The sequence below is a fragment of the Haemaphysalis longicornis genome, unplaced genomic scaffold (genome assembly GCF_048455015.1).
Source record: "Haemaphysalis longicornis isolate Haplotype H1 unplaced genomic scaffold, Haemaphysalis longicornis Haplotype H1 scaffold_1, whole genome shotgun sequence".
In the NCBI taxonomy this organism is placed as follows: Eukaryota; Metazoa; Arthropoda; class Arachnida; order Ixodida; family Ixodidae; genus Haemaphysalis; species Haemaphysalis longicornis.
Genome location: NW_027526203.1, coordinates 30,620,773 through 30,761,074, shown reverse-complemented (window position 1 = coordinate 30,761,074; position 140,302 = coordinate 30,620,773). Strand labels below are relative to the sequence as shown.

General features: G+C 48.1%; 1 protein-coding gene and 43 non-coding genes across 44 annotated transcripts; 25 read left to right on the top strand and 19 right to left on the bottom strand.

Annotated features, from left to right (window-relative positions):
• Window positions 1–4,958: 4,958 nt before the first annotated feature.
• Window positions 4,959–5,033, top strand: Trnai-gau (transfer RNA isoleucine (anticodon GAU)). The gene has a single exon. It is a non-coding gene; the product is annotated as a tRNA-Ile (tRNA).
• Window positions 5,034–64,867: 59,834 nt separating this feature from the next.
• On the bottom strand, window positions 64,868–64,939 carry Trnaw-cca (transfer RNA tryptophan (anticodon CCA)). Its single transcript has one exon. It is a non-coding gene; the product is annotated as a tRNA-Trp (tRNA).
• A 196-nt stretch (window positions 64,940–65,135) lies between these two features.
• Window positions 65,136–65,207, bottom strand: Trnaw-cca (transfer RNA tryptophan (anticodon CCA)). Its single transcript has one exon. It is a non-coding gene; the product is annotated as a tRNA-Trp (tRNA).
• Window positions 65,208–65,396: 189 nt separating this feature from the next.
• Trnaw-cca (transfer RNA tryptophan (anticodon CCA)) lies at window positions 65,397–65,468 on the bottom strand. Its single transcript has one exon. It is a non-coding gene; the product is annotated as a tRNA-Trp (tRNA).
• A 191-nt stretch (window positions 65,469–65,659) lies between these two features.
• Trnaw-cca (transfer RNA tryptophan (anticodon CCA)) lies at window positions 65,660–65,731 on the bottom strand. Its single transcript has one exon. It is a non-coding gene; the product is annotated as a tRNA-Trp (tRNA).
• A 192-nt stretch (window positions 65,732–65,923) lies between these two features.
• On the bottom strand, window positions 65,924–65,995 carry Trnaw-cca (transfer RNA tryptophan (anticodon CCA)). The gene has a single exon. It is a non-coding gene; the product is annotated as a tRNA-Trp (tRNA).
• Window positions 65,996–73,351: 7,356 nt separating this feature from the next.
• Trnaw-cca (transfer RNA tryptophan (anticodon CCA)) lies at window positions 73,352–73,425 on the bottom strand. The gene has a single exon. It is a non-coding gene; the product is annotated as a tRNA-Trp (tRNA).
• A 461-nt stretch (window positions 73,426–73,886) lies between these two features.
• Trnas-cga (transfer RNA serine (anticodon CGA)) lies at window positions 73,887–73,958 on the bottom strand. Its single transcript has one exon. It is a non-coding gene; the product is annotated as a tRNA-Ser (tRNA).
• Window positions 73,959–74,155: 197 nt separating this feature from the next.
• Trnaw-cca (transfer RNA tryptophan (anticodon CCA)) lies at window positions 74,156–74,227 on the bottom strand. The gene has a single exon. It is a non-coding gene; the product is annotated as a tRNA-Trp (tRNA).
• A 192-nt stretch (window positions 74,228–74,419) lies between these two features.
• On the bottom strand, window positions 74,420–74,491 carry Trnaw-cca (transfer RNA tryptophan (anticodon CCA)). The gene has a single exon. It is a non-coding gene; the product is annotated as a tRNA-Trp (tRNA).
• Window positions 74,492–74,684: 193 nt separating this feature from the next.
• Trnaw-cca (transfer RNA tryptophan (anticodon CCA)) lies at window positions 74,685–74,756 on the bottom strand. Its single transcript has one exon. It is a non-coding gene; the product is annotated as a tRNA-Trp (tRNA).
• Window positions 74,757–74,948: 192 nt separating this feature from the next.
• On the bottom strand, window positions 74,949–75,020 carry Trnaw-cca (transfer RNA tryptophan (anticodon CCA)). Its single transcript has one exon. It is a non-coding gene; the product is annotated as a tRNA-Trp (tRNA).
• A 194-nt stretch (window positions 75,021–75,214) lies between these two features.
• On the bottom strand, window positions 75,215–75,286 carry Trnaw-cca (transfer RNA tryptophan (anticodon CCA)). Its single transcript has one exon. It is a non-coding gene; the product is annotated as a tRNA-Trp (tRNA).
• Window positions 75,287–75,481: 195 nt separating this feature from the next.
• On the bottom strand, window positions 75,482–75,553 carry Trnaw-cca (transfer RNA tryptophan (anticodon CCA)). The gene has a single exon. It is a non-coding gene; the product is annotated as a tRNA-Trp (tRNA).
• A 35-nt stretch (window positions 75,554–75,588) lies between these two features.
• Window positions 75,589–82,593, bottom strand: LOC144162156 (uncharacterized). Its single transcript, XM_077692657.1, has 2 exons — window positions 82,490–82,593; window positions 75,589–80,431 (listed from the first exon to the last, which is right to left on the bottom strand). The coding sequence occupies exons 1-2, from the start codon at window positions 82,591–82,593 to the stop codon at window positions 79,132–79,134; spliced, it is 1,404 nt and encodes a 467-aa protein (XP_077548783.1). The 3' UTR covers window positions 75,589–79,131.
• Trnaw-cca (transfer RNA tryptophan (anticodon CCA)) lies at window positions 80,613–80,684 on the bottom strand. The gene has a single exon. It is a non-coding gene; the product is annotated as a tRNA-Trp (tRNA).
• On the bottom strand, window positions 80,881–80,952 carry Trnaw-cca (transfer RNA tryptophan (anticodon CCA)). Its single transcript has one exon. It is a non-coding gene; the product is annotated as a tRNA-Trp (tRNA).
• Trnaw-cca (transfer RNA tryptophan (anticodon CCA)) lies at window positions 81,408–81,479 on the bottom strand. Its single transcript has one exon. It is a non-coding gene; the product is annotated as a tRNA-Trp (tRNA).
• Trnaw-cca (transfer RNA tryptophan (anticodon CCA)) lies at window positions 81,675–81,746 on the bottom strand. The gene has a single exon. It is a non-coding gene; the product is annotated as a tRNA-Trp (tRNA).
• Trnaw-cca (transfer RNA tryptophan (anticodon CCA)) lies at window positions 81,940–82,011 on the bottom strand. Its single transcript has one exon. It is a non-coding gene; the product is annotated as a tRNA-Trp (tRNA).
• A 12,680-nt stretch (window positions 82,594–95,273) lies between the features above and the next one.
• Window positions 95,274–95,345, top strand: Trnaw-cca (transfer RNA tryptophan (anticodon CCA)). The gene has a single exon. It is a non-coding gene; the product is annotated as a tRNA-Trp (tRNA).
• Window positions 95,346–95,540: 195 nt separating this feature from the next.
• Window positions 95,541–95,612, top strand: Trnaw-cca (transfer RNA tryptophan (anticodon CCA)). Its single transcript has one exon. It is a non-coding gene; the product is annotated as a tRNA-Trp (tRNA).
• A 196-nt stretch (window positions 95,613–95,808) lies between these two features.
• Window positions 95,809–95,880, top strand: Trnaw-cca (transfer RNA tryptophan (anticodon CCA)). The gene has a single exon. It is a non-coding gene; the product is annotated as a tRNA-Trp (tRNA).
• A 192-nt stretch (window positions 95,881–96,072) lies between these two features.
• Trnaw-cca (transfer RNA tryptophan (anticodon CCA)) lies at window positions 96,073–96,144 on the top strand. The gene has a single exon. It is a non-coding gene; the product is annotated as a tRNA-Trp (tRNA).
• Window positions 96,145–96,341: 197 nt separating this feature from the next.
• Window positions 96,342–96,413, top strand: Trnaw-cca (transfer RNA tryptophan (anticodon CCA)). Its single transcript has one exon. It is a non-coding gene; the product is annotated as a tRNA-Trp (tRNA).
• Window positions 96,414–96,594: 181 nt separating this feature from the next.
• On the top strand, window positions 96,595–96,666 carry Trnaw-cca (transfer RNA tryptophan (anticodon CCA)). Its single transcript has one exon. It is a non-coding gene; the product is annotated as a tRNA-Trp (tRNA).
• Window positions 96,667–96,861: 195 nt separating this feature from the next.
• On the top strand, window positions 96,862–96,933 carry Trnaw-cca (transfer RNA tryptophan (anticodon CCA)). The gene has a single exon. It is a non-coding gene; the product is annotated as a tRNA-Trp (tRNA).
• A 6,941-nt stretch (window positions 96,934–103,874) lies between these two features.
• Window positions 103,875–103,946, top strand: Trnaw-cca (transfer RNA tryptophan (anticodon CCA)). Its single transcript has one exon. It is a non-coding gene; the product is annotated as a tRNA-Trp (tRNA).
• A 196-nt stretch (window positions 103,947–104,142) lies between these two features.
• Window positions 104,143–104,214, top strand: Trnaw-cca (transfer RNA tryptophan (anticodon CCA)). Its single transcript has one exon. It is a non-coding gene; the product is annotated as a tRNA-Trp (tRNA).
• A 462-nt stretch (window positions 104,215–104,676) lies between these two features.
• On the top strand, window positions 104,677–104,748 carry Trnaw-cca (transfer RNA tryptophan (anticodon CCA)). Its single transcript has one exon. It is a non-coding gene; the product is annotated as a tRNA-Trp (tRNA).
• Window positions 104,749–104,945: 197 nt separating this feature from the next.
• On the top strand, window positions 104,946–105,017 carry Trnaw-cca (transfer RNA tryptophan (anticodon CCA)). The gene has a single exon. It is a non-coding gene; the product is annotated as a tRNA-Trp (tRNA).
• A 195-nt stretch (window positions 105,018–105,212) lies between these two features.
• Window positions 105,213–105,284, top strand: Trnaw-cca (transfer RNA tryptophan (anticodon CCA)). The gene has a single exon. It is a non-coding gene; the product is annotated as a tRNA-Trp (tRNA).
• A 2,185-nt stretch (window positions 105,285–107,469) lies between these two features.
• Window positions 107,470–107,541, top strand: Trnaw-cca (transfer RNA tryptophan (anticodon CCA)). Its single transcript has one exon. It is a non-coding gene; the product is annotated as a tRNA-Trp (tRNA).
• Window positions 107,542–107,736: 195 nt separating this feature from the next.
• Trnaw-cca (transfer RNA tryptophan (anticodon CCA)) lies at window positions 107,737–107,808 on the top strand. Its single transcript has one exon. It is a non-coding gene; the product is annotated as a tRNA-Trp (tRNA).
• A 196-nt stretch (window positions 107,809–108,004) lies between these two features.
• Window positions 108,005–108,076, top strand: Trnaw-cca (transfer RNA tryptophan (anticodon CCA)). The gene has a single exon. It is a non-coding gene; the product is annotated as a tRNA-Trp (tRNA).
• Window positions 108,077–108,268: 192 nt separating this feature from the next.
• Trnas-cga (transfer RNA serine (anticodon CGA)) lies at window positions 108,269–108,340 on the top strand. Its single transcript has one exon. It is a non-coding gene; the product is annotated as a tRNA-Ser (tRNA).
• A 192-nt stretch (window positions 108,341–108,532) lies between these two features.
• Window positions 108,533–108,604, top strand: Trnaw-cca (transfer RNA tryptophan (anticodon CCA)). The gene has a single exon. It is a non-coding gene; the product is annotated as a tRNA-Trp (tRNA).
• Window positions 108,605–108,799: 195 nt separating this feature from the next.
• Trnaw-cca (transfer RNA tryptophan (anticodon CCA)) lies at window positions 108,800–108,871 on the top strand. Its single transcript has one exon. It is a non-coding gene; the product is annotated as a tRNA-Trp (tRNA).
• A 189-nt stretch (window positions 108,872–109,060) lies between these two features.
• Window positions 109,061–109,132, top strand: Trnaw-cca (transfer RNA tryptophan (anticodon CCA)). Its single transcript has one exon. It is a non-coding gene; the product is annotated as a tRNA-Trp (tRNA).
• Window positions 109,133–109,323: 191 nt separating this feature from the next.
• On the top strand, window positions 109,324–109,395 carry Trnaw-cca (transfer RNA tryptophan (anticodon CCA)). The gene has a single exon. It is a non-coding gene; the product is annotated as a tRNA-Trp (tRNA).
• Window positions 109,396–109,591: 196 nt separating this feature from the next.
• Trnaw-cca (transfer RNA tryptophan (anticodon CCA)) lies at window positions 109,592–109,663 on the top strand. Its single transcript has one exon. It is a non-coding gene; the product is annotated as a tRNA-Trp (tRNA).
• A 189-nt stretch (window positions 109,664–109,852) lies between these two features.
• Window positions 109,853–109,924, top strand: Trnaw-cca (transfer RNA tryptophan (anticodon CCA)). The gene has a single exon. It is a non-coding gene; the product is annotated as a tRNA-Trp (tRNA).
• Window positions 109,925–110,114: 190 nt separating this feature from the next.
• Window positions 110,115–110,186, top strand: Trnaw-cca (transfer RNA tryptophan (anticodon CCA)). The gene has a single exon. It is a non-coding gene; the product is annotated as a tRNA-Trp (tRNA).
• Window positions 110,187–110,379: 193 nt separating this feature from the next.
• Window positions 110,380–110,451, top strand: Trnaw-cca (transfer RNA tryptophan (anticodon CCA)). The gene has a single exon. It is a non-coding gene; the product is annotated as a tRNA-Trp (tRNA).
• Window positions 110,452–140,302: the final 29,851 nt, after the last annotated feature.

Here is a 140,302-nt window from a genome sequence, read left to right as displayed (position 1 = left end):
CAGAAAGTGAAGGAGAACACAGTCGCCCAGATAGCCGAATTGGTAAGGCATTCGACATGTAATCGAAAGGCGTGGGTTCGGTCCCCACTCTGGGCGCGTGTTTTTCTTTCTTTCTTTCTTCTGTATATTAAAAAAAATGGTTATTTCATTAACCGTAGTGAAAAAGAGAAGAGCATAACCACACCCTTATGCCTCCTTTGGCGTTGTAGACTGCTGCCCTATCTTTCTGTATTTTCCTCAACGAGCCCCTCATTTCCTTACTATATATATATATATATATATATATATATATGCACCATTTTCCATTAGCAGCCGGGAAAGGAGGAAAATACTCTCAAACCAGTTCTCTCGGCGGCCGACCAGCGTTGCCTGAGCGCGCTGGGCTGCTAACATCGCTCGGCGCGGTGTGCTCCGCTGCGTAGTTCAGGAGTATTTCGCACCGTGTGCTTAGTTTTTGCGGAACTTTCAACTGTTTTAGCCAATGCTGCGATGCCGTTCAAGGCGCAAACGTCGTTTGGTCAGCACTGCGCGGTGGTGGGTTATTGAACAACCAGCGAAAGCGAGAAACAGTCGCTGACAGCACGCATGTGCACGACACTGCCTGGAGAAAATGCAGTGCGGTTGCGGCGTGTTTTTGCGTCATCGCTTCCCAACGCACACCGAGTTGAGATATCGGTGGATTCCGTTGATAAATCGCAACGACCTTGTACCAACGACCAACTCCAGGGTTTGTTGGGTGCACTTGGACAGCAAGCAGACGGAGCAAAATCCATATATCACATGCAAAGCTGCGACAGGGAACGGAACCCCCTAAAATGTTAGAAGCAACTTTATCCTTTACAATACAGCATTGATTGGTTGGTTGATTTATTGATTGATTCATTCATTATGATGTTTAACGCCCCGACGCTTCATGGGTGATGAGGCGCGCCGTATGGGAGGGCTGCGGGTTAATTTTGACCACCTGGGGATCTTTCACGAGCGCCGATACAATACAACATTGCATTAACTTCTGGTTCCTTGTAGTCAATTTAAAATACCATATATTGTTTGGTCATTACAGCCGATTGGCATTAAACAATCCCCTTTTCATCTAATCTAACCTTTAAAATCACGGTGTTTTGTTTACTTTTTTTCACGTCAACGCATTACACTGCCAAACGATATGAAAGGATAACTTTCTCCATCGCACACTGCTGGTCAATAGAAGGATAAGCAGGCAGCCAAATGTGGAAACGCAGCTCGAGATACGCGTGAACGCTGCATTTGGAAAATAGCTCAACCTGTTCACAACGCGGTCAAAGGAAAAGCTTCTAATCCTTTTGCGTTGCCACGGAATATAAAGTATTACAATAACAAAACAGTTGCTGCTGGTCGCGTAAAGCATTTGTGGTGCAAGCAGCGGTTTCACAAAGGTGGGCTCCGAACGACAGGCCACATGCGCTGCGCAGAGTTAGGTCAATCATGATCACGATCATGATCAACCAATATTAACTCGCCCGAACGTCAACCCTTTTGCTCAACCTTCGAATAGTAATTTGACTGGTTGTGCGGTCGTGTTATTTTTCAGCCCGGGTAATTTCGTTTCATCAGTAACCCTCATAAGTCTAGTTAAGAAAGATTATATTGCATTGCAATGTCAACAGCGTAGAAATCGCCTCGTCGAAAGTCCATCGCGAGCACGGATCACCGTGACCCACATATGCTGTGCGCGCTCCGCATTCCACGTCCGCGCTCCCGTAAACATGACTAACCGGTGAACATAACAAGCACGGTGGCATTGAAAACACGTATTTACTCCCCAATATCGATTTCTATGTCAGTCGGTGCCATACCGGTACGTTTGCATCGCGGAACTGCGGAGCACCACTGGCACCACCACCACACTGCTACTGCTGCTCGCAACAGCCGGGGTCGGAATTTCCCGCTCTGGTAGCAAATTAGGACCTAAAATCCGTCCGCAGATGAAGAAAACAAAACATAACACACACACACGAGCACTCCAACCGCTAACTTAACGCCAAACCACTACGGTTCACCCGGTAATTAACGGATACCTAGCAGACGCACGCAAAGAACGGCGCACTTAACAGCCCAGCGCGGAGATTTCGGCGGTCGCTTCATAGACGGCGCTAGCGTCTGGTCAGAAAAAGCAAATGGCGGCGCCCACCTCTAGCAAGAAAAATGGTGTATATATATATATATATATATATATATATATATATATATATATATATATATATATATATATATATATTTGTTGGACCTCTGGGTCCTCCAGCTGCGGCGCGATGCTCAGAAAGCGGAGCGACTCGTCGTGATACGATGAGGCTTTAGTGGAATCGAAGAAGAAGGGCGCGAGCCGGCGCAGCCACGCGAGCATGCGGCGAGACAGCTCGTGAAAAGCAGCATGAAATGATGATGATCAGTGTCGTCTGCTAGCAGCGAGGGAGTCCCGACAGTCTCCCCCGCCGACAGATGACGCTAGGTCCATGGCTTCCGAAGGGTGGAGTACGGCACGCTGGACTGTAGTGCTGCTGGGCAAACGTAGAGAGCAAGTCCTGAAACTTCGTCCCGTCCATCGATCGACTCTTCTAATCGCGGCGTCAAGGTCCACAGTTTTCTATGACAACGTCTTTCGCCGAGTAGAATGATTCTGTCCTTCCATAAGTGTCTTTTTCTTGGCTGGATTTTAGATTCCCGTGCATCAGTCGTCCGCCGTCAAGAGAGCGCTTCCCCCGCCATCGGTGTTTCCACTGCCTAACCTGTCGCTTCATGCAATTTGTCCACAGTGTTTTGGAAGCCACAGTCGTTCCATCAAAGTAGGAGCAGGAAAGGTTTCTAAACCTAAACCAGGGAAATTTGGTGCAAACGGAAAGCTTTTCTTCCAGGTGTCGGACCTTCAGGGAGGGTGTGCTCTTGCTGCAATTTCTTTCTGTTTTCCTCCATGGACATCTTGCCGTCTTCACTTCTGTTTTGTTCTGTGTTCTGCAGCGCAACAATTTTCCCTTGATGTCTCCCTTTGGGCTCGGCATTACGTCTTCTGGCTCGCTCTTTCTTTTTGCGTTTATGTTTCATTGACTCGGCTCGTTTTGCATACTTTCGCTCAAGAAGAGTTTCAGTTCTCTTTGACTCCTCGATGGAGTACAGGATGTTCTGGAGATTAAACGAAAGTGTATCGAAGCGCTGGTTCCGAAGACTGCTTCGCACTTTTAGTGTTCCCGGAGGCGAGTAGAGGGATTTGCCCTGTGAAGTCATTCTATGCTCGAAGGTGGAAACGACCGCAGTGGTGTTGCTCGCTGGTTTGCAAATGTTCATGGAAGCTTCGCGGGAGATTTCATTCTTGTGCATCCTGATCGATTCGTTAGTGGGCTCTGCTTCAATGGGGGGATCGTTCATACAGGTGGAGTCTTGCGGTAGTTGGGCTGTCGTTGGGTGCCAGTTTACCACAGACTGAATCTGGTGGTTCAAAGTAGCCGGTAAAATTCCAGGACTCGAATTAGCTCCAAAGGGCACCCGAGTGATGTTCCGTGCGTCTAAGTCCTGCTGTGGATGTTCTGCTAGTGGGGATGTGTGCTTGCCTGTTGGTATTGAAAGAACGGTCGCCGGGCGTGGCGTCAAAGACCGGCATTCCTGCATCTTGAAACGTAGACTAGCCGTCAAGGTGACAACCTTGTCGCGGTACTGTCCGGCGTCTAACGTCTCACTCTCTAGCAAGTCGTCTGGTGTCTCCTCGAAAACCGCCTCATCAACGTTCTCAATATGTGCATAAAATGCTCCGATTCGGTCGAGCAGTACACTTACTGCCGATGGTGTCGCCTCTCGATGTCCTTTTATATGGCCTTCCGCTTCCGCTAGAAGGCCATCCAGTTGCGCCCGTAGTCTGAGGCGTCGTCAAAGTTGCCGCTCCATTCCGTCGCACGCAGATGGGAACCCTCGCCAAGATCGCAGGCGCCGCGTCGTTTCCTCTGCTTTCGCGGCTCCGTGCGTCGATGTGCTTGGCGTCGGCAAGAAGTCCCGGGTTTTCGGCACCATGTGTTGGACCTCTGGGTCCTCCAGCTGCGGCGCGATGCTCAGAAAGCGGAGCGACACGTCGTGATACGATGAGGCTTTAATGGAATCGAAGAAGAAGGGCGCGAGCCGGCGCAGCCACGCGAGCATGCGGCGGCAGCTCGTGAAAAGCAGCATGAAATGATGATGATCAGTGTCGTCTGCTAGCAGCGAGGAAGTCCCAATATATATATATATATATATATATATATATATATATATATATATATATATATATATATATATATATATATATATATATATATATTTATATATATATATATATATATATATATATATATATATATATATATATATATAAAAAATATATATATATATATATATAAGGTTAGTAGAGGCAGAGACAAACGAGAAAGACGTAGAAAATAGAAATAAGTTTACTGACGTTTCATGGAGAGGACTCCCTTTCTTCAGACTCCCTTTCTCTGAAGAAAGGGAGTCCTCTCACTGAAATGTCAGTAAACGTATCGTCGTGGGTTCGGATCCCACCCGGCGGACATTTTTACACCACTTTCTTTTCGACTCAAAAAATTCTTCATCTCTTTCTATGACCCACCACAACCTCCCCTTTGCTTTCCGAGGTTTTCTTGGCTGCCAACCCTTATTTTCTGTCTTATTTCACGGAGCCCCTCATTTCCCATTTTCTGATTCGCTACATGCTTAGCGAGGGCCTCTGTTCTGGCAGTCTTGGTGCCAAAGGGAGCTTAAGAGGGTTCAACGCTGGTCGACCACTCTCGACATGTCGTAGACACTCGAGTCACGGCCCGGGGGTTAAAAAGAAGGTCCCCTTCACCCCGAGCAGTCCCAGTGGCGCTGGCAACCACCCCCAAGTGCAGGAAACTAAAATACCTTAACATAAACACCCGAGAAAGTGCTGGGGAAACAGCCCCGCCGGTAGCGTAGTGGTTATCGCACCAGACCGATATTCTGGAGGTCGTGGGTTCGGATCCCTACCGGCGGGCATTTTTTCACCACTTTCTTTTCGACTAAAAAAATTCTTTATCTCTTTTTATGACCCACCACAACCTCCCCTTTGCTTTCCGAGGTTTCCTTGACTGCCAACCCTTATTTTCTGTCTTATTTCACGGATCCCCTCATTTCCCATATATATATATATATATATATATATATATATATATATATATATATATATATATATATATATATATATCTATATATATATATATATATATATATATAATGTAACGCTACATAACTTGTTGAATGTTGTGCACAGTAGATGGCATTGACTATGGCACAGGCCAATCCCGCCGGCGAAAATGCCGGGACGACGAAGAGAAGAACGAGGTGCTTTTCGCGTATCCAGGGCTCGGACTCGACGCTCAGCAACGGTCCTCACCCAGGTTTTTTTAAATAAACCCTCAGCTCACCCCTCAACGCCTGAGCGTCACCGTAACAATATATATATATTATATATATATATATATATATACAGAAAGATAGGTCGGCAGTCTCGAACGCCAAAGGAGGCATAGGGGTGTGGCTAGGCTCTTTTTTTACTACGGTTAATGAGGTTAACGTTTTTTTAAGTATACATAAGAAAGAAAGAAAGAAAATCACACGCCCAGAGTGGGGACCAAACCCACGCCTTTCGATTAGATCTCGAATGCCTTACCAATTCGGCTATCTGGGCGACTGTGTTCTCCTTCCGTTTCTGGGCTATTTATATTTACCAGAAGTGTATCTGACGCTTGAGGGTGGTAGCCAGTGCCACTCTGACTTCACGGGGAGAAGGGGACCTTCTTTTCTACCCCATGGCGTGACTCGAACGTCTACAGCCTGTCATGAGCGGGTAAGTGGCGGGAAGCCCTTTTAAGCTACCTAGGAATCAAGGCTGCCAGAACCGAGACCCTCGCTAGGCTTTCGCAGAATAATATAGTAAGGAAATGAGGGGCTCGTTGAGGAAATACAGAAAGATAGGTCGGCAGTCTAGAACGCCAAAGGAGGCATAGGGGTGTGGTTAGGCTCTTTTTTTACTACGGTTAATGAGGTTAACATTTTTTTTAATATACCGAAGAAAGAAAGAAAGAAAAACACGCGCCCAGAGTGGGGACCGAACCCACGCCTTTCGATTAGATCTCGAATGCCTTACCAATTCGGCTATCTGGGCGACTGTGTTCTCCTTCCGTTTCTGGGCTATTTATATTTACCAGAAGTGTATCTGACGCTTGACGGTGGTAGCCAGTGCCACTCTGACTACACGGGGAGAAGGGGACCTTCTTTTCAACCCCATGGCGTGACTCGAACGTCTACAGCCTGTCATGAGCGGGTAAGTTGCGGGAAGCCCTCTTATGCTACCTAGGCATCAAGGCTGCCAGAACCGAGACCCCCGCTAGGCTTTCGCAGAATAATATAGTAAGGAAATGAGGGGCTCGTTGAGGAAATACAGAAAGATAGGTCGGCAGTCTAGAACACCAAAGGAGGCATAGGGGTGTGGTTAGGCTCTTTTTTTACTATGGTTAATGAGGTTAACATTTTTTTTTAATATACGGAAGAAAGAAAGAAAGGAAAACACGCGCTGTATGCACAGCTGCGCTGACTTCTGCAATCATTTAACATCGGAACACAACGGCGAAATATGTTCTGTTATGTTTAGGTAGTGCGCACAGCGCAAACGTGGAACATTTACGTGGCCTGCTTAGAAAACTCGACCACGCTGAGCAATACATGATGAATAGGTCTGTCACCTAACCTAACATGCAAACAATACTAGAGTAAGCGATAAGTAAAAAAAGCAATTTACACTCAGCTTCATTAGGGAAGAGGAAATACTATATATCGGCGTAATTGGTGCCAGCATATCGAATGAAAGCCGTAGTTGCTAATCTAAAGAACTGTGGCTGATTCCCCTGTCATAAGAATCAGTAAATCACGAAAGTGAAATGTGCAGCGAAATCTGCAGCTGAGCGTGATTAGCGGGTAGGTGGCTGTCTTGTGGGTTTGCTTGTCGAGCGACTTTCTGCTGGTGGGTCGCTACGGCAAAGGTCTACTGGCGCCATTTCCGTGATGGATAGGACGTCAGTAAAATCTTGGTTCTGGCATAAAACACTTTCGTGTTAAAATATAAGACCCGAAAAAGAACAACCCTCGGTATAACGTACTGAGAATGATGATGATGATTGCTACTGGTTTCCCCTTTGAAGCGGGGTGATGAGATGTTATCTTACCAAAAACGACTAATATAACCATGTTTTACACTCTTGGTTTAATACTAGCGCTGCTTAGGGCAGGCACTAAAGCTTATTAGGCCCGAAATACTTTCTTTTCCCTGTTACAGATGGTAACTGTCCTAGGCAATATTCCCCTCTCTGCTTTTCGTCCACCAGCATTCTAATCTTATTTTCGTCCCATCGACAGCCTTGAAGTTAACTTTCTCTCTGATACCCTTAAATCCTAGGGCTTCTGGAAGCCCAATATTCCCTTCATGTAGATTTGGATGGATACCCTCACATTCTAACACTATCTGCCGCATAGTTTCTGTTTCTTTTTCGCAGACCACACATACCCCATTATTTTGTGAATACTTCCCCACAAAACTCTTAGTTCGCAGGCAACCTGCTGTAGCCTCAAAAACCAAAGCACTGCCCTGGGAATTATCGTAGAAATTTTCCTTTGTGATGTTCATTTTCTCAGACCTGTACATCTCTAACGACGTTTTAGCTTCCATTTTTTCCCTCCATTTATTCGTTTCAATCTGCCTTGCCTCTTTTTTGGTTACCTTGGCTGTTTTGGATTATCCACTGTTCTTTCCGTATTTCATCGTTAGCCTTCTAGTCTTTCTTAATCACTGCGTGTCCACGCTTTTCAAGTATAGGTACCTAAAAACCTTAGCTGCCCACCTTCGTTGATCCATTGCCCTCAACCTCATCTCAAAGCATATTTTACTCTCAGCTTCTCTAACTTCAAACGACGCCCAGCCCATATCACCCTGAACTGCTTCATTAGTTGTTTTTCCATGCGCGCCTAAGGCCAAACTGCCTACCGTTCTCTGGTTTACTTCAAGGCCTGATAGAACGTCTCATTTTAGGCAGAGTACAGCATTCGCAAACGTAAGACCCGGAACCACTACTCCTTTCCACATTCCTCTTACTATTTCATTTTTTCTGTTATACCCCCCCAGAGCTCTATGCTTCATTATAGCTGCGTTTCGCTTTCCCTTAACCTTAAGTTGCTCGTCGTGAGTACTTAAGCAGTTATCCCCTTCGTTTATCCACACTCCCAAATATTTTTATTCCTTCACTCTAGGTAATTCGCCTTGCTGGATAGACACTACGTCGGTGGTAGCGTCATTGAAAACCGTTATTCCTGATTTTTCTGCACTGAAATTTAACCCGAGGTCAGTGGCTTCCTGGCCGCTAATATTTATTAGCCGCTGTATATCGGTTTGGTTATCAGCTAAAAGAACAATGTCGTCTGCGTATAACATTCCCGGAATATGCTGTTGTACCACTTCGCCTTGCAGCATATGGGTTAGGCTAAACCCTACTTGACTTTCTTCCATCTTTTCTAACCCTGCCATGTAAAGGATGAACAGTATTGGGCTCAAAGGCCATCCCTGTTTCAGTCCCCGATGGATGTTGACCTGCTGGGCGCATTTTTGTCCTTCCCAAGTAAGGTGCACTCTATTGTCTTTATAGATTGCAATAAGGAACTGTACTAATTCGTCATCTAATCTCTGGATTTTCAGCATTCTCCACAGCCATTCTCTGTTTACGTTGTCATATGCCACTTTAATGTCTAAGAACGTAATCCATAGTGGTCTATTCTGTGCTTTCGCGATTTCAATGCATTGCATTATCACGAAAAAATTGTCATCCAGTCGCCTGTCTTGTCTAAATCCATTCTGCAGTTCCCCAAGTATTTCATTTTCTTCCATCCATGCTTGAATTTCTGATTTTATCGCCTGCATTACGAATCAATACACCACTGACGTTACTGTGAGTGGTCTGTATGGGCTCCATCGAATCCATTCAAAATCGTGCCGTGCGCTTCATTCTATCAGTATACTCTTTCCGTTCTAGCATCTCAGCATTGAAACGTCAGCTCCACCTGCCATCATTGGAATGCCGCCGCCACATATCTCGACTCTGCCTTTATCACCGGATTTTTTACTCTCTCCCCCGCAATGACCAGATTATAGTTCCAGCGCATCGTATCTCTCGCCATTCTCACCCCAACGCCGCGTATGTCCCACGCACCCGAACCACAACTTTTCAACGTTCATTTTTTATTTTCACTGCGCACGAATGGAACAACCTTTCGGCCAACGTTCCCGCTATTACAAGTAACGCCAAGTTCAAAAGTGCCATTGAAAATGCTTATCTCGACTAATAATCTTGTTTGTATTTGTTGCCATGCTGCTGATTTGTTTGCCCACCCCTCATGTAATACCCCCCCAGGGGCCTTTGAGGTACTAATAAATAAATAAATAATAAAATAAATAAATACTGGCTTTGTCTCCTCTGCCTTCATATATTAAATTCATCCTACTTTCTAACCAGTCCTCTGGTATTTGTTTAGTTTCTATCACCTTATCTATTGCCCTCATAAACGATTCCTTACTTTTAGGTCCAAGTAGGTTTTTCAGTTGCATTGGTATTCCGTCCGGTCCCACTGCTGTCGGGGGGGAAACCTTTTGCTCTGCTTTTTTCCAATCAAGGTTGCTCAAACTTATTTCCCTTTCCGCAGTCTTTTGTGGCGCTGATGTTATCGGTGCAAGTTTCCCTACCACTATTGTCGTAAACGTCTCACTAATCACTCGATGAATATGCGCCAACGCGTGCTCTCCTTCTAAATGTTCCCCCTCCTCATCAATCAGGAATTTTTGATGGTTATCGTTTTTTGAGCTTAGTGATTTTACATGGTTCCAAAACTTCTTGGATGCGCTTTTGTCCTTCTTCCGTATTTCTGCCATCCATTGTTCGCTTTTCTGCTTGATCTTTGCTTGCACCATTTTCTGCACTTCTAGTTTTTTCCCACGGTAGATATCCCACTTCTCCTTCACTACCTCCGGTTCCATGCCAGTTCTTTTTGCTTCTCTATGTTCTCTCGACGCCTTTCTTCGCTGGTCAATAGCCTCTTTTATTTCCTTATTCCACCAGCTTCTCGGCTTTCTCTTGCCTTTCCATCGGTTTCGTTCCTTTGCTTCATTCATCTTACCCTTTATGAACGCAATCATTTCGTCGTAATCCCAATTTTTGCCTGGGTATTTATTGATTTCATCTTCCAATCTATCAGCGATGATCTTTAACTGCTCATTATTCAAATTATTTCCTCCTATTGTACCTATTTCTGCATTTGTCCGGGTTGCGCCTCCAAAGTGCAAGCTAAACCGCTTGTGGTCGCTTCCTGAGCTGTCTGTTCCATTTTCATCTATCCTCATTTCCCGCAGTCTTTCGTATACTCTCTCGGATACTAAACTGTAGTCTATGCTGGACTGTCTGTTACCGCTTTCCCACGTTATTTGTCCGTCACACTTGCTTTCCCTGTTTACTATTAAAAGCCGGTTTTCCTGACATAGATCTATCACTAGAGAACCGTTGTGGTCTGTGTATCCATCCAAACCTTATATATGGGCATTCATATCTCCAACTATGATTATTTCGCCCGAATCTTTGAACTCGTTTATATCTCTCCTCAAACAGTTTACCATTTCCTCATTTTCCTCCCTAGCACTACTTCCGGTTCACAGATACACCACTCCTAACAATGTATTTTTTCCCTCTATGGTGCCTCTAACCCATAGATGCTTTTTACAACTTTCATGCACTCTCTGCCAGTCGGTCCCTTGTTTAATGAGCATGCCAACACCTCCCCCTTTCTTCATTCCTGTGGTCCTGTTGCAACCTTCCCAGACATAATTGTCTATGATAGGTGGGGCTCTAGGTCCCGGAGGTGAGTCTCGGCTAAAGCGTACACGTCTATTCCTTCCCGTTCAAGTTGCTTTTGAATTTCCACCCACTTATCTGGCTTTCTGCCTCCCTGCATATTTATGTAGCTGATTAAATATTTATTGCCTTTGTTTTTCCCTTTCCGCTTACGGGGTCTGTTTTTGTCTTTTACAGAATTGTTTGCTCCATTGTTTCCACTTAAATGGTTTCTGTCAACGCTCTCAGTTACGTCCGTAGGTTCTCCGTTTAGCTCTAGGCCTGGCTGCCTCCCAGCGTTGAGTGTGAATGTGTCTGTTGCTTCCCCTTTGTCTCCTAATTTGCCTTCCTTAGCTGCGCGGGGCCCCATAAAAAAGCTACCGCTCTCCCACCTAAGCGCCACCCCACCTTGTTTCCTAGCCTGGGGCTGAAGTGAATCCCGTCCCACTGAAAAGCTTGACTATGTCCGATGCTGCCCACTACCCTGTTCACGTCTATCACTTCAAGCCCAAGTTCCCTGCCGCACCTCACGATCTCGCTGTTAGCAGCGAGTACTGCCCGTTCGGTGTGCACGCCCTGCTTCATCACCTCCGGCATGGTGCAGACTGCAATGAGCACATTTGGGGCCGTCGCCCGCAGGTCCTTTACCCCCTTCGCTATCTCCTGGCCAAGTTTTCCCTCCTCTCCCTTTAGAACATCGTTAAGCCCCGCGGCAATCACCTCAAGGTTTCTAGCTTTACTAGACAAGGCCAGTTGCCCCTTCGCTGCAGTCATCACCGTCTGCATCGTTTGACCTGGGAAACACCCCACCTTCACACGATTATCCCCCTTTACCCTTTCCACTATGGCAGCGCTGCTCCTCTTCATGTTAGAGTCACCCGCAATGATTACCACGCTATCATCTGCCACGTGCCGCTCTTTACTGGTTATCGACTGGTTTTGCTGCCCTATCTTGCAGCACGTAGGAGTAGATGTTGCCTTTCGTTGCTTCCACCCCCGGTGTCACCTCGGTGCGTGCCTCCGCTTCGCTGCATGGGCCGAGGTGTTTGTCATTTGTTGGCGAAATGACGCTCCTTTCTAGCTTCCTCTCAGCTGCTTCTAACTTTCCTTCAACGGCCCTCCGTTCATCGCGTTCATTACTTAGCGCTGCCTCCAGTTCTGCAACCCGCTTAGCTAACCCCGAGTTATCCGCTTCTACGCGTTCTAGCCGCAACACCACTACGCATAACCGACACGTACCTGCCTCTTCGTCTGCCTCGCCGCCATCCCGCTGAAACTCCTCTGCGTCTAAAAAAGGTTCCTGCATTTTTGCAGCCGCCCCTTTCCATAGAGGCGCTTTCCCGTGCAAGCCGGGTGAACTTCCCAAGCGTTGTACTCCCACACAAGGGCCGAGCGCCAGGCCGGGGAGTCGCTTGTACCTATTTTACCGGTAGGTGCCCGGCGCCACCAAGGAACACGAATTCACATGGGGCCTTCCACGGCCACGGTGGACGCTCAACTCGCAACCGCCTGTGGCAGGACATGTCCCCAGACTCTTTCACCCCCGGAAATGGCGCAACGCGGCATGATGGCTGGGGGCCCCGCCAGATGGACAAAGGTCAGGGGCCCCTCGGTAGGGTAAAGGCAGCTTTCCAGATGTGGATTCCCCTTTCAAAGGTCCGCACTCGACCAGGGACGCCTGTACCCATTAAAGAAACCGGTGGGTGCCCGGCGCCACCAGGATTCGAGCCCAGTACCTTCCGCATACGAGGCTAGTGCTGTACCTCTGAGCCACCGCTGCGGTAAAAGTTACGACCTCTTCCACCGGGGCATTTCCCGACAAAGTCGGGTAACTTCCCAAGCACGAGATCCCCTGTGCAGGGGGTGCCTGTACCAATTTTTCCCTGGTTGGTGTCCAGCGGTATCGAAGTACCTCCCACATTGCCGTACCCCATGGTACAAACCGACGTGGTGGAACGGTTTCCAGTACACTGGATCCCCCGTAAGGGGGGTGCCTGTCCCGATTTTATTCTGGTGGGTGACCAGCGGCTCCAGAGGAACCTACCACGTCTGCCGCAGTGGTAGTGCGTGTCCAAGCCCTTCATCCCCCGCCGAGACAGGGGGCGCTTGTACCCTTTGAACTGGTGGGTGCCCAGAGATCCAAGACCCCGCCCGAAGGGGTTCGAGGGACCTACCACATGGCCTCCCATGGCTGCTTGTGGTTAAGCTCCAAGCGTTTGTTCCACCCTCGAGACAAGCTGCGGTACGGGGACGCTTGTACCCTTTAAAGAAACCGGTGGGTATCCGGCGGCCCAGGATCCGAACCTGCTACCTCCCGCTTACGAGACGAGTGTTTTACCCCTCGACCATCGCCGTCGGTCGTTAGTACTCGTTAGTATTAAAGGATGCTTCCCCTCACGACGACAGTGTGTGAAGGGGTGCATCCTTTACAGGCCGCTTGCTTCGTTGCACTGGCGTCATTTCCGTGATGGATATGACGTCAGGGAAGTCTGCATGAATCCCGGAATAAAACACCTTCGTGTTAAAAAAAATAACCAACCCCTCCCCTAAAGATAGCTGGGTGTGCGAACGAAGCTTGCCATCAGTCAGTATAAACCAAAACAAAGCTGAAAACCCCGGACCAACCCTTAACCAACGCCGTTCCCAATCGAGCCAAACCCATACCAGATCAATCCCAACCAAAACCAAAGCTCACCCAACCCACTGGCTGAGCTGGACCCGATCTTAAAGGCCAACTACACTCAAATTTTCGACAACGTAAAAATAATGTCACTTAATAGTACACATAAAAAGAGTGTGAAATGCAAAATACTACTTTTCAATCATGAACGCGAGTGACGCAAACGGCTCGCGACATTGGCGTTTTCGAAACCCAAAATAAATAGAAAAGGCGGCCATTACCAGCGGCCTGACATGACGTACGTGATGGAACGGAAGCGGCCGCCCTGGAACCGGCAAGCGCTCAGAGCCGCCTTCAAATGCGTGTGGTAGCGTCGCGTTTCGCACTGTTATTTCCACAGAACTCCCACTAACTTTGCACAGGATAATGCCGTCAGGCGCAATTCCGACATCACATTGCTATCAATCGAAACGAAGCAGACCGTACGACAGTTGTTTTTTCATCAGAATAACTGCGTTGCAGCAATCCTTGGCATTGCGAGTGAAAAAGCGGGCCCTGATTTACAAAGCTAGTTCGCTGTAAGATATAGAAATGCAGCTTTGTTTAGCCGGCGCCTTGGCTGTCACATAACTCTCTCTGAAGGGAATAAACCGCACGCAGGCGGACATCAATCGCTATTTTTACTGTACATTTTTTTTACTGTACGCTATTTTTACCGTGCAAACAGATTCGTTAATATCGGCACAGTATTTTTCCGCTGTGCGTACATAGAGAATCGAATTATAAAAGGGATCTAAAACTACAAGCCAGCTTCAACAGCTAAATGATGCACTAAAACATGAAAAAAAGTATCTATCTGCCGCTATTTTCTATTTTCACCAGAGACATGTGCTGTTGAAAACGTTTTAATTTCAAGTAAACTGAATCTAGCGCTCTACAAAAGTGAATACTTCATTTGGGTAATGAAAAAGAAAATCAAGATTACTGTTTATGAAAGGAGCAGTTTTGTTAGCTTTCGCACCTCCCGAAGACGACGGCCGATATTTGTGCGGATGTATTTGTTACCACGAGCAAAACTGATTTTGGTTCACTTAGCGAATGAGGCAAAAGTCGCGCAAATGTTTATACCTGCGTGTACAACAACTCTAGATAGGTCGCAAAACCTTGGACAAGTCTAAGCGATGGAGGTGGCGTTGGCCCAGCCCAAATATTGCAAATATTGGACGCGGAAGTGCAAGTGGCCAAGAATTTATAAAAGATCCTGTTTTTCTGCGATAGATGCAATAGGAATGACAAATGTAAGGGAAGTGTGCGTGTCGCGCCGTATTTTTTTAGGAGAATAATTATTTTCGAGTAAAAAAAGTTTCGCTAGCTCCAGAACGCTCGCAAGCGCGTATAGTTTGTAGGCTTCTAATCTTTTCTATTGCACTGAAAAAAAAGTGGGTATTGCTACCTATGCGGTTACTTTGAAACATACATATATATTATGGCGACGGCGGTACAGCGCGGTGGTGTAGCCGAGAAACCCCGGTAGAACGCATCTCTGCGCCCGGTAAAGCGCTGTGCAAGTCGCCGGAGAAGCGCGAGCTCCACGGGACAGGTCCCCCAACCTACGTAACAGACTTTTCTCGGAGGCTCTCCACCAGGTTCAAATGTCGTCTGCACGGAGCTACTTTGAATGACTGAATGACAGTACCTAGTGTGCTGTGTGCTTACGAAGCTTAGAATTTCGCCAAGGTGATTTTAAGAGCTTAGACTACTTATCTGGATCAAATTTGGAGAAAGAAATGTTTGAGTGCAGTTGGCAATTAAGAGAAAACCACACCACACACACACACACCAGATAAAGAATCACCTCTCATCACACAAAGAATCATCTCATCACATAGAGATTCACTACTGCTGTCATGTCTGCTGTCAGGCTATAGTTCTCGGCAACTTTCAAATTTACCGCCCTTCTGCCGGAATGCAGCGCGGCATATCAACGGCAACGTCTCTGCCAACGGCGATGCGGTAAATAGGGACATGAGTCTGCAGCTCGCCCATTTCAAACTATAGCTGCTCATCTGCCGGCATGTAGTGCGGCCTAACCACGGCGGCGTCCGTGGCAAAGACGCAGCGCAAGGATTACCTCCGACGATTTTGCGTATGAATACCGCGTCTTAATGGCGCAGTCGGATAGACGTCGGCTTCATAACGAGAGGCATCCAGATTCGATTCCGGCAACGGTAAGCGTTTTTTTCTTGAGGCGCTTGTTTTTTCAACACCATTACGAGCTTCCACGAAACGACTACCGTAATTACCCGATTCTAACGCGCACCTTTTTTCCGGAAAAATAGGCCGAAAAATCGCATGCGCGTTAGAATCGGATACGAAACCGAAACTGCTGAAACAGCGGAAATTTCGGCCCACCCATCGCCATCTCAAGATGGCGCCAAAGCCTTTAGCAACAATTTTTCGAACGCAGGAAGCATAAGCGCCTAGGCTTTTCTATCGGAGTTCACACAAATCGTCAAATCATTCCACTTGCGCACTTGATAACAGAAATGGCAGCAGCGGCTCTCACGCGTTCAAAACGAGCGGTCGGCTGAAGCGTGCGCCTCTGGAGAAGCTCGCGGGATGGGCGTGCGAGGCGTGGGCCACAATCCCATCGACCATGGTTGAACGTTCGTGGAGAAGTGTGGCATCGCGAACGCTCTTGACGGCACCGAGGACGAGATGTTGTGGTCAGCGGAAAGCGACAAGGAGTGAGATGAGTGAGATTACTTCGGGAAATAAATCGTCCATTTCTCCCGCATTCGTTTGTCTGGGTCACAAAGTTCCGTGCGCGTTACAATCGGAGGTGCAAGTGTTTTCGGTTTTTTTGCCAGGAAAATCGGGTGCGCGTTAGAATCGGGGGCGCGTTAGAATCGGGTAAGTACGGTAAGTCAGTACAACTGTCAGTACAGTTTGGGAAGACAACAGGACTGCAGCATTAACCAAATAGACCTAGTAAGTCGCATGTAGTAGCCTTAGGAGGAATCTTTACGTGAGATATTGACTGATAAGCAATCGAATAATAAAGTGGATGTAAGGTCGAGAAGCAGTAAAGTTTGTTGTTTGATGCATTGAGGGAGATTTATGGTACCTAACCCATGCTCCGATGCGGTTGTCTGTGTGGACAACGCTGTGTGGACAACGTGCAACGCTGCAGATATAGCATTACTTATGCAACGACGTGCAGTGCCGCACATCTCGGATGCAGGTTTATTATTAATACCAACGCTAAGGCGGAGAAGCGTCCTCAAGGCATTTTTCTCCTTACACAGATCTTGGCATAATGAATACATCAAAGGAATGGTAACTGTTCTCTATTCTACGTTATAGCGATTTATCCCACTGTGCGCTCTAAACAGGCCCTCGGTGGTTATTACCATGCCTGGAAAGCCATGATAGCATGCTTTGGAATGAAATTTATTAAAATCTCTTCCTTGCTGTTCCTGTTGAGGCCCTACTAATCTATATGAATCCAAACGGATCGTAAAAGGCCGTCCGATGCTTATCGCAAACCACATAAGTACGACTTCAAATTTCACAACAGGTTTCTTGACAGCATAGGCGGTGCCAGTAGCAGCCTACGCGTACTGCTGCACGCCCGGACCGTGGCGGCGCCTCTATTTTTTTAACCACGCTTAAATTACGGTCTCCTACCGTGTCATAATTTCGTTGGAAACCTCGTAAGCGAAAGAAGGTGACACCTGCCAAGCACGCTAGCTGCGAAAGAAATGTGCTTTTAAAATATGTGTGCATGTCCACGGTGGAGGAAGAAGCGGCGAAAGGTTATGTGAGCATGTGCGCGTCAGGACACCAGCGACTTCCCGAGAAAGATTCCCCCACGGCATTAGGCAGTCCCTCGTTAGCATTCATCTTTGGGTCAGGGAGCCCGGAGGCGTGCGCGGGAAAAGGCGGACATGAAGAGACGCGCTGGCAGGACGAAAACTGATCGGTGAACGGCGGACCCGGTTCGAGAGTAAGCCTCCTCTAGGAGGCCAATGAGAAGCTCACCCTGGCGAGGCACATCGCCGACGCGTAATTAGTTTCCCAGCTCGTCGGGGCCAATGTCACTTTCTCGGGGGAAGGTATAAATTAGCCGGGCAAGTTCGGGTCGGGACGCGGCTAATGAGCCTGTCAGCGTACCCCTCGCGCCTGCTGCACGACGGCCTACTTTCTCCTCCTCCTTCGCACAAGTCCCTCCGGCGGCCTTATACTTTACAGAACCTCGACCAACTCTTTATCTATACTTTCTCCGTCTAATTTCGAAGCTCCCTGGCTCAAGACGACTGGCATATAAATATACACACGCGTAGCGTCTGTGCGACGTAACGTCCTCATTTCACGTGCTGTAGATATATCGCTGACCCGCACGTCATTCGCGGAAGCCCTGCCTGCAGCGGCGCAGAAGCCCGTCAACGGAGGGCATCGGCCACCATCGGCGACTTCTACGCGACCGACCCGATCTGATCATGGACGGTCGTACACATCTCGGGCAGTTCACAGTCAATGTGTTTTTACCTGACATGAAGAACCAGGAGCGCAGGAGTGCTGTAAGGCTGCACTATCTTGTCGGCCGTTTAGAACTTCATAACCACGCCCGTACGGGTATAGCAAGTGCTAAGAGGGCCATAGTCAGAAATGTTTTCGAAGGAGGTTATGGGTTATCGTGAGGGAGGAGTTTTGCGGAAAATAACACCAGGCTTTGCTTACACACTGTGTGGAAAAAATTGCGGAGTAGGTTAGAACCCCCAAACCGCCCAACGTCTGGCTATATACGTCCCTGAGTGGCAAGAATATGGCTAGTTTCGCGGCATGCATTGAGCGTGTAATTTAGAGTAGGCTAGCGTCCTACCTCTCACTTTATTTTTTTGAAGCACAACAAAGTCACGGCCATTAAAGGCGGTAGCGAGGTTTTTTTCAAAGGGCACTTGAACGAGTTCGCTGACTCTTTGCTTGTTCCTACATCGTGCAGTTATACTAATGCAAGTTGTTTTATTTCACTTTCCTTAAAAGTCCATAGAACATCGGGTTACTCCGCAAATTTGAAGACAGAACGCACACCATGGGCTTTTTGCAGCCTTATTAACTGAAGCCTTTATGATGAATGCTTTGTGGCATATAGTTGTCATTACATCAGTCTCTAAAATTTTTATGTTTGCTTGATATCGTTTTTGTTGTTCTAGGACGGTAATTATAAAATAAAATTGCTCGGCACTTAATAAAACCCATGGGGCGCCTAAGCAATCCTTGTGACGTATAAATGCCAGAGCGTTACTTGCCGCTGGGAGAGTGTCTGATGTTCTCTCCAGAAGGTCGCTTCCCAAGTTCCTGTGCATTTGGAGAGCCTCGTATTTCGTCGGCAGTGAACTGGTTCCTTCGGCCACTCGCCCTCTGATGTATCTGGCCATAATGATGCGTCAGTTTAGAACAGCGCCCACCATCTTGTTATTCGTATTCTAGGCATCGCACAAGAACAAGCGCATGTTTGTGAAGCTCAGGGTAAAACTACACGCATTAAGCCAGCTTGCACCATGCTGTGAATCGTCGCATGACACCTCGAAAGCATTGAGGATTTACATTCTATGTGCTTCACACGGGTGCCTGGTGACCGCGCGGTTTTTGCACAACGTGCCAAGTAAAGCTCCGTATCAAAATGCAACCCTGAGGACATGCACTGTGGGCTAACATACGGGATAGCAGAGGACCCCGGCTAGCTTCGCTAGAGAAGGCTACGCGCCGTACACTAGCCCTGCGGAATCCGAAGACTCACGCACGGGATCGGGTACTCACATGCGGTAGACAGGCTCCGGCAATCCAAAGTGAGGCTTTATTGCCTGGCAGATACAGGGAATATACCAGACAACACGACTATCGCTCGCGGGGAGACAGTGGCTCCTGTCGCTCGCTCAAGCCGCTGGACTCAGACCTCGATATCCGTCGTCACGGCCGCGGGAGCAGGGGAGGCATCCCGTGGCGACCGATCAGGGCAGAATCTCTCGGCAGAGTCCGTGGAGCCAACTGGGTTCACCGTCATCGGGGCATTCGGCGTAGGCACTGCCGAGCCAACCGACTCCGACCAAATCGCCCAGTCGACTCGCCGGCGGAGCGCTCGTTCGTCCCGCAGGTCAGCTCGGAGGGGAAAGGGGATCTTCCCCAGGTCGGGGAGAGGGTGGCGCGAAGGAAGGTGGCAAACTCGTCCTCCTTCCCCCGCGCCCTCGCGCACACGTTCGCGGCGAGCCGATTCGGCGCGCGCACGGGGTCACGAAGAGATCACGACTGACGTGACGCGCCGGCTGCCCAAAATGGCGGCTCCCAGCTCGCGAAAACATGTGCAGGCGAGGCGTAGGGAAACACGGGTCCCCTCAATCCCCCCCCTCCTCAAGACCGAGCCTGCACCGCTTGGACAACCGCTGCCGAGCACCAACACAACACATCCCCAAACCTCACAACACTCGCCCCGGTCAACAAAGGTCCGCAAAGTCCGTAACAGTTCTCCCATCTCGAAGCAGCACAAACACCACACGCACAGTCCACGACACACCTTCAGTCCAGCGCGTCTTTGTAGTCACCGGAGGTAGGGCAGCCAGGAATAGCATGCCAAGGCAACAGATGTAAACAGCAGGCGAGAGCGGCAGGTGTAAACCGCAGGCTGAGGCAGCAGGCGGGCCGACGTCTCCTCAGACAGGAGGGGCCTCTTAAGGCAGTCGTTCGTCCGGCAAGGCCACCAGCGTCCGCCGCAGAGACGGCCGCCATGGTCGTGAGGGCACAAGAAGAGCCACTCGACACGGAAGAGCAGCTTTTGGAGTGCTCGTGTGCTGCCAGTGAAGCGCCCGTGGCAGGTGCCTCGGAAAGGCGCCAGGTATGCCTGCTCAGGAGGCCGCATCTCTATCGCCGCTGAACCGCGTCACGCGGGCTGCGTCCTACGGACGGGGCCTGGGCTGCCGCGCGTGGTGTGGCTGCGGGCGACATGACCAGACCGGGGACAAACGCCAGGGGGATGTGCTGCAGACACAAGTCGGGAGTAACAGCAAAACAACACCCAACTACCTTGCTGCTGCTTTCCGAGTGGGAAAGCGAAACAGTGTGCTCGAGCCAGGCTAGGGCCAAAAAAAGGAACCCTAACGCTGGTGCAGCGGTTCGATAACTTGGAATTTTGTGTGCTCAGGGCAGAAGGCCGCCACCGGTATCACTCACACTACATTCCAGGTTACCATGCCAAATCACGGAGTTGCAGAACTTAAAATGTAACCCTTTAGCCGCACACGTGACCGGCCACCAAAACCGCGAAGAGCTCAAAAATCGCTCTTCGCAGACTGCGCGAGATAACCACCTTGAAGGGGTCAGAGGCCTCCTTCGATGAGAAGTATATCAGCAGGAGTTCCCCTAGATTGAGCAGAAACGTATCCTACAAAAAAGAAAACAGCAAAAAACGAACAAAGCAAAAGTATCGAATAAACAAATAAACGCACCTGCAGCAACACGAACTGCTTTGCGCTCGGCGCCGACAGCAATACGAGCTTTGCGCTGCTGAGCACGAGGTCGCGGGTTCGATTCCCGGCCGCGGCGGCTGCTTTTCTGATGGAGGCGAAAAGCAAAAACGCCCGTGTGTACGAGATTTCGGCGCACGTTAAAGATCCCCAGGTGGTCAAAATTAATCCGGAGCCCTCCACTACGGCGCGCCTCATCGCCTGCGCTGCGTCGGCGCGTTAAAATCCTACAATCAATCAGCAATACGAGCTGTTAGCGGACGCCACGGCGGCCGCTCCGCTCCCCTCCTCAGACTTTCGGCTCTTCCTGGCCTGTCAATGATTCGGGTTCACAAATATTTACAAATTGGCGCCGACAGCAATACCAGCTGTTACCGGACACCCGGTGGCTGCGCCACCTCGCTCCATCTCAGAGCACGGCTCTTCCCGGAGCCCAACAAAGACAACAACGAAAAAAAAACATATCCATATAAAATACAGGCTATTTACAAAACGAATAGTTCTGCTCACCTTTAAGGAACTCTTCGCTGCTGAACGCCATACCGGAATTGTAGGCAGGGGCTACTGCCGGTATCGGCGATTTGGGCGGGGTTGCCCGGGATTCGGCGCGGGGTGGCGGCCGTCCCTTCGGGGCTCCCTTCGTTGCGCTGCGCGATGGGTCGGTGCGTGGGGCGTCGCGAGATGCGGTGAGTGCCCGCGCTAGCTCTCGGAAGCGCAAGGCGCGCTCGTCGAGCTACCGTTGCGGCGGCGGCTGCGCGGGTGGGAGACATGGCTTCCCTGCCCGCTCGCGCGGCCTCCGGAGTGCAAAGCGTCTCCGGCAGCGTTGCGTTTTTGCCGCGCGTGCGCGCGATATTCGGAGCGGAGCGCGCTTCTAATACCTCAGCCAGCTTTGCAAACGGTAGTAGGGCTGCATGAACGCCTTGCCTACACCCTACGTTCGCAATGCCAATCACAATGCCTGCAGGAGCCAGAAAATCACGGCCGAGAATTTCAGACACTGTCAGGCCCGGGAGATGTGCGAATCTGTGGCGTCGCACACGTTTCTCCCAACGGACCACCAGCCTCGCCGAACCGCCCGAGTTGGCTTTCCCGCTCGCGATGTGGAAAGTGATGTCGCAAGCTCGCAATCGAATAGCTCTCCGATGCAACTGAGCGAGGACATCATCGCCGAACAGCGTAGCAGACGCTCCGCTGTCCAACAACGCCGCAAACTTTCGACCAGCGATCGTAAGGGCAATGAAAGGCGCTGGTGCGTTGGGGCGTTTTACCCTGCACGCCATCGGGATTAGGGGCTCAGGCTCACCACCTAATGTAGCCATAGCCGTTGGCGACGAAGTGCTGACCGACGGCGGCTGGCGTTTCCCGATTTGCGCTGCCTTTCCGGCGCCGGGCAGGGAGCGGTGCACGCGCGGGCATAGTGGCCCGTTGCGCGGCACTTGTAGCAAACGATGCGACTGCGCAGCCCGAGACCGCTGTCCGCGCAATGCTGGCGGGTTCCCTTGGCTTGCCACACGGGCGTAGCGGTTGGGTTCCGAGTGCGCTACTGCTCCCTGACTGTCGCGCTGCGCGTTCGGTCCCCTGGAGCTTTCCAGACGGGCGTAGCTGTTGGGTTCCTCATGCGCGTTTTGTCCCCGGCCGTAGCCGTGCCGCGGCATGCCTTGCTGGGCGTCAGAATGCGCCCCCTTGGCGTACGAGTACGGGTCGAGCGCGCGCTCCGACACATCGCGCGGCTCTATTTCCGTGCTCTCCGCGTACGCTGCTGTTGCCGCGGCGCACGGCATGGGCGGTGGGGACGCACCCTGCCATGCGCACCTTGGCTCCAGCGTGGCGTGGGCTGGGGAAGGCGGACGATAGCGGCGAGCAGCTAGAATATCGGCTTGGATGCGTTTTGCTTCGCTGGCCAGTTCATTGAGGTTGGCAAACTGACTGCCTCGAAGGTACGCTCCAAAAGTTGGGTGGGCTTGTCTCGTCACCCTCTCAACCTTGTCCGCCTCAGACGCCATGGGCTTTGCAAGCAAAAACAACTCCTGCATTGCCCTGACGTATTCGAGTAGAGGCTCATCTCGGTGTTGAGTTCGCATCTCTAGCTCGTTCAACATGCGGCGCTTGTAATCTGGGGGCAGGAATTCGCTGCGAAAGAGCGCTTCAAATTCGCCCATCGTACGAGCGTCGCTTCCCACCAGCCGGTACCACCGTGCAGCCTGGGCGGTCAGCGATATAGGCAGAACACGTCCTATAATCACGCTGTCGTCCATACCCGACGCCTCCTGATAGCGGTGCAGCGCCTCAAGGTACTCCGTAGCACTCATGCGGTCACAGTAACCGCCGCACTCGGGTATTCTGAGGCTACCGAGCGAGCTGTTAGGCCTGACGCTCGGTTGTGCGCGCACCGCGTTGATCAGGGCTTGTGCGATATCGACTGCTGCCGAAGGCAGGGGTGGTTCGTCGCGAGACAACGCTGGCGTAAGGCAGGCGACGTGCGCCCCAGCCGTAACTGCTTGCGAGCTCTGCGTGGTGGGGTACGTTCGTGGCGCAAACGCGCTGGCGAACGAGGCGACCGCACCGCTAGAGCCGTGAGGCTCGTACACGGCGGGGTCGGGTGCACTAGAGCTGCGGCGCAGCTCCTCCTTTGCAAACATATCCGCTGGGTTGCTACGACCAAGGCCGGGAGGGCATGATCTCGTTGCAGCCCGTGGTGACGGCCGCTGGTCGCAAGAAGCGTTCCGCCCGCCGACACCGTGCGGCACGCCGGCAGGAGTGGGATGATAGCTCCCGTGACTCTCCCGCGCGGCGCTTTGGTTGCCTGGTAGGATAGCGCTGCCTGGGCCCCAGAGGGGCCTGGGCGTAGTGGTGGCGGCCGACAGGCGCGGGACTGGGTAATCATCCCTCGCGCTGTCGGAGTGTCTCACGCCGGCAGAAGTGGGATAGCTCCCGTAACTCTCCTGCGCGGCGCGTCGGTTATCGGGGAGATCGGCGCCGCCTCGACAAAGCTCTGGCGTAAGCGCGGTGGCGGGCAGCAGCGGGTCGACAGTGGCGTCCCGCAAGCCGTTACCACGAGCAATCTCGTCCGACAACCAGTCCTCAACTTCGGAATCAATCAACGAGAAGCGGGGGTGCCGCCCTGTCATCGCAAAAAACCTTGGTTGGGCGCCAGTGTGGGCTAACGTACGGGATAGCAGAGGACCCCGGCTAGCTTCGCTAGAGAACGCTACGCACTGTACACTAGCCCTGCGGAATCCGAAGACTCACGCACGGGTTCGGGTACTCACATGCGGTAGACAGGCTCCGGCAATCCAAAGTGAGGCTTTATTGCCTGGCAGATACAGGGCATATACCAGACAACACGACTATCGCTCGCGGGGAGACAGTGGCTCCTGTCGCTCGCTCATACCACTGGACTCAGACCTCGATATCCGTCGTCACGGCCGCGGGAGCAAAGGAGGCATCCCGTGGCGACCGATCAGGGCAGAATCTTTCGGCAGAGTCCGTGGAGCCAACTGGGTTCACCGTCATCGGGGCATTCGGCGTAGGCACTGCCGAGCCAACCGACTCCGACCAAATCGCCCAGTCGGCTCCCCGGCGGAGCGCTCGTTCGTCCCGCAGGTCAGCTCGGAGGGGAAAGGGGATCTTCCCCAGGTCGGGGAGAGGGTGGCGCGAAGGAAGGTGGCAAACTGGACCTCCTTCCCCCGCGCCCTCGCGCACACGTTCGCGGCGAGCCGGTTCGGCGCGCGCACGGGGTCACGAAGAGGTCACGACTGACGTGACGCGCCGGCTGCCCAACATGGCGACTCCCAGCTCGCGAAAACATGTGCAGGCGAGGCGTAGGGAAACAAGGGTCCCCACAGCACCTATGACTGTACAGATGGTGTTGCAAAACAAATTGCAAAATTTGTTTTATTGTCTACTTCCGGCTGCAAGAAACAAAATTTTTATGCTGCATTACTGCTTCTAAGGGCTTTGCAAAACATTTCAGGCCACACAATCTTAGTTCTATGAACGTAACTAGTAGACATGCACTAACTTAACAAATAACAAACGCAGGCGCGTGCTCGTAAAAGGCAGGGAATGCGACACATCGCAACCACACCCGCAGTGAGTCCTGAGTGTATACTGAAGTCACACATTGCTTGGCACGTTCTTTAACTTGTATGAACTAGGAGCATTGTTCTCCCGAGTGTAACAAAAATATCGGCCCTGACCCTTATCAGGCCACATACCACTTCCTGAACTACACTCTTAGTCGCGTCCCGGATGGCGTCCTATTTATATGCGGTGGGCAGTCTCAATACCGTGATATAAGAGGCCCTGACAGACTTCTTTTCCGTGACAAAACCTCAGGTAGTTGCATCACGCTTATAAGCTGCACCAACGGCCCGTGTCACGGCTATAAACTAGCAGACAGCCTGACGCCAGGAATAAAATAAAAAAGGGGGGCAATCGTGAAGCTTCGAGCGATATGTGTGGCTTGCGGCGCATGCGCGAATTCCTGCTCAATAAATAGCCCGCGAGCTTCTTTTGCGGTGGCCGACCACGCACGCCCGACGGCGCGGCGAAAGCCGAAAAACATTCAAAAATATATCGCGCGCACATGCGCAGTAGTAGTGGAAAAAAGTTCACGAGCGGCGAGTTGTGATACGGCGATCTGTCTCTATCGCGTACGTGCGACAAATTTCACCGCGGAGCAAGTTGGCAGCCCCCGCTTTGACTCTTGCTCTGTGTAGTTCATACTTAGTTCCGAGCGTTCACACTTTCTTGACCACGTTCGCTTCCGCTGACATCACATGTGTGCTTCGAGGTCAGTGTAACAGTGGAAACAACTGCAAATGCGATGGATTTATTAGGGCCACCGGTCACACAAGCCAGGCGGCGGCGCCATGTCTAGCCGGCTGGTGTGTCTATTGCGGGCATAGCCCGGTTGAATACGAAAGGATAGGTCAGTCCCTGGATTTCTTGTTTTTTTTTTATCGAGGGGTGGGGGCGCAGACTGTAAGAATTTGTGTTTCCAGACAACTAGTAAAGGCCATGAAATTATGCCTTTTTCGTCGTCGTAAGAAGCCCGCGCCAAAACCGTTCTGCGATACCCGGGGCCGTACGGTAAATTTGACGTGATTTATATATAGAGGATTCAGTTTTCCTGTGCGGCGGCCGTTTTGGGATCAAGGCGAAAAATGAAAACGCTTGCACATGTCAGGTGCTTCCGTTGCCGTAATGAGCACCGTGGTTTCATAAAGAAATTGCATTTTTTCCACGCGTTTAAGTGTACAGGTCAAGGCACATAAAACCCAGTTTGAATTTTGTATTTTCCAATATTCCATGGCCTCTGCTTGTCATTTTCGGTAGGCGTACCAGAAAGTTATGTAACTTTTTTTCGTAACTAGGTTTTCACGTCGTCGTTTCGGCTGGTGACTTTTCTCGCGCTTTGAGTAGTCTGTATTCTGTGGCGATTTGTAAACTTCATCACGGTGCGCTTAAGTGGTAGACTTTTCACATGAAGCAGCATTCATGACTAACACCAGCCCCCATCTTGCTGTGTACGCCACAGCTGTCGTCTGTCTGGAGTATCAACTCGCGGTTTGCAGAAACATGATAGCATTGGCAGCGCAAACGCGGCGCGTCGCCGGCGTGAAGGTCGCTCGAAGCGGTGGCTTCTAATGTTGTTACAGATGCGCTGGCTGTTGCTCGGTGCGCGCAGTTTACCTATGCTTTAGCAAAAGATATTGCTAGCAATTTTGTTCCATATTTAACAAAATATTTTGCGCCAGTCTATTGGTGGAACTTGTTTCATAAAAAGAAACTAGGGCACATTACCTTCCGCGTGTGACAGCGAACAGAGTTTCTTTTCGACGGGCAATTGATGTGTCTCCGTCAAATAAAATTATGGCAACGTTTTCTCGCACGCCTTTGCACTGAAAAAGCGCTCAGTCTTTCTATGTATATGAAGAAAACGTCCTTTTGAGAGCGTTTGAATCTACAAGCAGTAAGAAAGAAATAATTGTCTAAACTACAGCGATACACTTACCTGATTTATATTTTCACATATCTGCTAACCCGTTGGTGATACTTCTGCTGTGCCCCTTCAGGCTATACTGTTTTACTGCCGATAAATAACACCACCCTTTTTGCCCTGGTCACTTATTCACCTGCCGTTTCTTTTCCTCACGCAGTGCCCACACAACAGATTGCTGCCCGTGACTCAACATTTTTGAAATGTTTACAACGGTGTTTCCAATACAGTGCGACGAAATTCCAGAAGCAGCAGCTGCCGTGCCAAAGATTGCTTGGGGCAATTCTACAAAGGCCATCTACATCATCGGAAATGGTGTACCTGGACCATAATTGAAGCCCGGAGAATGTACTTTTTCTTTGTTTGGTAATATATTACATTCAGGACAGGAGATAACCGTCAGCTTTAAGCCAAACGTTGGGCGTTATACAGTCAGTAGCCAGCAAAAAAGACGAGTTTCCTCCCTGTTTTGTAAGCAGCAAGCTGTTGAAAATTCTATAAATTAAAACAATAATTTTATCTGGACAGGTCATTATTTGCTCTTCCACAAAAAAGATTTTCATTTGTGTGTTCCATAACGGCAATCTGCTAATATTTGTGTTTATTATTTCACTAAGTCTTTTGTGTTCACATTTGTATCTTGGATATCAAATAAAAAGAAAACATCGTTCCTTGGACATGGTGTCATTTATGTAATTTTCATCTCACACTTGTGCATGCTCATGAATTCGAGAATGACAAAATACTTAACATTTACATACCCAACTCAGTTCTCTGTTCCTCAGTGGCTAAGGCGTTGAACTGCTGAGCACGAGGTCGCGGGTTTGATTCCCGGCCGCGGCGGCCGCTTTTCTGATGGAGGCGAAAAGCAAAAACGCCCGTGTGTACGTGATTTCGGCGCACGTTAAAGATCCCCAGGTGGTGAAAATTAATCCGGAGCCCTCCACTACGGCGCGCCTCATCGCCTTCGTTGCGTCGGCGCGTTAAAACCCACAATCAATCAATCAGTTCTCTGTTCGTGTCCCAAGCTTGTATGAGTAGACTACCACTTCAAGATCCGGATATGTTTAAGCTATACAGATACTTGCTTTACAGCTTTGCTTGTAACATGGCATTATGAATATAGGGAGTTTTTTTATTTCGTGGTATGAGCATTGAGGCCTGATAAATCAGGTGACAAAGCACCGAGATTATGAAGGTAGAACCTCATTGACTGAAAACTGAGGTCATGAAGATGTTCCAGAAGGGCACAAATTAAAAATGTTTTGGGGTAATTGCAGCCATTGTAACCCATTTATTTGTGGCATTGGTTTATATGGTCTAAACTTTCGACACAAGGGTGCGTTCATGCCCAAGTGCTATGGTTTTGGTGAAGTGCCCTGAAAATGTTGAAAATGCTGAACCGCGACCTTGCGCTTCTGCGTACAATAATAACTCGCTAATAACGGAAGCGCGAATGAAACGAGACCACTTAAAAAATTGCATGAATTCAGAGAAATGTCTATTAAAGCGCAGCATTCTTATAGCGCTCTTCTTGAGTGAGAGTCTTTTAGAGAAAATTTTCTTGGTTTTACTAAGTCCTGTCCGTTCAATTATCTCCATTTACCTTATTACAACGATCACAGGTGTTACTTGCGCCAAATCTGCATTTTTTTTTGTAAATGAAGGGCGTTACAAGGCTTAACATTTTCCGTAATGTTATATTTTTCTTGTTCTTTAGTTGTTCAAAATTCTGCTCGACCAATTATCTCCATCTACGCTATGATAACGATTACAAGTGGAATTTCCGCAAAATCTGCATTATTGTGGAAATGCAGGGCATTATACGGTTCGCCATTTTCCGTCATTTTTTTATATTTGTCTTAATTTTTACTTTTTTTAAACGTTGTTTTAACAATGATCTTCATTTACGATATTATAACGATTAAAGGTGGAACTTCCGCGAAACCTGAATTTCCCTGGAAAGGCAGGGCGTTACAAGTTACACGGTCGAGCGCTTATCCGGTCTGCGCGAAAAAACGCTAGAGATTCTTTGTGTGCTAGCGATCCATAAAAGAAAACGCATTATCTGGCCTTCCAACGGCTCTTTATCTCTTCACGCAGCAATTCTGCAGGCGTCGCGACACAATGGTAGGTAGGGTGAGTGATTTAATATTGGTTCATTACATCACCAGATCCGTATTTTACTACCGCCCCCCTATTACAAAAACAAAGGTCAAGGCATGTAACCACACCATCAGAAGAGCTACGACGAGCAGAAAAAATTCCGTAAACCATTTCAGGTTTGGTATACTTGCTACTCGTGACGAGACAGCTCTTATTTTCAGTACAACAGTGCGCCTTACGTGTTAGTTATTTGCAAGTATTGTCATGGGGGCACTTTCCACCAATGGCCAAGAATACGTTCGGTAACAAGACAGAATAACTGTTATCAATTCCGTTTGCATCGATGGAATAAATCCCCGCACGGCGCATGTTGGAACGGGCACACAGCATGGCAAAAGGTTTCCGCTCGTACCAGTGTACTTAAATTCTCGCAAACCGTAGTATTATGCCTCTTTGGTAGAGTGAATCAAAAACGGTGGTCGTAAAGAAAGCCACTCACCGCCGAATGTGTTATTTAAGATTCCTGCTTGACGCGCAACAGCATGTAGAATACTTATAAGCCCATGTTTGCACTTCCGAGCAGCCCGTGGGTCGTGGCGCAGTGGTTATGATATCAGGCTTTTGATGTGTTGTAGTAGACCCAGGTTCGATTCTCCGTAGGGTTACGTTTATGTGCTTACATGTCTCGCATGATGTAACATGTGTGAGCGCATTCTTCACGGGGTGATGACGTTGACCTGTCATTGCGAGCGAAAAAAAAAACGTATGAAATCAATTCTGTCCACGCGGATTTTTTTCTTTTTTTTGGTGAAAAGCAAAAAGTCCGCTTATTTGAGGGGCCGTATGATGTTGGAGCCGCTTCGTAAGCGGGAATAGATTAGCGTAAGGGGCCGCGTAGAAAAATTACGGCCAGCAGCCCGCCGAACACACGGCCCGGCGTTTAGGTGGCCCTCTGGTTAGGCGGCCCTCAAGAGGGCCGCTTAAACGCCGGGCCACGTGTTCGGTGGGCCACGTGTTTGGCGGGCCGCTTGCGCTCGAGGCCGCCTGAACCACGCTTTATAAGCGGCTTTAAATTGACGCGGCGGCCCGCCTGCATGCGGGTCGTATAACCAGGAATTGACTAAGAGTGTAATTCGATGATGATTCCCAGGAACTCCTGCTTAACAAGCTCACACTTGAGCTCCGGTATCCTCCCCTTCCAGTGGAAGGCATCGGAAATCCACTTTATCCCCAAGCCTATCTTCACATCGACAACCTCAGCCCTGTTTCTTTCACGTCGCAGGCTGCAAGCTTGCCGAAAGAATAATACTTGGCTGTTTGAAGTCATTCTGGAAACATGAGGGACTCCTCCCGCACACCATCTACGGCTTCCGGAACCATCTCTCTACCCAGGACGCTCTCCTGCGTCTTAGACAAGAGGTTCTCCCCCTCGCTTCTAGTCACTCCCCTTGGCTATTCTCGCTCTTGACCTCAAAGGAGCTTTCGATCACAAATCCCGCTCGGCAATTCCCTCTCGGCTAAGGCAAACGGGATGCGGCTTACGGACGTACAGGCATGTCTCCGACTTTCTTACCCAACGCTAGGCGAAACACAGGGTTGGGGACGTCATATCTTCCCCTTTGGTTTAGGCGACTGACGCTGTCCACACGGCTCCGTCTCCCCTCTCATCAAAAGACGACAGTCGTTCTTGGGCTACCTAAATCCGACAATTTTTACCTGTCTGTCTGTCTGTCTGTCTGTCTGTCTGTCTGTCTGTCTGTCTTCCTCGGTTCAGGCATCCGACCGAAAGTGAAATGAGTTCTTTAACAAGACGCTTATATTGCCAAAACCATTCCAAACCACTAAATCAGGAAACATACTCACACTTGTCAACACTATTGAGCAAAACTAAAACATTACGCACATTTGCGGCGAAGCATCAATGCATAACTGGTTTTAGCAGTGTTATTTTATTTGAAAATAAATGTGTGCTGGATATTTGCTATAGAAAATTTTAAAAAATACGTGTAGGAAGCTATTTTGACCCAAAAATACAAAAAGAGCTTGCGCAATCCTAGACCTCATGGCAGTGCTTCAAGTTCAACTGTAACAAAGGTTTCCAGCTGGTGGCGCGAGCAGTGGAACGCGGGAAAATTGAATTGACTTTATCAAACCTCCTCCGTGTTCATCGTTGGAGGACTGGAAGAAATGGGCAAGAACATAATTCGTCAGCAGGGAGAGGAGAGAGGCATTTAAGTGGTATGACAGCAGAAGACTAACGTCTTTCGACATTTCTAACGAAGTGAACAGATACTCGGCTAATTTATTTGCCCCGTTGCCTTTCTGGACTGCCCCCCAAAACTCCACGGCATTCCCAAAATTCACCACGTCATATATACTGACAACATTGCCATCTGAGCGGACATAGGCTCATCAGGAGATTAAGAGGCTCTTGAACCTGCTACAGATGTCCACCAACAGGCCCCTTCGGTGGGTCTTCGATGTTCCCTTCAAGATTAGGATCTCATTATTGTTCGAACGCATCCTCCTGGCTCAACTGGCGAAACTACAATCGAACCTCGCTATTGCGGACATGGATATAGGGAATTATCGGATATAGCGAACTAAATACGAGGTTTGTTTGGTTATGTTTGATTTCAATGACACCTATTCTTTTTATAACGAAACCGAATCCTCGAGAAGTCGGCTATAACGAAGAAGTATTTGGTTCCCGCGATACTCAAAGCTTGACAGCTAGCATCCTAAAAGCCCAATTTAAACAAAAACGTGATAGAAAACATTCTTTTTTCTCGTAGCTTCAGGCCCAATTTTTCGTGGACAAAATGTGAAAAACTTCATTCCGCTCAGACTGTGAAAAGCCACCAGGCGAAGGCCACATCTTCCTTCAAGTAAATAAGAACGCCGGCCTGTTTTGCTGAACGAACTTTGTTATGTTGTAATTGCCCGTTCTCACGTTCCGGCCTGTTTAGTTTGATGAAATGCCACAAGGAGACAGATAAAGAATACCTCTTTTATAGGGGGTTCGAAGGCTAGAACAATACGTTTTTTTATCTAGGATTGTTGCGCGAGCCATATTTACGACTTATAAGAGCCGATTATTACCTCATGCGGTTATACCGAATATCTTATATAACGAACTAATTTACTGCCCCAATAGTGCTTCATAACGAGGTTCGACTGTATACAAGTTACCATTGACGAACACCTCTTCCCGTCGAAACCTTCACTAAGAATTCTCGGCCTAACTATTTAAACCAACAATCGCAGTAAGCTTAGTCCCTAAAACCGCTAGCTAAACTCGCAAAAACATTTATAAAGCTCTAGATGTGCCCAGTCACATTTCTCACCGACACCGGGCATGAAGGAACAGGTCCACGTCCTCATCTGACTCATTCGTGCCCTACTCATCTCAAAAATAATCTGTTACCCCTATTCTGTTAATAATCTGTTACCCCTAAGCATTCGAACAAGCTCTTCACCTCCCCATGTCCACATGAAATGAGCGCCTTCTCACTCTTCGACTTCACAACACTGTTACCCAGCTGATCGAAGGAAATTGATCCAGCCAGCGTCTCCGACTCACCCAAAGCTCCACATGGCTTGCTCTTCTCCAAAGATCTTCACATCACCATTCGCCAAACTATTTCCATTCAATCTCTTCTTCACCATTGGCCACAACACATCAAAGTTCGACCTTTGATTGATTGATTGTAGGGTATAACGCGCCGACGCAACGCGGGAGATGAGGCGCGCTGTAGTGAAGGGCTTCGTATTAATTTTGTCCACCTGGGGATCTTTAACGTACATACGGGCGTTCTTGCTTTGCGCCTCCATCGGAATAGCGGCCGCCGCGACCGGGAAACGAACCCGCAACCTCGTCCTCAGCAGCGCAATGCCTTAGCCACTGAGCCACCGCGGTGGGTGGAAGTTCGACTTTTAATCATTCAGTTTGGTTTCCGCTAGTCAGTCATGCTTTGGAACTCCAGTGCATGTATTTTTTTGTGGTTTCATTCATGCTTGCGTGTTAGCGGAGTCTTTAAAGGGAGTAAGGAAGTGTATTCAGCAGCATTTGGTGAATTGACTGACAGAATTCTGCTTACCTCGGCGATCCATCCACTCAACACAAAACGACGCGTTGTAATCATTTCAATTAACAATTACGCGGTACCGGGAGATCAATTTCTTTATGGTTCTTTGTATTTACGGCTCGCTCTCCGAGAACTCAAAATAAAAGGCGGCCATTTAATTTTGTTGAGCGCAGGGAAATGCTCTTCTGCGCCACAATGTATGGGTCCACAAATGTTTTGTCCACAAGATCGACGCGTGCCTACAAAATGGATGCCGACACCAGGACAACTTTATTATTGATGGCTACTTTTGAACCGTACACGCGTGAACAATCCTGAATTTCTTGCATAGCCCTGGCAGTTAATTCTGAAGATAAAACTTGCAAAAGTGTAAAATGTAATCATACTTGTTCCCGAATAGACGCATCTTCTGTGTAATAAGCATACTAAATTAGTCTTTTTTTCGCAGATTACGGCTCCAGATCGAGAAGAAAAAATATCTCGTTAATAGGCATACTTTTGCGATTCTGAGCACCCCCCGATTCTAAGTATTCTGACCTACTCCAAGGGGAAAAACTAGAAAAATAGTTGGCATACGAATTTAATCACCCCTTTTTCTAAGCAACCATTGCAAGGTGGATTTCAGAGACGTGGAAGAACGCCTGATTTGACGTTGTCGCCAAGTAATATATAGTTCTCTACTACGGAACACTTCAACGAAACATACGACGACCTCATGGGGGATCCTGAGAGCGCCGGTCCAAGCGGCACAACGGACTCCAATGGTAGTGAGAATGACTGAGTATCAGATGTAAACGGTGGGTTCACTATCTGTACTTATTTTAAGTGCAGAGCACTTTGGACGCTCGCGTTGTCGTCCTAGCTTACTCGCTCGACCCAAGTATATAGAGCACCATGGCGGCATCCCGGGTTAACACTCTTGTTCGCGGCGCGTATTTTTTTTTTTCTTTATTGACTGCTTGGCGACAACACAACACGCACTGCCCAGTACACAAATTAGTAGCTCCAGCCACCAATCGGCTGAAGGGAGTGGCTTAAAACATCTTAAATTGCACTAGAACATCCAGAATGGGTAACCACTCAGGTTCTTCCGGCAAGGCTCGAGAAACTTCTCTTATATAAGCAACGCTTTCAATAAAGTACTCCCGCACTGTGCGAGCATCCTCTTCGGCATTTTGAACCGACATGCGAGTTTTCCACATAAAATGAAGACTAAGTGCCATGAACATATCATAGGGCACGCTTCCCTCATTGTTTACGGGCAAAAAGCGAATGCCATAAGGCGTTAATGGTAAGTCTTTTTTCAAGGTTCATTGGAGGATGTCCCAGTGGAACACCGCATCCCAACAGTCCAGAAAGATGTGCTCGATTGTTTCCAGCTTTTTGCATAATCGACAGTTAAGTGTCCATGGGTGTACATATAGTCCTTTTTCCTGCAGCCAGGGTTTTATTGGTAGCATGCCGCTATGAAGTTTAAAGAAGAAAGATTTAAAAGATGAACGTACTGGCATTCGCTTCACTCTATTTAGAACATATTTTGCTCCCCACAGGCTTCGAAAGCCAATCGTTTTATATAGTCATAGGCGTTCGAAACTTGTGAAATGCTGGCGCTTGTCATACATCTTCCCGTTGTTTAGCGCAAAGAAAACTGTAGGTACATTTGAGGAAAAATATACGTAATTAACCGGCAGTACCCGCGTTCCTTAACTTAAGGACGCCCGTTGGGTTGGTTTTTACAATAGTAAACGCAAAATGTGGGAGTGAAACGCCGGCACGTGCGTGGAGAAAAGCACAAAAAGAACAGAACTGCCGCTGGCGCAGTTTCAGGCAGTGGGCGCGCGAGCACTGCGAAGGTGGGAAATTTGAATGGCATGGAGTGGTAGCAGTAAGCGAATAACTGCGGTACCGCCTGGCGAATCACTGCTCTGCACTTCCGACAGCTCTCACATTGAGTGGAACGGCTTTAATTTTTTTGCTTTATGTTTACAAAATAAAACATTATTCCCTGCGCCCGTCTCGTCGATGTACGACCGCGAAAAAATGTGGCGGTGGAGGGTAATTTGAGTTTTTCGAATCTATGCACCCCCCTCACTTTGATCGTCGTGATCGTGGAAAAGAGGGGGAGCTTATAATCGAATAAATACGATAACTTGGAAGCTATTACAGTTGCAACTGTTTTCTCCATTTGTCAAAATGAGGTAATAGTCAATCCGCGTTAATAACGTTTGAGAGTATATATATGAATCTCCGAGAACGAAAAATAAGCCAGCTGCTGCGCATATTTGTGCTGCTTCAACTCGCACCTCGTTTCAGTCGTTAACGCTCTGACGAGGTACACCTGTGGAGCGTCCACAAAGCGCACGGTAATTTTAGTTGCCGGTAGCAAGAGGAACCGAGCAGCACGATGCACACCGGGTGTTTCGGAGACATGAGTTGCTGTTGATATGAACAAAGTAGAGCCACTTTAATGCGTAGCATTTTTGGCCGAGTACGTACCTCACGACAAGGACCGTGTAACCCCCTGAATTCGGGCAATAATTGATAACTGGTGGAAGTAACACATTCAATCGTTACAATAGTGCGAATGGAGATGACTGGTCGAGCAAAATTTTGAAAAGCGAAAAAAAAACAAAATATATAAAAATGAAAGTTTTACAAAAAGGAACTGATGAAATCGAAAATATTCATCTCATAAATTCGATCCAAAAAACGAAGACTAAACAAAAAATCCCGGGAAAGAACATTGGAAATAGGAATACAACAAGCAAAAATTGGCCATCCGGGTAAGGCTCTGCACTTTTACAAGAATTCATAACTGGCTGAAGTAACACAACTAATCGTTATAATAGCGCAAATGGAGGCAATTACCGAATTTTGGAAAACAAAAAACAAGAAAAATTGAAAGATAACAGTTTTCTAAAATGTACTGAAGAAATAAAAAAATGTGCATCTTGCATAACTCCAGGAACACAGACTGAAATAAAAAGTCCAGAAAAGAATGACGAAAACACGACTAAAAGATCTCAAAAACAAGCCAACCCTACACATTGCCTTGGACCTGCGGAAAAATACATAACTGGCGAAGTAAAACCACTTAATCGCTACAATGGTGTAAATTTACATTAATGGCGAAAAGAACCAAAATGAAACTTTTAAAGCATTTGCCTTCTCACAGCCAAATTTGGCCGTAAATAACTCACAGTGGAGACAAGCGGCGTAAGAACGGTACGCATTACTAAACAACTCTGAATTTCTGCTGATTTTTTTCAGCCAAGGCTTTGCTTGCCCTGAGCACGGACATTGCCGAGAACTAGACGATTTCCAGTTGAAACTCATAAATTAGCTGTAAATGAACCACCAGCCCGTCACGTCTAAATTGTAAAGGTCAGGGCAGTTGTAATTGCAAACACTTTCACTGTTTCCCGCTCAAGTTTTAATTCCAGCAGGAGCTGGATAAGAAATTATGAAGTACAACGTACTTTCGCTGCTCCGGTTGCGTGCGTCAAATAAAATATCTTCTGCTAGGTACGTGTTAATTGTCATATCTTTTATATCTGCGCGGTAGATTCAGCGTAAAATTGTTTTCTTTTAACTTGCTTACTTAAAATAACCTGCGCGGTACAATCGGGGGTGCGTTAGACTCGTGAAAATACGGTATATATTAAACAGTGCTTGTTTAGTATATAAAAATGACCAGTTTACAAGGAAACTGAAGTGATTTGTAAACGTTTCATTTCATTTAATGTATTGAAGCCTCGAAGGCCCGGAGGCGTTACATAAGGCGGGGTAAACAATGTTTGAGAAGCTCTTATATCACAAAAAGAACGAAAAAAGAGGAAAAAAGGGTGTGCGAAAAAAGAAAGGAAACAACGCTCAGAAAGACGAAGGCAGTATAATAATCAAAATTACAGCTAGCAAAAAGGGCAAGCAAGATGTACACATGAGTAAAAATTAGTACTACACTCTTAGTCGCGTCCCGGATGGCGTCCTAGTTGTATGCGGTGGGCAGTCTCAATACCGTGATATAAGAGGCCCTGACAGGTTTCTTTTCCGTGACAAAACCTCAGGTGGTTGCATCACGCTTATATGCTGCACCAACGGCCAGTGTCACGGCTATAAACTAGCAGACAGCCTGACGCCAGAAATAAAATAAAAAAGGGGGGCAATCGTGAAGCTCCGAGCGATATGCGTGGCTTGCGGCGCATGCGCGTATTCCTCCTCACACAATCGCCCACGAGCTACTTTTGCGGTGGCCGACGACTCGCGCCCGACGACGCGGCGAAAGCCGAAAAACCTACAAAAATGTCTCGCGCGCACATGCGCAATAGGAGTGGAAAAAAGTTCGCGCTCGGCGAGTTGTCGTACGGTGATTTGTCTCTATCGCGCACGTGCGAGGAATTTGACCGCGGAGCAAGTTGGGGTCCCGCGCTTTGACTCCTGCTCTGTGTAGTTCATACTTAGTTCCGAGCGTTCACACTTCCTTGACCACGTTCGCTTCCGCTGACATCGAATGTGTGCCAAGGTAAATATAAATGGTAGCGAAGGCTCGGGCAAAAAGCGGTTCAGAACCTATTGCCAGCGACATCAGCATGGGGGCTTATGGGAGTGGCGATTGAAGCGCGACTAGGTGAGGAGGGAACAAACACTAGTAACAAAAAACCAAGTTTTGTTCAACAATAAAACAACATTAATATTTTACGAACAATATTTATTTCTGAATCACATTTATTTAGGCACAATGTGTAAATAATTTATGAAAATGCGGTTCATTCTCAAAAACCTTTTTTGTAGCGCCCTCTGAAGAATGGCACATGTCATTGCTCTGTGATGCAGTCCTTGTAGTGTTCGGAAAGGCGCTCCTAAAGTTCGTCTGCTAGGAAACGCCCCTCGCGTGTTTTGGTGGTGCGCATTTGCATTCGTTTTTCCGTGTCAATTTGGTGTGCACTTTTTGCTGTGCGTGGAGTTGCGAGGTGCGTTGTATCGACAGTGGACACGTTTAGTACCGTGCCCGGCGGGCACGGTAAACTACGGGACGATGCTGCCAACGGTTGGAGCGGAGCGCTTTCCTCGGTACCTACGGAAACGATGTGCCGTGCAACAGCAACTCCCGTACACCTGGCGTTTTACTGCACCATTTTCCTCTCATTTCCACAGGTAACGCGAAACTATAGTACTGTTAATACGTGCACGGGGGCTGTGTAAGGATAAGTGGTGGTGCTTCGAAAAAAAAATGGGTCTAAAGCTTTGTTATGTAACAGTTATCTCTTGATTTCACCTCAGGCTGGCTCGGAGCAAGTGGTGTCAATTACTCTAGGACTTCTCAGCGTAGTACCAATCGAATTTAAACGAGTCGCTTTAATTGTCTATCTCAGTGTTTCTCTATTGCATTACAATGCTTGTAGTGCTCGTTGCTTCCCGCACTTGTATGCGCAAGCATTATTTCCATCGCAGTACTGTGTTGTGCTGCTCCGTGCTGCGCTGCTGCCAGATCTTTCCTGCGATGTGCTTTTACATACTGCCATCGCTTTCGTTTGCATTGATCCATTTTTCCTCTTTTTACTTATCTGTTGCGACACTTGCCTAATAATGCAATCAGGAAATTGCAGGCGTGAATTCTGAGTGAACTTCTGTAGAAACCCATGTCTACTTGATAAGACACCGGTGCAGCTGCGGTGTGCTCGCTGCACTTTCGTGAATCGGCATTCCTGCGGCCCGGTTTTCTACGTCAAGAGGCAGTGCCTAGTTCTTTTCTCTTGTTTCGAAGTATTTCTGCTGCTGACGCTTTCATTGCTCATAATGCTATGTGTTACGGGTAAAGTCAATTTTTCGGCGCGTAAGGAAAGTCATAATGCATGTAGTGCCCACGAACATTTTGTACTTATTGTATACGTGCTGATTTTGTGCAGTGTGGTAAATTTGTTTTATGTTTATCCTGTAATAAAATTCAAATGTCTTGATTATAGCATGACTATGCATTATTTCTTCTCTTAGCACAGAAGTCCACAAACTGAGCAAGCATTATATAACCTTGATCTATACTTAACGCACGCACGCAACCTGCGTATGTGCGACGCAATTAAACCCAGCAGTGGCGTTGGTAGAAACTGGTATCGGGGTGAGGAGTGGGCACGTTTTTTATATGAAAGGGGGGACGGGGAGAGTGGTAAGTGTCATTTTTGGGCTCTGTATCCCAAGGCAGAAAAAAAAAATGTCGGGGGGGGGGTGCGTTTGCCACCCACTGCAATCAAAATAAACAACTGATTGCTTTTATACAGCAGTGGAAGGCATGAATACAGAATTAAGGTTCAGAGAAGATGCAAGATGTTTTTATAAACACCGAGGCTAATCATACGACAGTATGCTAAAGTACGTTTCTCTAGTCACGAGTATAAGCTGGCGTTGACTTGAAACACACACGCCAAGGGCTCGCCAAATTGCGTCAGATGGCAATGACTTGAGCCCTCAGCGATCAGAGGCCTGCTAAGGCTATTTTGAAGTCAAATGTTCCCGCTAATGCTACCAAAATGACGTCACTTTCTGACCGGATCTTGCGTCACATCCTGTTTATTTTTTGTTCCGCCGGAAGTGTTCCCTCCTCACACAGGTGGCGCTAAGCCCCATGAGCAGCTTAAGAGCCGCCATTTTCTGAACGTATGGGCTTCTATGGAAGCTTCGCTACCAGTTATATTTACCTTGTGTGTGCTTCGAGGTTCGTGCAACAGTGGACACAACTGCAAATGCGATGGGAATATTAGGGCCACCGGTCACGCAAGCCGAACAGCGACGACATTTCAAGCCGGCTCGTGTGTGTATTGCGGCCATAGCCCGGTTGAACACGAAAGGATAGATCCCTGGACTTCTTGTTTTTTTTTCCGAAGGGTGGGGGGCGCAGACTGTAAAAAATAGGTGTTTGCAGACAATTAGTAAAGGCCATGAAATTATGCCTTTTTCGTCGTCGTAAGAAGCCCGCGCCAAAACCGTTCTCCGATACCCGGGGCTGTACGGTAAATTTGAAGGGTTTTATAGAGATGATTTGGTTTCCCTGTGCGACGGCAGTTTTGGGATCCAGGCGAAAAATGAAAACGCTTGCACATGTGATGCACTTCCGTTGCCGTAAAGAGTACCGTGGTGTCGTAAAGAAATTGCATTTTTCCATGCGTTTCATTGTCCAGGTCAAGGCACATAAAACCCTGTTTGAATTTTGTATTTTTCAATATTCCATGGCCACTGCTTGCCATTTTCGGTAGGCGTAGCAAACAGTTATGTAACGTTTTTTTATAACTAGGTTTTCGCGTCATCGTTTCGGCTCGTGACTTTTCTGGCGCGTTGAGTAGTCTGGCTTCTGCGGCGATTTGTAAAGTTCATTACGATGCGTTTAAGTCGTAAAGTTTTCACATGAAGCAACATGTATGAGTAACACCAGCACCGATCTTGTTGTGTTCGCCACAGCTGTCGTCTGTCTGGAGTGTCAACTCGCGGTTTGCAGAAACATGATAGCATTGGCAGCGCACACGCGGCGCGTCGCCTGATTGAGGCCTGATAAATCAGGTTGCAATATACTGAGATTATGAAGGTAAAACCTCATTGCATAAAAACAGGTCATGAAGATGTTCCAGAAGGGCACAAATTAAAAATGATTTAGGGAAATTGCAGCCATTGCAACCCATTTATTTGTGGCATTGTTTTATATGGCTTAAACTTTCGATGCTCTAGGGTGCGTTCATCCCCAAGTGCTATGGTTTTGGTGAACTACCTTGAAAGTATTGAAAATGCTGAACCGCGACCTTGCGCTTCGGCGTACAATAATATAACTCGTTAATAACGGAAGCACGAATGAAACGAGGCCACTTAATTAAAAAAATTGCACAAATTCCGAGAATTGTCTGCTAATGCGCCGCATTTTTATGCCGTTTCTCTTGAGTGTAAGTCTGTTAGAGCCAATTTTATTGGTTTTTCAAAGCCCGGTCCGTCCAATTATCTCCATTTACCCTATCAATCACTTACTTGCGCCAAATCTGCATTTTTTGTAAATGAAGGGCGTAACAAGGCTCAGCATTTCCGTATTTTTTACTGTCCTTGTTCTTTAGTTTTTCATAATTCTGTTCGACCAATTATCTCCATCTACGCTATGATAACGATTAAAAGCGTAATTTCAGCTAAATCTGCATTATTGTGGAAATGCAAATCGTTATACAGGTCGCCATTTTTCGTCATTGTTTTATATTTTTCCTAATTTTTAGTTTCTCAAAATTTTGTTTGACCAATGATCTTCATTTACGATATTATAATGAATAAAGGTGAAACTTCCGCGAAACCAGCATTTGTCTGGAAATGCAGGGCGCTACAAGTTACACGGCCACGGCCGGGCGCTTATCTGGCCTGCGCGAGAAAACGCTAAGATATTTGTTGTGTGCTCACTATCCATAAAAGAAAACGCAGTATCTGGCCTCCCAACGGCTCTTTACCTGGGCGTCGACGCAGCAATTCTGCAGGCGTCGCGACACAATGTTAGGTAGAGTGGGTGATTTAATATTGCTTCATTACATTACCAGATGCGTATTTTACTACCGCACCCCTATTACAAAAACAAAGGTCAAAGCATGTAACCGCACCATCAGAAGAGCTATGACGAGCAGAAAAAATTTAGTACACCATTTCATGCTTGCTATAATTGCCACTCGTGACGAGACAGCTCTTATTTGCAGTACAACCATGCGCCTTACGTGTTAGTTATTTGCAAGCATTTTCATATGGGACACTTTGCACCAATGGCCAAGAATACTTTCGGTAACCAGGCAGAATACCTGTTATCAATTCCGTTTGCATCGATTGAATAAATCCCCGCACTGCGCATCATACTGTTGGAACGGGCACACAGCATGACAAAAGGTTTCCGCTCTTACCAGTGTACTTAAATTCCCGCAAACCATATAGTATTATGCCTCTTTGGTAGAGCGATTCAAAAACGGTGGTCTAAAGAAAGCCACCCGCCGCCGAATGTGTTATTTAAGACTCATGCTTGACGCGCAACAGCATGCAGAATACTTATAAGCCCACGCTTGCACTACCCAGCAGCCCGTGGGTCGTGGCGCAGTGGATATGATGTCTGCCTCTTGATCGCCCCTTGATGTGTTGTAGTAGACCCAGGTTCGATTCCCCGTAGGGTTACGTGAATGTGCTTATGAATACTTTGTGTGTCTTGTATATCGTAGCGTATATTAGAGCATTCACCACGGGGTGCTGGCGTTGGCCTGTCAATGCGGACGAAAAAAAAACGGATAGAACCGATCCTGGCTGAGTGCATTGATTGTTTTTCTTTTTTTTTTTTTGATGAAAAGCAACAAGGCCGCTTATTTGAGGGGCCGTATGATTTGGGGGCCGCTCGTAAGCGGGAATATATTAGCCTAACGGGCTAATAGAAAAATTACGGCAAGCGGCCCGCCGAACACATGGCCCGGGATTTAGGTGGCCTTCTAGTTAGGCGGCCCTCAATATGGCCGCTTAAACGCCGGGCCGCGTGTTCGGTGGGCCGCGTGTTTTGCGGGCCGCTTGTGCTCGAGGCCGCCTGAACTGCCGCTTTATAAGCGGCTTTAAATTGACGCGGCGGCCCGCCTGCATGCGGATCGTATAACCAGGAATTGACTAAGAGTGTAGCAGTTGAAGTAGCTGAGGTCTTTTTAATAAAACCTTCTCTGTCAAATTTATTGTCAGTTTCTCGCGGAAAGTGTTGCGGTCGGCGGCGGAAATAATACTGTCGGAGAGACTGTTGCACGGGGTTATTACATTGGCGGAAAGGAATCTTTTTTCGCAGACGTGCGGCATGGGATGTGTGTGATTGGTCTGCTGTGGTTGAGGAACGGAGAGATTCTAGGCGGGGGTTGTAGTCGAGGGTGTCTTGCTATTGGGTGATAGTAGAAAGAGTGAAGCATGCAGAGATGCAAGATGCTGCGACATGATTCGACACTGGAATGTCGAGTGTTCGTTTTAGTTCAGTGATGCTGGTTTTACGCCAGCAGTTTGACATGATGAAGCGTGCAACACCGTTTTGGATGGATTGTAATGCGCAGGTGAGATAAGCTTGGGAAATAGATAGATGAAGCGTACTCTAATTTAGGCCGGACGTATGCCTTATGTGCGAGTTTTTTTTAAATAGCGGATGATGCGGATTTAAGACTAAGCGGAGAAAGCTAAGCGTGCATGAGGCGTGTTCACGTATTGTTTCAATGAGTAACCCATGATAATGACGATGTTAAGTGAACGCCTAGATACTTATAGCAGTCGGTTCGAGTTATTCAAGTTGAGTTTTTATGGTATGAGGCATTTGTGAGACTGTGCTTACGGGAAAAGGCCCTTATTAAGGTTGAGAGGCATGAGCTATTTTTTACACCATGAAACAGCACTGTCTAGGTCTTCCTGAGGGTCAATGGAATCTCTACTGTTATGAATTGGGTTGAATATGACGCAGTCATCTGTAAAAAGTCAGGTTCTGGTATTTGTGCTGCATGGCAGGTCATTGACATATATTAAAACCAACATGGGGGATAAGGCTGCCTCCTGGGGGACACCGGATGTAACTTGAGAAATGGGAGAGCAATGCGATAACTTCTGCAAGTTAAACTCTGGAGGCTCTGGCGAAGTTTCAAGTGCTCTGGGAGCATTTACATGAATTTTTTTAGTCGACAAATCAATCCGGAAGGGCTGTTTTAATTTTTCTGCATCATCCTTGCCGATTCCCCATGACTTTTCCTTACGTGAACTCCAACGGATTGTCTTGACTGCGTGGCTCGCCGACCGCAAGGATATCAAAATCAGTGGGCCGGCTGTCGGTGGGTGGACTCAATTCGATACAGCAGTAAAAACGGAGTGCGGACAAGATTTGTGCCTCGAAGAATGTGGCTATATTTTGTTAGTTTGCAGACATTGTTAAGCTTAGGAAGGCCGATGAAGTAAAAGAAACTCCACCCTATAGCGCATATGCAATACGTACCTATATTGGCTTCCGACGCTTCACTGACTTCGCTTCTCTGGAGTTGTAAGCCCTATGTGGGTGTGCGACTGGTACGCTTGTAGAAAATTTATAGCCATTTAAAAACATGAGAAGTGTCAGTGAAGTTAGTCTCAGTTATAATGAATTAAAATCCACCGGATCTTTTATCGTAAATCGTGAAAACAACTTTCGGCAAGCACTTTTTCGCAAGGTGAACTAGCAGACTGGTCTGCAGTACGACCACATATTTGCGATCGCTTTTCCTGCCAGAATGAACGTAGTCGCTGGAGATTGGCGGCCAGGGAGAAGCTTACCGCACAAGCATTACTCAAGAAGTGCTCAGCTTACCAGCTCAGAGTGCTGCAAACCAACGAGTAAGCACAATGTAGACAAGACGGAGAGGGCGTAAGCTCAGCGACCCTACGTGGTATTGTGCTGAGGTCCATAACAAAAAAGGCCTCTTGAGTGAGTGGTAACGAGCACTACGCGAGTGGCATCACACTGCGGTGGTTAGAATCCTAGGCGGGGTTGGGTTTTTTTGTTCCCTTCGTTTTTCCTTCGAATGCCCACGCGCATTTTAGGACCCGTTGGGTAGTACAGAGAAAAGGCAAGTGTGCTCCGAATGTGCTGGACAAATACCTCCCACGTGTTTCTCCCGAACCTCCGCACATCTCCGATGGCGCGGATGGCTTCAGCCACAGCGTACGCCTCACCTCGTCTCTTGGCACTGAATGATACTATACTTAATCGCCTTGAGCGGGGCTGGCCGGCTTACCCGGATCATTTTGCAGCCAGCAACATGGCAATAGCTGGTCATGGCGATTCCAAAAGAATTCCTCAAGCGCGATGACAGGTAACACAGGAGGCCATGGACGTGCTGCCCGGAACCGAAACCGACACTGGATCGAACAATTCTCCAAAAAATAAACCACAAGAACTACATTCCTACACATATGCTTGTTTTCGATAGTACTAAACTTTTTCCTAAGAAATAACATTGACACATACGCAAGTGCATGTACCCGAACTTTCAAACCTTGGTCATTGTCCAATCGCTTCGCAAGAAGAGTTTGCGGCGTTTCGCGCCACTTCTGTAGTTGTAGCGACCGCCGCAGACGTCGCGTGATATTTCTTCTTCTTCCAGGCTTTATAAATTAAATACTGCTAGGGCGAGCGAATAAACCATGAAAAAACATGTTATTTGAGCCCAGCTCTGCAATGCAAACATGAATAAAAGTTTGACACATTTATTTCAGGGTCATTTTAATGTAGAATTTATCATATCTGTGGCGCCTTCAATTCGCAGGCACGTAAAATATCGTCATAGCTGTGGTTATTACTGCAGTTTTTAAGATGGGAGTTCCTTAACATGAACATAAAGTGTGGTAGACCGTGGACTGTCGACCAGCGTCCACTTCAATGCAATGTCACAACAGTTCAGACCCGTGACGTAATAAAAAAGTAAGGCGCGATTGGGGCTTTTCGGCGAGCGCCAGGTACAATGCGTCTGAGTTTCAAGAAACGCTGAATAATTTTCCACTGTCGTCTTCCTAGCGCCAGGCCGACAAAGGGTGGGGACACAGCATACTGCTCACACCAACTTCAACTCGTGGCGAACCAACTTCGCGTTGTAGCTACAGGGTGATCAAAATTAAGTCGACAGGTTCTTTTTTTTTTAATTAGGCGCTTAGCTTTACGTTCAGACAACCTCTGCAGTTAGGTTACGAACCCAGGGGGACACAGAATTAGATTGTAATTATTGATGTCGGTGGCTTAATTAACTAAAATTACATAATTAACTTTTTAGTGGCTGCAGTAAATAGGCATGTTTGTATTCAAAAGTTAGACGCAATCATGTTTCTACGAAGTTTCATTTGGCAGAATTCTTCTAGAGCACTCTGCCTCGAGATATTTAACTGCGAAGTTTAATGGCTGTTCGCATGATTACGCATGCTAGACAGTGAAGACCGGTGCAAAGCTCCTCCTTTTTGTTCTGTGTTTCGACAGCGGTTCCGAATACTGCAGATTGTGATAACGCCCGCAAAAACTAAAAGGGTGCCAGTTATCACTTTTTCCTATGCCTCCACCCCGTTTTCAAACTAATGGCGTATTCGGTTGGCCGCTCCTGTCCTCTGGCTCAGATTCGCCAGATGACAAGGCGGCTCGCAATCAGAGCGCGAGAGGCAGCGTACCAACCGAATGCATCCGCAATCTCGGAGCAGCGCGCCTGCAGCGCCACCGTGCAGCCAGCACGGGAAGCCCCCGGGTAAACCCGTGGCCTACGCGATTTGCTGCCGGCGGCGCGCCGCCAGTAGCCGATCGCGGAGGCCACAGTAAACCCACGGCCGGGCTGGAGGAGCGGCAGGCGCGCATGCGCGCTCGCCGCTCCTCCAGTCAGGACGTGGTAAACTGCGGCGTTTTGTGTCACGTGACCCGTCCTCCCGGCCAGATCGCGCCACGCTCTCAATTCGAAGTCAGAGCGGTCGGGAGCGCTCCGAGTCGAAGGCTGACGCTCCGAAAGAACCAACCGAAGGTAGTTCGAGTGCTCGAATTCTACCAACCGAAGGCGCGGCCTCTTTTCAGAGCACTCCAGAGCGCTCGTAAATGCCCAACCGAATACGCCATAATAAACAACGTACACAGCAGGCACGCCGCAAAAGGGAGGAGCTTTGCGCCGGACCTCACTGTCTTGCATGCGCAATCATGCGAACAGCCATTAAACTTCGCAGTTCAATATCTTGGATTACAAATGCGCTAGAAGAATTCTGTCAAATGAAACTGTGTACAAACACGATTCCGCCTAACTTTTCAATACAAACATGCCTGCTTACTGCAGCCAATAAACAGTTAATCATTCAATTTTAGGTAATTAAGCCACCGACAATACCGAGGTTATTAAGCGTAGTTTGATGTGCAGTCACCTGGGCCTTTTGGAAGTGGCTTTAATGCTGCGTCTACCGGTACTACTGGGGCATGGATTTCCTCCAGAGACATCATTGTTGCCAACAAATCCCTTGTACCTTACACCCCGATGGCTGGGGTTTGTTAGTAATTAATCAGAAGTTGCCTACTATTGTCATGGGTGTCGGCAGGTGGGTGCGAAAGGGGCACTCACTTGCACCCCCTCCCCCCCAAAGCAACACCAGTACTCGCCCTCTCCCGCTCCCCCGTGATGCAACGGGTTTGCCTCCCCTCAGACAAGTAATCCCGAAGCCTATGACTATTGTACATATATGACTTGCACAGGCAGCATCCGTGTTGCGGTTATAACTTTTTAATTCAATAATTTCTTTTAAAAAAGAGACACCCACGTCTGCTTCCATGTGTAGATTCGCGTATGCACAAAACCGGCGCACACAACTGCATTTGCTTCCTTTGTTGGATGATGGATGTTTTTGCTTCCAACTTATTAATTTTGCAGTCATCATCAACCCACTTCAAGCACCAGTGTCCGAAACCAGTGCGAGAGCATTGGTTCGCCCGCGCTCTGCAAATTCTAATAGGCCGTACAGGAATAGTCGATTCCAACCGCCGAGTATTCCTGCATAGTGGCTGGAGGAAGTGACAAAAGCAGCAATTAAGAGTACACAACGTTAGGGCTTTCATCACAGTCAAATGGAATACGCATAAAAATGAAGAGATCTCGTAACAATGAGCAAAATGTAACAGAATGCAACTATTACTTGCACTGAATTCTCTTCAGTGTGACACAGGCAAAACTGGGCAACCTGTTCTGTAAAAATCACGGTTACGATCAGGGCCCATGACCGTTTTGTTTTAATTCCCAACTCTATATGCTTTTTTTCTATTCTCTATTATTAGCGTGGAAAAATGTCGCGCTCTATTATTGAAAGTACACATACGTATTTTGTCAGCAAAAGAAAGAGTAAGGGAAGCGACTACTCACGATTTCCAGTAAACATGGAGATCTGCTCGGGACTTGGAAATGCGGTCCGCGCTTGCAAACGTGCTGTTAGCCAAGACGAAAATCCGATGGGGCTGGTAGCTGTAGGTACCTCCACTTTGAAAGTCGCCACAGTCACTAACTTGTCAGAAGAATCAGTCCCTACTGGCTTCGGCTACCTTGTTCCGTCAGCAGCGTCAGCCTTTTCTAAGCCAGATACCAATCTTACCTCGGCAGCCACAAAGTCGAGAAAAAATTTTAAGCGGGAACCCACAGAACACCTTCAAACCACCCACGTAAACAGCTGCGCACACTGGTTGATCCAAAGCCAACGTTTCATGTCCGCAAGGCTAGGCCATGATATATGGCACCCCTCTAGTTGAGTCGTTACTAGAAAAACGGCTTGCTATGACGAGATCGGGTACGCCCTGAGGGCCCTAGCAGCTCTTGTGTCACATGTGGCCCGACAGGGAATAAATTTATCCGGTGATAGCAGACATACCATTCAAGCGGTCTCATCTTGTCCTACCATTCGTAAAAAAATATTCAATAGTGAATCCACTCGCGTTCTTTCTGACTTCGCCAAAATCACATCTCTGCACTTGGCAGATGTTCCCCAAACCGACTAGATAAAGTGCTGTGCATAGTCTTGGCATGTTGGTCACAGAAAATGACGGTGCAGAATATGGGCTCCAGGCAATGCCAGGCGGTTGCTTTCGGAAGATGGCCGACACTGCGGTGCTTCAGACTGAGTATTCATGGTAACTTCTGCGACTACGCAGCTTCTGGGGACGTGACGCAATGCTCCAGCATTGACCGAGGCGTCGCAGCTATCCCTAAACAAGATGAGTCGGTAGCATCGTCTTCGATTAAGGCTTTAACCACGAGAAACACCGCTACGTTTCCCACGTCTCTTCCTTAGCAACGCTGTAACCACTGACTGAGACTAACGAGATTGACTTTCCCGATGACGAAACCCACAGTTACGTTCCACTTCGTAATCCGGAAGTTCATAGCTAGCAGTCACCTAAACAGCCATATCCTGGCTTCCTCTCAAACGTATTTATCTCTTATTCACTCTCCAATTTTGCGTGCCCAGTATTAATAATTGCGTTGCCACACGGTGCCGTTCTTCTGATCAAAGCTGCAGCGGTCTTCACCACGTGGTGCCCTATGGGAGCGATACCTGGCGGTGGTGCGTCCACTTTAGTCCTTGCGGCGTTCCTTGCTTCGGGCATATAGGAGCCGTCCCTGCCTGCAACGTGGACGTGTTCACGTATCCCGCGGTCGTCGCTGCAATCGTGGCCACCGGACTCGCTGGCACCCCTGCGGTGTGTTCGCCCACGTCGCTCCTCGTCGCCGCCGCTGCAGTGCCCACCAGGCCAGAACTGTGCACGTACGCGAGGGCTCCCGTCCGGCGGCCCTGGGCCGGCTTTTGTTTGCCACTCTCTCTACACTCCCTTTACTTTTCTGTCTATTCCCCCTCGCTCTCTTCCCTCTTCGCTCACGTCGAGAGAAGGCTTTATTTTTGCGCCGAGGCCAGCAGCTGATTGCAGCAGCAGCAGCAGCAGCGTGTCGTCCGCCGCCGAGTGAAATCCTTTGGAGCAATCCTCTGCCGCCATATTCTCCGCGCCTAAGCTAGGAGGAGGAGGAGGGTCGAGATTTAGCCGGATTCGGGCCGCATCTCCATTCGCCGCCGCCGCGAGCCCCAAGGTATTGGCGGGGTCTTCCCTGCGGCTTTGGAGCCGGACGCCGCCGAAAGCCCAGCAGCATCTGCAGGGGCTAAAAGAATGCAGAGGGCCTGAAAGAGAAGGAGAGACGAGAAATGTACACAGAGACCCCCGCGAGCCACTTTATGCGACCGAAGGCCCATCCGCCCAATGTGACAGTGACGGGATTTAACGAGACGCAAAAATAACGGCGAGGAATTAAAGGGTATCAAAACAGCTTAGGCCGTTTCGGGGAACCCAGCGTATACAAGGCATCGGCCGCACGGCGCGCCGCGGATTAATGCGGAGAACATTTGGAGTGGGAGACGAACTTCAGAAAACACCGGACAGGAAATATAGGGAAGGCGCAACACAGGAATAAACGAGAAGCTCTCTGCAAAGTGCGGCGACAGTTTCGGAGATGTGCTGCTTCAGGGGGTAGCAGTGAACGAGGAAAATACCTCAGTTCCTTTCAAATGCGTCCGGTGCATGTTCTCGCTTATGTTTCGCAGTCTATATACTTTCTTAGCCATGCTGCGTGCAACTAATCTCCTTACGCTTACGCATCAAACGAGCTAAGTAGGTACAATAATGCGGGAAGCACCTGGGAATCTCGAAAGCAGGGCGACATTTTTCAGAGCAGTATGCAACCCTAATGAAGTTAACAAACTTAAAGAACACCTAATCATTTCTAATCAGTTGTTAATGCGAAAGAAATCAATTCCCACTGGAACGCCGCAGAGAGTTCCGAGATGCGCAGAGCGCCCTGAATCACTTGTGACTGTTGCGCCTCTGGGCTAGAGGAACAGAAGCGGCCGGAGGTCTGTACAGCTGCCGCTGAAACCACAAATTTTCCCTTCGCTATCTACTTCCCCGCTTTTCAATGTATTTCCAAGTGTTATCTAGCAACGCGCGCTTTTTTCTTTATGTTTTATTTCTGAAACACGCGGCCAGCTCCTTTTCATTGGGCACACGTTACGGAAGGTGCCGTTGCAACCGGTAATTGAGTAGCCAGAAGTTTTGCGCCGCGTTTCTGTCACGGCGGCATCTTCTCTCAGTGAGCAACTTATACTTCCGAATTAAAACGACAACCTTTATTTGTAGCATAACAAGAAATACTCATGCAGCTTGACGCCTGTCGGCAAGGCAGACGCATATTATGTGGCTTATCAAAGCCGCATGCCACCTACACAGGAAGCTTCGCAGTAATTAAAATCACGGCAATCTTCTAGAATATTTTAGTCAGCAAAGGTCAGCCACAGGGAAAACAACCGATCCTAACGATTGCACTTTAGGCCAATCACCATGAACACTACCAAAAGAACCTGTTAAAGGGACCCTGCAGCACTTTTTTCAACTTTTTTTGAAATCTTAAATGCTTGCACAAAGTAGTCAACAAACACACCAAGTACTTAGAGTAGGAGGTCGCAACGTACCTCAGCCAAAAATTACTGCTCTATGCCCATCAGATAACTTGGAAACTCGCTTAAAAGATTTTTCTGTCCGGTCTTGACGTTCTTCGACGGCTCAAACTACGTCACTGAGGCCATGTAGCGGCTGTTCGCCGGTTTCACTTCAGTTGCAGCAATGAACGCTTTTCAAAAGCCACTTAAAAAAAAAGCCACAAAAGCAGAGCAGAAATGGAAAGCGTGTGCGGTGCGTCGAGCAAATCACGCAGTGATTTGCTCAACGATAACCCGTGCTGGCGATAACTATAGCTTTCGCAGTGGTTCCCGACGCGCAGGAAAAAGTGAAAGCGCTTATCCAAAGTGTTGCAGGGTCCCTTTCAAACAGGACAACCCGGAAGGTTTCACAGGGCATTGAAACAGTTTGAGATCGTTGTTCATTTTAATGGGCCGCATTGACAGTTGAGAAATCCATACGATTCCTCTTAGCCCCTAATTTAGTTCAACCAACTCCCGAAAAACAACCTCTAGCACCAGTAGAACGGGTTGCTCATTCTCAAGGACAAGACGCACAATTATAAATAAAAATATGGAGATGGTGGTAGTTTTCTAATGTTTCCACAATTTCCAGAATGACTCTAACACTACCTTCCGCGAGCCCTCCAGACATGTTTCTGCAAACATAAGCAGTCGCATCCTCGTTTCTAGAAGCATACTTAAAACGAACGCAAAGGTTGAGCATCGAACACGCCTTTGTTAGCAGATCATTCTCATATTGGAGGCCCAATGGCGAAAGAGCAATGCGCAGACGCATTTCCTTATGCCTTCAACTGACACGGCCAATGGGCTCTAAAACCCGTTTTTCCATCACAAATTATTTCGGGTGCTAAACACGTTTGGAAAAACGCTCTTTAAGCGTGTGGAAGTGCATTTGGCAGGGATGGTATGCCTTGATTGTTCAATTCGGATATCAGTGTACACATGAGAGAATTGCTAGAGTTGTTCCTAACAGTCCTCATGTAAGAGCGTTTTAATTTTTTGTTAAATCAGAGTCTGTCTTGCGTTTATTAGTTCCGCCTTTTCGCGTTACGTCACAATTAAATTGTGTTAGGCTGACATCAGTTATAATCGGCTAGAACTTAAGAACGACAACGATAATGATGATTGCTATTGGTTTCCCCTTTGTAGCAGGATGATGACGTGTCATCTTACCAAAAAGGACTAATATACCTATGTTTTATACTCTTGGTTTAATACTAGCGCTGCTTAGGGCAGACACAAAAATCTTATTAGGCACAAAATACTTTTTTTCCCGTTACAGGTGGTAACTGTCCTAGGCAATATTGCCCTCTCTGCTTTTCGTCCCCCAGCTATCTAATCTTCTAAAGTCCCCTCGACAGCCTTGAAGTTAACTTCTTCGGTGCTACCCTCAAATCCTAGGGCTTTTGGAAGCCGAATATTTCCCTCATATTGATTTGGATGGATACCCTCGCGTTCTAACACTATGTGCCGCATAGTTCCTGTTTCTTTTCCGCAGACTACACATACCACAGCATTTTGTGAATACTTCCCCACAAAGCTATGAGTTCGCAAGCAACCTGCTCTAGCATCAAAAGTAAAGCACTGCCCTAATAATTATCGTAGAAATTTTCCTTTTCTGATGTCCAAATTCTCAGCCCTGTACACCTCTAACGACGTTTTAGCTTCGATTTTTTCTCCAATTATTAGTTTCTATCTGCCTCGCCTCTTTTTTGGTTACCTTGGCCATTTTGTATTATCTACTGTTCTTTCTATATTTGATTCTTAGCCTTCTAGTCTTCCTAAGCCACTGCGCGTCCACGCTTTTCAAGTATAAGTACCTAAAAACCTTAGTTGCCCACGAACGTGGAGCTATTTCTGTCAAACCCCTTCGCAAAACATATTTTACTCTGCGCTTCTCGAAAACCAAACGACGCCCAGCCCATTACTCCTTCTATTGCTTCGTTAGTTGTTTTTCCAGGCATGCCTAAGGCCAAACGGCCTACCGTTCTCTGGTTCACTTCAATGCCTGATAGAACGTCTGATTTGAGGCAGAGTACAACATTCCCAAATGTGAGAGCCAGCACCATTACTCTTTTCTACATTCGTCTCACTACTTCATATTTGTGATACCCCCACAGCACTCCATGCTTCATTATAGCTGCGTTTCGCCTTCCCTTACCCTCAAGCTGCTCCTCGTGAGTTCTTACGTAGTTATCCCCTTCCTGTATCCGCACTCGAAATGTTTGTATTCCTGCACTCTGGGTAATTCGCCATGCTCGTTAGACACTGCGTCAGTGGTGGTGTCATTGAAAACCATTATTCCCGACTTTTCTGCGCTAAAATTTAACCCGAGGTCGGTGGCTTCCTGGCCACTAATATTATGAGCCGTTGCATACCGGTATGGGTATCGGCTAAAAAAACAATGTCGTCTGCCTATAACATTCCCGGAATACGCCACTTCGCCTTGCAGCATATGCGTTAGGTTGAATCCTACTAGACTTTCTTCCAGTTTCTTTTCTAACCGCTCCATGTAAAGCATAAACAGTATTGGGCTCAAAGGGCATCCCTGTTTCAGACTGCGATGGATGTTGACCAGCTGAGCGCGTTTCTGTCCTTCCCTTGTAAGGTGCACTCTATTGTCTTTATAGATTGCTATAAGGAAATGTATTAACTTGTCATCTAAACCCTGGGGTTTCAGCATTCTCCACAGCAGTTCTCTGTTTATGTCGTCATAGGCGCCTTTAACGTCTAAAAATGTAATCCATAATGGTCTATTCTGCGCTTTCGCAATTTCAATGCATTGCGTTGTCACGGCAGTTGCCACTGCGCTTCACCACCGCATCCGTCTGTTCCTGCGTGAGGTGCAAAGCACACTTTTACTGCGAGTATATTGAACGTGACGCGAGTCGTTTCAATAGTTTTTTTAGGCTTAATCTGATGATAAATTACTGAAGCGACGACAAAAAAACTACACGAGAAAAAGCCGGCGATGTCATGCATTAGGAGCAATCTCCTTAAAAATATTCGCCCGCGGTTACATCCGGGCCATCGCTTCGGAAGAGTGATACATTGCATGAACTATTGCAGTTCTCAACTTGTACCTGAGAACAGCCCTTTAAACGAGTACTTCCACATCGAAAGTATTTTTCATGTCTGTTTCACTATATGCGACGCTCGAGCAAGCGACGGTGGCCATTGAACATGAATTTGCTCATGACCAGTGCTCTTGTTGAATGAAGCAGCGGTGGGGAACAATAACACGTGCAGCCTATTGAAAAGAGAAATTAACTCTTTCCTTAGTTGAATCGAACCTGTGTCCCTCGCGTTATGAAACCGGCGTCTATCCGACTGACATATCATCGGTGTTTTTTTTCTTAGGTCCAAGCAAGCACCGCTGTTGCAAACTAATACACAGCAACAAAAACAGACCATTGCACTTAGACATAAAATCACTGTTGCGCTCTGGGATACAGTGCTGGCTGCTAAAATATTTTCATGTTTGTTAACTTTTCCACTTGTGACAACAAGTCTGAAACACATTGGTGTGCCTTTTTCACTTTAAGAAAAAAGAATATGGCCTCTTGCAAACATTCATTTAAAGGGCGCCGAGTGGCGGACTGCCTTCCGACACCTTCGTATACTGTACAAACCTAGTAACATTATTAGAACTAGAAGAACGCTATCATCATTGTGTTCGCCGGAAAAATACCGAATATCATAGGCATAGATTGGCAGATATGTTTTAGCGTACGTTGCAGCCCATCCCAGGACAAAACCCCGTCCCAACAGTCAATGAAAACATGTTCCATTTTTTCAGGTTTTTGCCCAACCAGCATTGTTCATCCCGTGGCATATTTCGAATCTACGTAAACTCACTCTCAAGCACAAATTTCCCATGATTGCTATTTCGGAATCGCGATTGTCGAGCATATACGCCTTTCCGAGTCGAGCATATACGCCTTTCCTTTACAGTTCCGTAGTCGACAACTGGCGTAGAAATATCAAGAAATTTAGTGGCTCTGAGAAACGACCTCAACACAGTGGTGCATAGTTTACCACCGGACGCATCGAATGAACATGGGGCAGCAACTGTGCGGGGCGCTGGTTTATCCTTCACAATAATTGCTGCTTACATTCCGCCTGGACTGCCAATGAATGCAAACCGCCTAGAATGCCTCATTAGCGCCACAACAGGTCCGCGCATTTTGACTGGGGATTTCAACGCTCACCGTCCCTCCTGGCACAGTACAAAAACGACAGTCAAAGGGCGGTGCCCCCTTGGCACTGCTCCAAGGCACAGCATGTCTGTCGTCAACACTGGAGAGCCAACGTTATTCCTGGGCAAGATATCCAGCGCCCTTGATGTCACGGTCGTCTCGTCGCAACTTATTGCTAGGACGAGCTGGACAGAGGATATTGAAGGGCATGGCAGCGACCACGTGCCGACCTATATTTCAGTGGATGGCCTTACGGGTATTCGCCCAGAGCGTGTAATTTGCTGCTCAAACTGGGAAAAATCCACAACTGTGATGGAGGAGTGTGCGGACTCAGTGAGCTCATATGAGTCTTTCGTGGAAACAATGTCAAGAGCTCGGAAGTCTAGCACCAAGGCTCTGAGGTTGCCACAAAAATACAGCGCTTCTGACTCAGAGTTCGGGAGGCTTCGAGCAGTGCGTCGATGAGCAGAAATACGAGCCCGTCGGACGCTAGCCCGTGAGGATATCCGAGCTTCCAGCCGAGCTCAAAGGACATCCAGAGGCGCATGGCTAACCTTTCCAAGCGTGAATGGGAGTCCTTCTGCTCAAAGCGGGACCCGAGGAAGCCGCTTTCCAGAATATGGCATCTGGTTCGAAGCCTGCGGACCCCACCAACTCAACTGCACTCATTTAACTCCATTGCACTCAGCACAAACACGGCTGATCTACACGTTGCGAACGCCTTCTGCATGAAAATGACCATGGCGCCGACACCTCTGCTACCATCATCTTCGCCCCCAAGTAAGGATTCCCCAGAGCTGTCGTTTCCAATGGACGTGCCATTCTCAATGACAGAACTGCTGGCTGCACTGGCCTCCATCAAAAAATCCACGTGCCAAGGTCCCGACGGAGTCACTAATACAACCCTCTCTCATTAAGGCGAAAAGGGGAAAACGTGCATCCTAAACGCTTTTAATCACTCGTGAGAGACTGGCCGCCTAGAGCCAAAATGGAAACACGCTCGCATTGTGCCAGTTGTCAAGCCAGGGGAATTCCAAGTGCCATCGATTCCTACCGTCCAAGAGCCCTGCGGAGCTCTGTAGGCAAGCTGATTGAGAAGATGGTGCTTTATCGCTTGGGCTGGGATCTGTCAGTCAGAAATGTATACCCGCCACAGATGACTCGTTTCCGAAATGGTCGCAGCAGCATTGATAATGCCATCGCACTTGCAACCAGCATCAAACAAGCTAAGTATAGGTGAAACATCATCATTGCGTGTTCCTTAACGTAAAATCAGCCTATGACTGCGTAGCGAAAGACGCTATTCGCTCGGCTATGAAATCTTCAGGTATCGGAGGCCTGATATATGCATGGTTATCAGACTACCTTTCCGATAGGTACGTCTACATGTCCACAGACAGCGGCGACTCAGCACAATACAGAGTGACCCGAGGTGCTCCCTAGGGTGGGGTAATAAGCCCCACGCTGTTCAACATCTCCATTATAGGCATGGACAAATGCTTGCCGCAGTCAGTCGAAATCTCCCTGTACGCGGACGATATCTGCATATGGAGTTCTGGTTGTAACAGGCGTGTGCTACGGTCGAGACCGCAGCGAGAAATAGACCCCATTGCCGCGTTCTTGGCAGCACGAGGATTGTAAATCTCGGCAAGCAAATGTGCTGCGTTGGCTTTCACGAAGCGGGACCTCACGCAGTACGGGCTCACTATTGAAGCAAGGTCATCCTATACGCTTCCAACTATAGGTTTCTAGGGGTGCCATTCGACAGGTCACTCACCTGGCCCCCTCGTGTCCGCAATCTCAAGAAAAAGCTGTCATCAATCGCCCGCATATTCCGTATGCTCTCCAGTAACTCCGGCGCTTGCTCTGTTAACTCTCTCCTTCCGCTTTCCGAAGCGCTCTGCGTTGGCTTCATACGCTACAGCATCTCCGTATTGGTCCCTCTTTCTAAAGGAACGATCAAGGCTCTAGAGTCCATGCAAGCGCAGATCTTGAGGACGTCCACTGGTGTCCCGAAAACTATCTCGACTTTGGGAACACTGATGGAGTGCCGACGCCTGTCACCCTTGGCTGTCGGCACGCAGGAGCTTCTTCGCGTGCAACTGCGGATTGTGGCAAGGCAGCGCGATCACCCCTTAGCGCCAAGTTCGGTCCCTGAAGTGCGTGACTTCCTGCCGCATCAATACCAGCCACCAGCTCTTCCTCTGCACCAGCCTTGGATGTTCCTAACCATGAAAATAGTTACCACAGTGCCCGGAATTTCAAGCAAGGAGCGTATTCTGCCTCAGGGTGGTGAGTTGGGCGAGTTGGTGTACTTGCATCTTGGGTAACAGCGCGAACTAACAGGGGCACAATAAGAAAGAAGTGGACAGGACCAACGCTGCCTGCCGCTCTACAGTTTTCTGCCGGTCTATAGGATATTCTGCCTGCCGCTCTACAGTTTTTTGCTCTTGAATATATCCACCACACATACGGGGTACCCACACATCTGTACACGGACGGATCAGTGTCATCCACATCAACCACGGTCGCGGTGTGGATACCTTCATCTCGCACCACCCTTAGTGCCATCATCAGCCACAAAACCTCATATACGGCTACCGAACTTGCAGCTCTCCGGCAGGCCTTGGCTCATATCATCGAGCAGCCTGCACCACGCGTGTTGGCCATCTTCATGGACTCTCGGGCTGCACTGCAATGTTTGGCGTCTTTTCCGAAAGATTAGCTTGTGCTTTATGTTCATGCTTTGCATCTTGAATCTCGGCAGGTGCGTCATTAAAGAACACTCCAGTGGCGTCTTGCCCATTGCGGTATAACTGGAAATGTGAAGGCGCACGTCGCAGCATACATAGCGCAAAACCAACGTGTACCGCAAGTATCGGTACCATTTTTCCGGAAAGATGCTTCAGCACTTGCATCCAGTGTGGCATAGAGCGTGTAGCGATCTATTTGGACAGACGCATCTCATCATTACGCGCCCCTCTACTCTCTCGACCCGCATTGTAACTTTATCATGCCACCGTATGCGGTTAAACGTAGCATACACGCAACACTACTGTTACAAAATCAACCAGTCCACCTCGCCACTGTGCCCAGACTGTGACTTGCGTGAAGATCTGAAACACCTAATATGTGACTGTGCGCAATTTACTACACAAGTAGTATGTTTCGCAGTGTCTCTAGGCCGGGCTCTCTCCGTAGGGTCCCTGGAATTCTTCCAAATGTGCCTGTCATGCTACAGAAGCTTCAGTGACCCATCTAAAAGCAACAAGCCTTGATCAGACTTCGTAAATAGTTAAAATCATGTGTGTTTCTGTTCATCATTATACTCATCATTGTCCCCGCATTCATCTGGCGTAGCAAGCTAGGCGGCGTAGCTCGGCTAACATCGGCAGACTCATTAAAGATTGTTCTCTCTCTCTCCGTGACATAAAAAAGCCCTTTTCTTGCATCCTTGTTTTTACAAGTAGTGTACGCGGGTGTAGATGAAAAAAAAACACGTTTTACATCCAGGTGCAGCTAGCATTTTTAAACCCGTTTTACCACATCTCGAACTGGGCCAGCAGAGTGAACAATTTAGTACATAGTAATTGGGAAAAACCGTGTTAGAGATATCACCATATAGTCCTTTCCTAAGGATTACGCTCAACTACTCCAACGCAAAACCGTGCGCATCGAAAACGCAACGACTCAACGACTTCTTTTAGAAACCATGGATACTTCCTGGCAGACACAATGTCGTAACAGACAACTCAGGCAATACCTAGCCGAATCTAACTTGGCAAACGGTGTGCAAGAACGGGTCTTTTACATTTTGGCAAAACTGAAAGCGTTTTGCCGACTGTGATAAAAAGAAATGTCTTAAACGTAACCCCCATCACGTACACGTCAAAAGAGATTTGTACGACTCGTCCTCTCCCAGGATGAACCCCAAATAAAAATTGCAAAAACACGATGTAACTTATGGACTTTTGGCCCGTGAACAGTGAAGTACCTGTAACACGTACCACAGTTTGGTCACAATAAATAGGTTACAAACCGTTGTGCGAGCGAAGATGAATAAATCCGCGCCCTTCGACTTCTCTGCCTTTTCACGAAGCTGCAAGGCTTGCCTCCACCAGTAAGGGTCATTGTCGGAATAATACTCTAGAGGAACACCGAGGTTCTTCGCCGGCGTCCTTACACACTTGACGTTTCGAAATACCATCGGTGTTGTAGTCCACTCTCCATGCCAGATGCCCAGGCACTTGTCCCAATTTAGTAGCACATCTTCTAACATAGCAAAACAATTTAACGGTATTAATGGCTCTAGTTACGCTTTCTCGATCTACGGAAACGGTACCAAAATCGTCCGCGTGTGCCAAAACTTTCATTTCAGCTGCATGAAGTTGAAAATCCTTGGCACACTCCATTTTTATTATGCTTAAGCATAATGATTCAATACATATGTAAAAAAGAAGGGAAAGAGGACACCTCCGCCGCACGCACCTCTGCACTTCCATACTCCTTCTAACTACCGTATTTACTCCTATAATATTCGCATTCGCGTCATGATCGCACCCTTGAAGACCACCATAAGACCACCGTGAGGCACCTGATCAAACGCCTTTTCTAGCTCAACCTGTAGCATTGCAATGCCTGTATGCCTCATGTCCCAAATCTCAAGTACAGTTCGTGCCTTGTGTACGTTCGTAAAAATTGACCTGCCTTTTATCCCACATGTTGGATGCGGCCCCACTAATATGCTAATTACAGTCTGTAGCCTTCTAGCCAATATTTTCATTAGTATTTTAGAATAAACGTTTTTCAAGCTTATGGGCCGGTACGATGGAACTTGGCGCAGTTTGGCAATATCTTATGTTTTGGAAGTTAAAGTCGTGCGGTGAGCCGAAAACGACGGCGACAGCGTTTCTAACATAAAAGCTTCTTCTAGAACTGCAGCTAACACACGGGATACATCATGTTTAAAGGACTTATAAAAAGAAGCGCTCAGCCCATCTAAGCGTGGTGACTTTTCAAGGTTTAAATTTAAGGTGACTTTCCCAGGTTTAACGCTATACCGGACACGCGAAAGGTTATTGGCAGAAATCACGTCAATACGGACGTCCCCTCTCCCCCAGCCCCAGAATTTACGCCGTTGACCGAATGTTTCCGACCGCCATAAACGGCCGCAAGCAGAAATAAACTTCCTTGACAGCATGAAATTTGCCTGAAAGCCCAGAACATAATAACAGCTCCAAACAAAGACAGGAACCGAAAATGCAGTGATTCATTTGACCCAAGGCGGTTACACAGCGGCATAGGCGATGTGCTGCTGAGCCCAAAGACGCGGGTTCGATTCCGGTCGAGTCGCCTACTTTCCGTCGCATACGAAAAACGCAGGCAGTCCTGCATCGATATAGCGACATCCCCAGGGGGTCTGAATCCATCCGGAGCCATCCACTACGGTGTGCCTCATAGCCCAAGAGTAGCTCTGCGCGTAAACATTTAAATGGGCATTAGTGAATTGTTTGGTCATTTAAAGATCTAATTAGAAAACGCCAAACCATGGAAATCTCCACCGCGGCTGACGGAATAGAACTAGCCGAGCTTTCGAAGTTAATCACTAAGCGTAAGACCGCTGACATACAGAAGTACAATCTGGGGACGATGGAATATGCTGTGAAGAATGGAGGCAGCTTGAAAGCGGTGAAGAGCCGTTTAGGCGTGGGGGAAAATCAGATGTATGCACTTTAAGATAAGCAAGGCAATTTCATCACAAATAGGGATAAAATAGTCATAGTAGCCGAGGAGTACTATAGAGATCTGTGCAGTAGCAAGGACATCCAGGATAATGCCCAACGAGAAAGTAGTTCAGACGAGATAGACATCCCACCAGTAACGACAGAAGAAGTATGGAAGGCTTTGAAAGAAATGAAAGGGGCAAAGCACCTGGTGAAGATCAGATAACAGCAGACCTCTTGAAGGATGGCGGGCAAATTGTACTAGTAAAACTGGCAAACCTGTACACGAAATGCCTAATGATAGCGAGTGTACTGGAATATTCGAAGAACGTGATTATCATCCTAATCGATAAGAAAGTTTCCATGAAGGACTTGAAAAATTACAGGCCGATCAGCTTACTGTCAGTCGTCTACAAGGTACTTACCAAGGTCATCGCTAACAGAATTTCTGCCACTATAGATTTGAGTCAATGTATACAACAAGCAGGGTCTCGCAAAGGCTATTCGACAATGGACTACATTCACACGATCAATCAGGTGGCAAAGAATTGCGCGGAATATGCCCTTCACATATTTTGAGAAAGCATTTGACTCGGTTGAAACCTCAGCACTCATTCAGGCATTACAGAACGAGCATTATGTAAAAATTCTAGAGGACATTTACAATGGGTCCACAGTTACCATCATCCTCCATAAGGAGAGCAGTAAAATACCTATAAGGAAGGGCGTTAGACATGGATACAGAATCTCTTCAATGTTATTCACAGCATGTTTACAGGAAGTATTCAGAACATTGGGTTGGGAACACGTGGGAGTAAGGGTTAATAGAGCATACCTTAGTAACCTCAGATTTGGTGATGACGTTTCCTTGCTAAGTAACTCAGGGGACGAATTGCAAAGCACGTTTACCGCACTGGACAGAGAAGAACCGTGGGCGTGAAAATTAATATGCAGAAAACTAAAGTAATGATCAATAACCTCGGGACAGCACAGCAGTTTAAGATAGGTGGCGAGGCACTGGAACTGATAAGCAAATATATCTACCTAGCCCAAGTTGTGACTCCGGATCCCAACCATGAGGCAGAGATAATTAGAAGGATGAGAATGGGGTGGGGTGCATTCGTCCGGCATTCTCAGATAATGAATGGCAGCCTACCATTGTCCCTGATGAAGAAAGTGTATGACCGCTGCATCTTACCGGTACTCACCTACGGGGCAGAGACTTAAAGGCTCACTAAGAGGGTTCAGCTTAAATTGAGGACAACTGAGCGAGCAATGGAATGGAAGATGATAGGTGTAACATTAGGGGACAAGAATAGAGCGGAGTGGGTCAGGGAACAAACGCGTGTTAACGACATATTAGTAAAACTTAAGAAGATATGGACGTGCGCAGGGCATGTAAAGCGAAGGCAAGATAACCGTTGGTCATTGAGGGTAGCAGAGTGGATCCCTAGAGAAGGCTGCGTTGCAAGGGGCGGCTGAAAGTTAGATGGGCAGATGAGGTCAAGACGTTTGCGGGAATAAATTGGTCGCAGTTAGCACAGGATCGGGATACGTAATTGGAAATTAATGGGAGAGGCCTTTGCTCTGCAGTGGGCGTAGATAGGCTCTGGTGATGATGATGATGATGATGATGATGATGATGGTGGTGGTGGTGGTGGTGGTGGTGGTGGTGGTGGTCATTTAAGAGTACTTTTAAAATGAGTAACAGGCTGCGACGACTTTGCAAGTGAGCTGCACCTGTAGAGACTTGAAGAAAATTATCAAACCATGACTTAAGACATGAAATGAAATCACTAGACGTGCTCCCACCGCCCAAGAGCAAATGTACCGATGATGTTATTCTTGAATTACAAATTGAAGCCGCTAGGCCAGGGCTCCGCGAAGATAATGACTTCTACAAAATCTCTCGTAGTGTCTGTGAGGCTGTGCGATGCTCAATATCCGGCCGTAATCAGTTATTTTAGTGTAGATTACCTGCATAGGAAGTTTGTGGCTGTTAAAATATGTTACTTGATGTAAAATTGTTTTGTTATTTATGGAAATGAACCCTCAGTTTATAAAAGATGTTGTTTGAAACACAATTTCTCCCTCGGTTCCAATTAAAAAAGCACCCAGTGTCTTCTCTTAAACTAAAGAAAACTACGAACCCTAAACGAAGGACCCAGCCTACATGAAGTGTTCTTGTTTAACCAGGTATGCGTTCCCAATTAAAGAAAGCGCCAGTTGCGTTTTTATTGCGGGTTTCGCGAAAACCCGTAAGGGGCTCAGGGAGTATAGTTGCAGGATTGAAGCTGCTTCCACGGCGATGGAGACGGTATTTAGTTTATCGTAAAATTCCGCCGCGGCAAAGGGCCATTTATAAAACTCCGTTGGCATTACTGCGAGGAAAATGTCGCACACGTGACGCTAACCACTTTCCGGAAATCAGCCGCCTACCCGCCCCCAATACGCAGCCACACCTCTTCGGCCCACGTCTGCTTCTCACGACTCCCAAGCTCCAACATGAAAACCCCGCGGCTCCTTTTTTCCCCTCCGGATGTTGTGTTTCCCCCAAAAAGAACATGCAAGGAAAACTCATGTAAACGCGATGACCACCGCCACGGCGCTCACCGGGCACGCGGAGCTACTTACTTAAAATTTTGGTTCCGGGGCTTTCCAAACTGTGGAGCGGAGGCCAGTACGTGAAGTTAAGTGACCCAATTATCTCTCCTCGTCTTCGGCCGCCGCTTGCACTCCCCACCTTCTTGCCTGCGGTGTCCTTGCCACGAACACCTAGAGAGTCCTGACAGCAGCACAGATTTTTGGAAATTCGATTCATTTGTAGGGCGCTATGACGGGCGAGAGGAAGGAGCCTCAGGCAGGACGACCGTTCGTCGCAAACCAGATTCTCATGTTCTCAAAACCAGATTCTCGCAAGGCAAAACCAGATTCTCAAAACTCATGTTGTCGTCCTCACGCAACTCTAAATAAATGTAGGCCCTGCCGCACCGTCTCATCGGCCGCCTACACATTGATTGTGGGGTTTAACGCGCCGAAGCAATGTAGACGATCAGGCGCCCCCTAGTGGAGGGCTCCGGATTAATTTTCACCACCTGGGGATCTTTAACGTGCCCCGAAATCTCGTACACACGGGCGTTTTTGCTTGACGCCTCCATCAGAAAAGCGGCCGCCGCGGCCTGGAATCGAACCCGCGACCTCGTGCTTAGCAGCACAACGCCTTAGCCACTGAGCCACCGCGGCGGGCGAGATGTTTGTAAATTCGGATTCGTTGTTTCTTCAAAACAATCTGGCTGAGCTCAATTAAAACACTATTTCCTGTAGCACCCCAGCCCAGAGGCACAGACAGTCGACCCTCTCGCTTCCAACTTCACTAATGATCGATAGGTGGTGACAAGCGTCAGAACATTTAATCGGTTTTGTAGTTAGGACCATTCGTTGTGGGACGATTTTTCTACTTTGGAGTTGGGAACATTTGTTCTTAGAGCATTTTTAATGTGACGCCTTACGCCGTTTTCAAAAAAAAAAAAACCTTCTTGATTAAACATGGGCCGTGAAAACCTAGGTGAATCATGAATGTCTTATTTGCAAAAAAAAAAATCAGTGACCCGGACGTGAATCGAACACGCAACCTTCTGATCTGGAGTCAGACGCGCCGCCATTGCGCCACCGGGTCAGGACGTCGGGGTCATTTTAATACAGCAACATCAGCCTCATATTTCCCAGGAAAGACTGTGCATGTTAACGGTCTGCAGACGCATGGAATTCTGCCTGCGTGATCGCGTCTGTTGTAATACTGCTCGTTAGGAGCAACGACTTAAAACCCAGGTGAATCATGAATGTCTTATTTGCAAAAAAAAAAAAAAAATCAGTGACCCGGACGTGAATCGAACACGCAACGTTCTGATCTGGAGTCAGACGCGCCGCCATTGCGCCACCGGGTCAGGACGTCGGGTTCATTTTAAAACAGCAACATCAGCCTCATATTTCCCAGGAAAGAATGTGCATGTTAACGGTCTGCAGACGCATGGAATTCTGCCTGCGTGATCGCGTCTGTTGTAATACTGCTCGTTAGGAGCAATGACTTAAAACACAGGTGAATCATGAATGTCTTATTTGAAAAAAAAAATCAGTGACCCGGACGTGAATCGAACACGCAACGTTCTGATCTGGAGTCAGACGCGCCGCCATTGCGCCACCGGGTCATGACGTCGGGGTCATTTTAAAACAGCAACATCAGCCTCATATTTCCCAGGAAAGAATGTGCATGTTAACGGTCTGCAGACGCATGGAATTCTGCCTGCGTGATCGCGTCTGTTGTAATACTGCTCGTTAGGAGCAATGACTTAAAACCCAGGTGAATCATGAATGTCTTATTTGAAAAAAAAAAAATCAGTGACCCGGACGTGAATCGAACATGCAACGTTCTGATCTGGAGTCAGACGCGCCGCCATTGCGCCACCGGGTCATGACGTCGGGGTCATTTTAAAACAGCAACATCAGCCTCATATTTCCCAGGAAAGAATGTGCATGTTAACGGTCTGCAGACGCATGGAATTCTGCCTGCGTGATCGCGTCTGTTGTAATACTGCTCGTTAGGAGCAATGACTTAAAACCCAGGTGAATCATGAATGTCTTATTTGCAAAAAAAAAAAATCAGTGACCCGGACGTGAATCGAACACGCAACCTTCTGATCTGGAGTCAGACGCGCCGCCATTGCGCCACCGGGTCTTTTTTTTTTCTTTATTGCCGGTTTCAAACAAAATCCAGAAACAACGGTACATATGATAAAATCGCTGACTTCACTCAAGCCAGCGCTACATAACAAAAAACGGGGCATAGACAATACCTTTTCAAATTCATGCAACCATTCAGGAGTACATTTCTGACTCTTCCACATTTCTACAATACGTTGGGCACTCTCACAGAAATACTGCCTTGCTGGCCTTCCGTCTACGTCACAGTGCCGAAACGCCATTCGAGACCTCCATATTCCGTGGAGGACAAGCAAGATCACTAGGTCGTAAGGCACTCCATTATCGTTTTGCACTGCCAGAAACCGGATGCCATAAGGGCTCAACGGAAACTCCTTTTTTAATGTTCGCTGAAGAACGTCCCACAAAAACACCCCATCCCAACAATCCAAAAAAACATGTTCCACCGTCTCGGGCTTTTTACACAAAGAACAGTCGACACCCCATGGCACAAACAGACCCTTTTCCAACATCCATGTTTTAACTGGTAAAACTCCACAGTGCAGTTTAAAGAAAAATGTTTTAACACCCGGGGGAATGGCCATAGCTTTTACACGTTTCAAAACGTTCTGCCCGGGGCCCACCGGAAACATGGATCGGTATAAAGGAACAGGAAAACAGATTTCAGCAAGGTCTTTATACAGCTTTTTCTTCGACACGGCACTCAAGTACTCCATAGAGAACCGTACACAAAGAAATTGTGTCGCTTGAACAACTTCTTTTAAATACCCGTGTACTGCCCCATTGCAGCTTTGACAAGACGTAACAATGAATTGGGGCAATAGCCTGCCTAACCTGACTTGAATAACGGTGCGCAGGAATGGGTCCTTTACCTCGCGCAAGAAATAAAAACGATTCACAACTTGTCTCAAAAACAGATGCGAGAGCGATAAACCGCCTTCGCGAACTCTTCGAAAAAGATTCGTCCTACTTGTCCTTTCCCAGGACGAGCCCCAAACAAAAACAGCACAAACGCGATGCAGCCGCTGAACATTGGCGCGAGAACAGTGAATCACCTGCAAAACGTACCAAAGTTTCGCGAACAAAAATATGTTGCACACCGTTGCGCGCGCAAACATCGACAGCGCACGCCCCTTCCCTTCCAACTTTTCCGCTTTATCACGCAACGCAGTCGTCTGGCTTCGCCAGTACGGGTCGCTATCTCTGTAGTTTTCAAGTGGAACGCCTAAGTATTTGACCGGCACAACCTGCCAGTTCACACCTTCAAAGACAGTAGCCGTTACGTCCCAATTGCCATGCCAGAATCCCAAGCACTTGCTCCAATTTACCGAGCTCCCAGTATATTCACAAAACGTCTTAAGCAACGCAACTGCAGTACTAATGCTTTTTCTGTCACGACAAAATAAAGCGATGTCGTCCGCGTATGCCAATACACGTACCTCGCATGCCTGCAACTGGAAACCATGGATACTATGGCTGTTTATTATGCTAGCGCAAAACGACTCGATGTACAAACAAAACAGTAAAGGGGACAGCGGGCATCCTTGCCGTACTGAACGCGTGACATATATTGGGCGGCTCACTGACTTATTTATTACCAGCCTTGTTGAACACTCCTTATACGCCAGTCTTACGCCCTCCGTTATTACTTTCCCTGGGTTTACTTTTTCCAAAATAGTATAGAGTAGCTCATGAGAGACCTTACCAAATGCCTTCTCAAGGTCTATTTGCAGCATGGCTACAACCTCATTCATGCCGTCACAATACTCGAGAATGCTCCGTGCTATGTGTATATTACTAGTTATAGACCTTCCTTTTATTCCACATGTTTGATGTTCGCCTACTATGTCTATTATCACACTCTGTAACCTCCTTGCTAAGACTTTCATTAATATTTTATAATCTACATTCGTCAAAGATATCGGCCTATACGCAGTTACTTTTCTGAGCTCTTCTTTTACATCTGTTTGGGGTATGAGTACAGTGCGCGATTGTGAGAACGAAGAGGGCAGTCTTTCCAGTGTGTAGGCTTCTGTGTAGAGGTCACATAAAACTGGACTTAGGTTATTGCGGAAAGCTTTGTTGAACGCCGTGCACAACCCGTCAGGGCCTGGAGACTTTCCCGGACTTAATTCATCGATAGCCTTCTCAACCTCTTCCACTGTAATTGGTACTTCTAAATTTTCTTTCACCTCTTCATCTATCGTCGACAAGAAATTTAAAAAATTGTCCTTAAATCGTTCTAAGTCTACAGGTTGACACGAAAACAAACCATCATAAAACTCACAAAAGGCATAGCTAATTGCTTGTTGTTCATCAAGAACCTGCCCTTTATACTCTATTTCCGCAATAGAATTGCGGGTCGCGTATCTCTTTTCAGAGCTGAGTGCTCTCTTTGTAGGGGCTTCCCCAAACATGAACTTTTCGGCACGGGCTCACACTATCGCACCATGATATTTCTCTTGTTCTATAGCTTCTAACTGATGTTTCAAAGTTTTAATGTCTTCCTTAAACATTCCAGGTGACTCGCACTCTAGTGCAGAAAGAGTCTCCAGGTTTCCTCTAAGCAGAACTTCCTTTTTTCGTTTATCATAATGTAAGGCAGTTGACCTTTCCAATGCTGTCATCTTAATATCTGCTTTAAGGTTCTCCCACTTAGAGGCACAGTCACATGTATCCTGTTCAAGGTTCCTGATCTTTTTCGTTACTTCTTTTACAAATTCTTCATCCTTCAATAATAAGCTGTTCATTTTCCATAAATCCCAGTTGAAGGTCTTTTTATCTTTGCGCTTTCCAATCAAGAACGACACTAGGCAATGGTCGCTGAACGACACAGGTGTAACACTATACTCAGAGCACTCCGGCGCAAGTTCTAACGACACATAAGCTCAGTCTAATCTTGCGTGGCTCGTTCCTTGAAAGTGGGTGAACTGGATATGCGTCTTGCATTCCAACATATCCCCCACATCTTCCAAACCAAAATCTGCTGTGACACCATTCAATGCAATCGTGCTTCCATCGCGATAAGGAGTGCCACTTGATTTATCGCGAGCCGAGCACACACAATTAAAATCTCCCAGTAACACAAGAGCCCGTTCTGTGTCAAGCCAGGCCCTCAACTCTTCAAAAAACACTTTTCTTTCGTCGACCTTTGTAGGCGCGTACACACAAACAATCCGCCATTCTTTTGACGCTAAAATAAAATCACAAATAACAAAGCGCCCATTTAAACTGGACGTAACGTTTTGCACTACTACGCCGCTGCTCCGACGTATTAAAATCAGACAACCTGTCGACAATCCCACCGCATGGCTGACGCAGACTTCATAACTAGGACTAAACACACCCACCATCTTTTCCGTGCTTTGCTCGGTCTCTACTTTCGTCTCCTGAAAGGCTACGACATCTAACTCCCTCTCCTTGATGATTCTGTACAGCTGACTCTGACGTTTACGCTCGGAAAGGCCGCGTACATTAAGGGTGGCACAACGCAGATGATGAAATGAACACCGCATGAATGGAAGATGAAGGCAAGTAACACACTGTTACACACACGTTTCAGGAACACTAGCCACGCCCCCTTTTCTACCCCTCAAAAAAAGAAAAAGTGTTGTCCGTGCCGTAACGCTCATGCGAAGACCTCCCGCGCAAAAAACAGCAAACGTTTCGCTTACGGAGGCTTCCCCGCCGCTGGTCCTCTGTCGTAAGGCGTGGTGTTGGGCTTTGGCTTGAAGCTTGGGCGCCTCAGCATAACCCCGCCCACACTTGCCTTGACGTTGCCGGAGTCACCAGAGTCCTCACGCTTATCGTCCTCCTTACGCGGCCGCTTGACGGTGGCTTCCGGGTCGTCTCCGTGGCCGTCGCCGGCGTCACGAGTTAAGGCGGTGTTCGTCGAACCCGCCCCAACACACTCCTCACTTTTCGCGTCCAGCACAGGTGTCACCGGCGCTGGGTCGTTCTGGGAGGTCGACTGCTGCTCCACGGGAGCAGCATTTACGTCCTCCACGTCTGGTTCCGCCAAAGGGTCCCCGGGTGCGGACGCACCACCTCCGCCGGCTGCCGCAGCCTCCGCCTCCTCCTCGTCCATACGGTTTTCAGCCGCGTCCGCGTCTCCGACAGGTCCGGTGACCAGAGATGCCAATTTAGCGGATTTTCCGCTAAATCTGGCGGAATTCATTTTATTCTGACGGGGAAAAAATTAGTCTAGCGGATAGTGGATTTGTTGACGGGCCATTTTAATACATAGCGGATTTCTGGCGGATACCTCACGCAGTGCACCGATTCAAAACCGCCCTGCAAGAAACCATTTCCGTGTCCTCTAAAAATGCAGAAATTTTTTAACTTCAGATAATAGGAGGGCGCCTGTTCACTTTGCTTTCAAGCTTGGTTAAAAAAGTCGTAATTCTGGCAGAACAGATTGACGTTCTGACGTGCAGACTTGAGGACCACTTGAACCCCAACCTATATCTGGGCTACCTGTTTGAGACGTACGTTGAAAATGTGAAATTTGCTCAGAAGACAGACGGGTTCTCTCTCGCAGATGAAGCTGTGATGCGAGAAAGCTGCATAAGTTTTATTACCACGCTAGTAGATCAAATCAGACAGCGACTTCGAGACAACATCACAGTTATCCAGAAAACATCACTCTTATCGGTCGAAAACGCTTTGTGCGTCGTGAAGGAGCCATTGATTCCTCTGCTGGAAGCAACGGCAGTGCCCCCTGAGACAATCGAAAAAATTCAAAACCAGTGAAGCAAAATTACCCTCCTGGACTGGAAGCAAATATCGTCCACGCAGTCGTTCTGGTGTGAAGTTCGCTCCTATAAGGACTCCTGCGGCGAAAACCCGTTCACCGACCTGACCGGATTTGCCATGTCGATGCTCGCGCTGCCATATCAAATGCCGAAGTAAAGAGGACGTTTATTCAGCTTAACATAGTAAAATCCATGCTGAGGAACAAGCTGAAGCCTGAAACAACAAGCGCCATCCTAGTCGTAAGAGCGGGGCTGAAGCGACACCAAAAAAGTTGTTTTGATTATGAGCTTCCCGCGGCAGTTGTTAGTGCAATCGGGACATCTGCAACGTATGTGCAACCAAGCCACCTTTCTGGCCCCTCAACAAGTACCAGCGGTCCTGTGGAGATGGTGTGAGACGACGACAGCGGCGACGAAGACCTCGATGTGTTTTTCGTTCACCTGTGAGTTTTTTTTTTTTTTTTCATCAGGGTGAACATTTATAACTTTTAGCCTCACCTGTGATGAGCTTGACTAATGACGACCACCGCAGCACTAAAGCCGCTAGTGTTCTAGTTAGACTCCTTGGAAGACTCTTTTATATGTTAGTTCAGCTTTCGTAGTTTTGGGGAGTTTTAAGAATGATAAAGGCACTTATCATACGAAATCGCATTGTTTTTTTAAATAAAATAGTCCCTAGCGGGAAATTTAGCGGATATGTTTTAGAATCTAGCGGAATCTGGCGGATTTCTCATTGCTTTTTAGCGGATGTCTGACGCCCAGCGATGGGAACACTGCCGGTGACATGTGCATACGTCCGCACGCACTGCGTCGCTTCGTGACCGAAGCGGCGGCAGACAGTGCAGCGCGGCACCTTGCAGTCGCGCCTCATATGGCCCGTCCCCGAGCAGCGGAGGCACTGCGGGGCCCGGCCTGGAACGACCACGAGCGCCTGGCCGCCCGCAACCCGGAGCTCGTGCGGCAGGTCGTCGAGCCTCACACCGGCGTTGAGCCTGAGGGTCACCGACCGCGTCGTCGAACCTTTCTCATTCATGCCCTTGACACGCCACCTCTCGCGTCCGATGTCGACGACACGGCCGTAAGGAAGCAGCGCCGCTTGCACCTCGTCGTCCGGCACGTTGTACAGAATCCAGTGCAGTTTCATCCGCACATCCTGGTTCGCCGGATCGATGACGAGGCACCGGCGCTCCTTCACTTTCACGTCGGTGGCCTCGAGCATGCGCTTTACGCCGCTTTCGTCCCTGAATGTCAGGGCCCATACGTGGTTCATTTGATACGCCCCCAAGGCAAGCACCTCGGGGAGCCGTTCCAAACGAGCCAAAGTGTCCCTGAAATCTTCGACGCGATAAGGCCTCGCACGAACGTCCGCATGAAGAAAAATGGTGTTTAAAACACACCGACCTGTTGGCAGCATTGGCAAACTGACGGGGTAATCTCCGGATTCCTGGCCAAAAAACCTGTTTCCGCGGCCAGACATGGCCGCATTCACCGCTCCTGAGGAGCCAATCATACCGCGTCCGCACACTAGCGCGGCCGGAAGCAGAATCAATTCGGCTATCTGGGCGACTGTGATTGCGCCACCGGGTCAGGACGTGAGGGTCATTTTAAAACAGCAACATCAGCCTCATATTAGGTGCGAATGCACTTTATAAGCGACCCCAAACCTTCCAACGCCGGCGGCGGCGGCGGCGGCGTCCGCAGTCCTCCTCTCCCTAGCAACGGCGTGGAGCGGAGAGGAGCGTCGGTAGCAACGGCGCGGTGACGTCACTTCACCACGTGACCGCGCTCACTCCGCCTCCTCGCCGTGGCTGCGCGGGTGCGCGCCGCTCCCCACACCGCTCCTCGCGCCGTGACGTCATGGTATGACGTCACAGCGCGCCTCCTCTCCACAGCAGCTGCCGCGCGCCTCTCTCTCCACCGTGACGTCACACTCTCTCCTCTCCCCCTCGCTCGGCTGCAGCTGCCGTGCGCCGCTGTCCCTCTCCCCTTGCGCTCGCCTCCTCTCTCAGCCACCAGGCTCGGCGCGCTCGGCGCGGCGTACCCCCCTATATATGCAGCGATAAACTGCCAGACCTACGTGGTCGGCTCGCGCGCGCTCACGGGCGAATGCCAACGGATTTTAACTTTACTCCCCCTCATAGCATCACCCCGTGCATTCGCACTTAACCATGTTCACCCTCGGGGAAATGCTTGGGAGTTTTTTCCCAGGAAAGACTGTGCATGTTAACGGTCTGCAGACGCATGGAATTCTGCCTGCGTGATCGCGTCTGTTGTAAAACTGCTCCTTAGGAGCAATGACTTAAAACCCAGGTGAATCATGAATGTCTTATTTGCAAAAAAACAAAAAAATCAGTCACCCGGACGTGAATCGAACACGCAACCTTCTGATCTGGAGTCAGACGCGCCGCCATTGCGCCTCCGGGTCAGGACGTCGGGTTCATTTTAAAACAGCAACATCAGCCTCATATTTCCCAGAAAAGACTGTCCATGTTAACGGTCTGCAGACGCATGGAATTCTGCCTGCGAGATCGCGTCTGTTGTAATACTGCTCGTTAGGAGCAATGACTTAAAACCCAGGTGAATCATGAATGTCTTATTTGCAAAAAAACAAAAAAATCAGTCACCCGGACGTGAATCGAACACGCAACCTTCTGATCTGGAGTCAGACGCGCCGCCATTGCGCCACCGGGTCAGGACGTCGGGGTCATTTTAAAACAGCAACATCAGCCTCATATTTCCCAGAAAAGACTGTGCATGTTAACGGTCTGCAGACGCATGGAATTCTGCCTGCGAGATCGCGTCTGTTGTAATACTGCTCGTTAGGAGCAATGACTTAAAACCCAGGTGAATCATGAATGTCTTATTTGCAAAAAAACAAAAAAATCAGTCACCCGGACGTGAATCGAACACGCAACCTTCTGATCTGGACTCAGACGCGCCGCCATTGCGCCACCGGGTCAGGATGTGGCGGTCATTTTAAAACAGCAACATCAGCCTCATATTTCCCAGAAAAGACTGTGCATGTTAACGGTATGCAGACGCATGGAATTCTTCCTGCGTGATCGCGTCTGTTGTAATACTGCTCGTTAGGAGCAATGACTTAAAACCGAGGTGAATCATGAATGTCTTATTTGCAAAAAAAAAAAAAATCAGTGACCCGGACGTGAATCGAACACGCAACCTTCTGATATCGAGTCAGACGCGCCGCCATTGCGCCACCGGGTCAGGACGTCGGGTTCATTTTAAAACAGCAACATCAGCCTCATATTTCCCAGGAAAGAATGTGCATGTTAACGGTCTGCAGACGCATGGAATTCTGCCTGCGTGATCGCGTCTGTTGTAATACTGCTCGTTAGGAGCACTGACTTAAAACCCAGGTGAATCATGAATGTCTTATTTGCAAAAAAAAAAAAAAAAATCAGTGACCCGGACGTGAATCGAACACGCAACCTTCTGATCTGGAGTCAGACGCGCCGCCATTGCGCCACCGGGTCAGGATGTCACGGTCATTTTAAAACAGCCACATCAGCCTCAATGTTCCCAAGAAAGAATGTGCATGTTAACGGTCTGCAGACGCATGGAATTCTGCCTGCGTGATCGCGTCTGTTGTAATACTGCTCGTTAGGAGCAATGACTTAAAACCCAGGTGAATCATGAATGTCTTATTTGAAAAAAAAAAAAATCAGTGACCCGGACGTGAATCGAACACGCAACCTTCTGATCTGGAGTCAGACGCTCCGCCATTGCGCCACCGGGTCAGGACGTCGGGTTCATTTTAAAACAGCAACATCAGCCTCATATTTCCCAGGAAAGAATGTGCATGTTAACGGCCTGCAGACGCATGGAATTCTGCCTGCGTGATCGCGTCTGTTGTAATACTGCTCGTTAGGAGCACTGACTTAAAATCCAGGTGAATCATGAATGTCTTATTTGCAAAAAAAAAAAAATCAGTGACCCGGACGTGAATCGAACACGCAACCTTCTGATCTGGAGTCAGACGCGCCGCCATTGCGCCACCGGGTCAGGACGTCGGGTTCACTTTAAAACAGCAACATCAGCCTCATATTTCCCAGGAAAGAATGTGCATGATAACGGTCTGCAGACGCATGGAATTCTGCCTGCGTGATCGCGTCTGTTGTAATACTGCTCTTTAGGAGCAATGACTTTAAACCCAGGTGAATCATGAATGTCTTATTTGCAAAAAAAAAAAATCAGTGACCCGGACGTGAATCGAACACGCAACCTTCTGATCTGGAGTCAGACGCGCCGCCATTGCGCCACCGGGTCAGGACGTCGGGTTCACTTTAAAACAGCAACATCAGCCTCATATTTCCCAGGAAAGAATGTGCATGTTAACGGTCTGCAGACGCATGGAATTCTGCCTGCGTGATCGCGTCTGTGGTAATACTGCTCGTTAGGAGCAATGACTTAAAACCCAGGTGAATCATGAATGTCTTATTTGCGAAAAAAAAAAAAATCAGTGACCCGGACGTGAATCGAACACGCAACCTTCTGATCTGGAGTCAGACGCGCCGCCATTGCGCCACCGGGTCAGGATGTCGCGGTCATTTTAAAACAGCAACATCAGCCTCATATTTCCCAGGAAAGAATGTGCATGTTAACGGTCTGCAGACGCATGGAATTCTGCCTGCGTGATCGCGTCTGTGGTAATACTGCTCGTTAGGAGCAATGACTTAAAACCCAGGTGAATCATGAATGTCTTATTTGCAAAAAAAAAAAAAAATCAGTGACCCGGACGTGAATCGAACACGCAACCTTCTGATCTGGAGTCAGACGCGCCGCCATTGCGCCACCGGGTTTTTTTTTTTTTTTTTTTTTTCTTTATTGCCTGGTTTTGACAACACACAAAACATTACAGATCATCACAATAAAACACTCAACTCAGGAAAAATGGGGCTGCCAGCGAATAACGGGCTGGCGTTGTCATTAAAAATGCCTGATCTTTGTCAGCTGCTCCATTTCTGGCAGCCATACCGGGAATAACTCCCGAGACTTAATAATTTCGACAAAGCGACCAACACTCTCTTTGAAATACTGTAGTGCAAAACGGGCATCGACATCATTATACAGTCTTGCTGTGCGCGAGCGCCATATGCTATGGAGGCCCAGTACCATTACTAAATCATAAGGCACTCCAGCCTCATTGTCCACTGCAAGAAATCGTATACCGTGAGGGTTTAACGGGAAGTCTTTTCGTAATGTCCTTTGTAGAACATCCCATAAATACACCCCCTCACAACAATGCAAAAACACGTGGTCGATTGTCTCTGGTAATTTACATCTAAAACAGTCTGTCCCCCATGGTACAAATAGCCCCCTCTGTTCCATAAATGTTCTTACTAATAATGTACCTGTATGCAGCCTAAAGAAAAAAGACTTGACCCCTGGCTGAATTTGCATCTTTTTCACCCTCTTAAGGACGTCCTTGCCTGGGCCTCCAGAGTACATAGCTCTGTACATTGGCACAGGGAACACGGTATCCACAATATCGTTATACAGGTTTTTCCTTTTTACCGTACTTAAGTATTCTTTTGAAAACCGCGCGTTCAAAAAATTTACACTTCCAACGACTTCTTTGAAAAAACCAAAAATGCCTCCATGCATATGCCCAGTGGTTACAACAAAGTCAGGCAGAAGCCTGCCCAACCTTACCTGACATACTGTCCTCAGAAAGGGGTCCCTTACATCCCTTACAAACAGAAATCTATTTACAAGCTGTCGCACAAATAAGTGCGCCAATCCCAGACCCCCATCTTTGATTCGCCTGAACAGGTTGGTGCGGCTGCACCTCTCCCAATTCGAGGCCCACACGAAAACAGCAAGGACCCGATGCAGCTTTTGCACATTTGTACGCGAACAGTGCAGCACTTGCATCACGTACCACAGTTTACTAACGAAAAACAGGTTGCACACTGTTGCCCTAGCAAAGGTTGACAAACACGCCCCCCTCCACTTGTCTGCCTTTGCTCGAGTCTCCTGTGCTAGTTCGTGCCAATACGGCTCACTATCTTTATAAAACTGTAGCGGGGCTCCCAGGTACTTTACGGGTGTTGTTACCCAGCTTACGTTGGCGAAAGTGTCAGGGGTTGATTGCCATTCTCCATGCCAGTACCCCAGGCACTTTCCCCAATTTACAAGGCTCCCTGTCATTGTACTAAACTGTTTTGTTATCTCAACTACTTTACTGATACTGTCTTTGTTCTCACAGAATACCGCAATGTCGTCTGCATAAGCCAATACTTTTACCTCGGCCTCATGCACTCGGAACCCTCGAATTTCGACGTCTGTGAGGATACGTAAACACAATGTTTCAATATAAATGCAGAACAAAAGTGGACTGAGGGGGCAGCCCTGGCGTACAGAGCGTTGCACGTTAATGGGCGCTCCCAATGCTTTGTTCACAACTAACCGCGTGGTGCAATTCCGGTACGCCAATGCTACCCCCTCTTTGATAACAGAACCGACGTTGATATAGTCCAAAATAGAGAACAATACTTCGTGTGATACACAATCGAAGGCCTTTTCAAGGTCTAGCTGAAGCACAGCGACTCCTACATGCATGGCATCGGAACACTCAAGCACACACCTTGCCTTATGTATATTGGTGCAAATGGACCTTCCCCGTATGCCGCAAGTCTGATGAGGACCGACTATTTTATGTATCACTCCCTGGAGCCTACTTGCTAGTATCTTCATAAATATTTTATAGTCCACGTTCGTAAGTGAAATGGGCCTATAAGACGTAACCTGCTTAAGTTTTCCAACATCTTCTGTTTTAGGAATTAACACCGTGTGAGCAGTTCCGTAAGAAGGTGGCAGTGATTTCAACTTAAACGATTCATTAAAAACAACAGCTAATACCGGTGATAGTTCACTCTTAAATTCCTTGTAAAACGCCGCAGTCAAACCATCAGGGCCTGGCGATTTGCCTGGGTTTAAATTGTCAATGGCGTCTTCAACTTCCTTCAATGCTATTGGTTGTTGTAGCCACTCCTTCGTTTCGTCGTCAAGCTTAGGCATGTTGCTGAGGAATTCTTTCTTGAAGCTTTCAACATCGGCAGAGCGAAAGGCAAAAAGCGACTGATAGTGCTCAAAAAAGGCACGCTCGATGTGCTTGCTATCCCCTGAAGTTTCGCCGTTCCATTCAATCTCGGTTATATGATTACGACGAGCATGCGCTTTCTCGAGCCCCAAGGCCCGCTTTGTAGGTCTTTCCCCCGCTATCGCCTGGACCGCTCTTGCTCGTACAAGCGCTCCGTGATAGCGCTCTTCGTCGATTATTTCTAGCTTTTGTTTTGTTTGCCTGATATCGTCTTTGTACATGCCCGGCTGTTTGCCCTCTTGCTCTGTCAGTGTTTTTAGCAATTCTCGGAGCAACGTTTCCTTTTCATTTTGTTCGAACCTTATGCAGCTGGCCTGTTCGATCGCTTTAATTTTTGACGCTTCTTTTGTTAGTTCCCACATTTCCAAGATATTATTTTGGCTGGCCTGTTCGATTTTGCTAATTTGGTCCTTTACTATGTTGCTGAAATTTTCGTCTTTTAAGATCTTTTCATTTAACTTCCATAATTCCCATATAAAATTGTTCCGCCGTTTTTTGTGCCCTATTTTGCACGCGACCAGACAATGATCGCTGAAAGACAATGGCAAAACACTGTAATTGCTGCACATTGCGACCGTTTCCAAGGATACGTAAATCCGGTCCAGTCGGGCGTGGCTAGCGCCTTGAAAGTGCGTGTATTGCACACTTCTTGCGCCCTCCAAACATTCGGCAACATCCTCCAGACCGAATTCCACAATATGCTCAGACAACAAATCAGTGCTGACGTCCTTGAACGGCCTTTTACTTGTCTTGTCGCGTGCCGTTAACACGCAATTGAAATCCCCTAATAGTATTATTTGCCGATCAGTGGTAAGGTGCTGCCTAATACTAACAAAAAAGTCGGCACGTTCGTCCCCAGAATTGGGGGCATAAATGCACAAAACGCGCCACTCGACACTGCGAAAGGAGTAATCGCACACCACTAATCGGCCTGACAAGCAGGACGTCACGGTTTGGACAGCTAAGCCCGGTAGCTTTCGCACAAAAAGCACGCAACCCGCCGAAGTGCCGACTGCGTGACTAACACACGCGAAGTACCTCGACGTGAAACGCCGCACCATGCTCTCAGTCTCTGCCTCCCCCTGCACCTTCGTTTCCTGAACCGCCAACACATCAACGTCATGCTCGGTTAACAGCCGGTACACTTGGCTCTGTTTTCTTTTCCCAGCCAATCCCCTGACGTTGAGTGTAGCTACGTTAAGGGCGAGGTCGTCAGACAGTTTCGTTCAATGAGAGGCGGAGAGCATGGCGCTTACCTTTCGCGTCTTGAGCTGGCTACGCGCTACCGCCCGCTGCTGCGCTGTCCCTTGCGTTGAGCTGTTGGGGGGGCGTTTCCGGGGGTTTCCTTTCGGGCGGTATGGTGGGCTTGGGTCTGAACGACGGGCGCCGTATCTGCGTTGTTTTCGCAGGCGGCTCCTCGCTGTTCTTCTTACCCACGTTGTCGTTCTCGTCAGCAGCGTCAACGTGGGGGCGTTTGGCTGACCCTGCCGAAGCCGCTGCTCCGTCGGTGTCCATCTTCTCTGGGTGTTGCCCCACCAGTGCAGCGGGGGGCTCGGGTGTCGAGCCCTTTTGGTCACGTTCACCCAAGACCTCCTCTGGTGGTGCCGTTGTTGCTGGGGTGGCCTCGGGGGTTTTCACTTCCTGGGTGAGGCAGGCTTCCCTTGGGGTCACGGTGGTATTTTCGGAGGGCTCGCCACCACCAGCGCCTTCGGCTGCTTCCTCTGCCTCGATGGCGTCCATAAGGTGGTCGGTAGCACCCTCGCTGTCAGCGGGTCCCGTCACTGACGCGTACGAGGGCACGCACTGCGTCTCGACGTGACCAAAACGCCGACACTTGGAACAACGGGGCACCTTGCAGTCCCGCCGCACATGGCCCTGGCCGTTGCAGCGAAGGCACTGCATGGGGCGTCCCGGTGCCACGACGAGGGCGAGCTCCCCTGCAACCTTTATCTGGTGCGGCAGGTTGTCAACCTTGAGGCCTCTTTTCAACTTCAGCAGCACCGTCCTCGTCGTAGAACCCTTGTCGGTGACGCCCTGGACGCGCCACCGCTCCCGGTTCACCTCGGTCACTTTGCCGTACGACGCAAAGGCAGCCCGGATGTCGTCGTCGGCGACGCCATGAAGCAGCCAGTGCAGCTTCAGTCTGACCTGTTGATCTTGCGGGTCGATGACGACGCAGCGCCGGCCCTTTACTTGAAGTTCCGTGACCGCGAGCATCTTCTTCGTTGCTTCGGCGCTGCTGAACGTTACTGCCCACACATGGTTTATCTGGTATGCCCCCAAGGCGACAACCTCGGGGAGCAGACCAGTCCGTGCGAGCGCATCCCGAAAATCTTCGACCTTAAAAGGTCTGGCCTTCACGTCGCCGTGCAAAAACACCGTGTTTAAAACGATGCGTCCGGTGGGCAGTTGCGGCAGAATAATCTGGTACTCCTCGTTATCGCTTCCGTTTGGCCTGTTTCCGCGGCTCGGCTGAGCCGCTATCGCCGCTCCGCTGGAGCTCATGATTCTGCGTCCGCACGCTTCGGTGGCCGGAAGTAGAATCTTGCGCCACCGGGTCAGGATGTCGCGGTCACTTTAAAACAGCAACATCAGCCTCATATTTCCCAGGTAAGAATGTGCATGTTAACGGTCTGCAGACGCATGGAATTCTGCCTGCGTGATCGCGTCTGTTGTAATACTGCTCGTTAGGAGCACTGACTTAAAACCCAGGTGAATCATGAATGTCTTATTTGCAAAAAAAAAAAAAAAATCAGTGACCCGGACGTGAATCGAACACGCAACCTTCTGATCTGGAGTCAGACGCGCCGCCATTGCGCCACCGGGTCAGGATGTCACGGTCATTTTAAAACAGCCACATCAGCCTCAATGTTCCCAAGAAAGAATGTGCATGTTAACGGTCTGCAGACGCATGGAATTCTGCCTGCGTGATCGCGTCTGTTGTAATACTGCTCGTTAGGAGCACTGACTTAAAACCCAGGTGAATCATGAATGTCTTATTTGCAAAAAAAAAAAAAAAATCAGTGACCCGGACGTGAATCGAACACGCAACCTTCTGATCTGGAGTCAGACGCGCCGCCATTGCGCCACCGGGTCAGGATGTCACGGTCATTTTAAAACAGCCACATCAGCCTCAATGTTCCCAAGAAAGAATGTGCATGTTAACGGTCTGCAGACGCATGGAATTCTGCCTGCGTGATCGCGTCTGTTGTAATACTGCTCGTTAGGAGCAATGACTTAAAACCCAGGTGAATCATGAATGTCTTATTTGAAAAAAAAAAAAATCAGTGACCCGGACGTAAATCGAACACGCAACCTTCTGATCTGGAGTCAGACGCTCCGCCATTGCGCCACCGGGTCAGGACGTCGGGTTCATTTTAAAACAGCAACATCAGCCTCATATTTCCCAGGAAAGAATGTGCATGTTAACGGCCTGCAGACGCATGGAATTCTGCCTGCGTGATCGCGTCTGTTGTAATACTGCTCGTTAGGAGCACTGACTTAAAATCCAGGTGAATCATGAATGTCTTATTTGCAAAAAAAAAAATCAGTGACCCGGACGTGAATCGAACACGCAACCTTCTGATCTGGAGTCAGACGCGCCGCCATTGCGCCACCGGGTCAGGACGTCGGGTTCACTTTAAAACAGCAACATCAGCCTCATATTTCCCAGGAAAGAATGTGCATGATAACGGTCTGCAGACGCATGGAATTCTGCCTGCGTGATCGCGTCTGTTGTAATACTGCTCTTTAGGAGCAATGACTTTAAACCCAGGTGAATCATGAATGTCTAATTTGCAAAAAAAAAAAAAAATCAGTGACCCGGACGTGAATCGAACACGCAACCTTCTGATCTGGAGTCAGACGCGCCGCCATTGCGCCACCGGGTCAGGATGTCGCGGTCATTTTAAAACAGCAACATCAGCCTCATATTTCCCAGGAAAGACTGTGCATGTTAACGGTCTGCAGACGCATGGAATTCTGCCTGCGTGATCGCGTCTGTGGTAATACTGCTCGTTAGGAGCAATGACTTAAAACCCAGGTGAATCATGAATGTCTTATTTGCAAAAAAAAAAAAATCAGTGACCCGGACGTGAATCGAACACGCAACCTTCTGATCTGGAGTCAGACGCGCCGCCATTGCGCCACCGGGTCAGGATGTCGCGGTCACTTTAAAACAGCAACATCAGCCTCATATTTCCCAGGTAAGAATGTGCATGTTAACGGTCTGCAGACGCATGGAATTCTGCCTGCGGGATCGCGTCTGTTGTAATACTGCTCGTTAGGAGCAATGACTTAAAACCCAGGTGAATCATGAATGTCTAATTTGCAAAAAAAAAAAAATCAGTGACCCGGACGTGAATCGAACACGCAACGTTCTGATCTGGAGTCAGACGCGCCGCCATTGCGCCACCGGGCAGGACGTCGGGGTCATTTTAAAACAGCAACATCAGCCTCATATTTCCTAGGAAAGAATGTGCATGTTAACGGTCTGCAGACGCATGGAATTCTGCCTGCGTGATCGCGTCTGTTGTAATACTGCTCGTTAGGAGCAATGACTTGTATGCACGAGGCGTGTTGAAAGCGGAAAGCGCACCGCTTCAGGGTTTCGCGCATATAGCACTGGGCCTACTGGACCACTGACGCCTGTGGAAGGAACACAAGGCGTGAATTCTGCGAAAGGTCTCCAGGTGCAGAAAACGAGGAAGCGTTGCCCGCATACGAGTTAGCCGTCATGTGGGATCACGAACACTGCTCCTGCCCATTCAAAATAACACAAAGTAAGGGCAGAAAATTTGTCGTTGTTTAATTAATTATGTAGGAGAAAGAAGGCTGACGTAACAAATGAAATGCCTAATGGCTCCATTCAGCGTGATTGTTTGTGAGCAGGGCCGCGTTATTGAAAACACATTCTGGAGAGGTTTGCACAAACATCAGAAAATGGCACTGCACTGTTAAACACTTCATCTCGGAGAAAGACGAAAACCAGAAAAGGTTACGGGAATTTGGCGCCGTCTTGAGTGCATTCATAAAGTGTATGCGTCAGGATCCATGCTGCAGAATCAATAGATTGAAGCATGTGCTTGAATTCATTGCAGAAGCCAATAGGATCCAGTGGGCACCGGTTGACTCCACTATACCTTAAAGCGTGGCGTTAGGCCTAATGTTATACGTTTACGCCTAACATTAGGTAACCTTCAAGTTGAGTCTTACGATTTGGAAAGTAACGTTACTCGTCGAGCTCGGGTACCGGCTGACGACATTATTCCGCAAGGCGTGCCGTTAGGCCTAACGTCGGTCCGTCACATACCGGATAGCCCCCTCACTCTACTGCGCATGAACCTTTGCGCGAGCGAGTTATAAACGGTAACGCCGCTGCATCAAGGTTTCAGCACGCATTAAAGACCCTCAGGTGGCCCAAATCCACCCGCAGCCCTCTACTACGGCAAGCCTCTTGCAACCGACGTGTAGCCTCGGCGGGTAGCACGCCGGCGTTTTCCAAAGAAAATGTGTCTGTAGCGACAAGCGAATCACTGTGTGCTCAACTGTGCTAGCTGAAGCCATAGCCTTCGGAGCTTCCCCTAGCAGAATGGGAAGAAATCTTTTGTCGATGCCGCTGCTGGGCAGCTCTCAAGTTTGTCGCGATCATTCCGCACAGAGAAAATGGGCATGCCGGAAATGTTTAGTTTACCTAACATTTCATCAGTACATAAATGGCATCAAAGCAGTTATATCTAGGTTTTTTTGTTTTAGTGCTCTATCCTTTCATTAAAAAAATCCGGGGTTAAAATTGGGTATTATTCTCAGCCCAGCGTGTATGCAGCCCTTTGCTTACCTTTACGAAACATAATAAGTGGAATAAAGGGGGGATTATATAATCATGTTGAAGGTAAATTGTTGAAAAGAACAAATAAACGTAGGGATTTCATGGCCCCGGAAAGTGTAGGGTCGAAGTTCACTTTTCGCAGTTTTTCTTCAGCGCACAAAGCTTTCAGAGGCGATTACTTTCTGAATACATAGCATAAAGTGGTGCTATCACTGTAAGTTGTAATACAGAACGTCCTGGTGAAACCAAGTTGGTGAACACCTATACCGACGGAAAGCGAGATAAGCTTATACTGGCATACTGGCATACAACAGCCGCTCAAGCGTAGATTATCGTGTTCAGGGGCACTGCCATTGGTAAATTTCGATACCTGTAAGGCTGAAGTAAGGCTGAAATAAAGTTGATCGCTATGAAGAGCACGCTTGACATCCTGTTTGCCTGTCTTATTTTGCTGACACAGCTTGCAATGTACCCCAAGAGGCAGCCGGACGTCGGCTTCCCCACAGCGCGCCAGAACGAAAAATCAGCGCGACCAAAGGGTTAAATTTGGTGAACGGCGACGGTGATGGCAACTCTCTCTCTCTCTCTCTCTCTCTCTCTCTCTCTCTCTCTCTCTCTCTCTCTCTCTCTCTCTCTCTCTCTCTCTCTCACACACACACACACACACACACACACGCACGCACGCACGCACGCACGCACGCACGCACGCACGCACGCGCGCACCATTCATTTGCAGCCTTCACATTAATAAAAGAACAACCAACATCAATAGAAGGGTGACCTGTTGCACTTACGAGCCTTGTGAAAACCGCGCCTACTGTCGCGACTTTTCGCGATAAAAAGTTCCTTTTGTGTTAATGCATCAGTACTTTTGCTATCAATAATGCCTTACTTAAACGCGGTAGTAAGTACTAAACATTAACGGAAATACTTCTGAGCTGTCTGAAGCAACCATCCATTCATTTACCATAGCTGAAAAGAAACGCTGACTTTAATGTGAATAATTCGCCGAAAAAGAAACACCACCCGAGAAACTCATTTCCAGATGATAAAACGAAAAGGTGCGTCGAATTTCCGGAGAAAATAGGAAGGGGAGATACCTAACCCCAATATATTATAAAATAAAATCACCCAGGATGAGAACGTATGCACTAGTTGGATAAACGAGATTCACAAGAAATGCCTATAGCGGCAAAACTTGCGTCGCTGCAACAATTTGTGCAGCAGAGGGTTAATCGAACGCGGTAAACTTGTGGTGGCGGGGTTGATAACGTACGTGCCTACGGAGAGAGGGTTCACTGTAGCCAAGAGTGCGTCCAGTTCCTGCGATTAAATTTTACTAAGCAAGACTTGCGGCGAGGGCAGAGTGAACGTAAAAAACAGGGATGGGGACCAGATATTATTTAAATTTCGACTCCAATTTTGGTCTCCAACAGAGTCACTAAAAAGAGGTAATTTGGTTGAAATCACGTGAACCGGCACCTCTCGTCGTAATCTGTAGGATTGCATTAGGTGCAGTAACTCCGCAGACATTACTGCGGTCTGTCTCTGCGCCTCGCAGTATATCGCCGTATGGTTTTCCTACAAATACGGTTGATTTGACCTGCGTTGTTTTTCTTTTTGTCGGATGATGGCAGAAATATTAGTTCAGAGAATGGAATGGCTTAAGGCTCCGACTGAACTTAACTAGATTTTAGCCACTTGTCCTTATTGCGGCGGACTAGCATTTATTTATTTATTTATTTATTTATTTATTTATTTATTTATTTATTTATTTATTTTATTTAGTTATTTATTTTTTATTTATTTACTTATTTATTTCTGTAGATGTTCACGTAGTAATAATTAAGGGAAAGAAAAAAAAATGGCTCCAATCCACGTTGTGAAAGTGGTTGGAAAGCAAAGCTGAACACGACACCCACAACAATTGTCCATGCGACGTCACTTGAATTCGCACACGTGGCTCTACAAAGAGTGAAACCACAGATTCTACCAGCTGTTACCTGGGATTCCCGGGCGCGTCCCGAACGCCGCAGAAGCGTCGGCCACAGCAGGGCTAAAGCGGTGGATGCCGCCGCTGTATAGTATATATATATATATATATATATATATATATATATATATATATATATATATATATATATATATATATATATATATATATATATATATATATATATATATATAGCCCGGCCGTGAGTCGGGAGAAAGAAAACGCAGAGGAGCGTCTTTCGATGGGTGTGACAGCGGAACCTAGCCATCCTGATGTGCTAGCTTGGGGCTATAGCACCGCGCGACACAAGCGCAGACACCGAGACAATTCGGCATACGAGCTTAATGATTCCCATGTGTACCGATTCAAACTAGTTTTAGTAAGTTTGAGAATTGCGAGGAATCTGAGGGAACTTTTATAGTCGCTATTTATCAGAACCAGTTGCTACTTTTGCCTTTTTGTAATACCTCTTAAAACACAACCGAATTGGTATTCAAAAATTTAGAAAACGGAGTCGAATTCGTCGCAAGCAGTGCGCTAAAGGTAGCGTTTCTCTAGCGGTCTCTACCTTGTGTTTTCCCAACAGCAAACCAATCCTTAACCTATCTTTGCCGTACTAGTACACCCCTTAATTCCGTCGAGTCCGGGTTACCCAAGAGGGGCTGTCGAACAAGTTATTCAAGCCGTGCGAGCGATGCGCGCAATGGACGTGAAGCTGCGCCAAAACAAGCCCAAAACTACCATCGCTAAAGCAGACGGCAAAGCCGTCCCACCAACGTGCCCGCCGGTGTGAGCAGCACCTGCGGGGGGAACGCTGGGTAATGGCGCCCATTCGCCGTGCCATCTACTCTGTTCTCCGAGAGAGAAAACAGCCCGTTCCCTCCCCCGCCGCGTTGCGAGTTTCGAGTCTGTGTGTGGTTTGTACATTTTGTTTTCCGGCCGCGCAAACCAATGCTTAACGTATGTTTGTAGTACAACCACTTTATTCCGTCGGTTGTGGGTTGCCCTGGAGGGGCTGTCGAACAAGGTAATGAAACCGCGCAGTGGACGCGAAGCTACAACCGCCGACGCCGCCGCCGGCGAGCAGGCACTTCCGCGCGGGGAACGCTAGGTAAACTCGCAGCACCATTTCTAGTGTGCTCCGTGATTGAAACCCTCCGCCCTCTCTCATCTCCTTCCCGCCGCCGCCTCCGCCGCTTTGGGAGTTTGTTGTCCCGCACTCCATGAAAGAACCGTTGCCTGTCGAGCTAGAAAGATTTGCTTTGAAAAAGAAACTGCGTTGGAACGGTTTGGGCTTGTTTGTTCATACTAACTGAATTCAAAACATCGCCAAAAGAGTGATTTTTATTAAAACATAGCTGATATCGTTCTTGACAACGTACGATCCCTAATAAAGGCCGGACGGATGAAGAGGTTACGGAACAGCAAAATAGTTCACGAATTCTGGTGCAGGTGTACACCGCACTAGTCCCATGGACTACGTCTATGGGCGACTTATTTTGCAATATAGAAGAAACAGCTCATTTAGGGCTTCCAATGTTGACGGCACCTCCACTTCTCCCGTATATCTTAGCCTTTCGTCGTTTTCCAAGTTTGCTTTTAACACGAATAGATATATTCATTGCGACTGTTTCAAGCACGATAATTGACATACATATCATACCGCTGGAATAAAGCCAGAGTTATTGCGCCTCAAAACGTGACGCCCGTATGCCCTCCCCCATTTGGCAATGCTTCAGTCCATGTATGCTGGCACTTTCTTCGTGTTTGGCACAAGAGAAAAGACAAAAATGGAACAGCTAGATATATATAAAAAAATTGGCCCAGCTTTCAAAGTGGTGCAAGGCTGGAGAAACAGCAGAGCCGGCGGCCCCTCTCCGTTCGTTGGAGACCCGGCTGTTGCGCATACTTCACATTTATGCCCGAAGTTGTCACTGAAAGTTCTCCATGACCGGCCGTACCCTTTCACATCTCTCCCAAAGTGGACCGCGCTATCCCGCGCTAGAACCCATGGCCAAGTAAGTCCAAAGCCAATGCCCACGCTACGAACCAAAAGGAAAGGCTGTACGCCCGGAATGCGATGATAGCTCGTTCGGGTAGACGGTGGTTTCATAACGGGAGGGACCAAGGTTCGGTTGCGACCACGGGAAGAGTTTATTTTTTCTTTTCAATTGGCCGCACATGTTATTGTTCCCCACCGCTGCTAATCCGTACCTCTCGGGGCGTCTGGGTGGCCGAATGGTTAGGTTGCCGGGTTCACGGAGTAAAGTTCCAGACTTCGATTCCCGGGGCCTCCCTAAGTACTTTTTTTTCCCCTGAGGTTTCGAGGTTTGTGGGTACGACGAATGAATTTGTGTCGTCCTAGCCTAAACAGCTCTGCTGTTAAAGCTAGCATACGACCGAAGTTTCAGTACGCTTGATCCATATGCCAGGCACCCTTCGCAAGCATATGTCTTTCAGATAACGTAGATCCCGTTCAAATCCGCGCCACCCGCCTCCTGGCGGCTAAGTATTCTTATCATGACAGCCTAACTTCCCTGAAGCGGTCTTTCGGCATTCCTATCCTTGCGTCTCGCCCAATAATTTCCCGCCTGTGCCTTCTGCACACGTTCTTTTACAAGTACACACGTTCTTTTACACGTTGTTTTACGGAGTGCTTTACTAGTAACACCGACATGAAACGAGCGCGAACTACAGACACCCAATAGCACGTATCAACAGTCACACGTCATTCAGGAATAGCTCATTTTTCCACACTCAGTAACCCTAAGGAACGCATTACTCAATAGCAGATTATCATGTACTGACCGGGAAGTTTTTCGCGAAAAAAAATTAATACTATCGTTCCACCTAACCACACTCGCGTAACCAATGATTATACAAACGTTCAATGTGTTCTACCCGTGCCATAGCGCTGTCTTTCTTTCTTATGTACACGCGTTTATACTTTGTAGTGAACTTCCATAGTTTCTTATTCTTGCTTTACTTATGTATAAGTTTTTCTTTATTTTTTTTTTCTTGTTCAACGTGACATTGTACACAAAGCGATACACACAATGACACCCCCCCCCCCCCTTTGGTTATGCATTCGGGTATTTAAGAGATAATAAATGAAATGAAATAAAGTTGACTTCAGTACCATGCATCGCCCGTTTTGTCCGTTTCCTTTATTCTGTGTTCATCCCTTCTAAATTTCAGTTCTCTCCGTTTAAACATGCGCTCATCAGGTTGCCCACTCCTATCGAGAGTAGACTCAAAGTAAACGGAGTCACCCTACCAACTCAAAAGCATCTGCAGTGAGTTTAGCACTCTTGGATAATAACGGGATTTTTCGTATCATGAGGATTACGGCGATAGCTAACTCTTGAGCAATCCATGTTGATAGATTGAGACACAAGTGACGAAGGTGATCAGGGTGGTGCATGTGGTTAATTATTTTAATGGCACACCATTGGTCCTCCACAGGGCAAAGAGTTGGATTTGGCTTCAACAAGAGTTTATTCAAGCCGAGTTAAGACTTAAAACTCCAGATTAATGGATCAATGGCTGTATTTGGCCGCTTTCGGGTGTATTGAGGCAATTCATACAAACTGTGACGAATTATACTTTCGTTTCCTGTACTTCATAATGAGAAACAACTTTTAAAATCCCAAACTTTATTTCTGTCCTCAAATGAGCTACGGCTGAGTACATACCTCGTATTGCAGGAGATCTCGTCATTACAGGCCTCAATTATAGCAACTTAGTCCGGCGATCGTTCGATTTACATCAAATGAAATCGGGAAATTAATGCGTTTTGGTTTATATTTGTCCGAGACTGTACGCGGCATAACGAAATAATGCTGCATACGTGGAGGAAAGAAATCGTAATCATTATCAGTATAACTGCGCTTCTTTTTGTAGTCTCTTCATATTCTCCTCCAGAACAACATTAATTCTTCTATATCATTTGGCACCACTTTGTTTCGAGAAATGACTGAAAATTATGAACTCAAGTAGATACCCGGCACTGAAGCGAGAAAAAGCGCGCTGAGAAATTAGTTCCATGGCAATTGTTACTAGATTTTTATTGAGCAAAGTATTTAAAATTGTAATTTTATTTTCTACGATTGTGAAGGCTTACCAGCAAATTAAGTAGCCGGTTTCGTCGGATTCAGAGCATGCCTGGTTACTTCGCCATAACAAATGAACGAGTATACGGGTGTTCGGACAACATCTCGAACTTGTATCGATACACAGGAACACTAATAATTGCGTAATACTTATTCTCTCAGAGCTAGCTGTCGCTCTGGCAGCTGCGGATTCCGGATTGGCCGGTCATTTACAATAATTTCCGACTCGCAAGAGGCCTGTCGGCACTTTTTGAAGGGACGAATAAGCCACTGCGCACTCTGTGTACTCCTCCAGGCTCAAGGTGGCCTACCCCAACATCCTAAGTATTCACCTAAGATTCAACACAGCATCCTGGGGGCCCCGGCGCGCTCGGGAGTAGAGGGAAACACACAGGCGGACAAGTAGCTCGAGGCTATACTACCTACCGAGTAACCGATGATTGTGACCTCGAAGAACCCACGCCAGTCCCCTCGGAATACTCGCCCACATGGCGTACTACAGGGGTATCAGGAAAACGTACCGTCCGTCACACGAATCCCTGACGAGGGCAGACGCCACCGACTGAAAACAGCTGCAGACAGGCACTTTCGCAAGCCTAAATGTGCCGAGTAAAATTTCTCCGACTCGATATGCAGACGCATGCCCATTGTGCCATCAAGAAAAATTACCAGTGGCTTAGCTCGGCTATGCCAGGATGCACGTAGCATGAGCTAAGGTTCAGCTGGTTATTCTTAGCTTTCCTGGTTGTCTAGGATTACCTTGATTATCATGCTTACTGCTGCTTAAATGACACACACGCGGTATACGCATTATGGGACACATGTATCTTTATCAGGCGGCTCCGGCCCAACCGGTCCAACCTGGCTTTACAATTTTATTACTGTATCGAAGTTCATTTACCATAGTGTCTGTTTTGAATTTTACGTGTGGGGCATTTTTTTTCCTTTTTTGCTTTTTCAGGCAGATGTTCCTCTGACTCCCTGCCTGCATTCCGTGAACGGGGAAGTTAGCCTCCACATCGATGGCCAGCGTGTCTTGACTGCATCTTCTTTACTGGGAGGACTGTGTAGTCTGTTTGCATCGTTCTGTGTTTTCAACATTCAATATCCCAAGAAGGCACACAGAGCTCTAACGTTTGTGGAACATGCCTTTTTGGACCTTGCCAGCACCAAACCACGTGTGAAGGATGTAGAACTAATTAACTTTTATCGCATCAATATCGCCCACTAATATTTGTTTTCAATCCTGTAATCATTGGATAGTAGTCAAAAAGAATTCCGTATTATATTTCTGACTTTTTCTTTTTTCTTTTTTTTACTGAAAACGGGATATTTTATGGGCCGTTCTGTATGCTCATAATACAGCTATCTTTCAGTGGAGCAATAATATTAACAAACTAATTTAACTTGAAACAATTATCTAAATAATATTGGCAACTGGTGCGAAATGAATCAACTAAAAATTATCCGAAAAACACGAATTTTATGGCTTTTTCTTCTCACTCTAAAGAAGCTGTCGCGATACCACCCATTCTGTTCTATATCATTGCAATTAACCCGTCAGACTCGGTCACTTTTCTTGGCGCATTTGTGTCTTTATCAAAACGCACTGGTATTTTCCGCAGCATATTTTTCGTTCTTTATATTACTCATTTGTCCATAGCCATCTCACTGCAGTCTGTCTCCTACATCATTTATCTCTTGTGCCTTTACCACCTACAAAATGCTTGTGTTACCTTTCAATATCAAATCGTTGCACAGCTCTCGCTTATTTCACCACAAATTGAAAAATTGTTTTGTTGTTGTAAACCAATGCAACTATTTTTTCTTCACTTTGTGTACTTAGTACTAATGCGTACTGATAAGTTTTGATAAATACTGACGCGTTCTCGATCCTCTAGTATTATATAATGATTTCACTTACCATGCGGTTGTGTTTGTGCCTTTCTGTTTTTCAAGTATTTCCAGTTCTTGTATTATTATTGTTTCTACAATTTGATCAACTAGCACACAGCTCTCGCTCATTTCACCACCTACTGAATTTTTTTGTTGTTGTTGTAAACCACTGCAACCATTTTTTTCACTGTGTACTGAGCGCTGATACGTACTGATAAGTTCTGATAAGTACTGACGCGTTCTCGATCCGATAGTATTCTATAATGATTTTACTTACCATGCGGTTGTGTTTGTGCCTATCTTTGTTTTTCGCGTATTTCCAGTTCTTGTAGTAATATTGTTTCTACGGTTTGTTCAACTAGCATTGTATTGCTGTCTTCAATTCCTAACTGGCGTGTTATTTACAATGTACCATTTGAGATTTCAATATGAGGCCGCCATGAGTATTTATTTCGGAACCTCCTTGTGTACACCATGTACCATGTAAACTTGTCTGCGAAAGTTCGTTTGAAATAAACCTGAAATCGAGAAAAACCGTGTGAAATCAGCACTCCCGCAGGGAACTAGAAATTCTCCCTTGTGGCCTTGAAAACCTCCTTTCGGAAGGCCTACAAAACTCCCCAAGCTTTCGTCAAACTCCATTCAAAAGAAGTAAATGCTTCCCTTGAACCTCCTAAAACGCCCCTAAACTAACATAAGTACTTCCAAAGGGAGCCATAATAGGCTCCTATTTAACCGCCTAAAAATTCCATAAACAACACTTAAAAACGCCCTTCAGCATGTAAAGAATACTCCATTTTAACCTCCCTAAATTCTCCCGAACATTTCTTAACACTCCCTAAATACCTCCTTTCTATAACCTAAAAACGCCCTGTTTTGAGGAGGTAAACAAAACCTCCCTGTTCCATGTAGCAAAAAAACTCCTACGAGGAGGACCACTAGAGGACAGGCGAAAAAGAACCTCTAGGGAGTATATGGGAGGAAAAAAAGTTTAGAGTGTATGATGGTATTTTTGTTTTGTTTTCGTTCTTTCCGAGCAATACTTTTTGTTCTGTTGAGGACGGTTTAAGGTGAGGGAGTGAATAAGCTATAAGCTTTATTTGGACGAGCATCAGGTGCCTACAAGTGGTGGGAAGGGGGGGGGGGCGCTACCCTAGTCCCGGACGGCATGGTCCGGGCTGGCTACCCAGGCCCTCTCCACCAGCCTTCGCTGGACTGAGAAATGGGTTCTGCCCAGCTGATCCACCCAATACTCGTAGGTTGGCTGAAGATTGGGGGTAAGAGATGGGGTTTGCTGATACTCCCATACCATGTGGTACAGGGTGCCAGGTTGGGAACAGAAATTACTGGTACCGTAGTAGAGGGTGGGATACATGGCATGGAGGACACTGCCAAGGGGATAGGAGTTCGTCTGAAGCCGGCGAAAGGCTGCGCCTCCGCTCTGAATACACGGCCGTGGGGTGGCGGGAACTGTCGTCGTTCGTTGCGGTATTTGACGAGAACGGCCGTGCATGCCGTAAGGGGAATGGGCTTGGGTCAGCAATCGAACTGCGTGTCTTCACTCTCCAAATTTAACGATTGTAAGATGATACCTCAGAAACAACGTCACCCCTGCAAAAGCCAGCCGGGCTGCTGACGCCGTCGCGGGAAAGTAGGGAAGTTGATATGCGCCAAACTCATGTTAGGCCTAACGTCCCGCTTTAAAGTCTGACGCCGTGAAACGGTGCCCTCATCTTGACGTACCGTAAGTTTGACGTTGCTTGACAGGTTAGGTTTAACGCTAGAGCCGTAAACGGTTAAGCCTAAATATAGGCCTAACCAGGGCTAGTGACCTCGGCTGTTAGTCGCTATAACGAACAGAAGGCAAAGACACGAATATTCGGGCAGGTAATTTTTCTTTTATTTGTTATATTTTTCCCCTAACCGCCTACGTTCAATGCATTCATTATAGCAGTGTCCTTCAATGCTTTTCTGGTCACGAAACTTCTCCGTCACGCTATGGGAGAGCTTCATATGGGGACCGAAGCTCCCGCGCGATGGCGATACGATTCTGGTGAAGGCGGCTTGGACGGCGGCGGCCGCATATGCAGTGCGTTGGAGCGCGAGCTTGCTGGTGTTTGTTGTGTGATATAGCTTTCTAAACTCATCACGAAGGGCAGACTATGTGAACTACCATGCCTATGACGTGCTGTGTACCTGGTTGCCGCTCTGGTTATCGGAGTACAACGGAAAAGGCTTCGCTGTTCTGCCTCCCAATCGACTGCGAACAACGCGACAGGTGGAAGCGAGCCATTCCACGACAGGAGACGGACGCTTTCAGCTTTCAGTCGAAGGCCGTTCGTGTGTTCGAGAAACATTTCGACCCCACGGACATTATTCGCGCCGATGAGTTCAAAAAAAATTTACACCATCTTCCCGCGAGGGGAACCATGGGGTAGATGCGACGCATCCGGGGTTTCCGTTGCGTTTTCGTTATGTTAGCGTGTCCATTGTTGTTGTGTGTGCATATTTTACGCAGCATGTTCACCCCCGATGCGTCGCATCTACCCCATGGTTCCCCTAGCGGGAAGATGGTGTAAATTTTATCGGGGTGGCCGGTGCTTGTTACGGTTGCGCCGACCATTGCGATAGCAGGCCTGTTAGTCTCCATTCAAATCATCGGTGGTCATCGGAGGATGTCATCGGCGGAGCGGCGGCGGAACGACTGAGCGGAGCGGCGCAGTTACCGCGTTTGCATGCAGCGGAATGAGAGAGAGCAGCACATAGCAGCGCATGCGCATGTGTAAGACTCATCGTAAGACTCAACTTGAAGGTTACTTAATGTTAGGCGTAAACGTATAACATTAGGCCTAACGTCACACTTTGAGGTATAACGTCGCCAACCGGCGCCCAATGGGTCCTATTGGCTTGTGGAATGAATTCAAGCACATGCTTCAATCCATTTATTCTGCAGCATGGATCCTGACGCATACACTTTAGGAAGGCACTCAAGACGGCGCCCAATTCCCGTAACCTTTTCTAGTTTTCGTTCATGTCCAAAATGAGGCGTTCAACATTGCTGTGCCATTTTCTGATGTTTGTGCAAACCTCTCCAGAATGTGTTTTCAATAACGCGGCCCTGCTCACAAACAATCACGCTGAATGGAGCCATTAGGCATTTCATTTGTTACGTCAGCCTTCTTTCTCCTACATAATTAATTAAACAACGACAAATTTTCTGCCCTTACTTTGTGTTATTTTGAATGGGCAGGAGCAGTGTTCGTGATCCCACATGACGGCTAACTCGTATGCGGGCAACGCTTCCTCGTTTTCTGCACCTGGAGACCTTTCGCAGAATTCACGACTTGTGTTCCTTCCACAGGCGTCAGTGGTCCAGTAGGCCCAGTGCTATATGCGCGAAACCCTGAAGCGGTGCGCTCTCCGCTTTCAACACGCCTCATGCATACAAGTCATTGCTCCTAACGAGCAGTATTACAACAGACGCGATCACGCAGGCAGAATTCCATGCGTCTGCAGACCGTTAACATGCACATTCTTTCCTGGGAAATATGAGGCTGATGTTGTTGTTTTAAAATGAACCCGACGTCGTGGCCCGGTGGCGCAATGGCGGCGCGTCTGACTCCAGATCAGAAGGTTGCGTGTTCGATTCACGTCCGGGTCACTGATTTTTCTTTTTTTTTGCAAATAAGACATTCATGATTTACCTGGGTTTTAAGTCAGTGCTCCTAACGAGCAGTATTACAACAGACGCGATCACGCAGGCAGAATTCCATGCGTCTGCAGACCGTTAACATGCACATTCTTTCCTGGGAAATATGAGGCTGATGTTGCTGTTTTAAAATGAACCCGACGTCCTGACCCGGTGGCGCAATGGCGGCGCGTCTGACTCCAGATCAGAAGGTTGCGTGTTCGATTCACGTCCGGGTCACTGATTTTTTTTTATTTTTTTCAAATAAGACATTCATGATTCACCTAGGTTTTAAGTCATTGCTCCTAACGAGCAGTATTACAACAGACGCGATCACGCAGGCAGTATTCCATGCGTCTGCAGACCGTTAACATGCACATTCTTTCCTGGGAAATATGAGGCTGATGTTGCTGTTTTAAAATGAACCCGACGTCCTGACCCGGTGGCGCAATGTCGGCGCGTCTGACTCCAGATCAGAAGGTTGCGTGTTCGATTCACGTCCGGGTCACTGATTTTTTTTTTTTTCAAATAAGACATTCATGATTCACCTGGGTTTTAAGTCATTGCTCCTAACGAGCAGTATTACAACAGACGCGATCACGCAGGCAGAATTCCATGCGTCCGCAGACCGTTACCATGCACATTCTTTCCTGGGAAATATGAGGCTGATGTTGCTGTTTTAAAATGAACCCGACGTCCTGACCCGGTGGCGCAATGGCGGCGCGTCTGACTCCAGATCAGAAGGTTGCGTGTTCGATTCACGTCCGGGTCACTGATTTTTTTTTTTTTTTTTGCAAATAAGACATTCATGATTCACCTGGGTTTTAAGTCATTGCTCCTAACGAGCAGTATTACAACAGACGCGATCACGCAGGCAGTATTCCATGCGTCTGCAGACCGTTAACATGCACATTATTTCCTGGGAAATATGAGGCTGATGTTGCTGTTTTAAAATGAACCCGACGTCCTTACCCGGTGGCGCAATGGCGGCGCGTCTGACTCCAGATCAGAAGGTTGCGTGTTCGATTCACGTCCGGGTCACTGATATTTTTTTTTTTTTTTGCAAATAAGACATTCATGATTCATTGCTCCTAACGAGCAGTATTACAACAGACGCGATCGCGCAGGCAGAATTCCATGCGTCCGCAGACCGTTAACATGCACATTCTTTCCTGGGAAATATGAGGCTGATGTTGCTGTTTTAAAATGAACCCGGCGTCCTGACCCGGTGGCGCAATGGCGGCGCGTCTGACTCCAGATCAGAAGGTTGCGTGTTCGATTCACGTCCGGGTCACTGATTTTTTTTTTTTTTTGCAAATAAGACATTCATGATTCACCTGGGTATTAAGTCATTGCTCCTAACGAGCAGTATTACAACAGACGCGATCACGCAGGCAGAATTCCATGCGTCCGCAGACCGTTAACATGCACATTCTTTCCTGGGAAATATGAGGCTGATGTTGCTGTTTTAAAATGACCCCGACGTCCTGACCCGGTGGCGCAATGGCGGCGCGTCTGACTCCAGATCAGAAGGTTGCGTGTTCGATTCACGTCCGGGTCACTGATTTTTTTTTTTTTTTTTTGCAAATAAGACATTCATGATTCACCTGGGTTTTAAGTCATTGCTCCTAACGAGCAGTATTACAACAGACGCGATCACGCAGGCAGAATTCCATGCGTCTGCAGACCGTTAACATGCACATTCTTTCCTGGGAAATATGAGGCTCATGTTGCTGTTTTAAAATGAACCCGACGTCCTGACCCGGTGGCGGGTGTCCTGCTCCCGGCCGCGCTAGTGTGCGGACGCGGGATGATTGGCTCCTCAGGAGCGGTGAATGCGGCCATGTCTGGCCGCGGAAACAGGTTTTTTGGCCAGGAATCCGGAGATTACCCCGTCAGTTTGCCAATGCTGCCAACAGGTCGGTGTGTTTTAAACACCATTTTTCTTCATGCGGACGTTCGTGCGAGGCCTTATCGCGTCGAAGATTTCAGGGACACTTTGGCTCGTTTGGAACTGCTCCCCGAGGTGCTTGCCTCGGGGGCGTATCAAATGAACCACGTATGGGCCCTGACATTCAGGGACGAAAGCGGCGTAAAGCGCATGCTCGATGCCATCGACGTGAAAGTGAAGGAGCGCCGGTGCCTCGTCATCGATCCGGCGAACCAGGATGTGCGGATGAAACTGCACTGGATTCTGTACAACGTGCCGGACGACGAGGTGCGAGCGGCGCTGCTTCCTTACGGCCGTTCGTCGACATCGGACGCGAGAAGTGGCGGGTCAAGGGCATGAACGAGAAAGGTTCGACGACGCGGTCGGTGACCCTCAGGCTCAACGCCGGTGTGAGGCTCGACGACCTGCCGCACGAGCTCCGGGTTGCGGGCGGCCAGGCGCTCGTGGTCGTTCCAGGCCGGGCCCCGCAGTGCCTCCGCTGCTCGGGGACGGGCCATATGAGGCGCGACTGCAAGGTGCCCCGCTGCACTGTCTGCCGCCGCTGCGGTCACGAAGCGACGCAGTGCGTGCGGACGTATGCACATGTCACCGGACCTGTCAGAGACGCGGACGCGGCTGAAAACCGTATGGACGAGGAGGAGGCGGAGGCTGCGGCAGCCGGCGGAGGTGGTGCGTCCGCACCCGGGGACCCTTTGGCGGAACCAGACGTGGAGGACGTAAATGCTGCTCCCGTGGAGCAGCAGTCGACCTCCCAGAACGACCCAGCGCCGGTGACACCTGTGCTGGACGCGAAAAGTGAGGAGTGTGTTGGGGCGGGTTCGACGAACACCGCCTTAACTCGTGAAGTGCGTGACGCCGGCGACGGCCACGGAGACGACCCGGAAGCCACCGTCAAGCGGCCGCGTAAGGAGGACGATAAGCGTGAGGACTCTGGTGACTCCGGCAACGTCAAGGCAAGTGTGGGCGGGGTTATGCTGAGGCGCCCAAGCTTCAAGCCAAAGCCCAACACCACGCCTTACGACAGAGGACCAGCGGCGGGGAAGCCTCCGTAAGCGAAACGTTTGCTGTTTTTTTGCGCGGGAGGTCTTCGCATGAGCGTTACGGCACGGACAACACTTTTTCTTTTTTTGAGGGGTAGAAAAGGGGGCGGGGCTAGTGTTCCTGAAACGTGTGTGTAACAGTGTGTTACTTGCCTTCATCTTCCATTCATGCGGTGTTCATTTCATCATCTGCGTTGTGCCACCCTTAATGTACAGTCGGGGACTTAATTTTGCAGACCACGCGAGCGCGTGGCAAAAGCCACCGATGCGCGCTCTGGAGGCCCGGCGCCTGTTGTCGAGACCGGCGCGGCGCGCACGCGCGTCCTGTTTTACTCGCAGGCACGCCGATTTTCTCGCTTCCTGCAGCGGTGCTGCAATGTTCACTCAAGCACCGCATAGCGACGCCTTTGTAGCATTTCTTTCTTCCCGATTGCACATTTGGGGCCTAACGTGACGATTGCGAGGGCTTTGGCGCAAGTGCTCCTCGCGTCCTGATAAACACTTGCGCGTAAGGTTTTATTTGTTTGTTTTGTGCTTTATCGTTTATAGACGAGGAGACTAGCGGCTTGCGAACGGCGTCCCCGAATGAAGCGCGCATGAAGCACAGTCTCACGGTACCGCGCTACCGACGACGAAATGCCAGCTACATGAATAGCGAACCTTTATTCGCATTGTTTACTGTGTGTGTAATTTGGCCACTGAACATATATTCCAGCTCGCTCTCCGCTGCCCATAAAGTAGGAGATTTGCAAGTTATAAAAGAAATCCTGTTTTATTTTTAATGTCTACTTTCTTACTTAAAAATGATTGAAAGACATACCCGTATGAATTATCTGTTCGTTCTGCGCGTCGGCATTATTCAAAACGGCACCTCGGGTTCCCATCGAAGAACTCCATAAAATTATTCGCTACTTTTCGCCGTTATATTAATCGCTACTTAGGGCCTTCCGAATGTTTTGGTCACTAATGAACGGGTGCTTAACCACTGAAAAACAATCAGCTTGTCTTCCTGTTTCGTTGTTGACCTTGTCCTTCCGCTCCGCTGGGCATCTGCAAGGTGGCCCTTTTCTGATGGAGGCGAAAAGCGAAAATGTTCTAGTGTGCTCGGGATTTCGGCGCATGCTACCCATTCCCAGGTAATCAAAATTAACCCGGAGCTTTCAACTACGGCACGCCTTATCGGCTGTGTAGCATCGGCGCGTTAAAACCTCATAATCAATCAATGCAAGCCGACCTTGAAGAATTGCTTCGGCCTTGGAGCAATTCATCCCCGTAGGCATGAATTCTTCGGCTAACAGTATCTCTTGGCCTGTTAGTAAGCCGGCAAATGTCACTTTGAAAAACAGCTTCTAAAAAGTAGCGAATAATTTTACGACATTCAATGGCAGCCCGAGGTGCCATTTTTACTAATGCGACGGGCGGAGCGAACAGACAATTTATGTGAGTACGTATTTCTATCATTTTTAAGTAATGAAGTAGGCAGCAAAAACGCCGAAATAATTTCTTTTATATAACTTGCAAATCTCCTACTTTATGGGCAGCGGAGAGCGAGCTGGAATATATGTTCAGTGGCCATATTACACAGTAAACAAGGCGAATAAAGGTTCGCTATTCATATAGTAGCTGGCATTTCGTCGTCGGTAGCGCGGTACCGTGAGACTGTGCTTCGTACGCGCTTCTTTCGGGGACGCCGTTCGCAAGCCGCTAGTCTCCTCGTCTATAAACGATAAAGCACAAAACAAACGAATAAAACCTTACGTGCAAGTGCTTATCAGGACGTGAGGACCACTTGCGCCAAAGCCCTCGCAATCGTCACGTTAGGCCCCAAATGTGCCATCGGGAAGAAAGGAATGCTACAAAGGTGTCGCTATGCGGTGCTTGAGTGACCATTGCAGCAGCGCTGCAGGAAACGAGAAAATCGGCGTGCCTGCAAGTAAAACAGGACGCGCATGCGCGCCGCGCCGGTCTCGACAACAGGTGCCGGGCCTCCAGAGCGCGCATCGGTGGCTTTTGCCACGCGATCGCGTGGTCTGCAAAATTAAGTCCCCGACTGTACGCGGCCTTTCCGAGCGTAAACGTCAGAGTCAGCTGTACAGAATCATCAAGGAGAGAGAGTTAGATGTCGTAGCCTTTCAGGAGACGAAAGTAGAGACCGAGCAAAGCACGGAAAAGATGGCGGGTGTGTTTAGTCCTAGTTATGAAGTCTGCGTCAGCCATGCGGTGGGATTGTCGGCAGGTTGTCTGATTTTAATACGTCGGAGCAGCGGCGTAGTAGTGCAAAACGTTACGTCCAGTTTAAATGGGCGCTTTGTTATTTGTGATTTTATTTTAGCGTCAAAAGAATGGCGGATTGTTTGTGTATACGCGCCTACAAAGGTCGACGAAAGAAAAGTGTTTTTTGAAGAGTTGAGGGCCTGGCTTGACACAGAACGGGCTCTTGTGTTACTGGGAGATTTTAATTGTGTGTGCTCGGCTCGCGATAAATCAAGTGGCACTCCTTATCGCGATGGAAGCACGATTGCATTGAATGGTGTCACAGCAGATTTTGGTTTGGAAGATGTGGGGGATATGTTGGAATGCAAGAGGCATATCCAGTTCACCCACTTTCAAGGAACGAGCCACGCAAGATTAGACCGAGCTTATGTGTCGTTAGAACTTGCGCCGGAGTGCTCTGAGTATAGTGTTACACCTGTGTCGTTCAGCGACCATTGCCTAGTGTCGTTCTTGATTGGAAAGCGCAAAGATAAAAAGACCTTCAACTGGGATTTATGGAAAATGAACAGCTTATTATTGAAGGATGAAGAATTTGTAAAAGAAGTAACGAAAAAGATCAGGAACATTCAACAGGATACATGTGACTGTGCCTCTAAGTGGGAGAACTTTAAAGCAGATATTAAGATGACAGCATTGGAAAGGTCAACTGCCTTACATTATGATAAACGAAAAAAGGAAGTTCTGCTTAGAGGAAACCTGGAGACTCTTTCTGCACTAGAGTGCGAGTCACCTGGACTGTTTAAGGAAGACATTAAAACTTTGAAACATCAGTTAGAAGCTATAGAACAAGAGAAATATCATGGTGCGATAGTGCGAGCCCGTGCAGAAAAGTTCATGTTTGGGGAAGCCCCTACAAAGAGAGCACTCAGCTCTGAAAAGAGATACGCGACTCGCAATTCTATTGCGGAAATAGAGTATAAAGGGCAGGTTCTTGATGAACAACAAGCAATTAGCTATGCCTTTTGTGATTTTTATGATGGTTTGTTTTCGTGCCAACCTGCAAACTTAGAAGGGTTTAAGGACAATTTTTTAAGATTCTTGTCGACGATAGATGAAGAGGTGAAAGAAAATTTAGAAGTACCAATTACAGTGGAAGAGGTTAAGAAGGCTATCGATGAATTAAGTCCGGGAAAGTCTCCAGGCCCTGACGGGTTGTGCACGGCGTTCTACAAAACTTTCCGCAATAACCTAAGTCCAGTTTTATGTGACCTCTACTCAGAAGCCTACACACTGGAAAGACTGCCCCCTTCGTTCTCACAATCGCACACTGTACTCATACCCAAAACAGATGTAAAAGAAGAGCTCAGAAAAGTAACTGCGTATAGGCCGAAATCTTTGACGAATGTAGATTATAAAATATTAATGAAAGTCTTAGCAAGGAGGTTACAGAGTGTGATAATATACATAGTAGGCGAACATCAAACATGTGGAATAAAAGGAAGGTCTATAACTAGTAATATACACATAGCACGGAGCATTCTCGAGTGTTGTGACGGCATGAATGAGGTTGTAGCCATGCTGCAAATAGACCTTGAGAAGGCATTTGATAAGGTCTCTCATGAGCTACTCTATACTATTTTGGAAAAAGTAAACCTAGGGAAAGTAATAACGGAGGGCGTAAGACTGGCGTATAAGGAGTGTTCAACAAGGCTGGTAATAAATAAGTCAGTGAGCCGCCCAATATATGTCACGCGTTCAGTACGGCAAGGATGCCCGCTGTCCCCTTTACTGTTTTGTTTGTACATCGAGTCGTTTTGCGCTAGCATAATAAACAGCCATAGTATTCATGGTTTCCAGTTGCAGGCATGCGAGGTACGTGTATTGGCATACGCGGACGACATCGCTTTATTTTGTCGTGACAGAAAAAGCATTAGTACTGCAGATGCGTTGCTTAAGACGTTTTGTGAATATACTGGGAGCTCGGTAAATTGGAGCAAGTGCTTGGGATTCTGGCATGGCAATTGGGACGTAACGGCTACTGTCTTTGAAGGTATGAACTGGCAGGTTGTGCCGGTCAAATACTTAGGCGTTCCACTTGAAAACTACAGAGATAGCGACCCGTACTGGCGAAGCCAGACGACTGCGTTGCGTGATAAAGCGGAAAAGTGGGAAGGGAAGGGGCGTGCGCTGTCGATGTTTGCGCGCGCAACGGTGTGCAACATATTTTTGTTCGCGAAACTTTGGTACGTTTTGCAGGTGATTCACTGTTCTCGCGCCAATGTTCAGCGGCTGCATCGCGTTTGTGCTGTTTTTGTTTGGGGCTCGTCCTGGGAAAGGACGAGTAGGACGAATCTTTTTCGAAGAGTTCGCGAAGGCGGTTTATCGCTCTCGCATCTGTTTTTGAGACAAGTTGTGAATCGTTTTTATTTCTTGCGCGAGGTAAAGGACCCCTTCCTGCGCACCGTTATTCAAGTCAGGTTAGGCAGGCTATTGCCCCAATTCATTGTTACGTCTTGTCAAAGCTGCAATGGGGCAGTACACGGGTATTTAAAAGAAGTTGTTCAAGCGACACAATTTCTTTGTGTACGGTTCTCTATGGAGTACTTGAGTGCCGTGTCGAAAAAAAAGTTGTATAAAGACCTTGCTGAAATCTGTTTTCCTGTTCCTTTATACCGATCCATGTTTCCGGTGGGCCCAGGGCAGAACGTCTTGAAACGTGTAAAAGCTATGGCCATTCCCCCGGGTGTTAAAACATTTTTCTTTAAACTGCACTGTGGAGTTTTACCAGTTAAAACATGGATGTTGGAAAAGGGTCTGTTTGTGCCATGGGGTGTCGACTGTTCTTTGTGTAAAAAGCCCGAGACGGTGGAACATGTTTTTTTGGATTGTTGGGATGGGGTGTTTTTGTGGGACGTTCTTCAGCGAACATTACAAAAGGAGTTTCCGTTGAGCCCTTATGGCATCCGGTTTCTGGCAGTGCAAAACGATAATGGAGTGCCTTACGACCTAGTGATGTTGCTGGTCCTCCACGGAATATGGAGGTCTCGAATGGCGTTTCGGCACTGTGACGTAGACGGAAGGCCAGCAAGGCAGTATTTCTGTGAGAGTGCCCAACGTATTGTAGAAATGTGGAAGAGTCAGAAATGTACTACTGAATGGTTGCATGAATTTGAAAAGGTATTGTCTATGCCCCGTTTTTAGTTATGCAGCGCTGGCTTGAGTGAAGTCAGCGATTTTATCATATGTACCGTTGTTTCTGGATTTTGTTTGAAACCGGCAATAAAGAAAAAAAAAAAAGACCCGGTGGCGCAATGGCGGCGCGTCTGACTCCAGATCAGAAGGTTGCGTGTTCGGTTCACGTCCGGGTCACTGATTTTTTTTTTTTTTTTGCAAATAAGACATTCATGATTCACCTGGGTTTTAAGTCATTGCTCCTAACGAGCAGTATTACAACAGACGCGATCACGCAGGCAGAATTCCATGCGTCTGCAGACCGTTAACATGCACATTCTTTCCTGGGAAATATGAGGCTGATGTTGCTGTTTTAAAATGAACCCGACGTCCTGACCCGGTGGCGCAATGGCGGCGCGTCTGACTCCAGATCAGAAGGTTGCGTGTTCGATTCACGTCCGGGTCACTGATATTTTTTTTTTTTTGCAAATAAGACATTCATGATTCACCTGGGTTTTAAGTCATTGCTCCTAACGAGCAGTATTACAACAGACGCGATCACGCAGGCAGAATTCCATGCGTCCGCAGACCGTTAACATGCACATTCTTTCCTGGGAAATATGAGGCTGATGTTGCTGTTTTAAAATGAACCCGACGTCCTGACCCGGTGGCGCAATGGCGGCGCGTCTGACTTTAGATCAGAAGGTTGCGTGTTCGATTCACGTCCGGGTCACTGATTTTTTTTTTTTTTTGCAAATAAGACATTCATGATTCACCTGGGTTTTAAGTCATTGCTCCTAACGAGCAGTATTACAACAGACGCGATCACGCAGGCAGAATTCCATGCGTCGGCAGACCGTTAACATGCACATTCTTTCCTGGGAAATATGAGGCTGATGTTGCTGTTTTAAAATGACCCCGACGTCCTGACCCGGTGGCGCAATGGCGGCGCGTCTGACTCCAGATCAGAAGGTTGCGTGTTCGATTCACGTCCGGGTCACTGATTTTTTTTTTTTTTTTTGCAAATAAGACATTCATGATTCACCTGGGTTTTAAGTCATTGCTCCTAACGAGCAGTATTACAACAGACGCGATCACGCAGGCTGAATTCCATGCGTCTGCAGACCGTTAACATGCACATTCTTTCCTGGGAAATATGAGGCTGATGTTGCTGTTTTAAAATGACCCCGACGTCCTGACCCGGTGGCGCAATGGCGGCGCGTCTGACTCCAGATCAGAAGGTTGCGTGTTCGATTCACGTCCGGGTCACTGATTTTTTTTTTTTTTTGCAAATAAGACATTCATGATTCACCTGGGTTTTAAGTCATTGCTCCTAACGAGCAGTATTACAACAGACGCGATCACGCAGGCAGAATTCCATGCGTCTGCAGACCGTTAACATGCACATTCTTTCCTGGGAAATATGAGGCTGATGTTGCTGTTTTAAAATGAACCCGACGTCCTGACCCGGTGGCGCAATGGCGGCGCGTCTGACTCCAGATCAGAAGGTTGCGTGTTCGATTCACGTCCGGGTCACTGATTTTTTTTTTTTTTTTTGCAAATAAGACATTCATGATTCACCTGGGTTTTAAGTCATTGCTCCTAACGAGCAGTATTACAACAGACGCGATCACGCAGGCAGAATTCCATGCGTCTGCAGACCGTTAACATGTACATTCTTTCCTGGGAAACATGAGGGTGATGTTTCTGTTTTAAAATGAACCCGACGTCCTGACCCGGTGGCTTACAGCTAATATGGTATTAATCCCGAAAACGGACGATCCGGAAAAATTGACATCGGTGGGGTCTTACCGACCTATAAGCCTCACGAACGTTGATTATAAAATCTACATGAAGGTACTCACAAAAAGAATGCAAACCGTGATAACACAAGTAGTCGGACCGCATCAGACATGCGGTATCAAGGGACGCACGATTGCGACAAATGTGCACGTTGCGCGGAGTGTGCTAGAATGTTGTGACGCTTTTGAGAGTCGCGTAGCTATGATGCAGATCGATTTAGCGAAAGCATTCGACCGGGTTTCGCACGAAATATTATTGGATGTCTTGGAGCATGTGAATGTTGGAAACGTTATTTTGGAGGGGGTTAAAATGGTGTATAGCGAATGCACAACGCGCATTGTTATAAACAGGTCTCTAACTGGAAGCATACCTGTTAGATCGTCTGTAAGGCAAGGTTGTCCATTAAGCCCGTTATTGTTTGCAATGTATCTGGAACCTTTCTGTTTGAGTGTCATAAATAATGACAGTATAAGGGGCTTTAATGTACACACCACAGAGGTCAAAATTCTTGCATATGCAGACGACATAGCGGTGTTTTGTACAGACAGCGAAAGTGTATTGCAGGTTGAAAAAACCGCCAGTCATTACTGCACCCAGACTGGGAGTGAAATAAACTGGGGGAAGAGCGCTGGGTTCTGGCATGGAAGCTGGCAGAACCCTCCCGAGTATTATGCAAACATGCAATGGACATCGCTGCCGGGCACATACCTGGGTGTTCCGCTGGGTTGTTATCAAGAAAGCGCAGAGTATTGGGCTGGGGAAACGAAAAAAATGAAGGAGAAGGTGCAGGCATGGCAGGGTCGAGATTTTTCTATGTTTGCGCGTGCAATTGTGTGCAATGTGTTTTTAGTAGCCAAATTATGGTATGTATTGCAAGTGCTCTTTATGTCTCGCGTCAGTGTCCAAAAGATACACAGAGTGTTCGCAATGTTCATCTGGGGATCGAGCTTGGAGCGAACCAGCCGAACCAACTTGTTCCGATCTGTGCGGTATGGAGGGCTTGGCCTTGCCCACCTCTTCGTTCGGCAACTTGTTTCACGCTTTATTTTCTTACGAGACCAGAGTGATCCTTTCTTGAGTACTGTAATTAATGTGCGACTTCAAAGGCACCTACCCGAATTTATTGTGTCATCTACGCAGTGCATGGGAAGGTCTGTAAGCGGGTATTTGCGTGAGGTTATCTTGTCCTTTCGGTTTTTAAGTGTTCGGTTCTCAAGAGAGTACCTAAGTACAGCTATGAGGAAAAGGTTGTACGGTGATTTAGTGGAAACAATGATGCCTGTTCCGCTTTATCGGGCAAATTATATTGGCACAGCGGGTCAAGACGTGCTGAGGAGGGTGAAAAAAATGCCAGTAAAACCATCAGTTAAGTCGTTCTTTTTTAAGCTACACACGAACACACTAGCAGTAAAAACGTGGCTGCATGAAAAAGGTCTGTTTGTACCGTGGGACACTGATTGTCGTCTTTGCAAAACCCCAGAAACTGTAGAACATGTGTTTATTAATTGTTGGGACGCTGTGTTTCACTGGGATGTGCTGAAAAGAACCCTCAAAAAAGAACTGCCCATCAGCCCACACGGTATTCGCTACTTGCCCGTTGTAAATGATGGAGGAATACCGTACGACATGATAATGTTGTTGAGCCTGCACGCATTGTGGAAAACTAGAAAATCTGTAGACAATGCAGATACCCATGCCCGCCCGGTAAGGGAAAATTTCATTGAAAGTGTGTGGTACATACGCGATGTGTATCAAGCCCAGCATGACCCGCCAGAGTGGACAAGCGTGCTTGATATTCTGGCATGTTTAAAGAAATTCTAGACACAGCAGATAACCAGCGATTTGGTGAGGTGTCTTGTGTGTTTGTGTGAGTGTTTTGTTCTGTATAGTTAACAGGCAATAAAGAAAGAAAAAAAAAGACCCGGTGGCGCAATGGCGGCGCGTCTGACTCCAGATCGGAAGGTTGCGTGTTCGATTCACGTCCGGGTCACTGATTTTTTTTTTTTTTTTCAAATAAGACATTCATGATTCACCTGGGTTTCAAGTCATTGCTCCTAACGAGCAGTATTACAACAGACGCGATCACGCAGGCAGAATTCCATGCGTCTGCAGACCGTTAACATGCACATTCTTTCCTGGGAAACATGAGGCTGTTGTTGCTGTTTTAAAATGAACCCGACGTCCTGACCCGGTGGCGCAATGGCGGCGCGTCTGACTCCAGATCAGAATGTTGCGTGTTCGATTCACGTCTGGGTCACTGATTTTTTTTTTTTTTTTGCAAATAAGACATTCATGATTCACCTGGGTTTTAAGTCATTGCTCCTAACGAGCAGTATTACAACAGACGCGATCACGCAGGCAGAATTCCATGCGTCTGCAGACCGTTAACATGCACATTCTTTCCTGGGAAACATGAGGCTGATGTTGCTGTTTTAAAATGAACCAGACGTCCTGACCCGGTGGCGCAATGGCGGCGCGTCTGACTCCAGATCGGAAGGTTGCGTGTTCGATTCACGTCCGGGTCACTGATTTTTTTTTTTTTCAAATAAGACATTCATGATTCACCTGGGTTTTAAGTCATTGCTCCTAACGAGCAGTATTACAACAGACGCGATCACGCAGGCAGAATTCCATGCGTCTGCAGACCGTTAACATGCACATTCTTTCCTGGGAAACATGAGGCTGATGTTGCTGTTTTAAAATGAACCCGACGTCCTGACCCGGTGGCGCAATGGCGGCGCGTCTGACTCGAGATCAGAAGGTTGCGTGTTCGATTCACGTCCGGGTCACTGTTTTTTTTTTTTTGCAAATAAGACATTCATGATTCACCTGGGTTTTAAGTCATTGCTCCTAACGAGCAGTATTACAAAAGACGCGATCACGCAGGCAGAATTCCATGCGTCTGCAGACCGTTAACATGCACATTCTTTCCTGGGAAACATGAGGCTGATGTTGCTGTTTTAAAATGAACCCGACGTCCTGACCCGGTGGCGCAATGGCGGCGCGTCTGACTCCAGATCAGAAGGTTGCGTGTTCGATTCACGTCCGGGTCACTGATTTTTTTTTTTTTTTTCAAATAAGACATTCATGATTCACCTGGGTTTTAAGTCATTGCTCCTAACGAGCAGTATTACAACAGACGCGATCACGCAGGCAGAATTCCATGCGTCTGCAGACCGTTAACATGCACATTCTTTCCTGGGAAACATGAGGCTGATGTTGCTGTTTTAAAATGAACCCGACGTCCTGACCCGGTGGCGCAATGGCGGCGCGTCTGACTCCAGATTAAAAGGTTGCGTGTTCGATTCACGTCCGGGTCACTGATTTTTTTTTTCAAATAAGACATTCATGATTCACCTGGGTTTTAAGTCATTGCTCCTAACGAGCAGTATTACAACAGACGCGATCACGCAGGCAGAATTCCATGCGTCTGCAGACCGTTAACATGCACATTCTTTCCTGGGAAACATGAGGCTGATGTTGCTGTTTTAAAATGAACCCGACGTCCTGACCCGGTGGCGCAATGGCGGCGCGTCTGACTCCAGATCAGAAGGTTGCGTGTTCGATTCACGTCCGGGTCACTGATTTTTTTTTTTGCAAATAAGACATTCATGATTCATCTGGGTTTTAAGTCATTGCTCCTAACGAGCAGTATTACAACAGACGCGATCACGCAGGCAGAATTCCATGCGTCTGCAGACCGTTAACATGCACATTCTTTCCTGGGAAACATGAGGCTGATGTTGCTGTTTTAAAATGAACCCGACGTCCTGACCCGGTGGCGCAATGGCGGCGCGTCTGACTCCAGATCGGAAGGTTGCGTGTTCGATTCACGTCCGGGTCACTGATTTTTTTTTTTTTTTTTCAAATAAGACATTCATGATTCACCTGGGTTTTAAGTCATTGCTCCTAACGAGCAGTATTACAACAGACGCGATCACGCAGGCAGAATTCCATGCGTCTGCAGACCGTTAACATGCACATTCTTTCCTGGGAAACATGAGGCTGATGTTGCTGTTTTAAAATGAACCCGACGTCCTGACCCGGTGGCGCAATGGCGGCGCGTCTGACTCCAGATCAGAAGGTTGCGTGTTCGATTCACGTCCGGGTCACTGATTTTTTTTTTCAAATAAGACATTCATGATTCACCTGGGTTTTAAGTCATTGCTCCTAACGAGCAGTATTACAACAGACGCGATCACGCAGGCAGAATTCCATGCGTCTGCAGACCGTTAACATGCACATTCTTTCCTGGGAAACATGAGGCTGATGTTGCTGTTTTAAAATGAACCCGACGTCCTGACCCGGTGGCGCAATGGCGGCGCGTCTGACTCCAGATCAGAAGGTTGCGTGTTCGATTCGCGTCCGGGTCACTGATTTTTTTTTTTCAAATAAGACATTCATGATTCACCTGGGTTTTAAGTCATTGCTCCTAACGAGCAGTATTACAACAGACGCGATCACGCAGGCAGAATTCCATGCGTCCGCAGACCGTTAACATGCACATTCTTTCCTGGGAAATATGAGGCTGATGTTGCTGTTTTAAAATGAACCCGGCGTCCTGACCCGGTGGCGCAATGGCGGCGCGTCTGACTCCAGATCAGAAGGTTGCGTGTTCGATTCACGTCCGGGTCACTGATTTTTTTTTTTTTGCAAATAAGACATTCATGATTCACCTGGGTTTTAAGTCATTGCTCCTAACGAGCAGTATTACCACAGACGCGATCACGCAGGCAGAATTCCATGCGTCCGCAGACCGTTAACATGCACATTCTTTCCTGGGAAATATGAGGCTGATGTTGCTGTTTTAAAATGAACCCGGCGTCCTGACCCGGTGGCGCAATGGCGGCGCGTCTGACTCCAGATCAGAAGGTTGCGTGTTCGATTCACGTCCGGGTCACTGATTTTTTATTTTTTATTTTTTGCAAATAAGACATTCATGATTCACCTGGGTTTTAAGTCATTGCTCCTAACGAGCAGTATTACAACAGACGCGATCACGCAGGCAGAATTCCATGCGTCTGCAGACCGTTAACATGCACATTCTTTCCTGGGAAATATGAGGCTGATGTTGCTGTTTTAAAATGAACCCGACGTCCTGACCCGGTGGCGCAATGGCGGCGCGTCTGACTCCAGATTCAGCATTGGAAAGGTCAGCTGCCTTAAATTATGAGAAAAGAAAAAAGGAAGGCCTGCTTAGAGCAAACCTGAAGACGCTTTCTGAACTAGAGTGCAAGTCACCTGGACTGTTCAAGGAAGACATTAAAACTTTGAAACATCAGATAGAGGCTATAGAACAAGAAAAATATCATGGCGCGATAGTGCAAGCTCGTGCGGAAAAGTTCATGTTAGGGGAAGCCCCTACAAAGAGAGCGCTTAGCTCTGAAAAGAGATACGCAACCCGCAACTCTATCGCGGAAATAGAGTATAAAGGGCAGGTTCTCGATGAACAACAAGCAATTAGCAATGCTTTTTGTGAGTTTTATGATGGTTTGTTTTCGTGTCAACCTGTAGACTTAGAACGATTTAAGGACAATTTTTTAAATTTCTTGTCGACGATAGATGAGGAGGTAAAAGAACATTTAGAATTACCAATTACAGTAGAAGACGTTAGGAAGGCTATCGACGAATTAAGTCCTGGAAAGTCTTAGGGCCCTGACGGGTTGTGCACTGCGTTCTACAAAGCTTTCCGCAATCACCTAAGTCCAGTGTTATGTGACCTGTACACAGAAGCGTACACACTAGGAAGACTTCCACCCTCGTTCTCACAATCGCACACTGTTCTCATACCCAAAACAGATGTAAAAGAAGAGCTCAGAAAAGTTACTGCGTATAGGCCGATATCTTTAACGAATGTAGATTATAAAATATTAATGAAAGTCTTAGCAAGGAGGTTACAGAGTGTGATAATAGACATAGTAGGCGAACACCAAACATGCGGAATAAAAGGAAGGTCTATAACTAGTAATATACACATAGCCATTCTCGAGTGTTGTGACGGCATGGATGAGGTTGTAGCCATGCTACAAATAGACCTTGAGAAAGCCTTTGATAAGGTATCTCATGAGCTACTCTATACTATTTTGGAAAACAGAAACCTAGGAAAAGTAATAACGGAGGGCGTAAGAATGGCGTATAAGGGGTGTTCAACAAGCCTGGTAATAAATAAGTCAGTGAGCCGTCAAATAACTGTTACGCGTTCAGTGCGGCAAGGATGCCCGCTGTCCCCTTTGCTCTTTTGTTTGTACATCGAGTCGTTTTGTGCTAGCATAATAAACAGCAATAATATTCATGGTTTCCAGTTGCAGGCATGCGAGGTACGTGTATTGGCATACGCGGACGATATCGCTTTATTTTGTCGAGACAGAAAAAGTATTAGCAATGCAGTTGCGTTGCTTAAGACATTTCGTGAATATACTGGGAAGTCTGTAAATTGGAGCAAGTGCATGGGATTCTGGCACGGCAATTGGGACGTAACCCCTAGTGTCTTTGAAGGTATGAACTGGCAGGTTGTGCCGGTCAAATACTTAGGCGTTCCACTTGAAAACTACAGAGATAGCGACCCGTACTGGCGAAGCCAGACGACTGCGTTGCGTGATAAAGCGGAAAAGTGGGAAGGGAAGGGGCGTGCGCTGTCGATGTTTGCGCGCGCAACGGTGTGCAACATATTTTTGTTCGCGAAACTTTGGTACGTTTTGCAGGTGATTCACTGTTCTCGCGCCAATGTTCAGCGGCTGCATCGCGTTTGTGCTGTTTTTGTTTGGGGCTCGTCCTGGGAAAGGACGAGTAGGACGAATCTTTTTCGAAGAGTACGCGAAGGCGGTTTATCGCTCTCGCATCTCTTTTTGAGACAAGTGGTGCATCGTTTTTATTTCTTGCGCGAGGTAAAGGACCCCTTCCTGCGCACTGTTATTCAAGTCAGGTTAGGCAGGCTATTGCCCCAATTTATTGTTACGTCATGTCAAAGCTACAATGGAGCAGTACACGGGTATTTAAAAGAAGTTGTTCAAGCGACACAATTTCTTTGTGTACGGTTCTCTATGGAGTACTTGAGTGCCGTGTCGAAGAAAAAGCTGTATAAAGACCTTGCTGAAATCTGTTTTCCTGTTCCTTTATACCGATCCATGTTTCCGGTGGGCCCCGGGCAGAACGTTTTGAAACGTGTAAAAGCTGTGGCCATTCCCCCGGGTGTTAAAACATTTTTCTTTAAACTGCACTGTGGAGTGTTACCAGTTAAAACATGGATGTTAGAAAAGGGTCTGTTTGTGCCATGGGGTGTGGACTGTTCTTTGTGTAAAAAGCCCGAGACGGTGGAACATGTTTTTTTTGATTGTTGGGATGGGGTGTTTTTGTGGGACGTTCTTCAGCGAACATTGAAAAAGGAGTTTCCGTTGAGCCCTTATGGCATCCGGTTTTTGGCAGTGCAAAAACGATAATGGAGTGCCTTACGACCTAGTGATGTTGCTGGTTCTCCACGGAATATGGAGGTCTCGAATGGCGTTTCGGCACTGTGACGTAGACGGAAGGCCAGCAAGGCAGTATTTCTGTGAGAGTGCCCAACGTATTGTAGAAATGTGGAAGAGTAAGAACTGTACTCCTGAATGGTTGCATGAATTCGAAAAGGTATTGTCTATGCCCCGTTTTTAGTTATGTAGCGCGGGCTTGAGTGAAGTCAGCGATTTTATCATATGTACCGTAGTTTCTGGATTTTGTTTGAAATCGGCAATAAAGAAAAAAAAAAGCGTCTGAGTCCAGATCAGAAGGTTGCGTGTTCGATTCACGTCCGGGTCACTGATTTTTTTTTTTTTTTTTGCAAATAAGACATTCATGATTCACCTGGGTTTTCACGGCCCATGTTTAATCAAGAAGGTTTTTTTTTTTTTTTTTGAAAACGGCGTAGGGCGGTCAGATTAAAAATGCGTTCGGAACAAATGTTCCCAACTCCAAAGTAGAAAAATCGTCCCACAACGAATGGTCCTAACTACAAAACCGATTAAATGTTCTGAGGCTTGTCACCACCTATCGTTCATTAGTGAAGTTGGAAGCGAGAGGGTCGACTGTCTGTGCCTCTGGGCTGGGGTGCTACAGGAAATAGTGTTTTAATTGAGCTCAGCCAGATTGTTTTGTAGAAACAACGAATTCGATTTTACAAAAATCTCGCCCGCCGCGGTGGCTCAGTGGTTAAGGCGTTGTGCTGCTAAGCACGAGGTCGCGGGTTCGATTCCAGGCCGCGACGGCAGCTTTTCTGATGGAGGCGTCAAGCAAAAACGCCCGTGTGTACGAAATTTCGGCGCACGTTAAAGATCCCCAGGTGGTGAAAATTAATCCGGAGCCCTCCACTAGGGGGCGCCTGATCGTCTACATTGCTTCGGCGCGTTAAACCCCACAATCAATGTGTAGGCGGCCGATGAGACGGTGCGGCAGGGCCTACATTTATTTAGAGTTGCGTGAGGACGACAACATGAGTTTTGAGAATCTGATTTTGCCTTGCGAGAATCTGGTTTTGCGAACTTGAGAATCTGGTTATGCCTTGCGACGAACGGTCGTCCTGCCTGAGGCTCCTTCCTCTCGCCCGTCATAGCGCCCTACAAATGAATCGAATTTCCAAAAATCTGTGCTGCTGTCAGGACCCTCTAGGTGTTCGTGGCAAGGACACCGCAGGCAAGAAGGTGGGGAGTGCAAGCGGCGTCCGAAGACGAGGAGAGATAATTGGGTCGCTTAACTTCACGTACTGGCCTCCACTCCACAGTCTGGAAAGCCCTGGAACCAAAATTTTAAGTAAGTAGCTCCGCGTGCCCGGTGAGCGCCGTGGCGGTGGTCATCGCGTTTACATGAGTTTTCCTTGCATGTTCTTTTTGGGGGAAATACAACATCCGGAGGGGAAAAAAGGAGCCGCGGGGTTTTCATGTTGGAGCTTGGGAGTTGTGAGAAGCAGACGTGGGCCGAAGAGGTGTGGCTGCGTATTGGGGGCGGATAGGCGGCTGATTTCCGGAAAGTGGTTAGCGTCAAGTGTGCGACATTTTCCTCGCAGTAATGCCAACGGAGTTTTATAAATGGCCCTTTGCCGCGGCGGAATTTTACGATAAACTAAATACCGTCTCCATCACCGTGGAAGCAGCTTCAGTCCTGCAACTATACTCCCTGAGCCCCTTACGGGTTTTCGCGAAACCCGCAATAAAAACGCAACTGGCGCTTTCTTTAATTGGGAACGCATACCTGGTTAAACAAGAACACTTCATGTAGGCTGGGTCCTTCGTTTAGGGTTCGTAGTTTTCTTTAGTTTAAGAGAAGACACTGGGTGCTTTTTCAATTGGAACCGAGGGAGAAATTGTGTTTCAAACAACATCTTTTATAAACTGAGGGTTCCTTTCCATAAATAACAAAACAATTTTACATCAATTAACATATTTTAACAGCCACAAAGTTCCTATGCAGGTAATCTACACTAAAATAACTGATTACGGCCGGATATTGAGCATCGCACAGCCTCACAGACACTACGAGAGATTTTGTACAAGTCATTATCTTCGCGGAGCCCTGGCCTAGCGGCTTCAATTTGTAATTCAAGAATAACATCATCGGTACATTTGCTCTTGGGCGGTGGGAGCACGTCTAGTGATTTCATTTCATGTCTTAAGTCATGGTTTGATAATTTTCTTCAAGCCTCTACAGGTGCAGCTCACTTGCAAAGTCGTCGCAGCCTGTTACTCATTTTAAAAGTACTCTTAAATGACCACCACCACCACCACCACCACCACCATCATCATCATCATCATCATTATCATCATCATCAGAGCCTATCTACGCCCACTGCAGAGCAAAGGCCTCTCCCATTAATTTGCAATTACGTATCCCGATCCTGTGCTAACTGCGATTAATTTATTCCCGCAAACTTCTTGATCTCATCTGCCCATCTCACTTTCAGCCGCCCCTTGCAACGCTGGCCTTCTCTAGGGATCCACTCTGCTACCCTCAATGACCAACGGTTATCTTGCCTTCGCTTTACATGCCCTGCGCACGTCCATATCTTCTTAAGTTTTACTAATATGTCGTTAACACGCGTTTGTTCCCTGACCCACTCCGCTCTATTCTTGTCCCCTAATGTTACACCTATCATCTTCCATTCCATTGCTCGCTCAGTTGTCCTCAATTTAAGCTGAACCCTCTTAGTGAGCCTTTAAGTCTCTGCCCCGTAGGTGAGTACCGGTAAGATGCAGCGGTCATACACTTTCTTCATCAGGGACAATGGTAGGCTGCCATTCATTATCTGAGAATGCCGGCCGAATGCACCCCACCCCATTCTCATCCTTCTAATTATCTCTGCCTCATGGTTGGCATCCGGAGTCACAACTTGGGCTAGGTAGATATATTTGCTTATCAGTTCCAGTGCCTCGCCACCTATCTTAAACCGCTGTGCTGTCCTGAGGTTATTGATCATTACTTTAGTTTTCTGCATATTAATTTTCACGCCCACGGTTCTACTCTGTCCAGTGCGGTAAGCGTGCTTTGCAATTCGTCCCCTGAGTTACTTAGCAAGGAAACGTCATCAGCAAATCTGAGGTTACTAAGGTATGCTCTATTAACCCTTACTCCCACGTGTTCCCAACCCAATGTTCTGAATACTTCCTGTAAACATGCTGTGAATAACATTGAAGAGATTCTGTCTCCATGTATAACGCCCTTCCTTATAGATATTTTACTGCTCTCTTTATGGAGGATGATGGTGTAGCGCCACCATCATCATCTTCGTCAGCGCCACCATCATCATCGGTAGATGGGCCAAAGGGGCACGAAGGACACGCAGCACTCAGCACCCGGTCTCGGAAAGGCCCCCTCGTTCTACTCGCTTGAGTCCGACCATGGCGCAGCCAGCGCAACCGCAATAAACGTGGGCTCGGCCGCTCCGCCTCATCGGCCGCCTACAATTTGGTGACCCGGACGGGCGACTTCGCCATGGCTTCGCAACGCTGCTTCCCCAGCCAGAACGCGGACGACGGCCCGCGAAGAACGTTCCACGCCCTCCCAGACCTTCCTTTGCTGATTCCGTTTGGCGCAATCAGAAACCTCGCTGCATGGTTCGTCATCCTGGAGAGCCATTTTTATGTTCACGACATCCAGTCCCAGGAGACCAGGTACCGCGTCACTTTAGAGAAGTTACCTGCTGACCTCACTGGGTGCATCCAGCTGCCGGCCCCAGGCCCACGTGCATACGACGATCTGAAGGCTGCGGTCCTAAACCACTATGGTATAGCACCGCCTTCGTCCACACCACCACGCCTTTCAACGGCATCAGTGGATTGCACGTCGCCGGTCTGTCCACCCTCTCATGACCAACAAACGCGAGCCCCGACTTCGACTTGCGGCGCTTCCGAGTTGGCGTTGCACTTAGTCAACTCGACTCCACACCATGGCGCAGTCCCACACGTTGTTGCGTCTCCTGCCCAAACCCACCCGGGTGTGGACTGCTTTGCCGCTAACAACTGGGACACTTCACCGCCTTCTCCGCACGGCACGGGTGAGAATGAACATTCAGACCCTTCTCCTCCCCGCACATGCGAGCCCTCTCCCCCGTCAGTGGTGGAACAGCTTCCAGCAGTCGACAACAGCTCTAGATCCTCACTCGAAACTGATCAGACTGCCTCCGACAGTCCTGACACCCTGGCTACGACGGAGACACCGGAGAAGCAATTGCGGGACAAACGTCCCAACAAATGTCACCGAAAGAACAATCTCGTGTCCCCATGCAGTCAGACGCGCCGCAAACTGCTAACCCCACCTCGGCCGATTCCCTGTTACAGGAGCGCATTCGCTTTACGGTGTGACAGGCGCTCTGCTCTGCGACCCCGGTTGAAATCAGCGCGAGTGCACTGCACGACAAGAACCCGACCCACCGCTAGTTCGAGAGACGCTTGTCGTTGGCGCCCTCCGCTGCTCCGTCTCGCACGGCGCATGCGCACGTTGCCCAAACAGCAACACATCCCCAGAGCTCACACGACAGCACAGTCAAGCCCGCACTCCGCTCGTCATTCTGCTGCACGATGCTTTACCTTGTCGCTGTCCTTCCAGTTACGCCTGCTGTTCGCGCCACCATCAATTGCAGCAGCCGCTTCGCATCCCGCAATGCGTCCGCGGCTGCACTCCCAGCCTCGTCCACCAGAGGTTCCCCACATCCCGGGCGCTACCTCGCCGACGACCAGGACCGTGCCGTTTAGTCAACCCCTGCCACTTGACCACTGACTGCCCACGGATTCTCCTTGACTACGGACAAATTGTACATACCTGTACATAGTGCATAGTGTATTTTCGAGCATTGTCATTTACAATCGTCACTTTACCGCGCTTCACGCTAGGGGGGGAGCCCTGTAGCGCCACCATCATCATCTTCGTCAGCGCCACCATCATCATCGGTAGGTGGGCCAAAGGGGCACGAAGGACACGCAGCACTCAGCACCCGGTCTCGGAAGGGCCCCCTCGTTCTACTCGCTTGAGTCCGACCATGGCGCAGCCAGCGCAACCGCAATAAACGTGGGCTCGGCCGCTCCGCCTCATCGGCCGCCTACAATGGTAACTGTGGACCCATTGTAAATGTCCTCTAGTATTTTTACATAATGCTCGTTCTGTAATGCCTGAATGAGTGCTGAGGTTTCGACCGAGTCAAATGCTTTCTCAAAATATGTGAAGGGTATATTCCGCGCAATTCTTTGCCACCTGATTGATCGTGTGAATGTAGTCCATTGTCGAATAGCCTTTGCGAGACCCTGCTTGTTGTATACGTTGACTCAAATCTATGGTGGCAGAAATTCTGTTAGCGATGACCTTGGTAAGTACCTTGTAGACGACTGACAGTAAGCTGATCGGCCTGTAATTTTTCAAGTCCTTCATGGAAACTTTCTTATGGATTAGGATGATGCTCACGTTCTTCGAATATTCCAGTACACTCGCTATCATTAGGCATTTCGTGTACAGGTTTGCCAGTTTTACTAGTACAATTTGCCCGCCATCCTTCAAGAGGCCTGCTGTTATCTGATCTTCACCAGGTGCTTTGCCCCTTTCATTTCTTTCAAAGCCTTCCATACTTCTTCTGTCGTTACTGGTGGGATGTCTATCTCGTCTGAACTACTTTCTCGTTGGGCATTATCCTGGACGTCCTGGCTGCACAGATCTCTATAGTACTCCTCGGCTACTATGACTATTTTATCCCTATTTGTGATGAAATTGCCTTGCTTATCTTAAAGTGCATACATCTGATTTTTCCTCACGCCTAAACGGCTCTTCACCGCTTTCAAGCTGCCTCCATTCTTCACAGCATATTCGATCGTCCCCAGATTGTACTTCTGTATGTCAGCGGTCTTACGCTTAGTGATTAACTTCGAAAGCTCGGCTAGTTCTATTCCGTCAGCCGCGGTGGAGATTTCCATGGTTTGGCGTTTTCTAATTAGATCTTTTAATGACCAAACAATTCACTAATGCCCATTTAAATGTTTACGCGCAGAGCTACTCCTGGGCTATGAGGCACACCGTAGTGGATGGCTCCGGATGGATTTAGACCCCCTGGGGATGTCGCTATATTGATGCAGGACTGCCTGCGTTTTTCGTATGCGACGGAAAGTAGGCGACTAGACCGGAATCGAACCCGCGTCTTTGGGCTCAGCAGCACATCGCCTATGCCGCTGTGTAACCGCCTTGTGTCAAATGAATCCCTGCATTTTCGCTTCCTGTCTTTGTTTGGAGCTGTTGTTATGTCCTGGGCTTTCAGGCAAATTTCATGCTGTCAAGGAAGTTTATTTCGACTTGCGGCCGTTTTTGGCGGTCGGAAACATTCGGTCAACGGCGTAAATTCTGGGGCTGGGGGAGAGGGGACGTCCGTATTGACGTGATTTCTACAAATAACCTTTCGCGTGTCCGGTATAGCGTTAAACCTGGGAAAGTCACCTTAAATTTAAACCTTGGAAAGTCACCACGCTTAGATGGGCTGAGCGCTTCTTTTTATAAGTCCTTTAAACATGATGTATCCCGTGTGTTAGCTGCAGTTCTAGAAGAATCTTTTATGTGAGAAACGCTGTCGCCGTCGTTTTCGGCTCACCGCACGACTTTAACTCCCAAAACATAAGATATTGCCAAACTCCGCCAAGTTCCATCGTACCGGCCCATACGCTTGAAAAACGTTTATTCTAAAATACTAATGAAAATATTGGCTAGAAGGCTACAGACTGTAACTAGCATATTAGTGGGGCCGCATCCAACATGTGGGATAGAAGGCAGGTCCATTTTTACGAACGTACACAAGGCACGAACTGTACTTGAGATTTGGGACATGACGCATACAGGCATTGCAATGCTACAGGTTGAGCTAGAAAAGGCGTTTCATCAGGTGCCTCACGGTGGTCTTATGGTGGTCTTGGAACATAGTAACATCGGGTCAGTCATTCTACATGGTGTGCGCATGGCGTATATCAACTGTGCAACCTAGACTGATTGTTAACAAAGTAGCGTATTTACGCGCGTAATGATTGCACTTTTTTTCCCCAAAAGTATGATGCAAATTTAGGGATGCGTTCATTACTCGAGGTAATTTTTTCACCGAAAATGTTTCAGCGCAGAAAACACAAGGCTGTTGCAGCTCAGAATTTTTACGATAGGTCTCATGAACGTAATAAACATAATTAATAAAAACATATTAAAAATTTAACGGTCCACCACCAGCCGCTTTGCAAAGCGACGCAAAATGCGGTGTTTTCATGAATTACGGAACGCGCCGGAAGAGTTTTCTGTGAGGTGATTAAAGGTCGACCTATAGCGGCTGCTCCTGTCACAGTGCCGGGCATCAACAAAAGACACGGCTGTCGACGCAGTAAGCTGAGCGCGCTTGTTTCTTTGTATTGTGAGCACATTATGTCCATTTATTGAGAGTTTTTCCGCTTTCCGCACCAATGCTGAACCCATGCTTGCCGATATCGCTATTATCGTCAAGTCTGCAGCAATAGCGTAGCCATGCCCGCGATGAAAGAGGAGTAAACATAGGTAAGCACAACCATCGTCAGCTAGATTTGGCACACATACGACATATGACCGCGGCAAGTTCAGGGTGCGATCATTGCGCGGAAAATAAAAAAAAATGTCGTGTTTTGACGACAAACTTCAAGGGTGCGATCATGACGCGAATGCGAATATTATGCGAGTGAATACGGTAGTTAGAAGGAGTAGGGAAGTGCAGAGGTGCGTGCGGCGGAGGTGTCCTCTTTCCCTTCTTTTTTACATATGTATTGAATCATTATGCTTAAGCATAATAAAAATGGAGTGTGCCAAGGAATTTCAACTTCATGCAGCTGAAATGAAAGTTTTGGCACACGCGGACGATTTTGGTACCGTTTCCGTAGATCGAGAAAGCGTAACTAGAGCCATTAATACCGTTAAATTGTTTTGCTATGTTAGAGGATGTGCTATAAACTGGGACAAGTGCCTGGGCATCTGGCATGGAGAGTGGACTACAACACCGATGGTATTTCGAAACGTCAAGTGTGTAAGGACGCCGGCGAAGTACCTCGGTGTTCCCCTAGAGTATTATTCCGACAATGACCCTTACTGGTGGAGGCAAGCCTTGCAGCTTCGTGAAAAGGCAGAGAAGTGGAAGGGCGCGGATATATTCATCTTCGCTCGCACAACGGTTTGTAACCTATTTATGGTGAACAAACTGTGGTACGTGTTACAGGTACTTCACTGTTCACGGGCCAAAAGTCCAGAAGTTACATCGTGTTTTTGCAATTTTTATTTGGGGTTCATCCTGGGAGAGGAAGAGTCATACAAATCTCTTTTGACGTGTACGTGATGGGGGTTACGTTTAACACATTTATTTTTATCACAGTCGGCAAAACGCTTTCAGTTTTGCCAAAATGTAAAAGACCCGTTCTTGCACACCGTTTGCCAAGTTAGATTCGGCAAGGTATTGCCTGAGTTGTCTGTTACGACATTGTGTCTGCCAGGAAGTATCCATGGTTTCTAAAAGAAGTCGTTGAGTCGTTGCGTTTTCGATGCGCACGGTTTTGCGTTGGAGAAGTTGAGCGTAATCCTTAGGAAATGACTATATCGTGATATCTCTAACACGGTTTTTCCCAATTACTATGTACTGAATTGTTCACTCTGCTGGCCCAGGTCGAGATGTGGTAAAACGGGTTTAAAAATGCTAGCTGCACCTGGATGTAAAACGTTTTTTTTTTTTTTTCATCTACACCCGCGTACACTCCTTGTAAAAGCATGGATGCAAGAAAAGGGCTTTTTTATGTCACGGAGAGAGAGAGAACAATCTTTAATGAGTCTGGCGATGTCAGCCGAGCTACGCCGCCTAGCTTGCTACGCCAGATGAATGCGGGGACAATGATGAGTATAATGATGAACAGAAACACACATGATTTTAACTATTTACGAAGTCTAATCAAGGCTTGTTGCATTTAGATGGGTCACTGAAGCTTCTGTAGCATGACAGGCACGTTTGGAAGAATTCCAGGGACCCTACGGAGAGAGCCCGGCCCAGAGACACTGCGAAACATACTACTTGTGTAGTAAATTGCGCACAGTCACATATTAGGTGTTTCAGATCTTCACGCACATCACAGTCTGGGCACAGTGGCGTGGTGGACTGGTTGATTTTGTAACAGTAGTGTTGCGTGTATGCTACGTTTAACCGCATACGGTGGCATGATAAAGTTACAATGCGGGTCGAGAGAGCAGAGGGGCGCGTAATGATGAGATGCGTCTGGCCAAATAGATCGCTACACGCTCTATGCCACACTGGATGCAAGTGCTGAAGCATCTTTCCGGAAAAATGGTACCGATACTTGCGGTACACGTTGGTTATGCGCTATGTATGCTGCGACGTGCGCCTTCACATTACCAGTTATACCGCAGTGGGCAAGACGCCACTGGAGTCTTATTTACCGTAATTATTCGATTCTAACGCGCCCCCGATTCTAACACGCACCGAATTTTCCAGGCAAAAAACCGAAAAAACTTGCACCTCCGTTTGTAACGCGCAAGGAACTTTGTGAGCAAGAAAAACGAATGCGAGAGAAACGGGCGATTTATTCCCCCGAAGTAATCTCACTCATCTCACTCCTCGTCGCTCTCCGGGAGCTCCTTGTCGCCTTCCGCTGACCGCAACATCTCGTCATTGGTGCCGTCAAGCGCGTTCGCGATGCTACACTTCTGAACGAACGTTCATCCATGGTCGATGGGATCGTGGCCCACGCCTCGCACGCCCATTCCGCGAGCTTCTCCAGAGGCATACGCTTCAGCCAACCGCTCGTTGTGAACGCGTGGGAGCCGCTCGTAAGCCGCGGAAGCGGCGCACCTTCGTTGCCGCTGCTGCCATTTCTGTTATCAAGCACGCAAGTGGAATAATTTGACGATTTGTGTGAACGCCGAAAGAAAAGCCTAGGCACCTAGATCCGCAAAATTGTTGCTAAAAGCTTTGGCGCCATCTTGAGATGGCGATCGCGATGAGTGGAACGAAATTTCAGCTGTTTCGGCAGTTTCGGTTTCGTATCCGATTCTAACGCACTGGCGATTTTTCGGCCTATTTTTGCGGAAAAAAGGTGCGCCTTAGAATCGGGTAAGTACAGTAATGACGCACCTGCCGAGATTCAAGATGCAAAGCATGTACATAAAGCACAAGCTAATCTTTCGGAAAAGACGCCAAACATTGCAGTGTAGCCCGAGAGTCCATGAAGAAGGCCTACACGCGTGGTGCAGGCTGCTCGATGATATGAGCCAAGGCCCGCCGGAGAGCTGCAAGTTCGGTAGCCGTAGATGAGGTTTTGTGGCTGATGATGGCACTGAGGGTGGTGCGAGATGAAGGTATCCACACCGCGACAGTGGATGATGTGGATGACACTGATCCGTCCGTGTACAGATGTGTGGGTACCCCGTATGTGTGGTGGATATATTCAAGAGCAAAAAACTGTAGAGCGGCAGGCAGAATATACTGTAGACCGACAGAAAACTGTAGATCGGCAGGCAGCGTTGGTCCTGTCCACTTCTTTCTTATTGTGCCCCTGTTAGTTCGCGCTGTTACCCAAGATGCAAGTACACCAACTCGCCCAACTCACCACCCTGAGGCAGAATACGCTCCTTGCTTGAAATTCCGGGCACTGTGGTAACTATTTTCATGGTTAGGAACATCCAGGGCGGGTGCAGAGGAAGGGCTGGTGGCTGGTATTGATGCGGCAGGAAGTCACGCACTTCAGGGACCGAACTTGGCGCTAAGGGGTGCTCGCGCTGCCTTGCCACAATCCGCAGTCGCACGCGAAGAAGCTCCTGTGTGCCGACAGCCAAGGTTGACAGGCGTCGGCACTCCATCAGTGTTCCCACAGTCGAGATAGTTTTCGGAACACCAGTGGACGTCCTCAAGATCTGCGCTTGCATGGACTCTAGAGCCTTGATCGTTTCTTTAGAAAGAGGGACCAATACGGGGATGCTGTAGCGTATGAAGCCAACGCAGAGCGCTTCGGAAAGCGGAAGGAGAGAGTTAACCAAGCAAGCGCCGGAGTTACTGGAGAGCATACGGAATATGCGGGCGATTGATGACAGCTTCTTCTTGAGATTGCGGACACGAGGGGGCCAGGTGAGTGACCTGTCGAATGGCACCCCTAGAAACCTATAGTTGGAAGCGTATGGGATGACCTTGCTTCAACAGTGAGCCCGTACTGCGTGAGGTCCTGCTTCGTGAAAGCCAACGCAGCACATTTGCTCGCCGCGATGTACAATCCTCGTGCTGCCAAGAACGCTGCAATGGAGTCGATTTCTCGCTGCGGTCTCGACCGTAGCACACGCCTGTTACAACCAGCATTCCATATGCAGATATCGTCCGCGTACAGGGAGATTTCGACTGACTGCGGCAAGCATTTCTCCATGCCTATAATGGAGAGGTTGAACAGCGTGGGGCTTATTACCCTACCCTGGGGTGCACCTCGGGTCACTCTGTATTGTTCTGAGTCGCTGCTGTCTGTGGACATGTAGACGTACCTATCGGAAAGGTAGTCTTATAACCATGCATACATCAGGCCTCCGATACCTGAAGATTTCATAGCCGAGCGAATAGCGTCATGCGCTACGCAGTTATAGGCTGATTTTATGTTAAGGAACACGCAATGATGATGTTTCACCTATACTTAGCTTGTTTGATGCTGGTTGCAAGTGCGATGGCATTATCAATGCTGCTGCGACCATTTCGGAAACGAGTCATCTGTGGCGGGTATACATTTCTGACTGACAGATCCCAGCCCAAGTGATAAAGCACCATCTTCTCAATCAGCTTGCCTACAGAGCTCCGCAGGGCTATTGGACGGTAGGAATCGATGGCACTTGGAATTTCCCCTGGCTTGACAACTGGCACAATGCGATCGTGTTTCCATTTTGGCTCTAGGCGGCTAGTCTCTCACGAGTGAATAAAAGCGTTTAGGATGCACGTTTTCCCCTTTTCGCCTTAATGAGACAGGGTTGTATTAGTGACTCCGTCGGGACCTTGGCACGTGGATTTTTTGATGGAGGCCAGTGCAGCCAGCAGTTCTGTCATTGAGAATGGCACGTCCATTGGAAACGACAGCTCTGGGGAATCCTTACTTGGGGGCGAAGATGATGGTAGCAGAGGTGTCGGCGCCATGGTCATTTTCATGCAGAAGGCGTTAGCAACGTGTAGATCAGCCGTGTTTGTGCTGAGTGCAATGGAGTTAAATGAGTGCAGTTGAGTTGGTGGGGTCCGCAGGCTTCGAACCAGATGCCATATTCTGGAAAGCGGCTTCCTCGGGTCCCGCTTTGAGCAGAAGGACTCCCATTCACGCTTGGAAAGGTTAGCCATACGCTTCTGGATGTCCTTTGAGCTCGGCTGGAAGCTCGGATATCCTCACGGGCTAGCATCCGACGGGCTCGTATTTCTGCTCTTCGACGCACTGCTCGAAGCCTCCCGAACTCTGAGTCAGAAGCGCTGTATTTTTGTGGCAACCTCAGAGCCTTGGTGCTAGACTTCCGAGCTCTTGACATTGTGTCCACGAAAGACTCATATGAGCTCACTGAGTCCGCACACTCCTCCATCACAGTTGTGGATTTTTCCCAGTTTGAGCAGCAAATTACACGCTCTGGGCGAATACCCGTAACGCCATCCACTGAAATATAGGTCGGCACGTGGTCGCTGCCATGCCCTTAAATATCCTCTGTCCAGCTCGTCCTAGCAATAAGTTGCGACGAGACGACCGTGACATCAAGGGCGCTGGATATCTTGCCCAGGAATAACGTTGGCTCTCCAGTGTTGACGACGCACATGCTGTGCCTTTGAGCAGTGTCAAGGGGGCACTGTCATGTGGTAAGAGCCCATACCCGAAAGGGGATTGGCCCCAGAAGAAGATGTTGTCATAAAAGAGGAAGAGAAAGAAGAATCAGCATACGGGATGGTGAGAAGGATTTTGGAGTGACCAATGGAGAAGAAACACAGGGTAATCGAAGAGGAGGAGGAGGTAACTTGTTCTGCGAATGGGAGTCGCACACGACAGAATGCGAGGTGAAAAGGAGGAGAACAAAGTTCGAGTAGACAGAGTGGAACGGGTTCTTTGGAGGAACGGTGGGAAGTTCGGGCCGTGCCTGCACACCGCACCAGCGGCATCGCACCGTTTGGCAGCGGGCTGCCCGGAACCACCGAATACCAGCAGCTGCGCTCTGCTGGCCTCCTGTTGACCGGCGGCATCGCACCGCCGGCGACCCGTCGAGCAGTGCCCCACTACGCACCAGCGGCACCGCACCGTCTGGCAGCGGGCAGCTCAAGACCACCGATTACCAGCAGCTTCGCTCTGCTGGCCCCCTGCTGAGCCGCGCTGCTCAGCGAAGCCGAGTCATCGCAACGCGGTCATCTGGACCACGACGCACCAGCACGGGCCATCGCGACGTTCGGCGACGTTGGGTGACGCGTAACCCAACCGACCCACTGGGCCACGTCATCGGCATCGCACCGTGGTACCGGCGGTAGGATGTTTGGATTTGGAATAGACAGTTAATGGGTTATAGTGACTATCTGACTAGATTTTTGGGATTGTATGAGGTTCTGCTTGTTTTTTGTGTATTATATGACATGCTTGTGAGTTTGTTATGATCGCGTTCGGTTGAGTGGTTTTGTGCTGTAAATATATTGTGTTGCCATTGAATTAATCAACTTGAGCCTCATTTCTCGGCCGCGTGAGACGCGTGACAAAACATTTGGCGAGCCTGCCAGGATCTATCCTTGGTCCAACCACACGTCTCACCCGGTGGAGAGATGGATCTCGAGAAGATTTTAACCAGGGCTAGTACATCAGGTATGAACAAAGAACAGTTTTTTGAATTGTTAAATGAAGATTGGCGCAAAGAGCGCGAGAGGCGGTCTGCCCAGCAAGAAGAGTTGGACCGAGAAAAGGCAGAGTTAATGCGGCGCCTCGAGGAAAGGGAACGCATAAATAACCGTGAACGCGCCGCACGTGAGCCTGAATGCACGCGGGTCGCCGACCTCTATGAGGCACGTGAGAAAGGAAGGACGCAGATAGCTGACAGCGAAGAAGCACGCGCTTTTGAGAGAACGCGGTTTGCACAGCGCGGTGGTGGCAATGAAAAAATAGACGCAAAAGGGTTCTCGCAAACGACCCCTGTGAAGAAAGGCGCATTCGAAGCACAAGGAGGTGAACGGGCCGGGCATAGCAGAACCGAAGGCCAGGCGCTTGGAGATCGCAGTCGGAACATGCCAGGCGAGGGCAGCTTAGTGTGTAAAATGGAAAGCGGGATCTCCAGTGCGCAGCCAAGTCAGCGGAGTTCAGAGCAGCTAGGACAGCTCCCTCAGACCGAGCTCCTTGTTGTCGATAAAGAGTTCCCACTCGAGGAATTCAGGTTAGGCACTGGACAGGGGCTGGTCCCAGGTAAAAGGCAGTTGCCAGCATTCGGTAAGGGGGCTGAGAAGCAAGGGGGCGAGAGAAAGTGCCCGGATTTTCGTAAGCGTGCGAAGCAGAGGAGAAAAAAGAGTTTGGTTCTTAGGAAGGTTCGAGTGCATGAACGGAGCTGTGCGAAAAGTGATAGAGTAGCTGGGAAGCTCGTAGAGTTAGCGCACGCTACGAAGATGACGTACAGACGACGAGCTAAGGCCCGTAAGACGAACGGCTGGCTTCGTAGTCAGTACCCCAGACAAGGTGGTGTCGGCCAAAAGATGTGCAGTGAGTCCTCCGGGAGTAGGCAAAATATCAACGTCAGAGGAGAGCAAAAGCGCAGACGCGCAAAGAAGACAAAAACGCAGAGATCGTGCGAGTCAGGCACAATCAAGAGAAAGCTGAAAGTAGAGGACTTCAGAGAAGTCACGGGTCCTAGGGCAGTGAGTCAAGTGAACATTGATGGTGGTTCAAACATACATGACAGTGTAGTGAAAGGGGCTGAATGGACGAAGCGCAAGAAGGTGAAGATGAAGGCAATGGTCACCTAACCTGATGGAATACACGGAGATGACCTGGACAGAAAAAGGACTCATAAAGGTGACGAATAGGTTAGATAATAAGATAAAGCATAAATGTTGTGGTATGGTGCAGACTACAAGATGTTGTAGGAGTACGAAGTGTACACGGAAATGAGGTAGTTGAGAAGTGTAGAGTGATTAAGAGTGTTTGTAATTTTGAGATTTATTGATGTGTTTGATTTTGGTGATGTTACAGCAGATTTCATGAGTGGATAGTGTAAGAGGATAAGGAAGTGTTGTCTCTTAGTGTTACGTGTTGTGATTGAGTATAGAATTTGAAGTTAGTTTTGGTAAGGAGTGAACTTGGTGTGTGATGAATATTAGTAGTTGAGTAGGACTGATGTAGTAGGTTAATAGGACTGAGGTTGTTGTGACGTACGGACTGCGGACTTTGTTTCCACGAACAGGCGTGGTGTGTAGCAGTTTTTTTTTAAACAAAAAAACTCTTCAATATTTGGGGGAAATGTCATGTGGTAAGAGCCCATACCCGAAGGGGGATTGGCCCCAGAAGAAGATGTTGTCATAAAAGAGGAAGAGAAAGAAGAATCACCATACGGGATGGTGAGAAGGATTTTGGAGTGACCAATGGAGAAGAAACACAGGGTAATCGAAGAGGAGGAGGAGGTAACTTGTTCTGCGAATGGGAGTCGCACACGACAGAATGCGAGGTGAAAAGGAGGAGAACAAAGTTGGAGTAGACAGAGTGGAACGGGTTCTTTGGAGGAACGGTGGGAAGTTCGGGCCGTGCCTGCACACCGCACCAGCGGCATCGCACCGTTTGGCAGCGGGCTGCCCGGAACCACCGAATACCAGCAGCTGCGCTCTGCTGGCCTCCTGTTGACCGGCGGCATCGCACCGCCGGCGACCCGTCGAGCAGTGCCCCACTACGCACCAGCGGCACCGCACCGTCTGGCAGCGGGCAGCTCAAGACCACCGATTACCAGCAGCTTCGCTCTGCTGGCCCCCTGCTGAGCCGGGCTGCTCAGCGAAGCCGAGTCATCGCAACGCGGTCATCCGGACCACGACGCACCAGCACGGGCCATCGCGACGTTCGGCGACATTGGGTGACGCGTAACCCAACCGACCCACTGGGCCACGTCATCGGCATCGCACCGTGGTACCGGCGGTAGGATGTTTGGATTTGGAATAGACAGTTAATGGGTTATAGTGACTATCTGACTAGATTTTTGGGATTGTATGAGGTTCTGCTTGTTTTTTGTGTATTATATGACATGCTTGTGAGTTTGTTATGATCGCGTTCGGTTGAGTGGTTTTGTGCTGTAAATATATTGTGTTGCCATTGAATGAATCAACTTGAGCCTCATTTCTCGGCCGCGTGAGACGCGTGACAGGCACCGCCCTTTGACTGTCGTTTTTGTACGGCCCCAGGAGGGATGGTGAGCGTTGAAATCCCCAGTCAAAATGCGCGGACCTGTTGTGGCGCTAATGATGCATTCTAGGCGGTTTGCATTCATTGCCAGTCCAGGCGGAATGTAAGCAGCAATTATTGTGAAGGATAAACCAGCGCCCCGCACAGTTGCTGCCACATATTCATTCGATGCGTCCGGTGGTAAACTATGCACCACTGTGGTGAGGTCGTTTCTCAGAGCCACGAAATTTCTTGATATTTCTACGCCAGTTGTCGACTACGCAACTGTATACCCGGAAAGGCGTATACGCTCGACAATCGCGATTCCGAAATAGCAATCATGGGAAATTTGTGCTTTAGAGTGAGTTTACGTAGATTCGAAATATGCCACGGGATGAACAATGCTGGTTGTGCAAAAACCTGAAACAATGGAACATGTTTTCATTGACTGTTGGGACGGGGTTTTGTCCTGGGATGGGCTGCAACATACGCTTAAAAGAGATCTGCCAATCTATGCCTATGATATTCGGTATTTTTCCGGCGAACACAATGATGATGGCGTTCTTCTAGTACTAATAATGTTACTAGGTTTGTACAGTATACGAAGGTGTCGGATGGCAGTCCGCCACTTGGCAGTCCGCCACTCGGCGCCCTTTAAATGAATGTTTGCAAGAGGCCATATTCTTTTTTCTTAAAGGGGTCCTGAAATACCTTCCGCCGATGCATGGATGTACATATACCCAAATAAAGCAATGTATTTGCAATCTCCTCCCGCAAGAATTTTGTTAAAGCGATGAGTATTAGCTAAAAAATCGTAAATCAAAAACCGCGCATTATCGTCGCTCCGCGTTTCCTCCTCCTTTCGACTTACTCTCCGCTGTTGACGGCGCGCGAGCATCGCCTCCCATGATGCTGCGCTCCGCAGCGGTGACGTACTTGCGCTATTGCGCTGCTCAGACTGTCGTCTGCTACGGGCAAGCTTTGTTGACACCATGAATCCCGCATTCCGCTCAAGGCTTGAAAAGCGAACGAAAAATCTGGCCGCATGTATGCGGCGGCCTGGCCTTGCCCTTTCGCGGTGTACGTTGCTGGCGGCACATGACTTTTTATCGGCGACGAACTCGCAGCCGCACGGGGAGGGTCGTGCGCTCGTTCCCTTGATGCACCGCGCACTGTTTATCCAAAAAGCGCCGTATCAGATGTGGCCCCGCTGGTGCCGGGTCTTATTTTGCGGCGGTGGTAATTCCTGCGGCGGCATGTGCAAAAGTCATATTAAACCGATACAGAACCCGTGCACAAAACGCTTCAATCATGTGACCAGTTCAGCTTGGGGCGCCGCGTGGTGGAGAGCGGCAACGTTGGCAAAACATGCTCCCCCGCGGCTCTGAGCGTTCTAGCGCTGGAGCGAGCGCCATTTCTTTGACAATCTCAAACATCGGTTGCCTTGGCAACAAGGCACAAACCGCTCCAGAAGTCAGTTACGGTTGCGTGATCCCGGTTCAGCTTGGGGCCCCACTTCGCGACATGTGGGCACTGCAGGCGTACCACTCACTCCCATTGGGAAGTGCGAGATGCGTTTGGCATTACAGGAGGCGATGGTGTGTGTGTCGTGGACGCCTTTGTTTCGCGATGAAATGCGACGTTGTGCTTCTGCGGGTGGATAGTGCTTCCCATTGTCTGGATTATCTTTCTCGAGCGACGTACGACTCAACCTCGCATGGGGTATGTGCAGTATGCGTGGCTAAAAGCCATCGGCTTGTGCGCCAGAGTTAAGTGACTTGCTGTTCGTCCCCGCAAAGCGCGCGCGAGGTGAGTACCGAATTTACGACGGGCAGGAGGCAACCCATCCTCTGTCAATCGTGGTTCAGACTTTCAACGCATGTTGTGACGTTGTGTTCGTTAGAAACGCATCTCTGGATTGTTTTGGAGTTGAATAAAATGTATGCGTCAAACCCGGGCATTCGGCTCAGGGCGTTTTCTGCGATTGCACGAAAGAAGTGCCACGGGGCTTCAACGATTTCTTTATGGAACGTACTCAGGTAACAGAATATCCATGTCGTGTTATGGCCGTGTTGCATTCAATACAAACGGTTAAGCGTTTGTTTTACACTTGTTTCGTTTGTCGTAAAATGCCCAAGCACTCCGGCACTCCGCTGGCAGATCAGCCGGCGAGCCGACGCTGAGCAGACGACTCATCTCTTTGCCGGAAGTGCGTGAAAAAGCCGCCTAATAGCAGGATGTCTAGCGCATGACGAACATCTGGGAATCGATGATGTAGACATGTGAAGATGGCGGTGTCCAAAAACACGAAGGGAAGGGTGAGAAAAAAACGACAAACTTTGCAACAAATGTGTGAGCTTTCCGCTGCGCGTAAAAGAGTAATACTTGGCACAGAGGACGTTGACGACCCAATCTAACGGTTGCGCTAGTTCATTTAGTGTGCTCAAAATGCCTTTCAGGGCCCCTTTAAAGTGAAAAAGGCACACCAATGTGTTTCAGACTGGTTGTCACAAGTGGAAAAGTTATCAAACATGAAAATATTTTAGCAGCCAGCACTGTATCCCAGAGCGGAACAGTGATTTTATGTCTAATTGCAATGGTCTGTTTTTGTTGCTGTGTATTATGTTTGCAACAGCGTGCTTGCTTGGACATAAGAAAAAAACACCGATGATATGTCAGTCGGATAGACGCCGGTTTCATAACGCGAGGGACACAGGCTCGATTCAACCACGGAAAGAGTTAGTTTTTCTTTTCAATAGGCTGCACGTGTTATTGTTCCCCACCGCTGCTTCATTCAACAAGAGCACTGATCATGAGCAAATTCATGTTCAATGGCCACCATCGCTTGCTCGAGCATCGCATATAGTGAAACAGACATGAAAAGTACTTTCGATATGGAAGTACTCGTTTAAAGGGCTGTTCTCGGGTACAAGTTGAGAACTGCAATAGCTCATGCAATGTATCACTCCTCCGAAGCGATGGCCCGGATGTAAGCGTGGGCGAACATTTTTAAGGAGATTGCTCCTAATGCATGACATCGCCGGCTTTTTCTCGTGTAGTTTTTTTGTCGTCGCTTCAGTAATTTATCAGCAGATTAAGCCTAAAAAAACTATTGAAATGACTCACGTCACGTTCAATATACTCGCAGTAAAAGTGTGCTTTGCACCTCGCGCAGGAACAGACGGATACTGTGGTGAAGCGCAGTGGCAACTGCGGTTACAACGCAATACATTGAAATTGCGAAAGCGCAGAATAGACCATTATGGATTACATTTTTGGACGTTAAAGGCGCCTATGACAACATAAACAGAGAACTGCTGTGGAGAATGCTGAAACCCCAGGGTTTAGATGACAAGTTAATACAGTTCCTTATAGCAATCTATAAAGACAATAGAGTGCACCTTACATGGGAAGGACATAAACGCGCCCAGCAGGTCAACATCCATCGGGGACTGAAACAGGGATGCCCTTTGAGCCCAATACTGTTTATGCTTTACATGGCACGGTTAGAAAAGAAACTGGAAGAAAGTCAAGTAGGATTCAACCTAACGCATATGCTGCAAGGCGAAGTGGTACAACAGCGTATTCCGGGAATGTTATGGGCAGACAACATTGTTCTTTTAGCCGATAACGAGACCGGTATGCAACAGCTCATAAATATTAGTGGCCAGGAAGCCACCGACCTCGGGTTAAATTTTAGCGCAGAAAAGTCGGGAATAATGGTTTTTAATGACACCACCACTGACGCAGTGTCTAACGAGCATGGCGAATTACCCAGAGTGCAGGAATACAAACATTTCGAGTGCGGATAAACGAAGGAAATAACTACGTAAGAACTCACGAGGAGCAGCTTGAGGGTAAGGGAAGGCGAAACGCAGCTATAATGAAGCATGGAGTGCTGTGGGGGTATCACAAATATGAAGTAGTGAGACGAATGTAGAAAGGAGTAATGGTGCTGGCTCTCACATTTGCGAATGTTGTACTCTGCCTCAAATCAGACGTTCTATCAGGCTTTGAAGTGAACCAGAGAACGGTAGGCCGTTTGGCCTTAGGCGCGCCTGGAAAAACAACTAAGGAAGCAATACAAGGAGATATGGGCTGGGCGTCGTTTGGTTTTCGAGAAGCGCAGAGTAAAATATGTTTTGAGAAGGGGTTTGACAGAAATAGCTCAACGTTCGTGGGCAGATAAGGTTTTTAGGTACTTATACTTGAAAAGCGTGGACGCGCAGTGGGTAAGGAAGACTAGAAGGCTAACGATCAAATATAGAAAGAACAGTAGAGAATACAAAATAGCCAAGGTAACCAAAAAAGAGGCGAGGCAGATAGAAACTACTAAATGGAGAAAAAATGGAAGCTAAAACGTCGTTAGAGGTGTACAGGGCTGAGAAATTGGACATCAGAAAAGAAAATTTCTACGATAATTCTTAGGGCAGTGCTTTACTTTTGAGGCTAGAGCAGGTTGCCTGCGAACTAAGAGCTTTGTGGGGAAGTATTCACAAAATGCTGTGGTATGCGTGGTCTGCGGAAAAGAAACAGGAACTATGCGGTACATAGTGTTAGAACGCGAGGGTATCCATCCAAATCAATATGAGGGAAATATTCGGCTTCCAAAAGCCCTAGGATTTGAGGGTAGCACAGAAGAAGGTAACTTCAAGGCTGTCGAGGCGACTTTGGAAGATTAGATAGCCGGGGGACGAAAAGCAGAGAGGGAAATATTGCCTAGGACAGTTGCCACCTGTAACGGGAAAAAAAGTATTTTGTGCCTAATAAGATTTTTGTGTCTGCCCTAAGCAGCGCTAGTAATAAACCAAGAGTATAAAACATCGGCATATTAGTCCTTTTTGGTAAGATGACACGTCATCATCCTGCTACAAAGGGGAAACCAATAGCAATCATCATTATCGTTGTCGTTCTTAAGTTCTAGCCGATTATAACTGATGTCAGCCTCACACAATTTAATTGTGACGTAACGCGAAAAGGCGGAACTAATAAACGCAAGAGAGACTCTGATTTATCAAAAAATTAAAACGCTCTTACATGAGGACTGTTAGGAACAACTCTAGCAATTCTCTCATGTGTACACTGATATCCGAATTGAACAATCAAGGCATACCATCCCTGCCAAATGCACTTCCACACGCTTAAAGGGCGTTTTTCAAAACGTGTTTAGCACCCGAAATGATTTGTGATGGAAAAACGGGTTTTAGAGCCCATTGGCCGTGTCCGTTGAAGGCATAAGGAAATGCGTCTGCGCATTGCTCTTTCGCCATTGGGCTTTCAATATGAGAATGATCTGCTAACAAAGGCGTGTTCGATGCTCAACCGTTGCGTTCGTTTTAAGTATGCTTCTAGAAACGAGGATGCGACTGCTTATGTTTGAGAAACATGTCTGGAGGGCTCGCTGAAGGTAGTCTTAGAGTCATTCTGGAAATTGTGGAAACATTAGAAAACTACCACCATCTCCATATTTTTATTTATAATTGTGCGTCTTGTCCTTGAGAATGAGCAACCCGTTCTACTGGTGCTAGAGGTTGTTTTTCGGGAGTTGGTTGAACTAAATTAGGGGCTAAGAGGAATCGTATGGATTTCTCAACTGTCAATGCGGCCCATTAAAATGAACAACGATCTCGAACGATCTCGCCAGATGTCCGCCTTCTCAAAGCGAGAACGTAGCGGTGCTTGCCGCAACGAACGAACACTGCAACATATGCGCCTCAGTAACACCTGTGGTCTTGCCTGAGTTTCACAGCTGAGCTAGGCGACAACAACTGACTCAAAAACAACAACTGGCTGACTCAAAAACTGGCTCAAAAACTTCGCTCGCGTTTTTACAGGTGGAAATGAAGAGCAGATGAAAGTAGGCGCGCTGCCGACGAAGAAACAGCCGGCCAGCAAGCGTCGTCGACCGCCGGCGAAGCCTTCACGTTAACAGGGGCGATCCTAGCGGCAACTTTTGTCCCTGAATGAAACTTCGGCCGGAGTTTCGTGACCAGGAAAGCATTGAAGGACTCTGGTTATAGGTATTTCTTTAATTCCCGAGCATATAGTTTAAGATGCCACGCATCTCATTCACCCGCCTTGTCCGTCCATCCGGCGTCGGCGTCGTTGTTGTCGGCGTCCGCCCCTCCCCCATTCTCCTCGCCGCGCCAGCTTCGCTCTCCGCCGCTCACCCCTTCTCCTCTCCGATAGCGAACACTCTCTCGCGAGGGGCATTGAATTGGATTCGATTGGATTGGATTGGCTTGGCTTGGATTGGATTGGATTAGATTTGGATTGGATTGGATGAGATTTGGATTAAAGTGGATTGTGTTGGATTGTGTTGCGTCATAGCGCGGCAGACACACTGGCGCCGGCGCGTCCCCTCACCGTTAAAGGAGCCATGAAGACAAAATACAAGTTGGGTTTATTAGAAAGACTGCTTAGTCCCGATAACAACGATACCAATATCATCGCAATCTTCGAACAAATAACGGAGATATTAAAGAAAACGTTTGAAGCAGTAGCGACCCCCTAGCCAATTTTCCGCAACTTTTCTATGACGTCACGGAACCTTGTTTGTGCGATTGGCGGCCGCCTAGGAGACCTGTCGCGACGACACATGACTGGACGTCTGTAATGGGGCCTCTAGTTCCATTTGACCGCATCACTTGAATGCTAACGTGCAGTTAACGCACTGAAAATTATGTTTTATTGTTGGCCCGTATGACGTCATTCTTGCTCATAACACGTCACTGTGGCGCAAAATTTGAAAGTTTTTAAATACTTCTTGCTTTTTTTTTCGTTAAAAAAACATCTTTTGTGGCTCTAATGGAGCTGAGTGAGATACAGAATCCTAGTTCTTTTAAATTAAACAAAGTTGTATTTTCTCTTCATGGCTCCTTTAAGCGCGCTATAAAACGCGGTGCCTGCGCCGCTCCGCTCCATCGTTCCAGCGCCGTTCCTCCGCTGTCCAACGCTGCAACGTGAACCCCCTATGCGTCGCATCTACACAGGGGTTCCCGCGAGGGGAGGTGGGAGTTTTCTCTCGGTGAGCGCCCCTTTCCTGGATCTCTCTGAGTGGGTATGAGCCATATCTTCTGGCACTGCCACCACCATGGTGATGCCGATTTCACGCTAACTTTTTAAGCCACACGAGCGCAGATGTTCTACAACTCAAATCAAGCTCGCCGAAAATGCAACATACCCACAGAGGTATGTTGGACGCCACTTTACAAAACGGCTAATCAACTCGGTCATGTCAAAGTCAGTCAAGACGTGCAATCAAATAATCAATTACTTGTAGCGCAAGCACTATAGTTGGGTCGACCACAAGATTAATTTGCACAGGCTCTAAATCATTTATGCGTATTATTAAGCGCAGCAAAGTGTTACATACCCACATTCGCGTAGTAGTGCATTGGGCGACACCTCCTAAGCGGGAAATATACTGCTTTCGCCTGATATTGCTGTTATTTTGTGATCTGGCGACTGCAAACAAACTCTTACCCCCACAATACCCTACTTCATGCAATGTACCCCACCCTCTACCCCGCATCTTGCAAATACTGCCCCCATCCTGGCACCCTATACCATCTGGTATGGGGGTGTCAACAAACCCCGTCCCTTACTCCCAATCCCCAACCTACTTACGAGCAGTGGGTGGCACAACTGACCAGCTCCGACCTCTCCTCCCAGCGTAGCCTGGTAGAGAGGGCCCGGGTGGCCAGTGCAGGCCAGGGTATCCCGGACTAGAGGAAACCCCCCCACCAGGCGGGTGCCCAGACAGCAGCACCTAAGGCTCGCATAAATAAAGTTTATTCCTCCTCCTCCTCCTGTCTGTGTAACCATTTGGCCTTTCGGCATCTTTTAATCGACTCACGATTCTATCTAAGCGAAACGGGAACCTCGCTAGTCACTCCGATCACGCAGCGCTCGGCTTCTCTGCGCCGCTTCTCTGACAATCTGGGTCCCAAATGCGGGCACTCGACGGTGCAAGGAGACCTCACTTCGAGGCACGCGAGGAATGGGATTCCGTTGAATCTGCCTGATTACGCGGGTCTTGTCTTCGAATGCCGCCTGAACTTCTGCCGATTCCAGGCGTTCGCCTGGCTTCTCTGTCCCTCAATTGGGGAGAACTTATAAGCCACCGCCATGAATTTGTGAGAACTGCTATCACAAGGGGCGTGGCTACAATTCCATCACTCCTGCAGGATTCGGACACACAGACCGTCGAGCTTAATTTGCACCTGTGCGTAGTCAACAGTACGTACGACGAAATAAAACTCCCTCGGCGAGCGCAAGAGCGCGTCGACAGTACGAATTTCATGCCGAGTTGATCGCCAGCTGTAACTACGACGCGAAAGTTATCGAGATTCGCACGCGCGTTTACTTCGCCACACCTGCTGTGGTACCTTCCCGTGCCGCTGCCCATGTTCCCGGAGCACCGAGCTTTGACTAAAAGGCCACTAAGCTATCGAGGGATAGCGAGAGGACCGCCGAAAATGATGAGGTGCGGACGTGGACGCACGCGTGTTAACAGCAGATAACGATTCTGCTACCCCAGACCAAGTCGCGGAGCATGCGTTGCCTCTCAGGAGGGATGCCTGCGTGCGCGCGATCAGCATCTCGCCAGGCAATAACTGCGTCGTTCTTGCGGACGGCCAGAGCACCGGGCTCTCCAGACAAGGTGTGTGCAGAAACAAGATGATGCGGCCAACTCAAACCCATCTAGCTTGGTGTGCACCGACTGTCCGGACGCTTCTGCTACTTGTGAGTATTCCTTTCTGGCTGGGCACGTAGTTGGGCTTCGCGAGATGGCGACGTCGCCACTGGCAAAGCCATGGGCACACTGCTCCCGGCACTGTTTTAAGGAGTAGTACGGTCGCAGGCCCTCCTGCCTCCGATCGACGCATTGCACCGGACATTATAGCTGACATGCGCCTCCAAGCGAACACTAAGCCGGCGGACTCATCAACGGCAACCAGGCAGCTTCGATGGTCGCGCCCTGCGGCCCCATAAAGCTTCTGGAGCCCCATCTGCCGCCAAAATGCTATTTAAGAAGGCCAGCTTGCGCAGCTCAATGGCCATCGGTGAAGCTCCTCACAACGACGACGAGCGTTCAGCCTTAACTTCCTATTGGTTATGCTGCCTTGCGCCGCCTACGCGCGTGTCTGCCAAAAGCACACGTCTGAGGTCTTCGATCTGAAACCGCAGCTCCAGCAGACCGAGTTCCCTTTTATCCCAGCAGCTACACCACATGAGCACCGAGGAGCACCGGAGCTTCATTGCGAACCACGCACGAATTTCCAGAGCTCAACAAGGCCTCCGAGAGAGCAAGCCTCAAGATGCCGCAGGTGTATGCCGCAGGGGCTGCGACCACGTATAGATCAAACACACCGCGCGATACTGCGGAAGTAATTCATACTAGCGTTCAACTATGCAGTAGTAAGCGGACCCGCTTTGTTGCTGGCTAATAAGTCCTGCTTCACCCTGGAAGCGCTGCGTACGGATAAGTACACTTACGCTATCTGCTAGTCCACAAAGTACAAGGATGGTGGCGCCAGGGACTCTCAAGCCACCAAAAAAGCTTTGCCAGCAAGCTGGAATGAGTCAGAAAAATGACGCTGAACGAGATTACGCTGACCGACCTGTTTCTGTTGCTCGTAGTGCTCTGGTTGACTAGGCAGCAGCACATCATCGAAGGCTCGCACTACTACCTCGGTCTACGACTGGAGAGCGAGTGCAATGTGGGCTATTTCATGGTGATCCTGACGTTTCTGCTGACTTCCAACTTCCGCATTTTGGAGCTCCACAAGCACATCCTCCAGTGTAACGAAGACAACCACTAGATGCCCCGATAAGCCACGTTAGCCATGTCTGGGAACATCGCCACTAATGAACTGATCTTTGAAGCTGTCAGTTGACAAGGTCTGGGTGGAAATTTTCTTCCCCTTCGGGATTTTAGTCGCTCCTGAGGTGACCACGGTGAAAGAGCGTCTACCTGTTCTCTCAGCTATTCCAAAAACGTGAGCCAGCAAACGGGTATCCACTCCATCACCGTGATGCTGCCGTGTCCGTGGTCTCCGCATTCAACTGCATCCTGCCGTCGTCGGGCGTACGAAACGTCATTATATTTCATGTCTGGTATGTCTTTTCGCTAGAGGAAATCCTACATGACACTCCGAAACCCATTCGGCCCTGCTTTTTTTACGTGGGCGGACTTTGGTGTGGGCGACAAAGTAGGCTGGTGCCAGCTTCACGAGAGCACTGTTTTTTGCCTTTGGCTGCTGCCCCTTATTTGCCGTGCGCTACCTCAACTTCCTAGCAGCAACGCTGCCCCTGCCGACCTGTTTTGTCTTTCCTACATAGATTCATATGCTGGGATCGGCCAAAACCTCCCATTTGTTTACCGAGTGCTCAACCTGCGCACCTTGGCGGCAAAGGCGAGTGTGTTGTGAATAATGAAAATTCCTTGCGAACTTAAATGTGCTTCCCTTATTTGAATGTTAAAGCCTAGCGAAAATCAGAACACTTTACTGCTATATTGTGTTTGCGTCACTTCCTTTGCTTTATTTTTTTGCCTTTTGATGCAAATTATTATGACAGGCCGAATCACCGCAATTCGCATGGCTCTGTCGCGTAAATTGCAACCAATTATCCTACTTTCCTTCGGTTCCATTTAGCTGGAATTCCCTTAAAGAGATGTGATGGTACATCCGTGCACACATACCTTTCCGGGACCAGGCGCTTAAACGGTTAGCTGATTTTCCCGAGTTTATTTGCACTGTACAAAATTTGACTTTCCTTTCACTTGCAACTTCTCACATCGATGCACTTATTTAAAGCAAAGCTTTCTGCCTTTACCAGCCAACGGTTCCTTCGTGGCGTGCGGGACAA

Excerpts from the sequence above, each read along its gene's own strand:
- LOC144162156 (XM_077692657.1), bottom strand. The coding sequence starts at position 82,593 with ATGACGGCTAACTCGTATGCGGGCAACGCTTCCTCGTTTTCTGCACCT. Across the intron at positions 80,432-82,489 it reads CCACAGGCGTCAGTGGTCCA|TGACCGCGACATCCTGACCC; the intron begins GTAGGCCCAGTG and ends GCTGTTTTAAAG.